At 41.7% G+C, this 144179-nt stretch overlaps 3 protein-coding genes across 9 annotated transcripts; 1 reads left to right on the top strand and 2 right to left on the bottom strand.

The window, feature by feature from the left end:
• The first annotated feature begins 39615 nt into the window (after positions 1-39615).
• Positions 39616-85428, top strand: BMAL1 (basic helix-loop-helix ARNT like 1). Its single transcript, XM_081878849.1, has 19 exons — positions 39616-39762; positions 60064-60196; positions 61301-61448; positions 62305-62325; positions 63270-63308; positions 63718-63759; positions 65158-65315; positions 65867-65946; positions 67951-68043; positions 68320-68437; positions 70862-71011; positions 73267-73513; positions 76300-76406; positions 76698-76848; positions 77939-78027; positions 79360-79468; positions 80296-80389; positions 83734-83836; positions 84747-85428. The coding sequence occupies exons 3-19, from the start codon at positions 61309-61311 to the stop codon at positions 84905-84907; spliced, it is 1902 nt and encodes a 633-aa protein (XP_081734975.1). The 5' UTR covers positions 39616-39762; positions 60064-60196; positions 61301-61308; the 3' UTR covers positions 84908-85428.
• Positions 85429-86346: 918 nt separating this feature from the next.
• Positions 86347-115838, bottom strand: BTBD10 (BTB domain containing 10). 7 transcript variants are annotated; one of them, XM_081878871.1, is made up of 11 exons: positions 115696-115799; positions 113481-113536; positions 106812-106970; positions 103526-103669; positions 96380-96570; positions 94248-94530; positions 92545-92647; positions 90665-90785; positions 89998-90195; positions 88076-88186; positions 86347-87502 (listed from the first exon to the last, which is right to left on the bottom strand). In XM_081878871.1, the coding sequence occupies exons 3-11, from the start codon at positions 106910-106912 to the stop codon at positions 87192-87194; spliced, it is 1563 nt and encodes a 520-aa protein (XP_081734997.1). In that variant the 5' UTR covers positions 106913-106970; positions 113481-113536; positions 115696-115799; the 3' UTR covers positions 86347-87191. The 7 variants fall into 7 exon arrangements, with proteins under 7 accessions (XP_081734997.1, XP_081734996.1, XP_081734998.1 ...); XM_081878870.1 differs by lacking the exon at positions 113481-113536 and having other exon boundaries at positions 115696-115823; XM_081878872.1 differs by lacking the exon at positions 113481-113536 and having other exon boundaries at positions 106812-106941; positions 115696-115806.
• Positions 115839-121775: 5937 nt separating this feature from the next.
• PTH (parathyroid hormone) lies at positions 121776-127545 on the bottom strand. The gene is made up of 3 exons (XM_081851505.1): positions 127470-127545; positions 123281-123371; positions 121776-122140 (listed from the first exon to the last, which is right to left on the bottom strand). The coding sequence occupies exons 1-3, from the start codon at positions 127492-127494 to the stop codon at positions 121873-121875; spliced, it is 384 nt and encodes a 127-aa protein (XP_081707631.1). The 5' UTR covers positions 127495-127545; the 3' UTR covers positions 121776-121872.
• Positions 127546-144179: the final 16634 nt, after the last annotated feature.

The raw sequence follows: 144179 nt of genomic DNA, 5'->3' as shown, positions 1-144179 counted from the left end.
ATTAATGTAAAAAAACATAAACAACTGTACATACCATATGCAATATTACAGGATAGTGGATCTTATATCACAGTAGAGGTTGCAGCAAGCAGCGACTGTTACAAAGCAGGATTATATGGACAAACACAATATTGGTTTGAGTAACAGGTGTTGGCAATCCACAGATACAAAATTTCTTTCTTAAAGTGACCCATATGGCACAACAGTAGTAAAGCAATCCATGCTCAGATGTTATACATGTAAACTCATACATAAATGTAATCAATTTTCAGATCTAAAGTAATAGCAGTCCACAGATACAAAATTTGTATACCTTATTTATTCAAAAGTACAGCCGGTTACATCTTGTGTGTTTTTTGAGTATGTTCCACGTAACTATAGGTTTGTTGTTGTTGTTTTGCGAATAATTCCTCTGAGGCACAGTGCTTCAAATTGGAGTTTGGGATTTGTCCAAATCTGATCAACATCCAGATGTACTGACCTTTCTTGTTTTCTCCGTCCTCCACATTTTCACAGGTTCTTAGCAAGGATGGCCCTTATATTGAAAGGTTCATTTGGGCACAATGATTCACCTTGTACAGTGGTACCTCTGGTTAAGAACTTAATTCGTTCCAGAGATCCGTTCTTAACCTGAAACTGTTCTTAACCTCAGGTACCACTTTAGTTAATGGGGCCTCCCACTGCCGCCATGCCGCCACCGCGTGATTTCTGTTCTCATCCTGAGGTAAAGTCCTTAACTCGAGGTACTACTTCCGGGTTAGTGGAGTCTGTAACCTGAGGTGTCTGTAACCTGAGGTACCACTGTATTTCTTTTGTTACATTATGAGCAGGTGATAGTCCAGGATGGCTGGCTAATTCACCAGAATATAGGGACAGTGGTACCTTGGTTCTCAAACTTAATCCATTCCAGAAGTCCATTCCAAAACTAAGGCGCACTTTCCCATAGAAAGTATTGCAAATGGATTAATTTGTTCCAGACTTTTAAAAACAACCCCTAAAAAAGCAATTTAACATGAATTTTACTATCTAACAAGACCAATGATCCATAAAATGAAAGCAATAAACAATGCACTGCAGTCACACAATCCATCAGTCAGTAGCTGAACTGGATTCCACACAGTTACAAAAACAAAACAAAAAAAGCTGCAAAAACAAAAATGCAAAATAAATAGGAAAAACAGACAGACTTCACCGTAACACTCAAAATGGAAGTGTGGCACTCAAATTGGAAGCATAACACTCAAAACAGTGCACGTTCGGCTTCCGAAAATGTTTGCAAACCGGAAGACTTACTTCCAGGTTTGCAGTGTTTGGGTTCCAAGTTGTTTGTGTACCCAAGGCGTCTGAGAACCAAGGTACCACTGTAAGAGGAAAAAGGATTCCTGCTTCCCACCCCACTGAGCACTGCATTTCAGTTAGAAATTTCACTTTGTTTCATAGAAGATCAAAGGAATGGCACAAGGTTTATCCTTATTCTCCAAAAGCATGAAAATTTAGACTCGAGTATAATCTCAGCTGAAGAGGAAATGCCAAAGAACTGAGAAAACTGAAATCTAACAAGGCTTCCAGATACTAAGTGCAGACAAGGACCAACTCCTCTCACAAACTCTTAACCCACTTTCTAGTCTCACATATGAGAGAGAGATCCATTTACATGACTGTTGAAACTTGCTCTGTAACTTTGGAGCCAGAGCCAGAAAGACACAGTAATGACACTGAATGGGTAATTAGTATCTATTAAAATAGTATACAAACTAGGGCGTCGTCAAGGTGCTAGCATCTGGTTGAGCCACCTGGAGGGATTTGGCTTCATAACAAAGAATCCAAGATGGATGGTGCCTCTGCAAAGTTTTTTATATAAATAAATCACTCAGAGAAAGACTTTCAAAGGCGAGAGAATGCACTGAGTTTCATATTCTGCACCCTCATATTTAATAGCCAAGGAGCTGGTGCTTCACACAGCTTGGCTCCCTCATAGAAGAAGAAGAAGAAAGCATCGTCTAACTAACTTCAGGATACCTGGGGGAAGGTCTCTACTTTCCACTCAGGTGGATAGACTTCTGTCTTTTTCTTGCACTTTCAAAGGACTGCAAGGACACTTATCATTAGTTGTGTGGGAATAGAAAGAAGATTAAAAGAAAAGGAGCCATTCTAGCCTCTCTTTGCTGTAGATGCAGAGCAAGCACTCCTTTCTGATCCTCTACTTCAAATTGAGAATGAATGGCACTTTCTGTATTCCTGCTCAGGAAAGGAGGAGAGCTGATAATTGCCTTCTGAAGGCAGCACTTAACACCTATCCTGTAGGTGATAATTGCAGTGTTCCATGAGGATTAGCCAGGCACTCCTGGCATAAATCCTGTGTCAGGCAGAATCACTGAAGTTAGTCCTTCAGCAGCAAATCACTGAATGGCTAAGAGCTGAATTCTCTGAAGCAAATTTATACTAAAGGCCCGTTTCTCTAAGTTGTTATCTCCAAGAGGAGATGAAAAAAAGGAAATATTCATCAAGTAAAATCTCTGCCAGATATGGAGCACAGTCCCCTTTTGGCCTTTCAACTGGAAAACAAAGGTTTGGACTTGTTTTTAATGCAGTTGTACCTTGGTTGATGAACGCCTTGCGACTTGAACATTTTGGCTCCCGAACACCGCAAACCCGGAATTGAGTGTCCCAGTTTGCAAATGTTCTTTGGAACCCGAACGTTTGGCACGGCTTCTGCAGCTTCCAATTGCTCCTGCAGCCAATTGGAAGCTGTGCCTTGGTTTCCGAACATTTTGGAAGTCAAATGGATTTCTGGAACAGATTTGTTTCAACTTCTGAGGTACCACTGTATTGGCTTTTATTGGGTATTGTCCATCAATTCTGTGACTAGTGAGCCTTTTTTGTTTATGAAACATCTCCTCACTTAAAACAGAAATGCACCATAAAGGCCAGGCCAGCTTTCCTCCTTTACTCATAAAAAGAAATCAGTATTGTCTGCTCAGATGGCCCCAAGGGAGGATTCTCTGACAGATAAACAACTGAGCTTAACTATACAAGATGACAAATTTGTCCTCAAATAAACTATCCAAGTAATTTTGCCTTGGAATATGTACAAGTTATTGGAGGCATCTATAGCAACGCTCTACAGGGTGCCTTCCCCCCCTTCCCAGCACCCTGCCATGAAAAATAAGATTATCAAACCACCTTTTAAAATTTACTGAGAAGAAGGTGAATACTACAAGAGGGGGAATTCGTGAAATAATTCACTATTACTAGTTGCAGAGTTACTAGTTGCAGAGGCAGGTTTCCCAATTTACAGAGCATCTGTAATATGGATATGGGCAAGCTGTAAATTGATTCTCAAAGCTAAATAAAATGTAGGAGATTCCTGCTACCTCACCACAAAAAATGCAGCATGCTCATGATACCGAAAGGTGAAGATATTCTCTCCCCCTCCCCAATAAAAGAGAGGTGTATTTGATTAGGAAATAAGTGTTTAAGGACACAATGTGTCTTCTCTAGAGGAGACAAAAAGACATGAAGAGAGGCAGACTGTGAGGTGCAAGTGTCCTGAAAGTACGGTGGCCAGATTGCATCACCAAACAGAGGATAAAAAGGGACAGAGATTCACATAAAACATGTATATGCTACTTTATCCATAGAAACTGAGAAAAAACCCATAATTTTAATATAAATACATCTTACCATAGTGAGATGCCGTATCTGCCCAAACTGGACTTCCTGTCATGATGTTTCCTGTTTTAAAGCTATGTTGGTTTTAATGTATCAGGCTCTGGGGTTATATTTCATAAAAACCGAGCTAAAATGAAATAGTGGGAAAGACTGTGACCAGGGGATGTATCTGGACTTTGCTGTCCCAGTTCCAACTGCTCTCGCTCCTTATGGTTCTTTATCATTCAACCAGACCTGAACCAGGCTGCTCTTCAGATAGAGGCCCTCTTCAGAACACCTTCTATTTGGTCCATTATTGTCTACACAGACTGACAGTAACTCTCTATGGTTTCAGACAGAAGACATTCCTAGCCCTGCCTAGATATGCTGTGGATTGAACCAGGGATCTTCTGCATGCAACAGGCCTCAAAGAGTTCCCTGTGGGACACATGGCCACTTTGCCTGAGCGCCTCAGACAGGCAACATCTCTGGATGAAGCCCTGGCGGCCTTCACTACCCAGACCAACATTAACAGACTACACAGAAGGTTACAAGAGGCAGCCCGGCTGGTTTACGCTCTGGAAGTCTGACGGTTTATAGCACTTCTTTAAAAAAAATCCCATCTAATGCATCTGTGGAAGTTCTCATTATCTTTAAAGATGTCTAATCGGCATTTGAACCCTCTTAAGCCCTTGACCCCAATGATATCCTGTAGCAAGTTAGAGTGTTAATGACATAGTAAGTTAAGCCTTCCCCCTTAGGGCTTAAAGTATGTCCCCATTCAGGTTACATGCAATATTTTTATTTCTCTCCTTGAGAATGGAGCATCTAAATAAGGGTATTCCCAAGCAACCCTGCCCAGATGTAGACTTACTTTAGCTTCTCTCTCATTTTCCTTTGACTTTAGTTAAGCATGCATATGGGATAGACAAATTTTGAAAGTTTGGCTTATTGGGGCAGTTTAGTGTTGTTTCCCCAGATTTTCTCAAATGCATCCGCTTCCCCAAAGCTGTGCTTCCTGCTGAGAGAAAGCATGAAAAATGCCATGAAATGGCAACAGAAGAGCCTCTTCATGAATTACCTGACAAAGGAAGCTACAGCTGCCATCTGCATTCCCTCAGTCTCTAATGTCAAAGGGAGTATAAATCTGATCTCTCTGAATGGAAGTGTACACACCCTGCCTTTACAATGTGATGCAGCTGGGGTCCCGGAGCCTTAATTTTAATCAGGCAACTATACATCCTTGAGGATTTCATAGAACTAAGATGAAATGATTTGCTATTTTGTATGCCACTGACTTGAATCCAAGCGGTTGGTGTGCATAAGCCTGCTTCTGTGGGGCATCGGTGTGCTTCTGATGCAAATCACTTCCTGCATGAGGCAGTATGGGCATAAATCTACTTGGCATCTGAGTGCAGACACTGAGCTACATTGCCTTCTGTAGGGCGCACATTTGAACGCCATAACCCCGCCCACATTCTGCTAACCTTGTCATGCACGACTGCCTTTTTGAAAGCAGAAGTAGAGTTGAACCAGAGCACATGGCCTCAGTTGGCAGCAATCATCTTTAAAAACATGCTCACATAAACACATAACAGCACTTGGGGAAGTTTCTCCAATTAGTCTAAATGCACTGCTGTGTGTGTGTGTACATACGGAAAAACCACATGAGCTCTACCCCTTTATCCACCCATCTCTCAGCCCTTTAATCCAATTGAGAGGATTTCCGCTTGCATCTGCTTGTTTACATGCTACTAGTCACGGCACAATTGAATCACTGGGCTCTGTTAGTGCAAGACACAACTTATTTGGGATAGTACTTGAATGTGCGCAACTCTTCATAAACACCATACTTTTAAAGCATGTTCACTACCCCCTCCCCCCTGATTCCTAGGAACTGTGGTTCATTAAGGGTGCTCGGAATTGTAGCACTATGGTGGTTAAACTACAGTTCCCATGATTCAGAGAGGGTGGTTGCTTTAAATATATGGTGTATAAGCAGCCAAAGTTAACTCCCAGTGATTTCAAATATGCACTAATATGTGCCCATACTAAAGAAAAAGATAAGGTGATGTGGCAAACTCCAGCAATAAGCAGGCATTTCTGACTAACCTGCTTGTCTTACACCCTAGGCGGTTCCCACTTAAACATTCAAAAACTAAAACAAATCAACCCATGCTTTATCACTGTTCTCCAGCTGGTAAAGAGGCCCCAAACTCTCTTAAAATGCATTAGTGATATGGTCTTGTTCTCCTACACACAAATTGGCTTGAGGCATCTGTTGTCAGCTTCGGGAAACTTTTGTAAGTTTCAACACGATATATCAATTATGATAAAACAAGGGTTGCGGTTTTTGGGTAGAAAGTAATCTTCTCAAGCACAGTACATTTGCAGCCATTGAACAAGCCCAGTCCAAGTGAAACCAAAGGGTAATGCTGTCTGCACTTGGCAGTTGGGAAATATTTATTTAGGCTATTAGGATGAAAGCCAAACAATCTGTCCAAAACGTTATTAAATTACTGAGAACCTAAAGCCAGAAACATGCTCTTCCTGTCCTCAAAATCCTCAAAGGTAAAATTCACCCTAAAAGTTTATATGAGGTTTCAATTTGAGGGTATCATCATATGACTGTATTCCAGATTTGGATTCAGTATAGAGCTTAATCTTTAAAACTACCATGGGTTCCCCAAAGGGAGCACCTTTGGTTCTTTGGGGTTAGAATAGTTGCATTTCCAGCAGCCTTATGAAGGTATTTGTATATTTTACATCCCTGGTTAAAGATACAAAATGTGGAGAAATGGAGACTCTCTAAGAGCAATGTCAAGTTAGGCTTTACATATGGGGTTACTCTTCTATATAGAACTGTTTCCTTCTTGGAACTTTATTTCCCGGTTTACTTTCTATTTCCAAATTGGCAGCTGCCAAAGCCGAGCGTGGCACAGCACTATTGACAAATGCAAAATCTGCATGTTGATTTATATTAATCTAAGGGCATTTTAGGAGTGCAGGAAGTTGCCTTATACTAAATGAGATTGTTGGTTCATCTGGCTCAGAATACTCTATGCTGGCTAGCAGTGGCTGTTAGATTTCATAGTTTAGTTCTTCCCAGCCCTACCAGTCAAGAGAGGAATATAGAAACATGGGGAAACGCCTTATACCAAGTCAGATCATTGATCCATCTAGCTGAGCATTGTCTGCTATAGCTCAGCAGATTTCCAGGCTTTTGGGCAAGGGACATTCCTAACCCTACCTGGGCTTGCCAGGGACTGAAGATGGGGTTTTCTGCATGTGCTCTGCCACTAACTATAGCTATATATAACTATACTACTAACACTAATGGCCCCCATGGCCATTTCAGCACATGACAGCTGTGTAGAAAGGATAATTCCTACTTAGATGCAGCCACCACAGCCTGCGATGAACCTTCTATGTATACTTACAACTATGACTGGATCTAGACACATCAAAGAAGTGTTTCAGTTTAAAGTGTTGTAAATTTAAACAGGGAAAACAGGTAGAGAAAAATGGAACTCCACATCACCATCTGGTGGCACAATGGTATATCACACATACAAGGCATATAAATTGCTAGCTAGACTGGTAAAGAAAAAGCCATTTATATGTGTTGTATATGCAATATAACATTGTGCTACCAGATGGCGACATGGAGTCCTGTTTTTCTCTACCTGTTTTCCCTGTTTAAATTTACAAAGCTTCTGAAACGCTTCTTTGATGTGTCTAGATCCAGCCTAGCTGAGTCCTAAGTGCTGAGAATGGGTTTTTGGAGCACCATTGCTGCCTTATACAGCCACCCCCCTGAAACATGGCAGCAGGTCACATGACTGCTTCAGTATGGGCTGCGCTAGCAAAAGCTTAGCATGGACTGGAGCTTAAAACCCTAAAATTCCTGTTTTATGGATAAGCATTGATTCAGGCATCGTGACCTTTCTTGTTAGCTATTTCCAATCATCCACCTGTGGATTCTGAAGACTGAGACTGCATTAAGCCCAAAGTAAAATTGTTAAAAGTCATAAAGACATTTCCTGGAGGCATCATATAAATTTATTATGTGCATCTGCATGTAGATTAAGTTTATCTCTGTAGTTCCTATCATTAGAAATGCTAAAATATTCTAGTAGATCACTCTTTTGGCACACAGTCAGAAAAGTTCATGTTGAAGCACAGGCAATATTGCCTTTCAGAGAACGAATGTGTATGTTGCATGGGCAAAAGTAATATCTCTCCATTAAACAAGTAATCCTGACTGAGACTCTAAAGCAAAGGCAGCTTAATTAAAATGATGATATATTATTTTTTGTCGTTTATGCTTTTCAGTCATTCTAATGTTCAAAAGAGTATTGTGCATACTCAAAGCTGTCACTTATATGCCAGTTTAAAAGAAAAAATATATCTGCACAGAAATTAGTGAATGGATGCCAGTAAACAAGTTCTTTTTTTCCCTTTGTTGTTCATACTAATGAATTGGAACATCTATTAGAAAATTTTTATTTCCTGACTTCGTGTGTGTGTGTGTGTGAGAGAGAGAGAGAGAGAGAGAGAGAGAGAGAGAATGCCAGCCTCTCTCTCTCTCTCTCTCTCTCTCTCTCTGTGTGTGTGTGTGTGTATGAACTATTCTTGCTTCAATTTAGAATTACATTGAGTCCATAGCCACTCAGAGATGCTTTTCATCAATCAAGAGCACAGAGCAGTTTGCTGGATATGTTGTTCGTTGAGGCTTTGCATGGAATTTGGCACCTGAAACAGGCAATTTAGAAGCTGCTTGTGTGCCATATATTCTTTACAGTGTCAGATACGGTATTTATTTCTCTACGTTTTCAGAGTCATAACCTAATTTATACTTCAGTGAAATGCTGAAACAAGCCCTTGCTCATAAGAATTTGTAATCTAAAGTTGTCAGGTGTTTCCGCTTTAAAAAAGATACTTTGTTAATAATGTTTGGGAGAATTTTTCACTTGTCATAAAGTAAAGTGCCATAGCTTCGTCCAGGTAACGGGCCTCCATTATTTTTGGCCGTTTCAAGTGGGGCCTGGGGGGTGTGTGTGGAAACATTTAGAACCCATGTTCTGGAACCTTTTGTATTAGCAATTACAGTGCTCTAGTTCAAGGCATTTCTGAATAACAGCTCCTATGTTTCCTATGTGAGGAATATAATGCTGCAATGATGTGTGTGCGTGTATGTAAATCATAGGTAAAGGTAAAGGGACCCCTGACCATTTGGTCCAGTCGTGGCCAACTCTGGGGTTGCGGCGCTCATCTCGCTTTATTGGCTGAGGGAGCTGGCGTACAGTTTCCGGGTCATGTGGCCAGCATGACTAAGCCGCTTCTGGCGAACCAGAGCAGCGCACGGAAACGCCGTTTACCTTCCCGCAGGAGCGGTACCTATTTATCTACTTGCACTTGACGTGCTTTTGAACTGCTAGGTGGGCAGGAGCAGGGACCGAGCAACGGGAGCTCACCCCGTTGCAGGCATTCGAACCACCGACCTTCTGATTGGCAAGTCCTAGGCTCTGTGGTTCAACCCACAGCGGCACCCGTGTCCCCGTGTAAATCATATCTACGCATAAATAATCCATACGACACATCTCCTCTTTTGTTGGAGATAGTAGATTATACAATGAGACATGCTTATAGGAGATTGCACAGCAATACATGCTCAATGTATCGTGTGATGTCTTACATACTGTGGGAAAGTGCATGCAGATGCAAGTTTTAGTCTCCTATACCCTGTATACAGAACTTATCAGCAGGGATCTGTATGAACCAGCCCTGGAAGAAAGTAACAGGGAATGTGGATGCGGGGAGAATGGAGGCACTGGGAAAGGTCTTGGGTGAGAGGGAGATAAGTAGGCAATACAGAAGGGTGAGAGTTAGAAGGGTATAAGGAAACAGAGACGTCCGTCGCTTCTTGCATGCATCACAACCAGAACTGTTTCCATTCTGCTACAGTTCAGCTTCCACTACAACCTACCTCATTCATCTCACTATCTGCTACAGCCAAAGGAATGTAATTAATTATGTATTGAATTTCACTGCATTTCAATGGGAGGGAAATGTCAAAAACAGTGTAGAAAATAATGTGCTTATTTACATAATGTTTGCAAACTAAAAGAAGAAGAAGATATAATTCACCTTCAGTTGCATCATTTCCTTCCTGCCCTCTAACAAACATGCAAAATGCTGCAATCTTCACTCCTCTTTCTGATGGAATTCTCTGACATCTCTACTGAAGACACAATTAATTTTGTAGGTGTCTTTTCATTCTACTACACATCATCGCCTCTGCAAAGCTGTGCTATTTCCCAACATTTAAAGATTGATACAGCTGGATAACCTAGGTTGTCCTATTACAGTATGTCCAAAAGGGGAGAATATTTGTAATTTTTAGATAGGGTGGGAAAGCATTGTTCCACTCCTTGTGACAAGATCCATAACTAATTCAACATTTACAGAGCAGGTGAAAAAAAAAATATGGTCTTCATTGTGAAGTAAGCTGATTAAGTTCTTTGTCTCAATCCATCTGCTCATTTCTAGACGCAGACATATCCAGACACAGAGCTCCTTTGAATTTGCCAGCTCTGGGAATATTCTTGCTTGACAACAGGCGGAAAGGGGAACAAATTGTCTCCCAAGCTCACAATCACAGGTGAAAACAAAGTAAAAACAACAAAATGAAAACAGAGACCTACATATAAAACAGAGCCAAGTATCCCTACACATTTTCTCACAAGAAGAAATGAGGCTGGGGAAAAATGTGTGAATTCTCCTGCAATGTCAAAAAAACACACCTGCCCACAGGAAACAAAATGTCGGGGAGAAAGATCCTACTCCCAACATAGCTTCCCTCTCTTTTTAAATAAATTTATTTACAATGATACCTTGGTTCTCAAATGCCTTGGTACTCAAACAACTTGGAACCCAAACACTGCAAACCCGGAAATAAGTGTTCCAGTTTGCAAACTTTTTGCGGAAGCCGAACGTGCTCCGTTTTGAGTGTTATGCTTCCAGTTTGAGTGCCACACTTCTCTTTTGAGTGTTATGCTGAGGTCTGTCTCTTTTTGCTATTTATTTTGCGTTTTTGTTTTTGCGGCTTTTTTGTTTTTGTGACTGTGTGGGACCCAGTTCAGCTACTGATTGATTGTGTGACTGCAGTACATTGATTATTGCTTACCTTTTTTGGATCAGTGGTCTCGTTAGATAGTAAAATTCATGTTAAATTGCTGTTTTAGGGGTTGTTTTAAAAAATCTGGAACGGATTAATCCATTTTGCATTACTTTCTATGGGAAAGTGTGCCTTGGTTTTGGAACACTTTGGTTTTGGAACAGACTTCTGGAATGTATTAAGTTTGAGAACCAAGGTACCACTGTATTTGGTTTTTCAAATTAAAGTTTTACAGTCACATATCCAACATACAACATGAAAACAAGATTCCAAAGAATCTCCCTCTTTACAGTGGTACCTCAGGTTACATACACTTCAGGTTACATACGCTTCAGGTTACATACACTTCAGATTACATACACTTCAGGTTACAGACTCCGCTAACCCAGAAATAGTACCTTGGGTTAAGAACTTTGCTTCAGGATGAGAACAGAAATCATGCTCCGGCGGTGCGACGGCAGCAGGAGGCCCCATTAGCTAAAGTGGTGCTTCAGGTTAAGAACAGTTTCAGGTTAAGAACGGACCTCCGGAACGGATTAAGTACTAAACCCGAGGTACCACTGTATTGAGTTTTCCTGGTTTCCTCCGATTCCCAGGGGCGAAAGGCTCACCAGATGAATGCCATGTGGTCCTTGTTCTTTGGCGATCACTCGTAACTGAGTAAGATTGTCTTCCAGAAACATGGTTTTAACAGTTAATCCGTAAGTGACTGTGGAGGCCAATTCTGGATCCACACATCCTTCCACAGTGGGGACATTGGTTTCCGGGTGGGAGTTGATCACGGTGTGGATTTGCCAAGCGTGCCTTCCTTTTAGCACGTTTCTCCCTTGCAATCTGAGTTTGAGTGTCTTCAAAGCCCATGAAACCTTGGGTAAAGGCTGCCATGTGGTAACTGCTAACCCATTGTCTAGCTATCTTTATTTAAACTGGAACACAAAAACTTAAAGGATATGACTGATATACCATACCACACTTTCCAAGCACATCCAACAGACATTTAAAACACATTACTTCACCACAAGAATCATGGGAACTGCCGTTTCCCTGCCACAGAACTACAATTCCAGTATCCTTCAAGTACAGTTCCCAGGATTCTTTGAGGGATACAATGTGCCTTAAATGTCTGTTGGGTGTGCTTTAAAGGTACAGTGTGGATCTGACCATAGTTACACTGGCTTTTCCACAACTGCTGGAGGAAAAAGGACCTCTGGGTGGACGTGGAAAGGACCATCAACTCCCCAGCTGTGGCCAGGTTCTCAGGTTATGCACAAGCTATAGGTAAGTACATGGAGCTCCTTTGTAGCCACTTCACTCATCCCTTTGTGTAAATGGCTGCACAAGCTGGAATTCAGCTCTCTATCCTAGCTTCCCGTTACACCGAAAAGTCTAGAAATTATGGGCTACACAACGACTTCCACTTGTGGAATGCGGCTTCCCCCCTCCCCTCCCACACTCCCCAAAATTGGCTTTGGCAGGCTAGGAGAACCCTCAGAACAACATGCAGGGGGAGAAGGGGAGGGCGGGTTGTCCCATCTGTCAAGCTGAAAAGCTTGCACTGATGGAATGATCCGAAGAATCTCTTTCACCATAGCAGAACATGCTCAGAAGTCCCTCTAATTTGCTCCCTGCAGTGTACAGTATGTGATTTATTTATTTTTTTAGATGAAGTGATTACCATTAGATTTTCTCCCCAGATGGCTAATCTTTAGCTTTTCATTGTTTTAATTGGATTTTTATGCTGCCACCACCAAAGCTTTTAACACAGGCATATTTTGTTATTTCATGGGGAATGTCTCTTAATTTGAATGTTCTGTTTTCATATATTGATGTTTTTGGCCGCATATACTTCCAGTTGCCTATTTATTTCTGCTACTTTTTTGGTACTACAGTTTTAAAATTCCTAGACTATTATCCAACGGATCCAATTCACACTAGGAGATTTGTGCATGAATGAGCCTCCCTCCCTCTCTATTTTATAATGTTCCGTAAGCACAATAAAAGAATGCTCATGCAGGCTTGATACATTCCCTGTCACTAAATGGCACAGGAATTTCTCATGGAGTGTCTCACTGCTCACAAGCATCTAAAGGGAGATACCTTTACTAAAACAACAGACAATCAGTAACAGTTTATCTGTCATTCACCTCATCCCTTGTCGCAGGCCACTTGATATCTCAGAATCAAGGAACACTCCAAAGCTGTGTATGTGTTCCTTCAGAGGGAGTGCAACCTCATCCAAAACAGGCTGTTTACCTAATTCCCAGAACCAGGAACTTCCTACCCACAACTGCAATTAACAGGACATTCTTTTGGGGGAGTGGGAGTACACGGAATTAGGCAAGAGATTATTTCAGGCCTTACATGTTATCATTTCAGAGAGAGAAATTAATGTCTACATCAGGAAAAGTATAATGTTTGCAGGAATATATGGTGAGAACGTGAATCAGGAAATGGTTTGCACCATGGTTAACTTAACTTGCATTTAGCTTTCCAAAAAGCTATCTTTCTGCCTCAACTATAAGCAATGAATTGTTTAAAAGTACTTTTTCCTGACTAGTTCTAAAGATGGCTTTGTCTAATCCTACCAATTTATGTCTCCCAAGAATTTGTTAAACCTCAAAGTAATTGTGTCTCTGATGTCAAAGCAGCAGCTCATCCTAACAATTTGGCTGATGACCAAAGAGTGCTTCTTTCTTTCCAAAGCAGCAGTCCTTGACATTTAACACAGCTACAATCCAACACGTCACTAAAGGCATAAATGAAGGATCATGTATATGAAATTTTATTTGCTAGGCAAGCAGAGAAACACATCCAGCATCTAAGGTATCTTTATATAAACCACCAACTTATTTTTCAACACAGGCTTTTCAACAGTACTTATCTATATATGCAAAAGACCTCACCACACATAACTTGAATACATGGTCTTTTAGCAAAATGGCGTATCCATAGGATTCAAAATATATAGAAGGGGGAAATAAAATGTCATATCTTCAACAATATATTCAATAATGTGCCTTATTTAAATGTGTCTAAATTAAGAAGATATATTGGCAAGCAGAAATAACCTGCAGCACTATGAAATTCTGGAATCATTGCGTAACTCCATTGTATGGATGATAATCATAAGATTACAAATTTAATGAAGTTCTTAATGCTCCGTAAGTGGAAATAAATTAGCCACTTAAAGGCCTAATTTGAAATAATACTTTCTCACAAACAAGGCACTTTTTTCACTGCTAATTGTCTTTGTATTAGAATGATTCTAACAGGCAAAGATTTGTTTGAATGTGTTATCAGTGTAGAACCAAAACGGTAAGATACTAGAGACTAAAAAGTATTGTATTTCCTCATCTGCAAATTCAATTTTAAAGTATGTCAGTGAATTTTGTTTGCAAAAGATTTAAGCCAGCAAAGTCTTAAGTTTAGCTCCGGATAATTATCTGTGGAAATATGTAAACAAATTATGTGTGAACATTTATAAACCAGATTTTTATTTCAAATACAGGTATGAACTCAAACGACAAAGATGCTAAAGTCTGTTTGCAACACAAGGCAAAGCCAATTTTGGGGAAAAACCTATAGTAGTTCTTAATGCTCAGTAAGAACTATGCCACCCCTAAGTCATGCTCCAAAAGAACTCAGCAGTGACAATGGCATGTAGCAAACGAGAAGAGACAAGCAGGCAATTAGAGCCATGCGTCCCAATCCACTCAGAAATATTATACAGAACAGTCATTTAATTTAATCTTCAAACAATTATTGGTAAATCCCCATTGTGCTTGCATCTTAATTCCTCAGCTACAAAGTCACAAAGTTGTGCTCAGCAGAGCAAAAAGGTGAACGAGGCTTTAACAAGTGAAAGCCAAGGGGCCATCTTACACAATGGTTTTATAAGCTAGCTAAGACATAGGACAGTACCTACAGGGAAGAACACTCTTCCCATGGTGACATTCCAACCTGCTAATTGAAATCACAAGCTTCTAAATTTGGGCCAACTCAAACAATAGTCAAATCCTTTGACCTGTGACTTTTGAGCATCAGGGATGCAGTCCTAAATAGCTGAAATCAAAGGCGCTTACTTCAGAGTAAAGGCTTCACAAAGCTGTGTTTTGCTGCCAAATTCAGTATGCGACAGAATGGGTAACACAGTTTCTAAAGAGCCAAAATAGCAATGAAGAATTCAGAGACACCTGCAGCTGCCTGAAGAAATCCTGAAGAAGAAAATGTTAAGGTGAAGAGTTCAATTAAGTACAATCACTAAACATCAGAAAATAAAGAAAATCAGACCATTGTGGTTAAGACTCAATGAGAGATGGGTAGAAGAAGATATTTCCACCTGAAAAAAAAGTTTATGGTTCTAGATGTTGCATCTCAAAGTTTGTTAAACTCGCCACCTTGAGTTTAGCACGAAAAGAAAGAAGGCAAAAAAGCAGTCTGGTCTCCAAAGATCCCAGCACAAGCCCAAATCTGTTAGAAAAACTCAGAGCTAAGCAAAACTAAAATTAGGCAGATAAGAAATTCACTTCGGGTCCAGTTTCTTTTTGGTTTCGCTACACCTCCCAATTTTGTTGTCTTGATTTACCTTTTTCCTTTCAGCCCACCTTTTCTCATGGCCATTCAATTCTGTATTGGCAGATGATGTCAGGAGTGCAGTCCTGTGAAACTGGTGTTTCATTTTATTCCATTTTAATTTTAATGGTTTTTGAGGAGTGACGTGTTCTCACACCTTAGCAGGGTACAAGGAGCCCCGGGAAGGTGATTTGGAGCCACTTATGTGCCTACTTCATCCTGGTACATAATCTCAGCCAGATTAAAGTCTTGTCAGTTTTTCTGATCTCATGGTCCATCACAGGGTCACCAGGCACTCATGGTTGAAGGGAGTATCATACCTTGCACTTCCTTTGCACAGGAATACTACCTCAGCTTGACTGAAGCATTGCTAAGCCTTCTGTATCCCATGAACCAGCAGAGTCCAGGCAAACAGAGACATTTCTGCTTTTGAAGCAGACATCTGGGCCTGCTTAAACTCTGAGCCAGAGTCCTCTTAACCACAGTTTGCCTCCATTCCATTCCCCATCCCCATTATTATAATTTTATTATTTATTGAATTTATATACCACCCTATACCCGGGGGTCCCAGGGCAGTTCACAGAATAAAATCAAAACATAAAACCACAAAATACATAATAAGAATTAAAACAACAACCCAATAGCTGCCCTGCCCCCCCCACAAAAAAACACATTTTAAAAGGGCATAGGATGTAAATCAGATAAACCAAAGGACTGGTTAAAAAGGAACATTTTTGCCTGGCGCCTAAAGGTGTATAATGAAGGCACCAGGCAAACTTCTCTGGCGAGAGCATTCCACAGGCAGGGTGCCACTGCAAAGAAGGCCCCTTCTTGTATTGCCACCCTCTGGATCTCTTGAGGAGGAGGCACACGAAGGATGTGGCATACATGCAGATTTGCTCCCCAAATGACCTAATTAACACTAACCACACACGCTTGAAAGCAAACTGAACTGAAATGCTTTCCTCCACTGGTCCTATTGCACTCTACTTGTTGGCATCTGACCGTCTTGAGAGACAATGGAGTGTGCCATTCGCTGTAAGGAGAAGCACTTTCCAAACCTCCCTTCCCTGCCAGCTGCAAAGCCGGCTGCAGGATACCTTGCCTCTTGCCAGCTCTGTGAGATGGGAGGTACTGCACAGAGCTTTGCTGCTGGTCCCTCTCCATCCCTAATCCTTACCTGGCTGCTTCTGTGGCAATAGTGAGGCAAATATGGCGCTTGGGGAAGTACCACCTCTTCCATTTCTGCTGCCCGAGGCAGCTGCCTCACCCTGTGCCAGGCTGGACCGGCTACAGCCTCAGGGGATTTAAAGGTACAGGTCCAAAGTTTTGACTTTGCTAGGGATGTGTGAATCTGCCAACTTCAGTTTCTTGTTTTTTTCAGTCTTAAGTTCAGTTTCCTACATTCCCACATTGCTACATTGCTTATAACTAATGAAAAGTCATCAGCGTTTCTTTAATTATACACATTTCTATATGCAACTTAGCCATGGATAGATGATAGATAGATACTGTAGATGATAGATTAGATAGATGATAGATAGATAGATGATAGATAGATAGATAGATAGATAGATAGATAGATAGATAGATAGATGATAGATAAGGTAAAGGATCCCTGAACGGTTAAGTCCAACCAAAGGTGAGTGGGGTGTGGCGCTCATCTCGCTTCAGGCCGAGGGAGCCAGTGTTTGTCCACAGACAGCTTTCCAGGTCATGGGACCGTTAGATATAGATATATAGCAAGCAATGTCCTCATATATAACACTTTTTGTATGCTATTTTAACTAGTATAAACATACATGTACACCTTCCCCCTAGTATATTCAATTTTGAACACATTTTTTATTGGAGAACTGCCTCACAAAATTTCTCCTCAGTCCTTAGATGCCACAACCCTAAGGGGTAGCAGATAATCTACTAGGACCGCTCTCAATTCTGCTGAATCTGGCCTGTTTATTTTACTGTATAACAACCAACAAGGTAATGTCCTGCTTTTGGTGAAACAAGGCAAATAACAGAGCTTCATTCTCTCTAAGGCTGCAGCTAAACAAACCTGAAATTAAAGTTGCTTTCTTTAAGTTTGTGACAAAAATAGAGAGCCTTCTCAGCAAGAACTGCATCTGCTTGGCACAAAGCTTTCATCAAATGCTTAGGGATTCTTGGGAGAGAAGGTTTTATCTGCTTATGTCAGGAAATTTAAAACTTTCTATTTGCTATGTGAAAACCCTAAAATATCAATTAAATCTGATTTCCAGTTATTAACATAATTGTAGAGAAGCAGCGATTCAAGCTGCGCTAGGCAATTTTTCTTTGCCTGCTCTCTCACAATGCAAGCTGAAGCATTTTTAAATCCAGAGGCAGCAGTTTACGGTACTCACAAATGCAAACTGTGTATACATGGCAGTTCAAAGTGGATCTGATGCACCGATGATTTGATGATTTGAATATTTAATTTGTATACCGTTTAATATATTTTGAAAAATCTCTAAGCAGTATGCAAAAAACTGAAGCAACAACACATAACTTAAATTAAATATTACAGAAATACAGCTACATATGAAAACGTTCTATTCACACAAAGTTTCATATATATGTACATCAATATCAAATCATTTTCCTTCTGACATATGCTCCCTCTCAGCTGCTGAGTTCTCACCCAGGGTCCAAACAAACTCTCAGCTCATCCACAAAAGTCTCACAACGAGAAGAATTCCTGGAAACAGTAGACATCACCCTAGTTTCTCACTCTGTTCTTGCCTTGATGGGCAGACCCAAGATGAATGGTAATTCCTCAGGCTGCCCACAAGCTGTGCCCCAACCAGCTGCACTCTCCACACCCAGTTCCAGGTACAGCAGGTTTCCTGAGTTTCCCAGGGGCTCCAAAGGATGGGGAAATGGTCCCTCTCCACTCAGAGCTCTTTCGTCTCTCTCTGCCTCATCCTCCAGCTGCTTTTTCTTCCTTGTTCACCTGTCTTATCAAAATCTTGACTGCCACGGGCTCCAAATGAAGGAGTGAAGCAGAAGGCAACTCTAGCACCTGCAGGAGGGAAGGAAAGTAGGTTTGCGTGATTGCCCTGATGAAAAGAAATGGAAAGATGAAAGAATCCAGAAAAGGGGAAGTCGTAAGAAAAAGCTGAAGAGCAACGAAAAAGACTTGCCAATTCTCACACTGGTTGAGTGTGTGTCTTTTTTTAATCACATTGGTGAGATGCCGGAGATTCCTGCCTCGCTCATCTGTACTCCTCTCTTCCCCAATAGTGCTGAATGGGACTTTCCAGTTCCTACTACTTAAGGTGAGAGAGAAGGATGGAGAAAAAGACCCAGCAAAAGCAGGCTGGAAAAGGTGCAGCTCATCTGCAGTATCTGCAGCATTGGAGGTGTGAAATACTAACAGCTATGTCTTCTCTTGTTTTATCTGAGCATTTTCATGCAAGAAGCTGACTCTTTTCTCTCCCTGCTTTAAAATCTCAGGACAGTGGTTGTCAACCGACTTAATCACTCTGCTTTTGTGCATTTCCGTGCGCTGCTCTGGTTTCGCCAGAAGCGGCTTAGTCATGCTGGCCACATGACCCAGAAAAACTGTCTGTGGACAAATGTCAGCACCCTTGGCCAGTAAAGTGAGATGAACACCACAACCCCAGAGTCGTTCGTGACTGGACTTAACTGTCAGGGGTCCTTTACCTTTTTAACTGTGAGGTGAGACGTAAAGGAAGCCTTTCTCAGCATAAGGACAAAATGATTGAGAAAAGCTTCATCTGTTGAATCAGGGGTGGAGAGCAGGATCAAGACAGCTGAACCCGGACCACCCCCAACTCCCCCTTCCAATGGGGCGTTTTGACAGAATGAATTAAGTACTTAACCAGAGGTTAAAGAAAGAAAGCTGGAACTCTCTTTTTGGAGCTCACCTAAAGGTAATTATTCCATTCTCCAGGGTTTCCTAATCAATGTTGCTGGTATTTGAACATTCCAAGATCCAATGCAAAACACTTTGCACCACAGCTCCTTTTCAAGCAAACTAGAATAAACATTGTACTACCTAGGAACCCAAATCAAAGTAGTGTTTTGGGGTTTTTTTAATGATAGAGAGAATGGGCAGGGAAGCAATGCAGCTGCACACTCTCTTAGTGCCTCAGGCCACTCGAAAGCGTAGCCCCATGTCCAGGCAGGTACTAAGGAGCAACCTTAATTAACCCTAATTAATATCATAATACAAACACATGACGATATGATACTGCCTTATTATGAATCAATGCATTGATCCAATTGGCCCAGTATTGTCTTCTTTGCTTGGCACTTGAAAAGGGGGTAATTGCTCCACAAAGGGGAGGAAAGGCAATGGCATTTGGGGCTTCTTAGTTTAGGGAAAAGGTGAGTTAAGAGGTGGCATGATAAAAGTGTATATACAATTATGCATGGTGGAGAGAGAGGTTTCCACTCCACCTCACAAGAACATAAGAAGAGCCTGCAGGGCCAGGCCATTAGCCCATTGTGTCCAGCATCCTATTCTCAGTGGCCAGCCCTGATGCCTGCAGAAAACCCGGAAGCAGGACTTCAGCAAAAGAGCCCTCTCCCCTCTCGCAGTTTCCAGAAGCTGACATTCAGAAGCCGGCTCTTTCCGATAGCCACTGACAGTAGACTCATTTCAAACCATCTAAGTTGGCGCCCATCACTGCCTCTGGTAGGTATGAACTTCAAAGTTTAGTTATGCCCTGTGTGAAGTAGTACTTTCTATATTGGTTCAGCTTCACTGGATGTCCACAAGTTCTCGTGTTAGGAGACGGATAGGAAATAGATTCTCTATCCACTTTCTCCACAAGTGTGGAATGCAAGCAATGATGCCTCGAAACGTATATGCTCAAATGCCTGTCATACTGGTTCTGAAATCAATGGGAGAACTTGGAGTTAGAATGATGAATGTGAGAAAAGAGTTATATGTATAAGCAAACAAAAGCGTACAATATATGCACGGTTCCCTTAAGGGGGAAAGTGCACTATATTCAGAGTTTTAAATGGCAGTGTGCTCTGAAAGTGTGTAAACATGAATTTCATTCCAGCTTATGATTACGTACAGTTCAATTTGAGTGCAGGCTAACACAGTAATCATCAAGCCCTATTCCCACCCCTTTTGTGTTTAAAAATGTACTGTTTCGTGCCACAGGTCTGGGCACTGTTCCCAGGAAATCTTTCCCCTGGTACACACTCTTCAGCAGCTCATTCATATGATGATATATGTAGCAAAGCTATTCCCACTTTGCACATTCTGGAGCTTTTCAAATGTACTTTAGATTATCGTGAGACAAAGTTGTACATTTCAAAAAGAGGAATGAATTCCTACATCCCGCCCCCATGCTAGTTGCAATTCTCATTAGATTACTGTGTAAAACTGCTATCAAATACTTTTGTTTCTTAGAAGTTATCTAAGAACCTGGAATGTGATAAGCCAGTGTTTCCATAATTCTGTTAAGGAACTCCCCCTTCCCCGATTCAATTCATTCTTAAAAACAAAGTAAGTGAAAACTACACTGTTGTCTAAACCACAGAGCCTTAGGGCTTGCCGATCAGAAGGTCGGCGGTTCGAATCCCCGCAACAGGGTGAGCTCCCGTTGTTCGGTCCCTGCTCCTGCCCTCCTTGCAGTTTGAAAGCACATCAAAGTGAAATTAGATAAATAGGTACTGCTCTGGCAGGAAGGTAAACGGCATTTCCGTGCGCTGCTCTGGTTCGCCAGAAGCGGCTTAGTCATGCTGGCAACAAGACCTGGAAGCTGTCTGTGGACAACCCTGGCTCCCTCGGCCAGTAAAGCGAGATGAGCGCCGCAACCCCCGAGTCATCCGTGACTGGACTTAACGGTCAGGGGTCCCTTTACCTTTACAGCTGGTAAGAAACAGCGATTTAACCAGAAGTTCGTAAAATTGACCCTGTAATTTGAGGAGAATGTTTCAGGAAATGCCCCACCAACCTTTGTTTCACCAAATAATTTCAGTGATTCATCATCAATTTTAATTTGGAATGAGTCTCATTGGGCTCAGCAGGACCTACTTTCATTAGACATGCATAGGATTGCATTGTTGATTTGAAAACAATTTTCACAAAAATGAAAATACAACCTAAAACCAATAAAACTAGTGAGTAAAGAATATAGAAGAAAACAACAAAACCTTGAACATGGCCTGGTGCTGACTGGCAAGCCAATGCTGTTCCCTCACTTCAGGTGTAATATCTGCACATCCAGATATTCCACTCAACAACCTGGTCACAATATTCAGCATTCATCCTTATCCTTCACATAGTGACTTGGGAGTAAGATCAACTGAAATTAGCAGGGCTTTTTACCAAGGAAACTTAGTTTGTGGCCGCAGGACAAACTAGTGATATTGAAAAAGCAATACTCAGCCTCATATTGAATCCTGGCTGCTGAGATTAGGTTTTCTGGCATCAGCTGAGCAAAGGGAATTGCAGCCAGGTAGAAATCAAAGGTGGAGGGCCTTCTTAAGACTCATGATGAGCTAAATTTGTAATGTGTTAATTGCAAAAGAAACACAGAAAGGCATTTGAGGGTGCTGAACTGAGAGGTTGTTGGATGCTATAAAAGCATTTCAGTATCATAACAGTAGCTCCATGCAAGGTCTGTAATTTGCTTAGCACAGTTGAACTGAATCAGACTAACATCACATCAAAGCCAGCATTTTTTGTTGCTCGCAGTAACCAAATTTACATTCCTGGGAAGTTTATAACAATTTGGGAATCTCATCAGAATCTTCCATGGGTATGGGGGAAAAGGTTCCCAAGTATTCCACAACTAAATATTAAACTACAAATGTTTTATTATTTAACAGGATTTGCTGTAACAGAAGGTTTGCTTTTCTGGTTTACTTTCAAATGTATCATAATCTTATTTAAATTTTAATTCCATTCAGAATAAGTTGTAATATTTAAGGGTAAACCTTTATACAGTGGTACCTCTGGTTATGAACTTAATTCGTTCTGGAGGTCCGTTCTTAAGCTGAAACCATTCTTATCCTGAAGTACCACTTTAGCTAATGGGGCCTCCCGCTGCACATGCACCTCCAGCGCGCAATTTCTGTTCACATCCTGAGGCAAAGTTTGCAACCAGGAACAGCTACTTCCGGGTTAGCGGAGCTTGTGACCCAAAGCGTTTGTAACCAGAGGTACCACTGTACTTTCTTCCTTCTTCTATCTCTAATTTTCCAATTGGATTTGATTATTGCTTCTGGCTCTGTTTTTGTACCCTTTCCCCACCTCCCTTTAATAGACCTGAGATGTGTTGAACCTGTAAAAAAAAAAAAGGAAAGTAAAGTACTTTTACAAAGTAAAGTTTACGTCTTCACAAAAAGAAAGTTTGCAACTTCAGAAGTTCTTAGAGTTCTACCCACTTCTTACATCTATTGCTATAAACCTATGCAACTATGCCCCCTTGTGTTTTGATAGATATATACAAGAAAAAATTGGTCAATGATACTGTATTTCTCAGAACCATGTCAGGGGTATGAGTTAAAATCACTCCTCCACTCACATCCACAGTCGTGATCCTGGTTCCTTCACAGGGGGGGGGGAGGGGGGAAGAAACTAGATGCAGCAAATGCAGTAATGTATTAAACATATTGTCTTGCTTGACTTGCACTCACTTTCTTATACAGTTATACCTTGGTTGTCAAACAGAATGTTTTGGAAGTCCGTTCGACTTCCAAAAACATTTGACAACCAAGCTGCGGCTTCCGATTGGCTGTAGGAGCTTCCTGCACATAATCAGAAGCCGCGGAAGCCCTGTCAGACGTTCAGCTTCCAAAAAACGTTCGTAAACCGGAACACTCACTTCTGGGTTCGCGGTGTTCGGGAGCCAAAATGTTTGAGTCGCAAGGCATTCGGGATCCAAAGTACGACTGTACAAACATCTATAGGAACCTAATCAAGAGAAAGGTTGTCCGTCCGTCCCCCCGCTTTAGTTCTTAACCTCCCCCCAATTTCCTAGAAATCCTCTATCAAAACCTCACTGACCAGAAGCCCACAGTCTGCAGCAGTTCCTGCAGGGCTGGTCTTACCATTAGGCAAAGTAAGATGACTGCTTTATGCAGCCACCTACCTGTGCCAAAGCAGCAGGGGCAGCCCCTCAGCCATTCCTCCTGAGCTCCCAGCTATCCTCCCATTGAACAACAGATCAGTGTGTGCCAGGCAGCGTGCCTTATATCTCTTAAGCAAACCTGCCACCTTTGGGATGCTCTCCCATCACCACTCCTGAAGTAATACAGGGTGGGACGCCTGCCATCTTACCCTTCGCCTCAGGCATCATGACATCATCACCACCTGCACAAACACTTCCAAATGCATTTGACACCAAAACATTGTGTGCTTTGGCTGTCTCCTTTTTCTCCCATGTTCCACCACCCCCTTCTCTTGCACCTGCCCACACTAGCCGCCGTCCATGTCAAACACTGATTTATTGATAAAACAAAACAAATTCCTTCCAGTAGCACCTTAAAGACCAACTAAGTCAGTTCTTGGTATGAGCTTTCGTGTGCATGCACACTTCTTCAGATACCAGATTACAATACAGATACCAGATTACAATACAGATACTTCTTCAGATTCAGATGAGCACACGAAAGCTCATACCAAGAACTGACTTAGTTGGTCTTTAAGGTGCTACTGGAAGGAATTTGTTTTGTTTTGACTATGGCAGACCAACACGGCTACCTATCTGTAACTGATTTATTGATGTTATGTATGATATTCAATATCTCATAAGCTGAGGCACAGTACGATCATGTCTTACATGCATTTAACTTGTGCAATTTCAATTATACACAGTAGAAGGCCAGCTGGTTGAAATCCCACAAGTTAAATATGGATCGGGCACGTGCAGAGGGCCATTTTTTGGGGAAGCAAGGTAGAGAGCTTAAAAGAGTAATGTTTGCATCAGGGGATTTGGTCACAAAAAGAGCTTTTAAGTTCTGTGCCTTGCTTCCCAATGGGGTGAGTCCAGCGGTTTGGATATACATTTTTTTTAAGTATATGCAGAACCCTTGGAACCAACCTCCTGTGTAAGATGAGATTGTACGGTATACTGGATCAGCCATTAAGCCAGAATCTGCAGAGGTTTTTTTATATATCTCTATATATGTATGGAACTTTGCATCACAATACATATTTTGAACACATTTTCTTTCTTTCTTTTTTTTAAAAAAGGTATACCTAAACATTTCCTTCTCTCAAAATGCACATTTCTAAACTGTTCTCTTTCAAAATACACATTATAGAATGCATTTTGATACTTTTTTCAGCCATGAACTGCTGCACAAAATCCATAGCAGTGCCAAAGCCAAAGAATGGCAATATTCTGATTTGCACATTGGTCCAGGTGGTGCAGGTCCATTTGTACTTGGGTTTGCAAAAATGAAATTCTGCAAACATCCCTGGATCCAATATTAAAATAGTCTGTGGCATTTGCTTTCTGGTGGTTTTGATACATGTATGCCATTGCTCCACATTGCCTGATGAATGTGAACATATGAACCTGCAAGGCTTTTGTGGAAAATGGGGAGTAGGAGATAGACAGCATAATAAGTTTGGTTCTAAGTAATCCTATGCGGTTTCTTTGTGTGTGTGTGTGTGTGTGTGTGTGTGTGCGCGCGCACACACACACACACACATACACAGAGAGAGAGAGAGAGAGAACCATATCCACTCAGTATGTTGTAATAGGCCCAGCTGCTAGGGTAGTAAACTCAGTGCTTTTGTTCTGGGGGTACGCAGGGGTACGCATACCCCTAAACATTTGGCCTCATTGAGGGGCAGTATTTCATTATGAGTAGGAAAATGAGAGTACCCCTAAACATTTTTAAAGGGGAAAAAAGCACTGAGTAAACTTATACAGAATTTGGAATTGTGGCATCTCTCGCTTTGAACAGCAGGTGGAGGTAAATAGCTAATCTGAAAAAGGAGATAAAGCAGGGATCTACTACTACCATTAGTTTGCTCTGATGGAGGGGGCTGGGACAAGAAGTTGGTTAATCTCAAATGCTTGTCAAGCATGACCCCATCTTGACTTGGGCTTGCTTGTGATATTTGGCTTGTTCTCTTCTGTCTATGAGCAGAGTCCAAGCAGTCCATGTGACCTTGCATGAACTGTGTGAATAAGGCACTGGTGGGAAAGGAGCAAGCACACCGTGGAGTGTTTGTTAAATGGAAATAACTGTGAATATGACCTGGGAAAATTCTGGTTACAAATTTCACTTGCACAATCCCACTGTAATTAAATGTGGCGCTGTCGGGAGGATGCAAATCTATGATGCAAACACAGTTGGAATACTGAGTACAGTTCTGTGTGCGGTGCCTCAAAAAGGAAGGGAAGGGCAACCAAAAGCTCTGATTCTGGGAGAGGAGGTTTCAGCTAAAGAAAGAAGGTAGGACTCAAGAACCCCTCCCATGGTACCCGGGGTGAGCCCAATGCATTTTGCTGCTTGATGACCACTATCACCCTTCTGTACACAGAACTCAAGCGGAGCGGCTGCTAAATATTACTTCATTGCTGGCAATGGGACAGCCTCCTTCAATGCATCTGAGGATAGGAGGCTAGTTATGCAGGTGCAGAACAGACTGTGTGGCATGTACAGTTCAGTCTTCCAACAGTAGGATATAGCTAGGGGGCTCAGGTGGAACACATACTGCCTCCTTGTATATACCTAACAATAGGGCTGGCCCTGATAGTACAATTTTTTTTTTTAATCCTGTACATTTATATTCTTTGGCATAGCTTTAGCAAGCGGCTCACCAGGGCCAGCCTATCACCCTAGTGACGGGTGAATGTCAGTTTCAGTTCCTATCCATTTCTCGTTTTTCCAACACTCACAAAAATTCATCAGCATTTTAGTGCAGATTTCTCCTTCTATAGGCACATTTGTATTTTTTTGCATACACGGCTGCAAAGCAATTTCCCCTTAATATAATGCATTTTGTATGTTATTCTCACTAATATGTGCATTTTAATGTACACATTAAAATGCACATATGCATGTTGGCACAAGTTACATGGCTGGAGAGCCGCATTGCAAAATTCAGTCCACATATTGTTTCAAAAAGTGTAAATAAATCAGATTCACCTTTAAACATGAAATGAATTGAATTTGTCCCCAACCCCAATAGTACCCCAGGACACCCAAGTTATTCTGGCATCTGAGGAAGAAAACCTTGCAAGTAATTCTCCCTTTCCCAGGGAGTAAAAATAACCCCACAATAAATAATAATAAATTAAATAATGCACCATTTGCTGCCATTTCATGCCACCCAAAATCAACTGCCTAAGGCAGCTGCCTCAACCTACCTAATAGTAGGGCTAGCACTGAGGCTCATATATACATCCCCTTACATTTTGATTTTTCTTACAGAAATGAAGAGAGATAGCTATCCTGAGGCCAACAACTATAACCCTGGGGAAGGCCTTAAGCAGTTCTGTTAAATAAATACTATCGTGATCAACAGTGATCAACAGTTGTTAGCCGATTTAAAAAAAAAAAAATCAATAAGGAGCTAATCTGTACCTCAGATCACAACATGGGGAGCCAGACTGACATTTGAATGTAACCTAATTGGCCAGTTTTGTACTACATTCAGGAAAGGAGAAATAATCAGTGTGCCATTTGAGGGGTGTTAACACAATGATGGTGACTAATAGTAACCATGGAAATGAAAAGATAGCGGATGGAGCCCAGTGCGCAAACCTCACTGGCGTCCTCAAAGAGCAGAAAATAGGAGCATGATTAATTTTGTACACATCAAAGCAAACTCTTGTCAGTGGCAATTATATGAAGGACAAAGAAAGCGAAGTCCATGGAGCCTTTTCAGTGGTCTAAGGTATTCGGGATATATTATCATTTCCCATTGCTAACAATGAAAATGCCTTTGATGTCAAGCACTGAGTGTGCACAATGAAGATTTGCCTTGAATTTACAGCATGCAGAAGTCGTGAGGTAGAAACCACAAATTAGCTTTGAAATAGGATTGATGACAATGCGCATTAAAGGAGGGGGGGGATAAATAACAGCATCAGTGGGTGAGAGTTCTTCCTTGAAATGGCATACACCAAATGACTAGTGGCCTACACCAAATGACATCCCATGGGCGATACATTGTTGAGAATTTAAGAGAAACAAAAACCTGGAAAGTCATCACTTGAGCCGTGAGGTTGCTAACCAGGCATCTCATTATATATGACTGCAATCTACAGAGTGGCTTGTTAAAAGAAAGCACCAGGTTGGTTCATTTTGAGTCTCCTCATAATCAAATTGGCTCAGAAGTCTCCACTGTTTGAAAACATTAGCTGGCAAGACCTAACAAATCAGAACAGAATGTGTTTGCAGTTCCCAATAACATCTTCTTCCAATTTGGAAAATGGAGTGTCCCACCCTGTGTACCAGGAGTGGCTAATATTTTTTGGTTCAACTACTGGATTTGTTTTGGGGCGATCATCTGGGGTGGGAATGCCATACCAGTGAGGAGTGTGACTACCTCACTGTCTTGCATGGACCCCCACCACACACACACATACAGAACAAAGACACATGTGCAGGATTCACCCACCCACAGGGGACACAAAGACACAAATACCCCCAACTGATCCATGCATTCACTGGGGATGGGTTTATCATGCCCTTCCCATTCATCAAATGACTAGGGAAGGGCACTGGGCTGGGTGGAGCCTTTTTGAAATTCTTTTTCCACCACCAAAATCAGCAGGGATCTTGGGAGAACAATTTGCTTACAAGTCAGATCGTGCACCTGAGATGGGGAGGGCAGCCATCCCTGCTCTCCACATGATCTAAATCCTGCACAATTGAGGTTCCAGGTCAGACAGAAGCCTTTGTGTGTACAGCTGTATGTTTGGAAGCACCATCCTTGCAGGCATGCTGGATAAACAGATGCCAGGAACCTAGTTAGTGTAATGGCTCCCATTCCTGTAGATGTTTGTGTGGTACCTAAAGATGCTAGAAGCAGAGCAGCTGGCGTGCGTGATGCTGGTGGCAGGGCTATGGAGTGTAGTCCCATTCTCACAGTGGGAAAGTGTGTGAGTGGCCTTCTGAATCGCATTTGTATCACTGCTCAAGTGGCCATGGAGAGCCCTGTTGTTGTACTGTAATAAGGTAAGGTAAAGCTACAACTCCCATCATCCCTAGCTAACAGGATCAGTGGTCAGGGATGATGGGAATTGTCGTCCCAAAACATCTGGAGGGCCGAGTTTGGGGGTGCCTGTCCAAGAGGCTCAGTGGTTTAGACCACAGCGCTACCTAGAGTCCAGACTCCCTCATTTTGTATTTGTTTGTTATGCACCTGAGGATCCTCCATTCTAGAACCACCCTGTTCTTTTGCATTTCTTTGTTTTCTATGGCTGCCACTGGCCTCAGATTCTGGAAGCAAGAATGGCTTTTTGGTAAGCTGGGGTAAACTCAATCTAGCTGGCTTCTGATTTAGGTGTCGTTTTTGCACATTTGAACCGTAGGTAATTCCAGAAGAGATCACTGTAGCCTGACTTTGCACCCCTGGCTGTAGGTGATATTTTCTTTTCTTTTCTTTTCTTTTTTTGCACTTCCACATCCAGTGGTCTGTGCAAGGTAGAGCCATGCTATGGATGGTGAAAGCCTGCTATTTCTACCTCCTTTTTTTGGATTTATCCTGATGCCAAGGATAAATCCTGCTCCTCCCGTGCTTTTGCCAGAACATTAGGAAAGAAAGGTTTAACTATCTCCCTCTCTTCTTCCAGCTAGCTTTTCCAATTTTCCAACAGTTTCATTATCCTGCTTTCCCCCTGAACACGGAAGCATCACTGCATAACCTCATTTGACTTCTTGCACCTTCATCTCTAAACCCCCTCAAGGTGTCTTCTGAAGTAGGTCACTCCACCCAGTTGCATGGCAAGACCGGCCCTGCACTGGCATGGAAGATAATTCAGTGCGAAGGAAGAAATTCTGCTAAAGTTGAGCAGCTCCATAGCCGAGATCCTGAAAATCTCGGAAGACATTAATTCTGCATTAGTTCTGTTCAGCATTTACATTTTGGCAAAGTTAGCTGAACTCTCTGCACAGAGGCGTTTTTCCTATTGGGCTTATTGGTGCTTTGCTTTGCGCCAGGGTGCTGGCCTCCCAGGGGCACCCTAGCGAGTGGGGGAGCTGCACAGCTTTGCCAGCAGCCTCCCCTTTCCCTGCACCCGCCAGCTGCGCCTTGCCAACCATATGGCTGGCAGGCATGCAGCTTGCCTCCCAAGCCTCCGCAGGAGAGCGATCCCCGCAGAGGCTTAGGATGGAAGCTGCGCCCCACCAACTATACGGCTGGCTGGCATGCAGCGCTCTCATTTTCTTTCTCTTTCTCTCTCTCTTTCACCCGCCCACCCTGTGGGAAGAGGGAGGCGGGTGATGGCAAGGGGGAAGCGGAGCGCGAGGAAGAAGGAAGAAGGAAGAAGGAAGAAGGAAGAAGGAAGAAGGAAGAAGGAAGAAGGAAGAAGGAGAAGAAGAAGAAGAAGAAGAAGAAGAAGAAGAAGAAGAAGAAGAAGAAGAAGAAGAGAGGCACCCCCGACTTGCCCCCTTTCTTCCTCCAGCCATGGAGCCTCCACACTGGGTTTGCAGCCCTGCTTGCAGGGTCCCCTTGCCTGTACTATTCAGCTACATCTAGCCTGAGCTGTGAGTAGCAGTAGCTGCTGCCCTGGTTTCTCTCTCTCCCTGGAATCATGCCCTGTGTTTAATGTTATGGGCAACTCTATCCCGGGGAAGGGAAGCCTCCTCCCTTTGCTTTTCTTCTTCTTCTTCTTCTTCTTCTTCTTCTTCTTCTTCTTCTTCTTCTTCTTCTTCTTGGAGGGTGGGCTCCTTCTCTGCCGCTGCCCCCCAACAAGGTCCCTAGGGGTTGTAAAGCAAGCCAGACCATTTAGCACCAACCCCATTCATTCCAGCAGCTGGCCATCACCCACTCCAAGCCCTGCGAAAAATATCATCACTGTTATTACTACAGTGGTACCTCGGGTTAAGAACTTTGCTTCAGGATGAGGACAGAAATCGCGCGGCGGCAGCGCGACAGGCCCCATTAGCTAAAGTGGTGCTTCAGGTTAAGAACAGTTTCAGGTTAAGAACGGATCTCCGGAATGAATTAAGTACTTAACCTGAGGTACCACTCTACTACTACTATTACTACTACTACTACTGCCCTCCACCCATAGATATCAGGGCGGCTCACAGCCTGAAACTAGGGTACTAAGCACATGCTAAAAACTAGAACAAAGACAAACCAAACCAGGCCAGCAACCCTCCTTCTCCCTTATTGTGAAACAAGCCTTTTAATTGCCTATCCAACGAAAAGAAAAGCACTGAAGGTTTTTGAGATCAATCCAAGCTAAAAAGCATTGCAGGGGTTTGCTAGATGACCCGCAGGGTCCCTTCCAATTCTACGTTTTTCTGAAAAACACACACGCAGAACCCAACTGTGAGACTTGCTCCCCAGAAAGTGTGTCTTGTCTTGCTACCTGTGGTTTTTGGTCTCTCGTCAGCCCCCTCCTCCCAGTCTATTCATATTCCTTTCTCCCTAATCTCCAATATTACATTTTCCTCTGGTTGAGACTTAAAACAGAAAGCTCTAATTCCCAACTGTGTTTCTTGCTGCAGTCCTACTGTCTACTCAGAAGTAAGGTCCTATTAGATTCAGCAGGGCTTAGTCTCAGGTAAGTACAGTTAGGGCTTCAGCCTTTGTGACCCATGTTTCAGGTCCTTGTTAGGTTCAGGATGTCACTGCTTTACCCCACAATATTTGAAAACGTCAGCTTTGTACTTAAACACAAATTGGCCAGGAACTGCATTGTCTGTGTCTTTATTAATTTATTTAAAGAACAACAAACTCATGATTGCTTTAACTTTTTGATATGTGGTTATTTGAATCATGAGAATGAATTAGAAGAACTGCTGAGTCTTGAATGAGTCTTGCTTTGGAATTGAGGACTTAATTAGATTTTCTTCTACCTTTTCATTTTATTTTGTTCTAAGGGCTTGTTAGAGATAATGTGTAAGCGTGGTGTCAGCTCCCAAAAAAAAGGTTAACAACTCTGGGGAAGCTTTCCTTAAAAAGGTCAAAAACTTTGGGGTTCCCCCCTTAAAAAAGGTTGACAACTCTGGGAAACCAGGGTGGGGGGCGCCGGAGGGATCTTTGCACCACAGCTCTGGATATGCTTAAGACGGCCCTGTCTCTGCAATGCTTACAGAATTTTGGGGGGAGGGGCGTGACTAAGGTTTGCTTGGGTCTGATCTAGCAAGCTAAGTGGAACTGTCCAAGACACAGCCAAAGTCTGGAGACTAGCTTTCAAAAGGAAGAGAAGGAGATAAATCAATTGCCCCCCAAAGTGAATTTGCTGATGTGTATAGAGCTCCTTCTCATTGTTTCTATTTGCTAGGATGCCATCTGCTGCTGGCAGATGGCACAACTTAACAGTAGCCCAGCAGCTATAAAAATAAGGATGCAAAGAGGGGAAACAATAAAATTATTAGTGAATGTGAAGGTGTAAGGAAACGAGATATCTGATTGGATTTCACCCTTTTAAGAAGTGCCTGCTTGGAACAATTGCCATGTAAGGGCGAGGTTTTTTGGACCCCTCTCTCTTTTAAAGGTTTAAGGTAAGGGGCTGAGACTTTTTTATTTCACCAAGCTTTTAGTATAGGTTACAATCCTGTCTCCCTGCTATAATGCTGAATGCTTTTGACCTCTTCTTGATTTTAAAGCATTGGTTTTAGTAATTTGAACTGGTTTCATTGTGTCCTGGTTTGTTTTTTCCCTTTGTGATTTTGAAAGTTGCTATTGAGTTTATTCTAGAAAGAAAAGTGGGGCATAATTTTCCTTTTTAAATAAGGCTGCAAAGCAAACCCCTGACCCACCATGCTTAGTGACTGTGTGGATGTGTGGATGGGGCAGAAGTATCTCTTGGCTTAGCCCAACACTACTCTGCTAGTTTCTGCTTGTGGAGGGATGCCTGTGTCATTCCTCCAGCATCAAGCTCTGTATTCTGCCCACTGAAATTACCACTTAAGACAACAAATTGGGGTCTGTATAATTGCTTGCAATGGGACATGTGCTATTGCTATATACCATAATTCAATCGTTCTCAATTAGCTAATTACTGAGGAACCCCTATTTTTCGAAAGCCAAGCCATGGACCCCCTACTTTTGAAAATTTTGATAACTCTATGGTAGTTACCTGTGCAAAGCAATTTTTTTGAAGAAAATGTGGGGTGAATCCTAATAAGCAAAGGTATACTAAAAAGCAGACCATAAAATTTGTGATATTACCACAAATTGCCTATCCCCAGACAGTAGGGAAAACGTCTCTCTATTGCTCCACTACAACTGAATTTTTAAAAAGCAATTGTTTCCTTAACTTGCAAGTGTTCTATACGCAGACGTCTTTTTATATGAGAGGGTATTCAGACATGCTATTCCTTACTTGTAATCTGAGATGGTACACCTTAGCAAAAACTTTGCAGCATATGGTTCTGCTAACTGAGGGATCATGCACCTTCAAGACATAGGTGAAGGCTTGGTCGGGGCTTGATGAAGTATTGGTGAAGACGGAGTAGAAAACAGCTGGAATTTTGTAATGTTGGTGATAGTAGTAGTAATTTGTTGTTGTTGTTGTTGTTGTTGTTGTTGTTGTTGTTTAGCCCTCCTGTGCCCAAGTTTCATCCCTGGTTTAAAGAGATTAATTAGTTAAATACAGTACTTACTTGGAGTGAGGTTTTTATTCTTGCTGATTACCCAATAGGAACAACCAGCTTTTTAATTTATTAGGATCTGTTTCCTCCCACCCCTAAATGTAGCCACTTTGCTTCCCACAGAAAACAAGAAAACAAGATCCATGCAGACTACCTTCACACAAAATAGGCCTGGATGATGTATTGATGCATCGCGCATGACTGGTATGAGGGGCAGACTGCGATGGCGAGTGAAGCCACCACTGATTTTTACTTCCTCCAGCCGGCGCTGGTAGCAGAGGGACTCAGGAGTGGCGGCGGTTTCACCAATATACCACTGAATGAAGCCATCCCACTCTGCCCTCATACTGGCAGAGGGAGAAACAAGCTGCACTGGTGAGGCACAATACAGTTTATTCCTCCCTCCCTCTGCTTCTTTAAACTGCTTGGCTGAGGAGCGTGTAGCTGCCCTTGCCTAAGCCAAGCAGTTTTATGGAGACCTGTCCTGCCACCGGCTCACACGAAACTGCTTCACTGAGGGGTTTATGGTTGCTGCTCCCCTCAGTCAAACAGTTAATGGAGCCCCAGGCCGCCATTGGCTCGTTCAGCTGGGGTGGGGTGGGGTGGAAGGCCTCTTCCATCCCCCAGCTGAGCAGTTAAGCAAAGACCGGATGCTCCTCAGTTCGCCCGTGAGCCTGATAGGCATCAGGACTCACTCACTGTGCAGGGCTGGAACTGTCCGAAGATGGGACAAGGCAGCCAAGAGAAATTCCAGCCATCATGATATATCAGCATATACTGGTGTTTAGTTGCTGATATACCACAAAGTTGAGCTGTTGTGCTAATCATAGTGGCAATTAGCTTAGCTATTTCCCCTGTTGAACTTCCAAGATGAGACATGAATTCCAAACTCATCAGGAAAGATTCACTGAACGCCCTACCTACAGTACAAGCAGTGTGAGAGACCTCTAAACTTGATAGCTGTTGAAAGCAATTGGTTCTTTTCAGTTAAAAAGTAGAGAGCAAGGGAAAGGAATCCCTTACATTTTTTAAAAAAATGATAAGCTTGTGAGCTGTTTGCCTCTCTTCCCCCCACTCGCCCCATCCAATCACAAGAACCCTAAGAAACTGTGTCAGAGGTTTGTGCCCAATCCCAGCTCACTTGCCATCCAGCAGCTCTTTCACAAGTTTTCCCCCTGCCAGCAAGCAGGTGCTGGTTGTGAGCAGAGGCTGGATGATCCATAGAAGGCTTTCACTGTGCAATTAGAAAGATAAGTGAGTCCCCTCGGGTGCATTCCATGGACCCCCAGGGATCCCCGGGCCCCTAATGGGGAACCACTGCCATAACTGGATCCCTTCAGACACCCTGTTTCCTAGGGATCCAGCTGAACTGGGCATGAAGAGTAGTCTTTCTTCCTTGTCTGCACAAGGTGGGTGGCATAAAAATGCTTTAACTAAACATTTGAAAGTTAGTACAGAAGGCTGTTCCATTAGAACAGCAGTATGTAGGAGTAGGAGCATGTTTAGAAGTTGTGTATGTGCAACAGGTATTCTGTGCATTAAAGAGCACTGTGCAATTTATGGGATTCCCAAAGTTCACTCATAAGTCAATGGTCATGGAGAGGAAAGATGTCAGAAGCATTTATCAGGATTGTGTTTTAGGAGGAAGACTCTAAGAAGATAATCAAGATGAGTCAAGTAAGAAAGGCAGAGTGGTGAAGCAAGAAGAGCCAGTGGAGCCAAGGGATCAAAACCATGAAGTCAGACCGTAAGGTAGACAATGTGGACAGGAAGATATGGGCAGGAGCCTGGGTGGAGCACAGCCCAGGAGAACTGAATATGAAATTAGGCAACAGTCATTGCTGGAGTGAAACTGGAAGGTACTTTGGTGTAAGAACAGAAGAACATAATGCAGGCGGCCACCCTGGTCCTTGTGTCTGAGAAGGCAGGAAGAAGAAGAGTGCATGAACACATAGTGAAACAAAAAGGACAGTGGTATAAATATAATATTATGCTTGGGGACATTGATTACAATTAATGGAGAACTAATGCCTTATAGAAGTATCTGAGAATCTTATCGAGAGTTATACAGCCTCGTTTAAAAACAAATTTATTGAGCATAATCATTATTTGGGGTTGTAGTAGATAGCTCAATGAAGACATCAATTCAGTGTGCTTGCAGCTGTGAAGAAGACAAATCCCATGCTAGGGATCACTAGGAAAGGAATTTAAAATAAAACTATTGACATTGTAATGCCATGGTGCATTATCTATGGTGCAACTGCATTTGCAGTGTACAGTACCGGTCGTCTCAATTGGAAATACTTCTGAATACCACTTGCTGGAAACCACAAGAGGGGAGAGGGCTCTTGTGCCCAGGTCCTGCTTGCAGGATTTCCGCAGGCATCTGGTTGGCCACTGTGAATACAGGGAGCTGGACTTGATGGACCCCTGGCCTGATCCAGCAGGCTTTTCTTATGGTGTTGTCATTGGTGACTGAGGGCTTTAACAACATTTCAATCGAGAGGTCAAGTTCCTTAATTATAAAGGTGAGTTCACACAAGTTAAAAGCGAAGTTTGGGATTTATGCGACTCTGGGGGGCAATATGCAACAGGGAACACTTAGATGAATTTTACTACAGCACTTGACTCACAAAACTGCCAACTTCATGTTCTCTCTTCCCTTTAGAGCAGTTTTTCACATCTCTGTCCTTCATCCATTTTGGGCTACAACTCCCATCAGTCCCTCCCCCACCCACATGACTGATGGGAGTTGTAGTCCAAAACGGCTGGCGGGCTCCAGGTTGAAAAGATGGCCAGCATTCATCATAAGCAAGTTATTCACTTTGATTCTGCCGCTGCTATGCTAAAAGGAAACTACAGTTTTAAGGAGACATCACCAGGAGCTTGAAATGCCAGTCAGCAGATTGGCTGATAAGATTAAGTTGCATTGATTGTTTACTGCTCGGCCTATGTTGGGCACACAATGGCTACCATCTGAATTATGGATAGATGGGGAGAGTCAGCCGCAATGTTGTAACTAGTGTTATGCAAAATAGGTTTTATAGTAAAAGAACTTTTGAAAAGGCTGTAGTTTATTTCTTGAGCATGCCCACAATACATTATCCGGCTTTCCTGGTTTTCCAGGATGAATGACTGTGCTGCTTGTGCAGTTAAGATCAAGTTCAAAAGGATTGTTCAGCACTCTTAGGGAACTCCCTTCTTGACTACAGTCTGATTCACAAATACAGATGAATAATGTTCCTGGAATGTTTCCCTAAGTACTTCCTGTCCTCCTTCATAAAAACACAATAAATATAGGGTGCTCCCATGTTGTGTATTTACCAATTATCAGGCATACACCCTTGGGTGGAATGATATAGGTTTTCATGGGTGCAGTTTAGAACACCAAGGGCACAATCCAGGCATATTAAACCATTTCAAATCCCATTCATCTCAACTCTCAATAGGAGTGTTAATAGTTAGTGCTTTCATTATAAGTGCTTAAGTTCCGCTGAATCCATATTGCTAGTTGCTTCTGTTCTCTACACCAATATTTCCCAAGTTGTGGTCCGTTAGCTCCATTCAGATGGTTCACAGCATGTCTGTAGATTTGTTGTTGAATATGGGAGATAGAACATCCATCACATAAAATGGTTTTAATTTGAATTTTTGTTGCTTTTTTGGTTTTTTAAATATTGTATTTTATTGTATTACACTTTGAATTGTAAGAAATAGAAGAAATAAAAACATAATTAAAAAGCATACAGCCTCCGATGCAGTCTGCTACAATTACTACAACAGATAGAAAAATCGTTAAGTTGGTCCTCCAAGACCCTAGGCATTTTTCAGGTGGTGCATGGAGGCAGGGGAGCTTGGAAAACACTGGAAACACATGGGGTGGTTTGGGGAGCAGATTGCACAAATGGAGGGGAACGAGGGGGCATGGGCATGGGGCAAAAGTGAAAATTAGTGCAAAATGGGACTGCAGAGAGAGAAGCGGCTTCATAAATGGTGTTGGGAAGCTGAAAATTGATCTCAATAGTTGTGCAGAGTGGGAAGGGGAATCTCTAAATAGCCCATGCAGAGCTTGTCTGAAGCCTGGGGAAGGAGTCTTGTTCTTGCCATGACAGCCTAAGTTCAGCAGGGCCCTGGTGCCCACCGCCTATGGTCAGCTTAGCCCTCTGAGGCCCAGGGCAAGTGTACCCTGCTCCCCCCCCACAGGCTTGGTAAAGGGGGGCAAGTGCAGCAAATAGGGGTGCAGCTACTGGTATAAAATATGCACAGATAATTTAAGTGCATAGGGCAGTAATGTGTTTGTTATGCTGATGTTCCTATGTGCCTTGTGAAACTCTGAAATACTTCAATGGCAGTTTAATGTTACGGCATGTGAAGATGGCGAGGATGGGCAGCATCCCTGGCAGATGATGTCATTGCTATGGCATTACAGCAGTGCTTCTATGGCACTTTGCGGAGGTTGATGTTGCCATGGCAACTACAGAGTTGAAGCTGTGGCAGTATGAGGGGGTGGTCACAGTAGGGATGAGAGAAGTTACTATTGTAGCAGCACACAATGATTTTTGTGGGAAACTTGCAGCATATTGTTGTGATGTAGTCTGAGATACACTGCAGTGGAATTGTGGGGGACAAAAATGGCAGGACAGATAGAAACTGAAGAACAGCAGGATACTACACTCTGCTTAAATGGTAGAAAAAAGTAAAAGGCTTGGGAAAGGGGGGGGGGTATTTTCCTGACACTGTAATAGCAGCAATGGAGGCAACAGATGAACTTCTCTGGAGAGTATGATCCAAACACTGGAAGCCACAACTGGAAAGGCTCTATTTCAAGGTGTCACACGTTAAACTAAGAAAGTGGGATACCTCGAAAAAGGCCTCAGCTAAAGATTTCAGTGAACGAAGGTATTGAAAGTATACAGTAGGCATCTGTGCGGGGTTTTAAAAATAAGCAAAAACACTTGGAATTGAGTTTAGAAAGTAACTGAGAACCAGTGGAGATATTTCATCAGATATATGATCCCTTAAGTCAGCTTCTGTTAGCAGTATAGCAGCTGTAAATGTAATCCTACTAATAGTGAACCTTTAGTTTGTAAGCTTGATGGCAGCGACTGTCTTTTATATCACTGACATGCAAGCTGCTTCTGGCTAACAGGAAGATAAAAATAGTTATAAAAATAATCAAAAAATACAATCAAGGGCCAAGAGAACTGATGGGTTAGTCCCTTTCCCACCGCCCTGGAGCTGTTCAACACCCATCTGCCCTGAGAGGAGGGAGAAGAGGGGAGGAAGCCCAGGCCAGAGAGCTTGTGCCACCAGCTCCTAAAGGGGGACCATTTGCACCATTCCTCAGTTTAGTGTTTCACAACTGTAAGTCCCCTGGGCAAAAGAAAGAAAAAAGAAAAGGAACCATGCAAAGAATGTAAACAAATGACTAAATTAAGGAGCATGCATTGTGGCAGAAGTCGCAATGCATCTGTTCGGTCTCTTATGGCACCGCAAAGAAGTCCGTGTGGGCGTTTGCCGCAATAAGCCGTCCTCTGGCATTTGTCGAGATGGAAACAGAGGGCGAGGGATGGGGACGTTTTCACAGCGCACGTCGGGAGAGGCAAAGGGTCCTGGATGCGGAGTTGCACAAGGCAGCGCAAAGGAGGCTTTTTTTGCGATCAGCAACTAATTTTTTCCCACGGGGGTATTCCGTGTTCCTAACATTAACTTGTGCCGGCGATCCCTCAGGCGGAGCGGGAAGCCAATAACGCTTCAGCGCCAGAAGCAGCATCTGCCCGAGATGAGCGGAGGCTGCTCGGGTGAACTGACGGGCAGCCTTGTCCGCCGTTTGGCACAGGCGCGAGAGGGCGCCGAGAGCGGGAAGCCGCGCGCCATTCCCGGGGGAGGGGCGCCTCCCCGCCCGGAGCGAAAACGCGCAGAGGCAGCGAAATCCCTCCGAAGAAAAACAGACTCCGCTGTCTCCGCCCAGCTCTGACGACAGAGCTCTGACGACAGCGACGCTCGCGCGCGCGCAGGGAAGGCTGGAGCCCGCGCTCGGCGATACAGCAGGGAGACATCCGGGTCCCACCCGTCCCAAACAGTCACTTACGCAACCGTTCAGAGGAGCAACAACAGGCCGGCAGGAAAGAACGCGCGCGCGGGGGGGGGGAGCCTTGCTCCTCCTCCTCCTCCTCCTCGTCTCCTCCGCCCCCTCGCTTCCCCGCCGCCTCACAAGTTACAGCCCTTTAAACAGGCGGGAGGAACGAGAGCGTTGATCCCCCGTTCCGTCGCGTTTCTCTCTTCTGCCGCCGGTTGGACGGCCGGGGCGGAGGGCGGGACCGCGAAGCCTCTCCTCGGCTGCCCATTGGGCGTCGTGCCCGCATAGCTTTGTCCCGCGATTGGTCGGGAGGCGGGCCGGGGCTTGGTGCGGGGGGAGAAGCCATTGGCTGGAAAGTAGGTTAGTGGTGCGACGTTCAGTGGCAAGCCAGGCGGAAAGTAGGTCAGGTATAGGGGGCTGCTCGCGCCGGGCGTCGCTTGTGTTGCCATCCCGCGCGCCGTTGTGGGGGCCGCGCACTGTCACCCCCACGCACCTCCCCCCCCCCGCTCGCCGCCGCCGCCCTTCTGAAACGGTGAGGACCGGGACCGGGGGAGCGCTTCCCTTCCGCAGTCAGGCTGGGGAGGAGGGCAGAGATGGAGGTGGCGAGGGAGGGGAGCGGGAGAGCTGGCGGAGGAGATTCCTGCTCGGTGACTTCAGTGCGGGGAAGCGGGGGATCCCTGCCGGCGAAATGCGGAGCCCCTCTCGACTCCTGACAGGTGTGGGGAGAGGTGGCCCTCCTTCGGGCTGCGCTGCTGCCCTCTGCGTGTTGCCCGTGGGTGGGTGGGTGGGAGTGCGCGGAAAGCGCGGGTCTGGGTGCATGTGGGAAATCTGTCTCACGCATACCAGACAGGGCGCTTATGCCCGAGACTTTTCCGGGGGGGGGGGCGGGTTGCCCAACAGATTAAACGCATCTAACTACTCTGGGTGAGGACTTGAGGGAGTTTTCCTCCTCGGGGCCTCCGGATCTGTGCACTGGAGAGGGAGAAGGGGGCTCGCATGCACACGCGGGGAAATTATCCCCTTTCCCTGTGTTTCTTGGGCTTATTTCTGGGATATTTGCTAAGGAGCGATAAGGAAACGGGATTAGATTGTCTTCCTCTGGACCAGAGAACAGGGAGCGGAGTATGTTTACCTAGGGCTGTCCTATTAACAAAACAACAGAAAACCTATATGCATGCAGTGTTACTTGGGTGGTATTCTGGACAGAGGTTTTTTCAAACAAAAATTCAGTGGACAGGGTGGGAATGGTACTGGCATTGTAAATCCACAGCCCATCCTCTTATTATTATTTTAGAAACAAAGTTGTGGTCAACTGAGCAACTAGTAAGGCCTCAGTAACTGACCTTAATTTTAAAATATAACTTATGCAAACTTAGTAAGGGGCAAAACTTGGGAGACAAAAGATGAATGGGCCTTGTGTTTCTGGGAGGATAAAGCTGACTTGCAGTGGGACTTACTCCCTGCTAATTATACATAAGATCACGATCTTATTTCCTTTTCCTGGGTTCTGGTTCTTTTAGTGGGGATGTCATATGTATTTCTTAATACACTGTTTTTTGGTTCAGATTTATGACCAAGGCAAATAATTATGTGTTGGGTAAAATGATTTGTCCTGCTCATAAATCTGAACTAGATACTATGATTGTTCAATAAAGATAGCATTTGTGTCTTCTTTCTTGCTGTTATTGAGTTTGTATCCATGAAGCATATTACACTCTTAAAAACCTTGTCTTTTGTATCATTTTAACCAATATCAAAATCACTCTCTTGCTACAATGTTGCTGCCCATCTTAATGCATGGTGCTATATTTGTCAGGTGGCCCCTGAACATAGGAGGATTTACTCAAACTCACTCTTAAGTAAAGTTTGAATAGACCCTGGTGTAAAATAGCAAAATCTCTGATGTATTGTAATTTTGTCAAGAAAAAGTACCAAAAGAGGACATTAAAATGCTTGAATGGGGAAAAGGCAAATAGTTTTGTAAGTGCTTGGTGAGTTAACTTCGTAGTTATTAATGAAGTTTCCAAAGCTCACTTGTAGGGCATTTGCTTGGCATGCAGAATCTCCAAGTAGGGCTGGGAATGTCACCAGTCTGAAACCTTGGAAACCCACTCCCAGTCAGTATAGAGGATACTGAGCTGGATTGACCAATGATCTGATTCAGTATAAGACAGCTTCCTAGATAAGAGTAATGTTTAAGAGCATAATCCACTCTTCATCGGGGTGGATAACTGGTGGCCTTCCAGATGTTGCTTGACTGTAACTACCATCATCCTTGACCATCAGCCATGCTGGCTGAGGCAGATCAAGTTGTAGTCCAGAGGTTCTCTACCCCTGTTCTACATGTTATTTGTAAGTCCTACTGTGTCCAGTGGAGCTTACTCAAAGGGTATTTAGGATTGCAGCCTATATATTCATGTATGATAACCTGTTGACTGAAAACCATCTAGTGTATGCGCCACCATGCAATAGGAGTATGTTGCATTGTTCACATTATCTCTGCTGGGGGATTCTGTGCCTATTAAATTGAGTCAGTAGTAGATATATTGGCCATTTGCGTAACCTTCAGTGGCTATGTTAATTTAGTTTCCCTGAGCAAAGTGAGCTCCTTGATTCCAGACTTTGATCAAAATTAACATTTGTGTTGTGCTGATTGCTTATTCCAGCAATTAGAGCAATCAGAAGAGATATGGAAGGTGCTTACAAGTTGTTCAGATGAGGCAGAGGCGAATTTAGGGCAATACAACTGGTTCTGCCACATTGGGTACCAAGCCTAGGGGGTGCCATAGGATGTCACTACTATGAAATAGTGAATTAAGCAGACTGGAAGGTGAGAAGGAGTGGTACTGAATTTTGACCATGCACAGGGCACTGCTGAAATTTAAAAGACCAAAGTCCACCCCTAGATGAGGCATATTATCAGTCCATTTGTCTTTGGATGAAAGAGAACCAGAGAGGCAATGTACAGACTTAAGAATCAATTTCTTACAAGATTAAATGCACTTGTGAAAGCTTATGTGTTCTGGATATAGTATGATGCATGTGTAAGCCCACAGGGTATATGTAGTTCTGCTTGATACATTGAAACTTGTTGAGGCTGCAATTCTAACCATACTTAAATTGAGCCACACTGAGGTCCAAGGAAGTTCTTCAGTGGTAATTACATCTGAATAAGTATGGTTAGAATGGTAGCCTCACCTGGGATTAAGAGATTTCTAAGCATTTTATAAAGTTCACTTTAGTGTTGTACTTGCATTGGTCCCAATGCAGTGCCATTAATATGACATCCTGAGTTCATGTAATAGCTGGGCTGGTGGAATTCCCTTGCTGCTGTTCAGAATATTTATATTTGTAAACAAGGCAAGATGACAGCTCTAGTTCTGGCTTTGCACCATGGGAAGTCCACATCAAGCATGCACATAATACTGTAATTGTAGTTCTATGTGCACTTACTTGCTACATTGAACTTTGTGGGACTTTAATTTATGAGTAAAAATGTGTAGGCTGTTGTAAAAATCAAATTTGAGTTAATATTTTTAAAATGCATGGTGGGAAAAGGGGGTAGGAGTTACTTCTTTAAACAAAAGAAACAAACTAGTGCTGCATCAGCCCTCTAGTGCTTTAGCAGCATAGAAAGGAACACACAGCCACCAAGGGTCTGCATTTCCAAAAATAGCATGGATATGGGTTAGGAGCCATGGTCTTGTCACTTAATGCCACAGGCACTATCCAGTGAGTGCTCACGATGTTTTAACACCATGTTTCAAGAGTAGCAATGTGCTTGCTTAGAGGAGGATCACTTCCCCAGCAACAAAAATATTTTGAGTACTAAAAAAATCACAAACAGAAATATTACCTTGAGCATAGTTCCCATGCAACAAATTAGTCACACATACATTTTGCTGTAAATTGATCACCTAAGAGATTACTGAGTGCATTGAAACCAACAGAAATGACTTCCAAGAAAGTGTGTTCAGAACTAGGTTGTCAATGAAAAAGGATAAATCTAATACTTCAGATAAACTGTTACTTGATGTAGCTGTAATGGTCTAAAAATAAATTGTTTTATTTGGTTTGAGAACCTACCCAGTAGTAAACTCCAAATTGATAGCCATAAATGGTGCCCTTAAATTAAACAGAGTAGAGAAGGTAAAAATACTACAGTTAAAAATGCTGCATTTATAAAACTCTTCATGCTTACTGCATGCTTAACCACAGTTTCTAGGTGACAACCCAAACAGAAAATGCTACAGTCTTTTTTGAAATAATGGCTTTGGGAAGGCTAGAGTTCTGTAGTGTGGGGCATTCTAGAACTAGAGTATATCCTGTTACTGCCTTGCATGGTATTTTTTCAACTTTCGAGACCATGTGGGAAGAGCCAGATATGTAAGGACCAAAGCATGAAAGTCATATTTATTTGAACCAAGTACAGAATTGGAAGCCTAATGGTGTGTTTCACTAGGTCTCCATAAAATTGATCTTGTGCCTTACAAGTTGTTGTTGAATACACACACACACACACACAGAGAGAGAGAGAGAGAGAGAGAGAGAGAGAGAGAGAGAGAGAGATGGTATCCTCATAGGGAGTATATTGAGCCTTCCCACCCACTTCCTCCTCACTGAACTCCATGTGCTCTACAACAGACCCAACCGTTGCCATGAATGTGAGGCCCTTTGGTGCTAGAGAGGAGCAGATCTCTTGATAACTTCATGGGAAATGTTATTCAAGGCACCTCTCAAATGTACATAAGTATATTTCTGGTATTAAAAGAGCTAGAAAGTTTTCATGTGGGTAAGGGGCCAAATCAATAAAGTGAGGAAGAAACAGTCAGTGCTTTGGAATAGTATTTATATTACTTCACAATGCATTTTACCAACTCCCAGGGTAAAAAATAACCAATTGTGTCTTGTAAGTGATAGAAAAGTGTTACAAGCCACATTTAGTAAGTTTACATTTTTTTGCCCCTTTGATTTTGTTGGAAAGCAGAAAGCAATAGAATACACTTATCCAGATTTTTGGTAGTGCATACTTCCTTGATAGAAATTAAGCCCATTGGCTATAAAGGTATGCTGTGGTAATTCTAATAAATTCTTTGAATAGAGAATATGGGCAATATTTATTCTGTACTCAAATTTTAAAGTTTGACCTACTTCTGTATAATTTAGGTGGCCACAAGTTCTGTAAAATTATCATTTTTTGAGTCAAACATTCTGGAAGGTATTGAACATTAAATTTAAGAGCTTACATTTATGTAACAATACTTACAGGGTGTGAAAGGTACCTTCTACCTTTTTACAGGGTATGTATGTAGATTGGAAACACTGCTTCTGCCATGCTCCACTAACAACCACAATGTCATTGGCTATTGTAAAGATGCAACCTTTGTTCCCCTTACCAGAACTTCACTGGTAAGCCTATCCTACTGCATAATAGTTTTACAAGGTACATTTAAAGCATCTTCCAGCCTAGGTTAGTGACTTGATCCTTTTTCCTGCAAAAGGATAGGAAAGTACCCTCCTACTGAGATAAATGGAAAAATCCAGCAATTTCCTCCATTTCCTTCCATTGATTTGTGTGGGTATATTTTTAATGTGGTTATATTGCCACTGATGTTTACCTTCTTTTTCTATGCAGAATGCCTGCAGCTCATTTTTTCATCATCCCCACCACACACACATTGTTATGAGTTCCAGCAGTTCTCCCCACAGCTCTCTTAAGATGTGAGTTGATGCTGGCTTGTGTTTCATCTCATTCTCACCAAGTTGGGGGGGGGGGGACCACCCCAGGTTGGCAACATATTAGCTTGGTGCACATGAACTTGCAGAGAAGTTACGGCAAATGCTGTTTGACTACTAAGTCATTCTTCAAGGTTAAGATACACTTTTGGGGTTACTTGTTTGGAGATGGAAGGTGTGCTGGTTAAACAAAAAGACTTGCCTTGCTTGTGAACTGACTTAAGTCAACGTTCAGTGGAGTAATTTTTCTTAGTAATTTTTCACCTCTTACTAAATGTAGACAGAACAATGGGAGAATGTATAGCACAGAAATGAGCACATGTGTTGCAAGTGGAAAACCACAGAGACAATTTCTGGCATTTATCTCTGGTTGTAGGGATGGAAAAGACTTGTGCTTGAGAACTTAAAGACTTATCAGCTAGTCAGCATAGACACATGGACTTGGATTGGTAAAGGTTTGGTATAAGTAAGGCAGCCTCATTTATTCAGTGAGAGAATCTCTGTATGGTCCCTATTGCATTTTTCTAACCTGTTTTTCATTTTTTCCAACTACTTCTAATGTAGCATACACTTGGCAATAAAAAATATTCAATATATGTATTCTTCTCTTTGGAACTTTGTTATACTTAAACAGTTTATAATGGAAAAGGAAAACCCTTTGATATCTAATAATTGAGTCTCAATAACGTGATACCTAGGATCCCTAAAAGCAGAGCAAAAATGTTTGTGACCTTTTCTGTAAACCTGAAGGAGAACGTCATCCCCTTTGCGCTGCTTTGGGCAACGAGTAATACCTAAAATGAGCTTTGAACTCCTTTAACACTGTCAGACTCTTGGCTGTCCTCCAACAGTGAAGCAACTAACATGAAGAGCAGTAAAACTTGTTGATAAATTATCCCTCCTTCCTGCTTTGTTCTTATAAATAAGCCAGTGTGTAATTCTGAGTTAATTGTGTCCGGAAAGATCATTTTAGGAGAAAAAGGAGACACTTCCAGGTCATCTTTTCTCACCTATGATGGCAATGAGTATTAGTTGGCACCCACGAACTTGGTAACCTTTTCAGCCTCCTGCTATTTGAGAAGTTTGGTATTAAGAGACTCAACAGCCAAGAGAAGTTTCCAAGTCAGCTGCAGGAGCTGGAACAGCTTGTGATATTGGTGTGATGCCACACTGTAGTGTGTTGGCTTAATTTCTAGTAGGAATGGTGCCAGTGGGCTACTCCTACAGCAAACAATATTGCCTGTGAATGGCATATCCTAGTCTAAAGATCTTGTAACTCCATTCACAACTCACTGAAGCTTATTCACACTCTAGTATACACATTAACAGCCTGATCCTGTGTGTGAATACTGAAAAGAAAATCCTATTGATTTCAGTGATACCCTCAGGTAATTTTGCAGTCTTACTTGAAGGGTGAGGATTATTGATAGCATTGGAACTTGCTTTCTAATCAGTGCTTAGGTTACCAATCTTAGGTTCCAGTCCTGGGTATATAATACTTAATATATTGATGTGATTGATTGATTTAAAAGCATTTCTAGACTGCATCATATTTTTAAAGTTCCCTAAGTGGTATATGAAAACAGTATAAAAACAAAACAAAAAACCCCAATATAATAAAACCGAATCAGGTAAACACAGGAATTTAATAGCACAATCCAACCTTGTGTATAAATGAAAGCCTGAGCAAAAAGATATGCCTTCACAAAACATCTGAAGCAACTAATATATGGCAGGGGGAAGAGCATTCCGTAGTTCAGGGGCAACAGCAGAAAATGCCCATTTTCTGGTCACTGCCCTGTGATAGTCTGTTGGGTATAATTTCCCTAGGTGATATAAGTGATTACAGGTCTATATAGGGCAGCCGGTCAGGTTACTTGGTCCCAAGCTGTTTAGAGCTTTATATGTTAGTAGCAATATCTTGGAACATGACTGGTAGCTGTTCTATCCCTCAGTGCAGCTTTAATATTTATGTGTCCAGGTGCTCCACTCAGCAACCTGGCTGCAGCTTTTAAACCAGTCTTGAGGGAAGCCCCACACAGAGCACAATTCAGTAATCCCATCACAAGGTTATCAATGCAAGGATCATGGTGGTCTAGCTTTCCCTTTCCAGGAAAGGGTGTAGTTGGCATACCAACCTAAGTTAATAATAGGCTACTCTTGCCACAGGGGTTACCTGGGCCTCCAGGGCAGATGAATCTAGGATCACTCCCAAACTATGTACCTGTTTCTTCAGGAGAGAGCAACTTCATTCAGTGCTGGCAAACTCCTCACCTCGCAGATGTGGGAACTGCTCACCCACAGAGTCTCCACCTTACCAGGATTCATTCTTTGATAGCTGGCCCTCACTTAACACACCACTGCATCCAGGCAGTGGATAGGTATAGCCTCTACTGATTCAGATATAACAGAAAAATAGAACTGGATGTCAGCAGCATAGCGGTTATTTATTCTACTTAATGGTAATACTAGGCTAGACCTTTTTTTATTGAAAAACATCATTATTGCTGGATAATAATTCTGAATCATTAGCATTAAAATGGTTTGCTTTTGCCTTCTGGAATCTTCAGGCATTATCCGAGATGTTTCTGAAAGCAGGTTTGCTCTGCCTATATCACTGTCTACAATTATTTTTCCTTTTAATGTTTGCTGGTAAGCCTATATTGCTTACCATTTAAACATGGATTCTTACAAAAGCCCACTAAACCTGCAGCCCTGCTTGTATTCTTAGGGCAAGATCCAGCATTGCACTAGCAGACCTTCCCCTTCCTCTTCTTCCCCCATGCCTTCAATGTGCTCCAGAGGTTTTGACAACTCCTGAAGCAAATATTAGTGGCATGCATGGTGGGGGAAGGAGAAGAAGGGCCAGTCCTATCTGCACAGGTGAAGAGCCATAATACAAGTGGGCAGCCAATATTTCATATCACCCTTATTATTCTCTCCACTCTATAAACCCAAATTTGACTTGGGTATAGCTGTTCTGCATTTTGGCAAACACAATCATATTGTGCCCTCTGTCTGGAGCAAACTTTTATTTTCCTTTTTATACCCATGAAAAATAAGGTCAAGACAATGGCATGGAACTGAAACAGCACTGAATATGCATGTGTTATGTGCTGCTAGAATCCCTGAGAAATTGTTATCCATAAGTTCTCAAGTACTTCATAATCTGAAGACCCAGTTTGGCATCAAGTAATGGACTGGTTGCAGCCTGAGTTACAAACTGACTTGAGATATCAGAAGGCATCCTTCCCAGCCTGTTGGCCTACAGCTTCCATTGTCCCTGACCATTGGCCATGCTGGCTGGGAATAGTGGCAGTTGTAGTCCAAAACATCTGAAGGGTTGTCCTAAAACAACATTCCACACACTGCTTCCTCCTGGGAATTAAATCAGTTTACTCCCATTGATTTGAGCGGGACTAATCTAGATGTTGCTTGGATTTGTATCCAGTTGGGGTTACTGCATAGGAAGCCTGTTTAGGATTGAAGCCTAAATTTATACAGCTAGGAGAATTAAACTTTTTAGAGTTTTTTGTTTGTTTTGCACAGAACGCGCATCTGTAATGTTTTTTATTTTGCTTGTCACATAATTGATTTGGTGACATTTGTTCCACATAAGCAGTACTGTCAGTTCCCATATGTTCTTGGCATAGTGCATTTTAAATTGGTTCATGTAAGCACTCATGTTTCAGTAAGTGAAGGGTAGTTAATAACTTCATAAGGGCAGGGGTAGACTTTAGTTTCAAAAAGAAAATCTGGAAACTACATTTAACCTCATTCTCTGCTGCAGCCTGTCAATCTGATTTCTGAATTGTCTAGTGCATCTTTGCCTTAGTTAATTTGCTTAGTGGAGAGGTTGGGATCTAGGATGGCAGCTCCAGTCCTTCTCTCTCTCCCCCCCCCCCCCCATTTCCCTCTCTTTCTCTTTTTTCTGTCTCCCCATGTGGAGAGCCCTATGGGCATCTGATGGCTCATTGATGAAGAAGTTTTAGATTAGATGGCTTGATCCCATAAGACAGTGCCTGTATTTTTAGGCAGTACCAATGGATCTGTGCAGGTTTCATTTTGCAAATCATAGAAACCCAGGCCAAGTTGCAACATTAACATATACTGTATGCAGCCCCTGATGTTTGAAACTCCTCTGTTTGGAAAGGGCCAGCGGTAGAGCTTTGCACAGTACAATTCCTGGGATCGCCAGGATAAGGGAGCAAGTGAGGCGAAGGGGAAGTCCTCCGCCTTTGGAGATCTGTTTCCAATCAGAGCAGATCATATTGGATTAGGTGATGCAACTGTCTGATTTGGTATAGGGCAGTACCGTATTTTCCATTATAATTACCTATTTGGGTAAAGGTTGTATAAAATTGATGGCTTATTTTTTTAAAAAAAAACCACACACACTGTAATTCGAGGTAGGGTCATCTAGATAGCAAGCTTGAAAATTTATTTTTGGTATTGCCTGAAGTTGAAGGGTGTTTTTTTCTTAATCATCGCAATGGCATGTGTCAGAGTCACCCGTGGTCCCAGCTCACAAGAGACCAAAGTCCACTCCAGCTTATGTACAAAAGCTTTTATTGAAGAACATTCTTAGCTTTACATCCGAGGTCTGTGACCCTACGTCTGTTACGCTTAGACCGCTGAAGTCCCCTCTGAGTCAGTACCGCCTCGACACCAGTTTAAGAGGCTTGTACTGGTCCACCTCTTTCTCTCTTTCCTTTTCCGCAGGGTCTTTCTGCCCCCCTGTGTTCTCTCCCTTCGGGACTCTCCAGAGGCTGAATCCTCTGCCGCCTCCTCCCCCCTCCTTCGGGCTTTGGGACCAGGCTCCTCCCCAGGACTCTCTTCATTTCCGCGCGCCTCCCATTTTGAACTTGGCGCGCGTACGTTGCTCCTGACCTTCCCTTCGACAGTTACACTGCCCTCGATACTACTTTCCTCCCCTTCCGGCAGGACGTTTTGCCCTGATCTCCTTCCCCTCTCTGCTTCCTGTTCTGCTCCTTCTGACACACTGGTCACTCCTCCCCCCTCACTCCGTTCCAGCGGAGCAGCCGGTCTCGCTCTCCAACTCCCACTGGGGGTTCCCCCTTCGTTTCCCTGCTCCTGACTGCTTCCCCCTCTAGCTCCCCTTGGCTTGACCAGAGGGGCTCCCTTTTGGGAGTCCTCCGATTCACTGGACGGACTCATGGACAATCTTGGGTCATTGTCATCCTCTTCCTCGTCAGTCTGGAATCCTTCCCCCTCACTCTCTGTCTCCTCCCTCATCTGCGTCTCTCTCCCTGAACCCCTGACAGCATGAATAATATCCACTGCCAAGTGGTGACTTGCCACAGTAGGTTTAGAAGTGTCCCGACAGCAACTACTCACATTATGAGACTTTTACTCACATTTCTGCATAGGATCTAGAATCTAAGGAACCGTTGAAAATTCTCCTTATGCTGTAGACAGCTACTACAGTAGGTGGTTGCCCATGTAATTGTGTGTGCCTTCAGAAGGGTGGGAAACCTCAGACTCTCTGTCTAGCCTTTGGGACTCTCCCCGTGCTACACCTCATCTCCAGCATTATTTTCATCCTCCTGGAGTGTTGGTGCCTGGCTGGAATGTGTACTTGGAACATTATAAAGACTGTTGTTTGCCTGGGTAGAGGGTATAAAGAGGTATGTGTAGAAACCAGTGTATTTTACACAGGTCAAATGTCTATTAATTACTCCACCCACTCTTACCTTTGTCACTGTCCACCACTGGCATGCAACCCTGGAAGATTGCCCAGAAGGGAATGCAGCCTTTGGTCCTAAAATGTTCCCACCCCAGCAGTAAATCAGCATTTGTTGAACTCTTATCTGCTTTTGCCCAGAGTGTCTCTTTTCTGGCATAGGCCTCATGTCATTCTAAGGCTGCAATCTTAAGCATGCATTATACCTGATGCATGGTTGTAATCCTAAGCATACTTGCTTGGCATTAAGCCCTGTTGGAATCAGTGGTTTCTGTTCCTAGTAGACATAGTAATTATAGTCCTAAAAAGTTGCATACTTGATCCCTTGGGGGACATTCTATTAATTGAACAATGGTGGACAGGCTTAGTTCAAGGATTTATGTTCTTTATTCCAGTGATTTCTCTAAATAATGTTGTTCATAAAGCACATGTTTTAGGATAAGTGACTGTGGCAGGTCACCAATTCAGATTCTTCAGGAAATACAGTTTGTTTTGGTAACTGACAAGTAATGTGAAATGCTGAACACAGAAATATGTGTATGTCTATCCTGTTATTATGTGTGGTGTAAAAAAAATTGTGGGAGTCAATGCTGCTTTTGCCAACTTGGTGCCCCATGTGATGTTTTGAACTACAGCTCCCATCAGACCTATTCAGTAGAGCCAAGCAGGCTGGCGCTGGTGGGACTTATAGTTTTAGACATCTGGAAGGCACAAGGTTGGTGAAGGATGGCTGGCCAGATGTACAGTAATGGTTTATGTTTAAAACTTAGATTTCAGAATATCTTCCCCTAGGTGAATAGGAAGCTCTATTTGATGTTCACAAGGTCCATGATTTATAACTGTAGATTAGAACGAGACCTTTTCCAAGGTTTCTGGCTTAGGGTGTTGTTTACATATGCAGGAAAAGTCAAAGTGCAATCCTTAGCACCTATGCTAGTGAGTAAGACTAAATGAAAATTTCCTCTGATTATACATGCCTGGATCACACTGCATGCATCCCTTTAAAATGTACCAAAAGCACCATGGCGGTCCTGCCTTTACAGTGATTGTTATCCAGCTTGAAATACTGTTTTTGTAAAGCTTGAGGTGCATCTTTTGCTCACAGTGTACCTTTGTGAATAATCCTTACCAAAATGCATAAATGATATGGGAAGGCATTATACAAGCTAATGTCAAACCATGGGCCAGGAGGTTGGTTTGGTTGAACACTTAACTGTAAAACTCGAACCACTTCCCCTGATTTGGATGCAGTGCATGTTAAGGGAAAGTGGGAGTAAAAGCTTTCAAAATCCTCCCCACTCTAATGAGTCTGGGAGGAGGCTAGTTTGGATCATGTCTCACTGAACCATGGTTCAGCGTAACAACTCAATGTGATTAAGTGTCTTATAGACACTTGTTTCTTTTATAATCAATCCTGCAGTTTTTGGATAGCGTGAGAAACAAATATACAGAATAAGCAAACATGAAATGTAGGGTGATAGATTTTTACTACAATTAAGGAAAAATGTATAGTAAACTGGGACCTTTGCAAAAAACAATTTTCTAGTAAATTCTCTAATTCTCTAATAAATATTGTAAATCAGAACACAGATGTTTACGTTCTCTAAATTTGTTTTGTTGCTCCATTAAATCTGGGTCTTTTAATATGATACAGTTGACACAAGTATTTTCACAATTACATGAAGTGTGTGTGGTTCATATGATTGTGTCCCTGTGTGATGAAATGGGCCATTTTGAGGGCGGGCAAGGCTGAAAACAAACATAGAAAATAGTTGCCGATGGCTAATGCCAATGGCTAATGGAACTTTGTATAGGCATGCAGGCAAATAAAAAAATGTAATGAGCTGGTTAGTAAGATCATTGCCTACTAAGAACATTTGGTGAAGTCTTTCTGCATGTCCCATCACCTGCTGAGGTACAATTGGCAGGGATGTGCAAGAATCTCTTATGTCATGCCATCAAGAATGTGGAACTCTTTGCCTTGGGAGGTTTGTTTGGCTTTTACGAGCTTTTGATTTGGTAGCCTAAGGTAGAGGCAGTGCAGGTGCTAGTATTGCTCTTGAAGTACTAAAACAGATTGTTGCTAGCCACAAAGCTCAGAGCTGCACTAAAAATCAGAATGGATGTCTAGAACTGTAAATTGTCTGATACTGTAGCTGCTTAAATATTTGCTTGCACTACTTGCAACAATGTATGAGGTTGTGATTTGTGGCCAGTTGGATAAAAAAAAGCACTTACTCCTTTTTGAACCTTTATTGTGTTTATAATTCCTTGACTGTGTTTCTTAACCATCCCCTTGGACTTGTTCATATCTTTCCAAACCTATAGGTAGGTCAGGTTTAACATGGCCAGAATGCAAGGCGGTAACTCAGCTGCTATGGAAAGATGTCAGAGCTTTGAGTGAAGTTCAGTACACTATGATAATGTGTATTCAACCTCAATGTGTATATATTTTATGTAATTGCAGGCCTTTCATTCATTAACATTTCCTATTGTTTATTTGGGGGGGGGGAATACTTTATTATTTTGGTGAGCCATGAGCCAAGTTATAGCTACCTACTGAGAGAAGTCATTTTAACATTCCGTATCTCAGAATTTTATAATGTCTTTTTGGTGGGCTTAGACATGCTTCATTCTGGGAGGGGCAGTCTTAGCATCCTTTTTTTAAAAAACCAAACCCATTACATGTTGGCAGGCATTGGGAAGGAATCATATGCACCACCCTCCAGTGATGAGGGTACATTCACCAACTTGTAAGCCAGCTCGATCCTACTCACCTAGCAGCCCACCATGGATGGACAAATCCATGTCCAAGCTTGATTGATTAATTGAGAAGTCTATGAGAGGGTCATATATGGTTGTATAATGAAATCAACTACATATCTATCTGGACAAAATATGGTGAAACATCCATAATAATGGTCTTCAACTTAATATAGATGCTGACAGACACTAACTTGTGGAGCCAACTTGGGGTCTATCCCATTCCAAGGCGTCAGAAAAGGTGTTGTCCCTTTGCCCGCTCACTTAAAGCAAAAACATTCATTGAAACAGCCTCCTCTCTCCTTTGAACAAGCTACAGTATGTTTAAAAGTGGGAGAGAAGTTGCTTCAAAAAGCACCTTTGCAAAGGGCTTTAAAACAGCCTTGTCTCCTGTTTGTGCCTCTGGAGGTTCAAATGGGAGTGGGGGAAATTTATCAAAGCCTTTACAAGTCTCACTGTGCTCTCCTTTTAATTTTAATGGGATTTGTATTATGGACCAATGGCAGACTTTTTGCTTCCTAATTTCTGATTACATTACGGTTTCTTAGTTCATGTGCTTTATTGTGGATAAATTATGTGGATTGGTGTTGCCTAATTCTTGGGTGTGGGGTGTGAGTTCTGGCCATTTTCTGGTTTAAGATATTTGGGAAGGCAGACTTTTTGGGTCTGTTGTTCTAAGTAGCATTTGCTGCCAATGCCTGCTGGCTTATAAAAAAGGAAATATAAATACAGATATGAAATATAAATAAAATAGAATCAGATTAATTGTATATTGAAATAGCTTTACTTACAGGGATTACGGATTTCATTGAACTATACAACTGATAGTCCTGTGTGCAGGAATATTTTACATTAGTGGCAATAAAGTTTAGGTGAAAAGGGGGCTCTCATTCTAAAGGTTGGGAATTACTGCTCTGTTTTCTTCTGTCTCTTCTGCCTCCTCTTCCCACCAACCTCTTCCTTTTCTCACTTCCTCTTCCTAGCCTTTCCACTTGCCCAAGTACTCACTTCCCTCAATCTTTCCCCCTTCAGTTTTACTGTTTGTTTGAAAAACCCTTTAAGCATTCATTTCAGAGAAGTGTTTTTGAAAACAGGTTTGCATATGAGGCTGTAATGAAATGGCTATTAGTCATGATGCCTTAATGCATGGGTAGGCAAACTAAGGCCCGGGGGCCAGATGCGGCCCAATTGCCTTCTCAATCTGGCCTGCGGATGGTCTGGGAATCTGCATGTTTTTACATGAGTAGAATGTGCCCTTTTATTTAAAATGCATCTCTGGGTTATTTGTGGGGCCTGCCAGTGTTTTTACATGAGTAGGATGTGTGCTTTTATTTAAAATGCATCTCTGGGTTATTTGTGGGGCACAGGAATTCGTTCAGACACCCTCCCAATATAGTCCAGCCCCCCACAAGATCTGAGGGACAGTGGACTGGCCCCCTGCTGAAAAAGTTTGCTGACCCCTGCCTTAATCAAACATCCATGGTCGAGACTTTTTGCAGCTGAATGCTAGTTTCTGGGGCGTGACATTCCTGCTTGTAGGTTCCTGGAGGCATGTGCTTCTCCCCTTTGGGAAAAAGAGTGCCAGTCTAGATGTACCTTTGTTTTCATCCTGCAGGGCTACTCTTACATTTTCCATAATTTTCTGTGCAGACATTGTTGGTAATTGAAAAAGAATGCCTTCGTGGTGTGGTGCACTTGTGATTCAGCAAGTGAGGAGTGATGTCTCGTTGGAAAGAAACAAGCATTGTTTTATGGTGACAGTAATTTTTCCTGTAGGCAGTGTTGGAGCTGGCAGCGCTTGCGTGTTGAGGTCTCACCTCCCAGATGGGTGCCTCAGCAGACTTTTTAAGTTGACCTACTTTTTTTTTTTTTGCTCTGACCTTGATTTGCTCATTGAGGTGTTTATGTGCTCATGATCTGATTTGCTGCGTGATTAAATCAATCATGTGACGATGGGCAGAAGCCCTGAATCCAAATGCAGGCAGAGTCTGTGACTTGATCCCTGATTTCTATTCAGTATCTCTCTCAGAAAATGTTTTAAGATAAAATAACAGAGGGAGAGTTGCAGCAGCGGCAGAATGCGATCCATCGAGAGCATGCCTTGGTTCTCTTCTACCAGGACTCTAATCAGGAAGTGGCCTAGATGGCATTCTTTCAAATAAATCCTTGAAGTATCTTGGCAACAGGCTTGGGGTCACAATATGAAGAACTTGGCTGTGTTTGGGACTGTGGGTGTTCAGAGTATGTTACAGCAGGGCAGTGTTGCCTTGTTTGTGAGCTGTTTTGTGCAGTGCCTTGAGAAACAAGAGGAAAGATCTATTGTCAGTGTTTTCTCGCATTACATTGCAATAAAATGAGTAGCTGTCGCCTGGCAGTTAACAAGTATGATACCAGAGGTTACTAATGACAGAGTATTTTTTAAAAAAGCAACCTCAGTGTAGTGGATTTTATAATGGTTATTGTTTTTAGCACACGGCGAGTGTGAGGGAAGCAGTGCAGAGGGGGTGTTAAAGAAAGCAGAGTTAGAAGACATCCCAGATATGCATTGAAAAATATAGTGGCTTTCAATACATGTCCCGCTGGCTTTGTTGGAAATTTGTTATTGTTGTTGTTAAATTTATAAATAAGCCACTCATCTGACCCATTAATAAGCCCACCCCAGCAAATTAATAAACCATAGTAAACCATCACACATTAAAAAATTCCCTATACAAGGCTGCCTTAAGATGTCTTCCAAAAGTCAGATCGTTGTTTATTTCCTTGACATCTGACGGGAGGGTGTTCCACAGGGTGGACGTGACCACCAAACAGATTCTCTGCCTGGTTCCCTGTAACCTCACTTCTCACAATGAGGTAACTGCCAGAAGGTCCTCGGAGTTGGATCTCAGTGTCTGGGCTGAACGATGGGGGTAGAGATGCTTCTTCAGGTATACAGGGCTGTGACCACTTAGGGGTTTAAAGGCCAGCACCAACACTTTGAATTGTGCTTAGAAACGTACTGGGAGCCAATGTAGATATTTCTGGACTCGTGTTATATGGTCCCGGAGCCTGCTCCCAGTCACCAGTCTGGCAGCCGCATTCTGGATTAGTTGTAATGTCTGAGTCACCGTCAAAGGTAGCCCCGCATAGAGCATGTTGCAGTGATGATGATGATGATGATGATTATAATAATAATAAATTATTTGTACCCAGCCCTCCCTGGCCGGAGCCGGGCTCAGGGTGGCTAACATCATAAAACTAACGCAATATACAAAGAACATAAGAACATAAAAACAGACAATTAATTAAAATTAAAATAGTAGTCCAAGTGGGAGATAACTGTAGCATATCTACTTAATATTTTACATGATTCTCGTACCTTAGTTATGTTAGGCTCCCTAGCCTTTCATCTTGATAGTGTAAACATCTTCCTGTTTCTTACTTATACCAAGAGTACAGCCATAAGTCCCACTGAATTCAATAGGACTTACTTCCAAGTAGACATGGTCAGGATTGCCCTGTAAATCATTATGGCTCCCATGTTAATTTAATCCAGACGTGGCTAACCTAAGAGGTTATTTTGTACCAGCTGTCAAGACTCCTAATCACCTGGCAGTCATTTTATTTTAGTTCATTTTAAAACTAAATGAAGTGAAAGTCCCCTCAGCTTTGGAGAGACCATCAACTCTTCAAAAAATATAGGCACCTCTACCTTGACTTGCCTTGCAGAGACAACTCTTCTTGCTCAGGAGCAACATAATTTCAGAAAGGTTTTAGGGCTCAGGAAGGAGCGCTCTAGCTGATGGACCACAGACTGTAGGTTTATGAATTTTTCTATACTACAGTTGGCTACAACAAGAGAAATCTTTTTCACATCCAAATTATAGAAGTCCTTGCCCTGTGAAGCTCATTTGGGCCTTTTGCCACTTTCCACTGGTTGGTAAATGCTTTTTTTCTTCCAGCAAACTTTTACCTTAATTAGTAGATGTCATTTTACCTCATTATTCTTGTCTGTTCTGTCTTAAACTGTTTGCTTCTAATATTTTATTACAAAGGAGCTATTTTAATGGTTTTTAACCACCCTGAATTATGAGTAAATATTAAAAGGGTGGAGATATACATTCTTGTGCAAATAAGCATACAATGTGTTCTTCTTGGCTGCATATCAGTCTTACTCTAGAATATGAAAATCTAACAATTAAAAAAGTTTTAGAAATTATGTAAGGCAACATACAAAAAGCAATGCTAACACTGAGAGCAGGAGGCTAAGTAGTAAAATTACATTTTAATTAGAAGTTATTGAAAAAATTGTGTTTTGTGAACATGTAAATATTGAACCACAGGTGGTTTGCATAGTACGCTTTGTTGGGTTGGATAGAGTAAAGTGCACAGAGATGGGCTGAAGGAATTAAGCTTCCCAACTCCATCTTTCCTGGAGGTCAGGAAATGTTGTTGAATGGGATGAGGGGCTGAGGGAAAAGAAGGTTCCCAAAATGGGGCTGAGAAGCCTTCTATAAGCAGGGTTTCCATTTGTGGAAAGTGCCTCAATCTAATGTTTGGCTGTCTGTGTGCCCCCCCCCCCCATTTCCAGGGGCTTGATTTCAGTATTGACCCCCAATTATGTTCCAGTCCACACAGGAGAGCTTCTGTACATACATAGGTTAGGGGCCTGGCAGTTGCCCAGTCACCTATCTATAAGAGTCTCCACCAAGGAAGTAACCAGGCTGAGAAACTTTTCTAAGTTGGGAAAGGATTGGTACTTGTTCAGGCTGTTGAAAGTGCCTGGCACAGGCATGCTGAGACTTGTGAGTTAGCAAAAAGTTTTGCCAATATAGTTGCAAGGTTGCACGAGTGAGTTCCTCATTCACAGTAGCTCTGCATGGCCTTCCTTTGTGTGCATGGAGCTGTTCCATTTGTTGAAATTAATGGAGGTGGGGAGTTTCTGTATCTGAGCACACATCCTTGCACATAATTTCGGACTGGGCCATACAATCAGATGCCAGCCTGAAGATACATTTAATTTTGTTTGACTTCGCCTTGAACTATGAATATTCATCATCCAATGCCATGACGCATGGATGTGAAGGGTGGGTTTTGTTTATGGTCTCTTGGTTTAACTGATTATTTCATTCATCTTTATTTGGTGTAAAGAGAGGCAGCATTTGGGGCTGTGTAATGACAGACATGCTTATGTGTCTGTATTCCTGACTACTATGTATGTTTGTATCTGTTTAAAATACAGTGGCACCTCGGGTTACATACGCTTCAGGTTACATACGCTTCAGGTTACAGACTCCGCTAACCCAGAAATAGTACCTTGGGTTAAGAACTTTGCTTCAGGATGAGAACAGAAATCGTGCTCCGGCAGCATGGCGGCAGCAGGAGGCCCCATTAGCTAAAGTGGTCTTCAGGTTAAGAACAGTTTCAGGTTAAGAACGGACCTCCAGAACAGATTAAGTACTTAACCTGAGGTACCACTGTATATGCTTTTCTGTTGAAACAATATATAAGCAGAAACAGAACTATGATAAACATAATATCAGGCATCTTTCAAAACCAATAAATGAGCAAAGTTTATAAAGCTTAAAACAGAATCCATAAAACTCACTTAAAATTCACCTATTGCAGCAGCAATACTTAATAAACAGAAAGCTCTCTCAAATCTTTAAAAAACACTTAAACCACTATTGCACTCTAGATGTTCTGGGCTACACCTGCCATCAGTTCTAACCAGCATGACTAGTGGTTGGGGGTGATGAGTGTTGTGGTTCAAAACGTTCAAAAATGTTCAAAAATGTGGAGGGCAGCAGGTTGGGGGAGGTGGGCAAAGTCTTGAAGAACAGAATGGGCTTGATTGTGTTCAAATGATATGTGTTCCCCTCACCTATTGTGGGAAGAGCATTCTAGGCAGACATCACATACAAACAAAAAAGCCTTTTTGCACCCATACAACCTTGGTATGGGTATTTGCCAAAGGGGTATTTGCAGGAGGGGTCATTTGGGGTGGGTTCCTATGGGACAAAAGGGCCCCAAGCCTTAAATTAGTGCAGTGCAGATTTTTTTTTTTTTAGATGCTGTTAATTGTCCAGAACCGCCATTTCCTTCCCTGCTGTGAACCAACTGAAATTTCTGAGCTGTCTTTGCCAGCCTCATGTACTGTCTAATGCATTACAGTATTACAGCCTGGGTGTTACGACACCTCTGATAAATTTGATGTAACTAATATCTGCCTAGAAAGTGCCAGACCTGGTACATCTCATGGATGGTATTTTGACCACCCACAGTATCAGCTTGACGTAAATGCTTTTCCAAACTACAAACTTGCTTCTTCATTGGGAATACAACCCCATCCAAAGTTGACAGCTGAAGGCCAACTATGAACACCTCTCTCTTGTCTGGATTGAGCTTCAGTACGTTAGCCTTCCTGCAGGGCATTACTGAGTCGAGGCATCGATTCACCACTGCCACCCTCTCACCTGATTCTGATATAAAGAAGTGGAATGTTTCCTAGCAGATTAAGGTGTGGACCCTTTGAACTGAACAATGTTAATTAGTTGTCACCTTGAACATTTTTTAAAAAGCATCGGAAGAATATATCTGGTGATGTAATAAAGGAAATTGACAGTGTGACATTTGTTTCCTACAACCCAGGCATTTGGAAGCTGCTGAGAAACAAGGCTGGAGGAAATGAAAGGAGGGTTAAGGTGATTGGCTGCTTTGCACTGGCAGCAGGAGTGCACATCCTTCCAGAGTGGATCTAAGATTCCAGAAATCAAGTCTACAGGTAGGAACAGCCATCGGGGTTTCGGTGCTTTTGGCTTGCGTTTCTATATACTCTTACTATATTTCACAAAGATGGAAATAAGAGTGGACTGCTTTGTTTGTTGAACTCTTAAGAACTCTAAAAATGCTTATTACACAAAACCATAATTGAAAACTAATTATATATTGCCCCACCTCTTTCCCCTTTTAAGTTACTTGAAGCTTTTGCAGCTCTTTTTCCATGGAGAAATTTGTTTGCTTTCTACTACTCTCTTTTCCCAACTCTTTTATCATTTGCCTGTATTTTACAGATGTCTTGCCATCCTGTCAAATAAAGTCCCATCACTTTTTACCTTTTTTTTAATGTATCAATTCTAGGCTTCATATAATATTTCAAGAACTTGATATCCATGGTGTGTTTTAGGAATATGAGCACGTGATGCAACGTCAGCTGGTATACATTCAGAAGTCACCAGGAAATTACATGACAATTAGTTTTTCAGGGCAATCTTGTTGGCTACAGCTTTAGTTTAACAAAGAGTACTGCAGCACTTTGAAGACTAAAAAAAGCATAGCAAAACCATTACCAGAGTCACCTTTCTCTTTACTCGAATTGAAATTGTAAGCTTCAGCCATGGTCCCAGTGGCAAGAGTGTTAGACGTGGACCTGGGCATAACCGCTCTGTTCAGCAGTAGAGTACTTAGATGATCTTGGCATGATGACTTTAAAAACAGTCTGTAAAAATTCTCAAAGGATTATGGTGATTAGTCTTCATGGAACATCCAGGTTCGGAACCCCATGTACTTTTGACTGCCACCTCATGGGAACAAACAAAATGGCTGTCTCCATCTTACCTCTCTTGTGAGCTTTTCGGGAACACCGGGATAGACATTATTTCTGATACTGAATGGCATTTCTTATCTATTCCTTCCAGTAGAATAGGGGAAATGATTTCTTATTATACTTAATAGAATTGTTGTGGGCTGAGGTGAGAAATTATTGTAATGAAGTTAACTCTTAGGGATAGCAGGGGCTATATGAACCCATTAACTATTCTTGTGGTGTAGCCATTCGGTAAACCAATTTCCTGTGCTTCTTTTCTTCTTCTTTTTGTGGTAATTCTAGACAATCCAATGGCTGACCAAAGGATGGACATTTCTTCTACAATCAGTGATTTTATGTCACCAGGCCCCACTGACCTAATCTCTAGTTCTCTTAACTCTTCAGGAATGGATTGTAATAGGAAAAGGAAAGGCAGTTCTACTGATTATCAGTAAGTGCATTTCCTATTAGTATAACCTTTCAGCTGTGCCTGTTGTTCAAATTCCATTTTTATTTGGAGTCCGTTTTCCTTCCAGAAATAGTGGAAATAGATGAGGTGTTTTTCATCCTGTAAAAATTTCCTACAGTGATCTATTAATTCATGGGAAATCACAAATACACTCTTTTGAAGAGAATTGAGTTTTGGGGGACAATGGACTTTCATTTACATAAATAATGACTGCTTTGTAAATGTGGCACAATGAGTTCTTATCCCAAATATTTGCATTTATAGGGGTTATTATTTGTTGTATTATTTGATAAACAAGTCTTTACTTGTAAGTTGAATTAAAGCTGAAAATATGATTCAATTCTTTGCTGATTATTCTAGTTCTGCTTTCAGAAAAAGTTCAGAGCTGTTTTGTCAGGCCCAAAGCGCACATTGTTCACACATTACTTTCTTTAGGTGTCCACCTGAAACAAAATATTATGAAATAAATAAAATATTTCAACTTTTTCCAAAGTCTTAACTTATTGTTGTTAATTCTTATTTATAATTTTATTGGGGGTTTTTTGTATACCACTCTGAGGTGTCCTCCCCGCAATCAAGCAGTATATAAATTTTGTGAAAGAAATATAAATAAATAAAAGTTGTGTGTGAATAGAACAGACCTGTACCTATGTTTGCAAATGCAAGTATCCTACTGAAACATTAGACAGGAGGATCAGAGTTTTAATAAAAATCTTCTCAAGGTACACAATTGCAATGATCAAATAGTAGAAATTAAGATTCACTGAAAACTGAATGTGGATAGAAAATGCTTTTCATCATTTAGTATAAATTGAACAATATTTTTCTCTCTTTTCAGACTCGATGGCTTTTCTTTTGAGTAAGTACAAACATCATATGGGGAAAGGGGGGCCTTGTTACAATGCTCGCTGTGTAAAAGAATTGTAAGAGAAAAAATATGATTGTTTTCAAGCACAGTCTATATTAACTGTTGTTTATCTGGCTAGTCACTAGTAAACAAAGTTCATGATTCTGATAAAATGCCTTTTTAAAGAAAAAAGCTCTTGGGAAGGTATATATATATAACACAGTACTTGGATTCCTGTTGTATGATTAGTATTGCACCCTCTACGCTCTGTCCTCAAATGTAGAAAGGACTAGCTGAGGGGGAAATGGTTCGCCATTTTCAGTGGCAGGCCAGTCCTGTGCAGGCATTTCTCATCAGATGATAGAAATCTTGTGGAGAAGAGACAGTGGGCCTGTAGGTATCGTACGCCAAATGCACATAGGCCACCCCCATGAGAGCATATAGGGTTCCAGATCATGGCGATAGCCTATACATATTCTGTAGATGCTCCTACAGCTCATGTACAGTGTTGAGAAGGGGACATTGTGAAGCATGATGGGGAGACAGGGCATATGGCCCCTTGTCACTTGCTGCGCTATATCAGTTGTGTGGAGAGAAATGCCTGAACCAGGCTCATGTGTTTAACTAGATAGTCCTTAATGTATCCACCTTCTAAAGTTAGCTGCTGTTTCTTTTAAATTAGGTGGATATATCAATGCATTACAAAGGATGGCCAAGTTCCAAGGATACATTTAAATGTGGGGTGGAGGTGAATGTCTGCTCATGGCCATTCAACAGCCAGTTTTTTATCTTGGTTATTTTCAGAAAATATAGATATAATGAATGCTGCTGCAGCACACCATCTGTTTTTACTTGTGTAAATGCTTATGTTTTAGCAAGGTGTGGGAGTGAGGATCATTGAAGCAAATTCTGCTGCATTTTACCATGTTGATTTTTCTTTTGTTCTGGTTTTGTAGCGAAGGTATGGATACAGATAAAGATGATCAACATGGAAGGTATTTATTTGTGCATCATTGCTGAATTGATTGTGCATCTTGAAAAATAAGTGTATTCAAAGTAAAGCTCGGATAATTCTAGAGAGTGAGATAAGGAGATGTGGAGTGTAACTGAGGTCTGTGAGAATCTGGAGAGTATACAAGGACTGGGGTAATCCTACTGGAAGATCAAGTCTTAATATAACACCTAGATGAAATAGAAATCCTCACTTGGTGAGAAAATGCGAAGTTGTGATCCTTCTGAAATGTAAGTGGCTGTGATCCAAAGCATTGTGCAGTTAGTTCTACATATTCAAGTGGGCTTTGGGTATAGATTTATTTGAAAAGCATCTTTCTTCCTCACCTTGTCTCATGGCAAAGATTATATTGCTGTATCGACTTGATTTGTATCACTTTTGTTCTCTGCTAGGTTGGAATACACAGACCAGCAAGGCAGAATTAAAAATGCAAGGTAAAACAATGAGTCTTTATTTTAACTCCGTGAACAGTGAGTGAGCTTATGATGTGATCCATAAAGGCCTTTTGGATGTGTTCCTATAATGGATTTTTATTTCTTTAATAGAAAATTATGCTCCTACACTCATGAGAAATGAGCGTACCAAGTTATATTAAAAAGCCATTTCATTTTTTGATCCAGAGATTACAACATTTCTCTCTTCTGCCAGCGCATCCCATATAGTTCCCACTAACAAGGATATTTTTCAAACCCTGCAGTTTGTGCTTCCTTAGTGTTTCCAGTTCATAGATTGTGGATTAAGTTAAAGATTTAGCTAATTATGAAGTATTTAAAATATATCACGTGACAGAGAGATTTATACAAGTAATAAATGCGCCACGTATAATAGATGTGAATCAAACACATAATTTTACAATAATGTTTGCTACAGCAAATCATAGAATCACTTCAGAGTTTGAGACCACAACCTTATGTTGGGTTCAGATTCCAAAAATGTTAAACAATATGGTAATTGAGTTAGAAGTGCAGGCTCAGGTTCATCCCATACTTTTCAAGATCAGCATCACTAAGATTCAATACAGTGATGTACCTTTCTTACAGGATATGAAACACTCTTATGCAAAAAGGACATTTAATTAACTATGAAGTACATATCTTCAGAATATATATAAATTATAAATACATATTCATGCATGATATTTATTAGCATGGCAAAGTTATATTAGAACAATTACATTTTTAACTTTACATATTTTCGAATATTTGATGAGTAGACTCATCAAAATATTTTGCAATACGCACCTGACCTATATGATCATTTAAGGTTTTTGAGTTTGGTGGGTCCCTAGAATCTGTGGGTGCTTGTGCATCACACACACTGCAACACCTATATGATCATCACTGAGCATTACCCATTCAGCATCTTTCTGGTGAAGCCTCGCCTTCATGCTGTGTGGAAGTCCAATTTAGAATTTGATTGCCAGACAAATTGAGTGTTCTATATTGTATGTGAAATGGCTTGAAAGCTCCTCTGAAATGGTCTGTCTGTTTTCCTGCAGCCAGGCATACCCGAGGCTCAGGGTTGTCTAAACTAAAATAATTCATTTCAGATAATTGCAGTGATTCTTGAATTCTTTTTTCCCCTTTACATGACCAAGACTATATCCTCATTTATAGTTGGTTTCCCTCAATTTACTCATCAGCTTTCATCCTCCTGTTTACTTTGTTTCATTTTTTCATTATGTAACCAATGTAAAGTAAATAAAGGTTTATCTCCTGATAACTGATAGTGTAAGCAATCAATCCTGTCTCTTTTTTCACAAAAGCAATTAAGATTTGTGATGTAACACTGGATACCTGAAATGTCATGATCCTTATTTCATTATTACTTAGGGAGGCTCACAGTCAGATTGAAAAAAGACGTCGTGATAAGATGAACAGTTTTATCGATGAATTGGCCTCTTTAGTGCCAACATGCAATGCTATGTCCAGAAAACTAGATAAACTTACGGTACTAAGAATGGCTGTTCAGCACATGAAGACGTTAAGAGGTAAATTTTAAAACAACCTGTGTAGTTAGAGAGGTCACTTGTGGAACTTAAAAACCAGGGGAAATGTTGGTGTGTTGGAGCAGTGAAAGCACTTTGCACTTATTATTTCAGTATTGCTTACACCATTGTGGTAAAGTAAATTAGTATTATTTTAGATGGGAGAATGAAAGAGCAGCAGTTTACCTGAGGGCACCTTGTGAGATTTTGACTGAAGTGAGATTTGAACTAGCTTGCACCATGTGATCTACAGATTTGTTAAAGGTGCTTTCATACCGGTAAAAGATACAAAATAGATATTTTATCATGCCAACCTTTATTGGTAAAAGGTTTGTAAGTTTCTGAATAGAAAGAAATTACTGCTGTCTCATAATAGCTTTTGGGAGCAGCATCTACTTGGCTATTAGTATTTGAGGCATCATTCTAAGCATTACTAGAAAACAGACTAGGGACACTGAAAATAGTTGTGCAAATAGAATGTAACACATGCTGCACCTCGCACAACTGGTTTATTTACTCAAAGAATAATTACTTTTCTTCCCTTTGCCTTTAAGGTGCCACAAACCCATATACAGAAGCAAACTACAAACCTGCCTTTTTGTCAGATGATGAACTAAAACATCTTATTCTTAGGGTATGTGTTAACTTCAGATACATGAAAGCATGTATAGTGTGCAATGAAAGAGAAGATTCTTGTAAGTATGGTGGCGTTTTCATGTAGGGTGGAGTTCTCTTATACCAGACACTGCAACCATAAATTCCTCCAGTGTAGGGGATGCATGCTATATGCAAAAGCTTCAGCCCAGGGCTTTCTTCAGCTGGAACATACTGGAACTCAATTTCTGCACCTCTCAGGTGGGCGCCATTGTAAGAGAGCAGGGGAGGCGTTCATGGTGAGTTCTGGCACCTCTTTTTCCAGAAAAAAAGCCCTGCTTCAGCCCTTTTTAAACCAATGGACTTACCAGCAAGTCACTGTCTACCTGTTATGAGCACACTGTGCTAACCCCAATATAGTGTTGAGTAAGCTTCCCAGTAACATGAAACTCTGGATCAGTAGCCAGTAAACCAAAAAATCGATAATAAATTACCAGGGACTACAAAAAGTGATTATATAATTCATAATGCTCTACTGTTTTGAGGTTGACTAATGTGATTCCTGAGCAGAAATGCTAAAGGGAGAGGAAGTACCTTGGTTTCTAGAAACTGGCCTTTGATTTCGCTGTCTATTCACCCCACTCCAGTGTTTTCTTCAGGCAACAATGTATTCTGTATTGAATAGGGAACCTCTGATTTTGCTTGAAGTGCATGTGAAGGATGACACTGACTATAATTTCTTGTCAGGCTCAAGGTGTTTTTTATGGCAACGTGTGATATTTAAAACTTAGTGGAAACTGACTTGATGTTTATTAAATTTGGGGTGTCCATGCTGTTTCAGTGAATTATAGTAATAAAGCCCATCTGCTTACCTGTCGGTAGAAACATGGTATCCAATACATGGTATCCAATACAACATAAAAATGCTCCTTTTCATTGGTTGCCACAAATCTTCAAAATCTCATTTGCGTTCTGCAAATTTGATCTGACTGCCCTGCAGGTTTTACCCTCTGGTAAACGAATGCCGAGTCTCTGCCCTGCCGAAGCAGCTTTGGTGTGCAACTGATACAAATATTCAGGCTTGACTCTGTATGCTTCCATATGGACAAGCACTCCAGTGAAATTAAGTAGGATTTATAACCCTATTTTTAAGGTCGGAAGAGAACATCTCTTATGAAACTTTAGAGAAAGGCATCAGTAAAAGGAACCCAACTCTCTCCCACCCTGGGTGAGATTCATCATGGTCAGATAAAAGGTATAAACCAAGCGAGAAAGGGGTGCCATCTTGTGGTGTAAGACAACTTCTTCCCTCCTCCCCTCTCTAATGTGGTGAAAAGATCTAGCAAGATCTTCAAGCAGTATTTTCATTCTTTGTTTTGCATGCATATGACCCCTTTCCAAGTGTCTGGTAAGATACTCCACGAGAATAATGTTCTGGAGTCTCCCTTGCATTAATCTAGCCTATTTCCAGCAATTCCTTTTCTCCTGGTTTCCTAGAAGCCCCTTTGGAAAGATTGCTGGCAACAGCCCAATGAAAGTGAGTCATTTTTGCCTTCCCTGCTTCTATGGCCTTTTCCACCCACACACATGAACAGCTCCTGGCAGACTCTTAAGATCCTGACAAAGGTTTTGTTAGAGTGCGAATAGGAAGATTAGATGATCCCTTACTCTCCACCCCACCCCCCACGTCACCTCCTGCAGTTTTTGGAAATTTCCCTAAAGAAAGGTTTTTTAAAAAGAAAAGATCAAGTGCAGTAAGGTGGTTTTTAAATAATTGCTTAGGTGTGACTGAATGTTACCCTTTACAAATAGACATTTACCAATGACATTCAGCCATTTTGCCTTTCCATTTTCTGGCATTATTATTTAAAAAATAGTGTCGCCATACTCAAGTCCCCACTGAATTTTTTTGCCGTGTGCTAATCTAGTTACATTTAAATGCAAAGTGTTTGGTCACCGGAATTCAACTGCATGTTGTGAATAATTTTAACAATGTGTAAATAACACACTATAACAAAGTGGCCATCCTGTGTTTCCCAATTAGGCTGCAGATGGTTTTCTCTTCGTTGTGGGCTGTGACAGAGGCAAAATACTGTTTGTGTCAGAATCAGTCTTCAAGATCCTCAACTACAGTCAGGTATATTTTGTCTTTCTTACGATGTAGAAAAGAACAGAGTCTTGTAACATATTTTCTTCAACTCAGTGGTGGATGTAGATGACTCTGTGCTTAAGCTATCAATATTGTTCTCTGTTTTATTTTATGGGTTGAAGTGAAATATTTCAGTTTACAAAAACAGTATTGTTTTCATTCATTTAAAATATCAGTTAATTGAAATGTTACAAAAATGCCATTAACAGTGTTTCTTGCATGCCTGTAATAATTTAATTTGTTGTTAACATTATTTATTGGCAGAATGATCTGATTGGTCAGAGTTTATTTGACTACCTTCATCCTAAAGATATTGCCAAAGTTAAGGAGCAACTTTCTTCTTCTGATACTGCACCACGGGAAAGGCTCATAGATGCGAAAAGTGAGTGACTGGAATGTTCATTGAGCTCCACAGGCTAGTTCACAGGTCCTGATGATTTTAAGCTAGCGCAAAATAAAGTGGAACTATTACCTTTTGTTACTTGGAAACTGTGGTTCAACTCAGGAAGCATGAAATCACACTGACCCTTTTTACAGCAGTTTCACACTCCTGACTCATGTTTGGTTTGTAATCGACTGAAATTCCATTATCCTTTTCACATGTATTGTTGCTAAGCCAAGTATTTCCAATCCCGTAATTGCTTTCCCTGAATGCAGAACTTTGCTTTTGTCTCCATTCATTCTGTTGAGTTATGTTCATGGATACAAACTATCTAGTTACTCCGAATCTGACCGGACACAGGTTAGAGTTCATCGTCGAGCCTACCAAGTGGCGATAGCGACGGCGAAGAAGACTTTCTTCACCGCCTCTATTGCATCTGCAGAAAATAGTAGCAGGAGACTTTTTCAGGTGGTTCCACCTTTACCACCGGGGCCTTGTAAAGACCCCAAGATCTCCTGCAACGATTTTGCAAAGTTTTTTGCAGATAAAATCACTCATATTCGGAAGGAGCTAGACACCACCGTGGGAGCAGGGCTGGGGGGGGGGAGAGTGCTAGAGCTCTGTCTGGTCAAGTTGCATGGAATCACTTTCAATCCGTTACCCCCGAGGATGTGGACAGGCTGCTTGGACGCGTGAAACCAACCACCTGTCTCCTGGATCCTTGCCCATCCTGGCTAATAAAAGCAAGCCGGGAAGGGCTGGGCGATGGGCTCTGCGGAGTCCCTCTGTGAGGGAACATTCCCAGATCCGCTGAAAGAGGCGGTCATTAAACCGCTTCTTAAAAAACCATCTTTAGACCCGGCCAGTATGGCCAACTATCGCCCAGTCTCAAATCTTCCATTCTTGGGCAAGGTGATTGAGCGCGTGGTTGCTGAACAACTCCTGGCACGCCTGGAGGATGCAGACCATTTGGATCCCTTCCAGTCGGGATTCAGGCCTCATCATGGGACTGAAACTGCCTTGGTCGCGCTGGTTGATGATCTCTGGCGAGCTAGGGACAAAGGTGAGAGTTGTTTCCTAGTTCTGCTGGATCTCTCAGCGGCCTTTGATACAATCGACCATAACATCCTTCTGGACTGTCTAGAGGGGCTGGGAGCTGCGGGCACTGTTATACAGTGGTTTCGCTCCTTCCTCCTGGGCCGTGTTCAGAAAGTGGTGGGGGGGGATGAGTGTTCAGACCCCTGGGCCCTCACTTGTGGGGTGCCTCAGGGTTCCGTCCTCTCCCCCATGCTTTTTAACATCTATATGAAGCCGCTGGGAGAGATCATCAGGGGGTTTGGACTGGGTGTCCATCAATATGCAGATGATACCCAGCTCTACCTCTCTTTCAAATCAGAACCAGTGAAGGCGGTGAAGGTCCTGTGTGAGTGCCTGGAGGCGGTTGGAGGATGGATGGCGGCTAATGGATTGAGGTTGAATCCTGACAAGACAGAAGTACTGTTTTTGGGGGACAGGGGGCGGGCTGGTGTGGAGGACTCCCTGGTCCTGAATAGGGTAACTGTGCCCCTGAAGGACCAGGTGCGCAGCCTGGGAGTCATTTTGGACTCACAGCTGTCCATGGAGGCGCAGGTCAATTCTGTATCCAGGGCAGCTGTCTACCAACTCCATCTGGTATGCAGGCTGAGACCCTACCTGCCCGCGGACTGTCTCGCCAGAGTGGTGCATGCTCTAGTTATCTCCTGCTTGGACTACTGCAATGCGCTCTACATGGGGCTACCTTTGAAGGTGACTCGGAAACTACAACTAATCCAGAATGCAGCAGCTAGACTGGTGACTGGGGGCAGCCGCCGAGACCACATAACACCGGTCTTGAAAGACCTACATTGGCTCCCAGTACGTTTCCGAGCACAATTCAAAGTGCTGGTGTTGACCTTTAAAGCCCTAAACGGCCTCGGCCCAGTATACCTGAAGGAGCGTCTCCACCCCCATCGTTCTGCCCGGACGCTGAGGTCCAGCGCCGAGGGCCTTCTGGCGGTTCCCTCATTGCGAGAAGCAAAGCTACAGGGAACCAGGCAGAGGGCCTTCTCGGTAGTGGCGCCTGCCCTGTGGAACGCCCTCCCATCAGATGTCAAAGCGATAAATAACTACCTGACATTCAGAAGACATCTTAAGGCAGCCCTGTTCAGGGAAGTTTTTAATCTGTGATATTTTAGTGTATTTTTGGTTTTTATGGAAGCCACCCAGAGTGGCTGGGGAAACCCAGCCAGATGGGCGGGGTACAAATAATAAATTATTATTATTATTATTATTATTATTATTATTATTATTATTATTATTTTATTATTATCTGTATATTTGAAAATAGAAATTTAAAGCCAAGCCAGATTCACCATTTTGGATTTGTGTTCTTTCACTCCACTGCAGCTGGACTTCCAGTTAAAACAGATATAACGCCTGGACCATCACGACTATGCTCTGGAGCAAGACGTTCGTTCTTTTGTAGGATGAAATGTAACAGACCATCTGTGAAAGTAGAAGATAAAGACTTTCCTTCCACCTGTTCTAAAAAGAAAGGTACCAGTAGTATGCCTTGATTAATCTAGAAAAATAATTTTGGTTCATTTCTACCAATTAAGATGTTTATCCGAGATCAAATAAGACCTTGCAAAGTTGTAACTATGTGAAAAAATAAAGAAGAAACCTGACTCCCACTGGCTTACAGTTTCTGACCTTATGAAGCAATTCATAGGTTTTGCATATGGGATCAGATTTGCACTGGCTACATAAAGCATCATTTGGAAAATGAGATTTAGCTTACAGTCCTTCCATGACTTTTGAGTCCACGAATGGTTGAAATAATAACATTGTAATAATGCTATTGCTAAAAACAGTCAATTCTCTTAAGAGTTTCTAAGACTTTTTGCCCTCAAATAGTATATGTTTGGTGACGCAAGTCAAGTTGCTAGTGAGGTCAGAATATAGTTTGTAGACATAACATTTAAATTGTTGATAGCAAACTGCATTCAGAGCCAAAGATGACAAAACGTGTAATTTTCTCTGATTCGTCCTTCCCCCTGTGTCCCCTGAAACTCTGCTCTAGGGTGTTGGTTGCCCTCCAAAGGCGGATGGGAAGAGATACAGGGAGCTTCAGAGAAAAGGGAAATCAGGGAAATATGTCTTCCCTCCCCTGAGAATTTCAGCTAGATTGCAGTTCCTTCTGAGAATTCAGAAGGAGTCCCTGGCTCCAGCCCCAATGGCACAGGAAGTTGCTCGGGAGCCTGGGGGCGGCATGCCGAGGGGTGGCAGGAGCCGCACAAAGGGGCAGCATGAGGGTGGGGCGAACAGCCCATAGGGGCGGGGTGCACCTCGAGGCCCCTGGAGTCTGCCTGCCTCCTCCCACTCAGCCGCCCTACAGCTGGGGGGAGGCAGCAGGCAGACCGTTTGGGCAGCTCAGAGCCTGCATGTGCCCAAGCCACCACGTCTCTCCCAGGAGAGACGCATGGCTCAGGCGCACTGCAGGCCCCACCATGAGTGCCGCCCGGCACTTTGTCACCCCCCTCAGTGGTGACTCCTGGGGCGGCCCTCACCCACCGCACCCCCCTTCCTCCGCCCCTGTCCAGCCCATTGACATGAATATCCTAACCATTTTACAAAGACAGAAAGGTTGTACTTCACCTACTACAGATAGAAAACCAGTATCACAAACATGCCCAGGAAATTCAACGTAAACTGTCTAAATTGGATGTATTGAGGATTCTATGGCAAGCTTGTCCACTTCTGACTTACAAAGTAGCAAAGTTGACTTATCCAGCAGTAGTCCTTCTCTTCCTTTTCCTGTATTGCTCAGATTATGTTGCCTTTGCTTGGAAATAAAATTATTTGACAATCTTAAGCGTGGATATTTTTAAGGAAAAAGATTGAACCGGCCAAGTACACCATAATGAACTCAGCCTAGAAAATCAATATCCTTAAAATAAAACTGCACTTTGGAAGTGCATAATCAGAGTTATGCTATGTTCTAAACACTTGAAATGTTGGTAACTCCGGATACGGAGGGGATTGCATAATTTAATAATTAAATGAGTTGATATTTCAAGAAAATCTAGATAGACTGCAAACCAGTGAGGAGTTCATTCACATGAAACTTATTTTTTTAAAAAGCTTAGTTTTTTTAAATGACCATTTTCTCAATATATCTATAAATTCTACTGAAGCAGTGTGCATTACACATACTGTCAGAATGGGGTGTGTAGTCTGATTTTCTTATTAACAAGGCAGCACATGTCCTCTTCTGAAGGTCCATGATAACAACTAGGTAGGTGTGCAAGAGCTGGACTCTGCTAATGGGAACCTGATATTGCTACCTGTGATGGGCCACAAAACAGCATTGGCTTCTTTTGGCATGACCCTTTTGGAGCCCTCCATGAGGAGCTTTTCCTGCAGACTGTTGATGGATCTCTGGTTTATGGTCAGCTAAAACTACCAGCTGCTGACCGAGATGATGATCCAAGAATTGCATGATACCACTTTGGCAGATGTCTTTGTTCAGCACTGCTGTAGCACCTTCTTGATCCTCTTCCTACCCAACCCAGGAGTTCTTGGTTTCTTCAGGGCTCCCATACTTTATGGGAGCCTTGAAGAAATCAAGAACTCCTGGCCCTGGACCAAGCATATGCATGGAAGTCTGCATACATACAGCCTGTTGCACATTGTACAGCTCTTCAGAAGTTGAATGCTTAAGATGCCAGATGTTTCATGTGCCTGAACCCCAAGCTGCCATTTTCCCACCAATGCAGTACTGATGACATAAACCTTATTTTCTTTTGTAGCAGACCGGAAAAGCTTTTGCACTATCCATAGCACAGGATATTTAAAAAGCTGGCCACCAACAAAAATGGGACTAGATGAAGACAATGAGCCTGATAATGAAGGCTGTAATTTAAGCTGTCTCGTTGCAATTGGACGGTTACATCCTCATGTAGTTCCTCAACCAGTAAATGGAGAGATCAGGGTTAAACCGACAGAATATGTTTCTCGGCATGCAATTGATGGGAAATTTGTATTTGTAGACCAGAGGTAAGAACAACATCTTTAATTCATGCTATCAGGACAATGGTCTGTTGACTTAAGTTTATTCTTTTACCTACTAATGTTTTTATTCAGAACAGCAATAATATTAGTTATGGAAATAAATAATTGCAAAGTACTTTTGGAGCAATTATGTATCCACAGTTTGTGACTCTAAATTACTTCTCACCCTGAAAGGCAGAATGCCTGTGGCATAAATGTAATCATTTGGTGCTCAAGAATATTGACACCTAGTTTGCTGAATAATAATTAAACTTTTTGGTTAGAAAAATGGGATGCAATCCACAACCCCCCATGGTGCTCATATTATCTCCTTTTCTCCTAGCATAGCACAGGAAACAAAGCACAATCTGGCTGATTTGTTTCTGGACCAAATTCAAAATGCTGAATTTAACCCACGAAGTCTTCAATGGCCCAGACATTAATAAACTACGAACCTCCTTTACCTATATCTAGGGCTTGAGGTAAACACTGGAGGCCCTTCTCAGCAACAGTCCAAAGGGCCTTTTCAGGGGTGACCATCTATTTGTGGAATGCTCTCCTCCGGAAGGTTCACCAGCCCCAGGCATTGGCATCTTTTTGGTGCTTGGAAAGTCATTTCTCCCAGTCAATTGTGTATTTATCCCTCGTTGCATTTGTTGTTGTTGTTTATTACCTGCCTTTTGTCCTAAGGCCCCAGAGCAGGTAGCAACCATTTAAAATGCAACATTAAAAACAGTTTTAAAAAAATTACAATTAAAAGGGTTAGTCTTTGGCAGGGATGCTTACATTGTGGGGGAGAGCTCGTGTTGTGTTTATAATTTGATTATTTTTAGTGTTGCTTTTTGATTTTAAGATTATTTGTATTATGGAATGTTATTTTTATAAGTCGTTCTGAGACTCCTTGTGGGAAGAAACTGATAAATTAAATGATGAGACTGGCCAGAGTAGGTGCAAGAGCTCTCAGTCTTACAAGATCATAGTTACCCCCACTGGGTTGTAAAAATACACCCATGGCTTCCCCAAATTAAATCCTTTGAATTTACTTTAACTTTATAAAAGGTGAGGAATAGAAGGGGTTGCTGATAAAGAGAAAATACATGAAACTTCCATGTTTGTTGCATTATCATTCATTTGCACTTGATTTATTAAACCAAACTACGTCCCTGCTTAGTATTTAGAAGGGAGGTTAAGAAAGGGATATAAAAGAACAAATGTGATTCTTTTATGCAAAGATGCACAACCTGCCTTTCACTCTTCATTTGGTGCAAGTGAAGGTTGTTTTGAGGGTGAAGGAACTTTTCACAGTCATAACTAAATAATTAGCATGGCTGTGTGGCATATTTGCTGTGCACCCCTTTCCCCCTTCATTTTCTGGCATGCCAAAGAGAACATGGCATGCCACAAAAATAAAATCTTGACTACAATTTCAGCTTTGGTTGAAAGCTTTCTGTAATGTTACAGCAAAATGCCACCTTTGTAGCCTTCTACTGAAGTGAGCAACATCATTGTGGGCAGCGAACTCCATTTCTATGTTGGAGCTACTGCTCTCACATGTTTTCAGTTTTGTGCAAGGAGGGATTATATCACTTTGGATTTCTAAATATATGAATACATTGGAGAATTGCTATACATTTGTTCATTTGGTAGTGTTTCCATTTTAACCCTTGCCAGTTAAATATTAAATGGTAAGAGCTAATAACTGGAAAATGTTCTCCAATGTTAATAAGTTACCATGGGAAGTTATATCCCTTATTGTAGTATGAAAATAAACATTTAGCTTTCTGGACTATAATCTATTCAGCCAGTTGGCAGCTGGAAGAGCTAATCTGGATTTAGTGGAAGACAGAAACTTATTTGGATCTTTAACCTCATCATGTTTATTTATTTCCTTGAGTACTTTCATAAGTGAGTTTCTCTTTTATGCCAATAGCTAAATTGAAAATACTTGGCAAAGCCTCCTCAGAGTTATCTGGAATACAGATGCTAAAACAGATGGTACCTTAAAAACTACTGATAGAATATCAGAAGAAATATATTTGCATGCAAGAGATTTCCATGCCAACCTACTGTCCTGGCAACAGGAAGGAAGATCCTATTACTAGCAGCTAAATCATAACATGCAGATTACAGAGCAGAGGTGGAAAAGAAAAGGTTTCATGAATAATCTCTCAAATAATATACATTTTTGTCACTTCTTATTTTACATTTCTTTGTACATTTGGTCTCACACTCAATGCACATTTGCTATCACCCCTTTTTTAACACTGCACCAAAATCATGCACATACATGAACTTAATTTCTTGATTTGTTAATAGACTGAGTTTGGCAGTAACCACAAAATCCAACATCCAGTTACTGGCATTTGAAGCCCATTGAAATCAGTGGCATTGTGCTTGCATACCTCTGTCCATTTGTGGTTGACATATCTCTTTTGGGACACTGCTTGGAGATTTTTGAAATATTAAGTAGTTTATAAATGCCTTTAAATAAATCCATTAAGTACATGCTTTTGCTCCACCCCTCTGCCACATTTTCTGAAACCGTGTTCCCACGTTGAGCTGTTATATACTGAATAATTAGCATTGGTTGTGACAACAAAAGGGAGAGGAAAGAGCTTCAGTGTGAGGGCCCATGTTTTTCGCAGTCTTTCTCTCTGACAGTAAAAGTTTATCCTTGTAGGCAAAGGAGCAGGCCATGCCAATCTGTTTCTGGTCTGTTGGCACTCCTTTTTTATATAGTAGTTTTTGCCTAAGTATTATTTTTTTAAACTAAACAACTTTTTATATTTTAGGGCAACTGCAATTCTGGCATATTTACCACAGGAACTTCTAGGTACTTCGTGTTATGAATATTTTCATCAAGATGATATAGGGCATCTTGCAGAATGTCATCGACAAGGTAAAATAAGCAAAACAAAAAATAAAAATGCAAGGGGGTGGTAGTTAATTCCAAACTTTTTTTATTTCTGGCTTTATTTCTGTTTTTTATTAAGAAAGAGTAGTTAGGAAACACAACCTGGATAAATTAATTAATGGGAAAATTTTAAGTTGATGTTGTAATTATAATAGTGCATATGTAGGAAATTTGCCACAGTGGGAAGGAACACACAATGGGAAGTGATGAACACACAAGACTATCTAGGGAGTGTGCATTTATATTAACTTTTGTCCCATTTCCCCCTTCTTTCAGTTTTACAGTCGAGAGAGAAAATTAATACTAATTGTTACAAGTTTAAAGTCAAAGATGGATCTTTTATTACACTGAGGAGTTGTTGGTTCAGTTTCATGAACCCGTGGACCAAAGAAGTAGAATATATTGTCTCAACTAACACAGTAGTATCGTAAGTATTTTTCTTCAGCTGATAAGCTGGGCACTTACCGTAATACTCCTTTCTATGTCTCAAAGGAGTTATAAGCAGACGTAGAAAATCAGCACATTGTTATCTGCTTGGTAACGAAGCATACACAGACATTCCCATGGACTTCACAGTTTCGTTAGGTCCAGCGGTATGAAGTGGCCTGCAAAACTGGACCCTACATGCTGCCTGGTTTGGGGCTTCAACATGTCGACAAGACAGTATTTTACATAGGTCCATACCACTTCATTGAGCCACTTGATCTGCTTTTCAATGTCAAGATATATTTAATCAAATAATGACAGAACTGGAAACAGCCAAATAGTCCTGATGTTCAAATATAGCATAATGCTCCAATTTAGACTAATTGTTTTCCTATCCCAAAGTTGCCGGAAGGACAAGAAAATATTTAACCTTCCGCAAAATAAGGGTCTTTACCTTGTTGATTGCCTTGTGTCATGGAAGACAACTACTTCTATTGCTATGCTCCATTGAAATGTAGGCTCTGCCTATAATTTAGGAAAAACAGTAGGAAAAACAGAAGCATGAATGGGAAGGGGCAAAGCTTGGTGGCGAAGCATCTGCCTTGCATTCAGAAGGGCCTTGGTTTGATCCTTGGCATCTCCAACTAGGGGTGGGAGAGACTTCTACCTGAAACTCTGGAGAGATGCTGCCAGTCTGTGTAGACATGACCAAACTAGATGGTTTGATTCCACATAATGCAGCTTCCTATGTTCCCTAATGCTCCAAGCATGTAAACGGCCTTTCCGCTTTCCTTGATTCTGCTGTAATGTGTAGTGGATCTCACCCCTGCTGCTGCTGAGATCTGGAAATCCCAGTTCTACTTTACGTATTGCAAACAGAAAGACAGAAATGTGATATTTACATTTTTGTCTTTTGTGCAACATATGATCTGTTTCTTGATGATCAGTTTGTAATGCAAAGCTTGTAATTTCTTCTGTGTGTCTTTCGCTTTGTGGCTATGAACTGAAAAGAGAAAACACGGTGACTGGCTGCATTCAAGCCAAGGGTCTCATTTGTCTTTCTGTTTCTTTTGAAACCTCCCTCCCTGCAGTGCCAATGTACTTGATGGGGGAGATGCGACTTTCCCACAGCTTTCAGCTTCACCGCACAGCATGGACAGTGTGCTCCAGGCTGGAGAAGGTAACTAGAGCACCGAACAAAGCCATTCATAGCCGCCTTTTAGCCCCTTTAGCCAATTTGGTATTCCACCATCAAAGCTAAGTCAGCCAGTCAAGCCCATGTTCTAAGTGGCTCTTTTTGAAGCCAAGAAACTCACTAAATTTCATGAGCCTCAAGTGCCAAATATCAGAGTCCAAATGAGCTCCTGAGCCAAAGAACACACGTGAAGTTAGTGTAACATAGGAGTTAAGTTTTACTTCATTACTGAGTGAAGATTTGAAGCTGGATCTTCCTAGTCTTACTCTAACAAACTCTAACTTGGCTCACTTTAGCTGTTAATAACATATCCTTTGTTGGTCAAAATATGTAGGTGTCCTGTCTGTCATTCTATATGCCTTCCTTTGGGAGTCATTTGAACAAGTAGCCCAAGGAAGGAAAGCACAGACAGTTTCACAGAAGTTGCTCCTCTTGGTTGTGGCAGCAGCTAGTTTGAACTTTTTGGGGGTGTGTGCATCTCATAACATCAAAGCATAGCTAATTAGGATCTGCATCACGATTCTAAAATCTGTGAGCATTATTTTTTTGTGTATGACATTGGGGTCTATCTTAATGCTCAAGCAAACACACATGGCACTTAATGTAATGTCAGAAGGGGGCCTCCAAGCTTCTACTGCAATGATTGGAATCATTGGGCTATATCCAACAAACTCTTCTCAACGGTGCAAGGATTTACACAACAGGATCTCACCTCTTTAATAATAATAATAATTTTATTTATTTATTTATACATATATACATACATACATACCCTGCCCATCTGGCTAGGTTTCCCCAGCCACTCTGGGCAGCTCCCATCAGAATATTAAAAACATGATAATACATCAAAGATAAAAAACTTCCTGATACAGGGCTGCCTTCAGATGTCATCTAAAAGTAAAATAGTTGCTTATTTCCTTGACATCTGATGGGAGGGCGTTCCACAGGGCGGGCACCACTACCGAGAAGGCCCTCTGCCTGGTTCCCTGTAACTTCACTTCTTGCAGTGAGGGAACCGCCAGAAGGCCCTCAGAGCTAGACCTCAGTTGGGGGATCCCAGAACAGATTTAAAGGATGCACAAAGGAATTGGGGTGGGGGTGGGGAGTCCTGTTGTGCAAGCAGAAATCCTTGCACTGCCAGGACCCTAACTTGGTGCTACATTGGATACAACCCAATGACTACTGAAGTAAAGTATTTAACATTGGAAATGGAAGAGAGAGTGCTGGACAAGGGACATTTTCTGCTTTTTGCTAAAATTTTCATGTGTGTTAAAATTTTCATGTGTGTTTATGTTCTCTCCTGCCCCCTTTATAAAGGTGGTCCTAAAAGGTCCCTTCCAACAGTCCCTGGTATTCCAGGTGGAACAAGGGCAGGAGCTGGAAAAATTGGCAGAATGATTGCTGAAGAAATTATGGAGATTCACAGGTGAGGAAAGCCCCAGTGCTGTTCTTCCATCTCAAGCTCTGTATCTCAAGAAAAAAAGGTGACCAGCTGCTTCCTTTCCATAAATAGCAAGTATCCCTGTTTAGTTGCTTTCAGGTTACAATAAATCAATAGCTGCTGTAGTGTTACTATTGGTTGCTGCAGGAGCAGGAGGCAAACCTGACAAGCCCAGAACAAATATGCATTCACTTTTATCACCAAGTGTGTTCTCTCTTGATGCATTTACAGTAGTCTGTGTAAGTGGTGTAGCTGTTTTTGTAGAAATGTGGAGAGAAAAATGTGTGACAATATATTGGGTTATGTTGAGAGCAATGAGCCAAAATGGTCAAAACCTCTGCCTCAAAATTATGTTGATCACTGATAGGGGAGAGGGAGAAAAGAACCATAAGTGGTATAGTCAGGGCTTTTTTTCAGCTGGAATTTGCCGGAACTCAGTTCTGGCACCTCTCAGGAGGGCACCATTGCCATTCTAAGAGAATGAGGGAGGTGTTAATGGTGAGTTCCGGCACCTTTTTTTCTAGAAAAATATCACGTTATGTTTTCTACTTCCAATAATGTACACAGTTGAGAACACCAAGGCAATGTAAACCAGAACAGGTTAACACATCTGGCAGGTTAAAATTCAAAATGCTAAGTCCTAACCAGAGCATCATCTCTCTCACACCTGATAATGAGAGAGATAGGACCTCCTTGGGTACAGTGTTCCAAGGTGGGTAGGGGACAGGTTGCCATGAATACGATAAGTTGGTCAAACATTAATTGCATTGTTTAGCATAACCTTTCTAATCTGACTGCTTTTGTTTTGACAGGATAAGAGGCTCTTCGCCTTCAAGCTGTGGCTCTAGTCCATTAAACATGACCAGCACACCTCCCCCTGACACTTCTTCGCCAGGAGGCAAAAAGGTGAGATGGGGTCTTTAAAATTGCTAGGCTTCTCTCAGCAGTCTCACATATTTGTTCTGCGCATGCACAGACATCCTGTGAGAACTTCCTGTTGCTAGATTAGTATTCTGTAGAGCTGAATTCTCAGCAGCTCAATTCAGGCGAAGAGTAAGGTCCATTCTGAATATTTGTGGAACACTTACAGCCAACAAAGTTACTTTTCAAATTGCCAGAAAGTTATCTCTCTACAGCAAATGCGCAAGTTTTCAATTTTCAATGTGATTTGCCGTCTTGGCCCTTACCCCGATGCGCTGCTGCTTTCATGCACCAATTCAGCACTAGCACAGCTCCATCTCATGGTCTAGAGAGATAGATCTGGATGCTATCAGCATATTGATGCCTCTGGGCTCCAAACCACCTGATGACCACATCCAATGGCAGTGGCACTGGGGACAAGATGGAACCTTGTGGGACTCCACAGCTCAACTCCTGATGGGGCCAAACAGAAATTGGCCAGTCCCACACCCTAGAAACAACTCTGCAGGTTGCAGCAGAACCACTCTATCTCAGTAGCCTCCAGACCACAGATCCACTCCAAGAGGATATCATGGTTGACAGTATCAAAAGCTGCTAAGATACTGAGGAAAATCAACAGGGTTATACTCTCCCTGTCTCTCTCCCAATGCAACTCTTGCCACCCTGTAGCAAGACCAAGGCTTCCACAGGAGTGTCAGATAGGCCAGCTGGAAACTCACCCAAAGCATTTAGCAATCACTGGAGTTGGTACTGCCACCATTAGTCCAAAGCACCAGGAAGTGGCCTGTCCATGACACCTTCAGCCACAGAGTCACATCCAGTCTACTCAGTAGCATACATCAGATGCAGTGCATTAACCTGCAACCTGTGTTGAGCCCATGGTGTACTGAGACAGCCCCATGGCTGTTGCCCGATAGCATGCCTTTGGTGTCACTGCTGGTCCCTCAGAACAAACCCTTTGGGGTTCTCCAACATTATTGCTGCAACCAGATTGGACAGGAAGACGGTAGGGTGGTGGGACAGGCAGTGCACCAATGACATTCCTATTCTCTTTCCCTGGCCCAACACCAGGCACATTGACTTCCTGTTGAAAGACATAAATTTAGGAATGACAGTAATCGCCACCCTTGAGTTCTCCAACCAATGCTCGTGCGGCACTGAATACCCAGGTGTGCTCAGCTGAAACAGGTCAAGTCTGCTCACCCACCTTCCCAGGTTTCCGTAATATTTGCCACCTCAGTCCCCTGAGCCATGGTTATTGTCATGGATGATAATTTTTTTATTGTCGGCCAACCTGGCATTCGCCAGCTCCACAAGGGAAGTAAGTGGGCATGGCTGTCTAGGACTGACAGTTATTTGGTGGCCTAAAAGGGACCACAGTCAGCAAGTGCCAATTGGCTCTTTTGCTCATCTCGCCATACCCTCCCGCATTGCAATATTTCCAGCGTGGTGTAGTGGTTAAGAGTGGTGGACTTGTAATCTGATGAACCGGGTTCACTTCCCCGCCCCTCCACATGCAGCTGCTGGGTGACCTTGGGCTAGTCACGCTTCTCTGAAGTCTCTCAGCCTCACTCACCTCACAGAGTGTTTGTTGTGGGGGAGGAAGGGAAAGGAGATTGTGAGTCGCTTTGAGACTCCTTAGGGTAGTGATAAAGCAAGATATCAAATCCAAACCACCTCCTCCTCCTCCTCCTCCTCCTTCCTCTTCTTCTGCCCATAACCCTCCTGATTTGCACACCCCAACCCTTCCTCCCTGTGAAGCAGATTTTGATAATGCTGCACACAGATCCACCTAACACAGCAAGCCTTTCAAACATTCTTACTGATGCGATGACTCCTTTTTGAAATGTGCTTCTGCCATCTCCTGGTGAACATTTAGTACTGGCATGATCTTCCCGGCTGGGTTTTGTTTAGGTTTTAGGTTCCCTCCTCTCCTCCCTTGTCCTCATTTCAAAAGTGCAGAGTAGGTGCTGAAAGTTTCCTAAGCGACATTTCAATTGAACTTTGTTTGTATATGAAATGGTAATAAAACATGCCAGTAATAGTTATAATTAGGCTCCCACAGCAAAAATTCTGTGTGTGCCCAGGCCCCTAGGGCCCCCTGGAGGTGGCACCAGTGCCTGCATAAGAGTGCAAGAGAACAAAACTTATTTAGACAGGGACTGAATCTTTTTTTAAGTTTGCAACCCCCAAATAGGTATGTGACTGCAAACCAGGTGACAAACCACATTAGGAAGCTGTCTTTCTACCAGGTTAGACCAATGGCCCACCTAGCTAAGTATTCCCTACACCAGAGCTTTCCAAACTGTGTCGTGACACATGAGTGTGTCGGCTGCAGTGTGTAGGTGTGTCGTGCTCCCCGCACACCTCCAGGAGCTAGAAGGGGGTTAGTTTAACCTCCAGTTTGCTAGTGGAACTGAATTACTGTGTCGCAAAATGATGCATATCTAAAAAGTGTGTCCCCAACATGACAAGTCTGGAAAGCTCTGCCCTACATTGACCGGCAGTGGCTATCTCCAAGTCCTGCTTGGAGATGCCAAGAATTGAACCTGGGGCCTTTGGAATGCAAGGCAGGGACTTACCAGGTCATTTTACTGCCAGAAATAAAAATTTAATTGCCTGTAACGCCATGTTTTTTAATTATAGTGCTAAAAAAATAATTTGGCTATTCAGAGATTTTGTATTGATCTATTATTGGTTCACTTGCAGCACATTTAAATCATTCCGATGACAGTATAGCTTGACTAGCAGAGCTAATAACATAAGCACTAAAATAAGCTTTCATCACATGTTGACTCACCTTTCATTTCCGCAGCCTGGCAGGTTTCAGTGGGAAGAAAAACCCCATGTGACGACTTGTTACATTGTGAATGGGTTGTTGCTAGGCCCAAAGGGAAATTCTTGCTGAGTCATAATGTAAATTTGAAGTTAATAATATCCTCCGAAAGTTGACGAATGGTTCCCTCCGCTTCAAATTCAGGTGTTAAAGCCACAAAGTTCCTAAGATTCACCATAGCATGATACCATAACGTGTAGAAATCAGGAGAAATTATGAAAAGGTGTACAATTTTTTCAGTTTTTTAAAAATTTGGCCCGTTTATTGTTAACTTGCTTAACTTTCATTAGTATTTTGTAAGTCACTCTGACCTGAAGGGCAGCTTAATGGTGAAGGGCAGCTTAATGGTTGAATAAATAAGTAATGTCAGAACATAAGCTCTGTAAATGTTAACAGTTTGTAACAGGGTCATGTGTGCAAAACATGCTACGATCAGAGCGCTCGGATCATGCTAGAGACTAAAGTCTGTTATGTTTTATCTGTTTCTCTTTAGATTTTGAATGGTGGAACTCCAGACATTCCTCCTGCTAGTTTACTATCTAGCCAGATCCAAGACAATCCAGGCTACCCGTATTCTGACAATTCTTCCATTCTTGGTAAGTATATAACCATGTAAGACAAGCTAAGACAAATAAAAGAAGGAATGGAGAATTGAACTACTCACTCCCAGTCACTATGTAGTAAAAATCCTTAGGGTTAGAGGTCCTATCCCTCTAACTTAAAAATATTGGTGAATTAAATCTTGAGAGCAAACTTCTCTTGATAGAATCCTGGGAAAACTTCAGGGTCACCAGCCTGATGTCACTGATACAGGAAACACTCTCTCCAGATGAGTCCCTCCCAACAAGTAGTATTTAACCCTCTGCTTCTTCTCTTATAAAGATATTCTACAACTTTTCTAGAGCACCGATTCATTTGCATGTTTATCTGCATCAGATTATTATTTTTTTGTAAGAAAACTAGGAATATTTCATCTTTAAAACTTGATTAAATTTCTTAGAACAAAGTATGCAGAACAAAGGGAAAAGTAATGCCTCTTTGTAATTTGGCATTGTTTTATCTCAGCTGTTTTTATTTATTAAATTTCTACACCGCCCTATACCTGGGGTCTCAGGGCGGTTCACAGAATAAAATCAAGATATAAAACCACAAAAGACCTAATAAAAACAGCAACGCAATAACCCTCCCCAACAACAATAACAAAAAACACATTTTAAAAGGGTATAGGATGTAATGGATCAACCAAAGGTCTGGTTAAAGAGGGAACGTTTTTGCCTGGCGCCTAAAGGTGTATAATGAAGGCACCAGGCAAACTTCCCTGGGGAGAGGATTCCACAGATGGGAAGCCACTGCAGAAACGACCCGTTCCTGTGTTGCCCCCCTGTGGACCTCTTGAGGAGGGGGCACATGAAGGAGGGTCTCAAGAGATGATCTCAGGGTCTTAAGTATACTGTTTGGACAGAGTTCATCATACTATAGCTTTCACTTTTTTCACTTTATTTCCAGGGGAAAACTCACATATAGGGATTGACATGATAGACAACGACCAGGGATCCAGCAGCCCCAGCAATGATGAAGCAGCAATGGCTGTAATCATGAGCCTTCTGGAAGCTGATGCAGGGCTAGGGGGCCCTGTCGATTTTAGTGACTTACCATGGCCCTTGTAAATGCTACCCAACAGCTTTGAAATATGGATATATCAAAGTGCATTATTGGTGGTGTTCTCCAATCTGTGAAGCTTGTTGAATTGCTTTGATGTTTTAATTTCATAAAAAGCCATATCAAGAGAACAGTCACCCTTCTCCCATGTGTAATTTCAGACCACCAAGTGGAGATCAACCTGCTACAGTGTTCCTCCTACGTCTTTGATTTGGTTAGCTGTGTATAGCTTGCGTTAACTGTATATTTTGGATTCTGTTTTTGTGTTGACATTTTTTTAAAAAAAGGAAAAGATCACTGTGCGAACTAAGCACTGGCATCACTGGTAGCTTTTATATGCAAATGGTCATTTCAGCTGTATGGTGTGTTTTTACACTACAAAAATGGTCCCCCATGTGGATAATGGATATTTCTTATACTAATGTATCAAAACTGTTTCTTGTAAGATCCTTTACTATAAATATTGTTGAAGTGTAATGTATTAGACAGTTAAATATTTTTAAAATAAAATGTTTTCCCTTGTTCTAAATTACATTTACTTGGATTGAAAAAGCACTTCTGGTTGAAGTGCATAATGACAACGGCGAAAGGAACAACAAATGTATTTCCGAAGCAAGGGGCCCCCTGAGCAAGTGATGACCTTACCTGAACAAGTATGCTTATGGGAATCCTTTGAATTGCCTGGCATCAATGTGGGTCTGGCATCAATGTGGGTCTGCAATTTTTAAAATCACACACAACCAGGACTTCCTACAACGTATTTCTTCAGTCAAACGCCTCCAAGTTTCAGCCTAGCTTCTGAAGCATGGGAAAAGATGTGGCGCATAGGAGATACTCTGGGGACAAAAGCAGGTGGTTAAGGTTTGACTGAAGAAATACAGGCTTATGAGATGAAGTTTTGCCTAAAAGCGACATGCAAAAACCTTCATACAGGGGAGGAACTACAGTGTTAGGTGCTGCTAACCACCAGGTCACTGCACTTGCCTTGTTTGCTTCTACTTATTCTTGACTCTTGAGGATTTTCATCTCATGATCATAATCTAAATGTCCTCCTGCACTTTACTGCAACACCTTCCAATACAAAGATGCACATCCCATCCAGTCTACCCTCATTACAATGAATAACTTCCACATACCATTTGTTGTACTGGTCTTTTTTGATTTTACAGAGCTGCGTATATAATCTTATACTTTTAGAAATATAGGAAGTTGCCTTACAACAGTGTCTTTGTGTCCTCATATACTATGACTGCAACTGGGACCTAGGATATAGGTCCCTTCCATACCATTAAATGCTTTCCCCTAAAAAAAGACCAGTCTTTTGTCAGATGTGGATTGTCAGGGCATTTTATTTTTAAAAAGAGAGGAGGAAAGGGCATTGATTTTGGCACTAAATTCTGTTACTAGTTTTACAAAAATACGTAATAAATTACTGTCACAGCTAATATTAAAATAATGGAAATTTTTATTTGAATGAAAAACTCATTTACAATCAGTTAATAAATGAAGAGTGAACAATTTGCATTTTCCTATTCCATGACACTTATGAAAAAACTCAGTAAATAAATATTTCTGTGAACAGATTTAAGGTAAGGCAGAATTTTAAGATAAAGCCCGTATCGTATGTTCCTGACTCTTGAACACGGCTCACATCAAACATGAAAAAACCCTTCACTGAATAAATCTGAAAAAGAAGGCTGTTGGATCTCAACCTCACAATCCAAAAGCCCCAGTGGCAAGAATTAATTTTGTGCTCGTCCATAAGAGAACAAAGTAGGCTCATCACCTCCATTCAGAACAAACTATTTACATTTAGCTGAATAGAAAGTCTCTGAAAGAAGCACACTGTTAGACTCAACATTGTGCATCATGACTATAAAAATGGCTTTGAGAATTCTTTTTGTCCACCATTAATAAAGTGCCACTATCAATTTTAAGTCTGCATTTTGCCCACTCGTGTACCAAAATACTGAATAAACTGTAACTTCCAAATCCTGCTGTGACAGAGAGCCTTAGGATGAGGACAGTCCACCATACAAATAACCAATACCACAAAACCTACTGGTAAACATATGCAGGTATGTAACTGAACCTCAGGATGTTGTTACACATGTACTCCCACAAACCATAATCAGATCCCGCTTTGGTCTTTTGTAAGTCCATACTGCAATATCCTAAAACATTTTATGTTCATTACACAATGGAGAGAAGCTGGAATTGTAGTGCAGTATGAGCTCATTACAGCATCTTCATTTTTATAATAGCATGCTTTTGTTTAACCAAGAGTTCAGATCAGAGTGGCAAGTTCTGTCCCTCAGGATCCACATCACTGTTGCTGGGTTGAGGGGGGACAGGAAGAATATCCAACTCATCCACTTGGGGAGTGGGGTGCATCACCACCAGCTGGTCCTGGGGAATGTCTGCTGCAGCTGCTGCCAGGTTGGTAATAGATTTACTTTTTACACACTGGAAATCAACGTGCCGACTTTTCCCTTCTTCCTTCTCCCATGACATCCTGATGAAAGGTCTTTGGACGTAATTATAGATGACTTCTGGCCGTCCTCCAGGCCGCTTCTTAACCTTTTCCTTGTATGTGGGGTAACCTGAAATATTAAAAGACAAACAAAATTTGCACACATTTCAACCAGAAGTACTTCATTTCCAGGGCAGCTAAAAGAATATAACACTTTAAGACACCAGGCAGGTGTTTTAGCTTTAGGCACTGCTCCATGTAAGGACCTCCTCCACCCTCCACTGAAGATATTATTGGCACTCTGCCTTCAAGCAATATATTTTTGTCATTTGTGTGTAGGGTCATATAATATATAACAAGCTAACAGACCACAAGAGGTAAAACACTAACATTTCAAGCTATGCTTATTTATCAAGGTAGGCTTTGCACTGGTACTTACGAAGGAAGATTTACTCATGTACACATGAATCATTAAATGGTCCATACATTCAGAATGATCAACTACATTCTTGTTCAAGGCTTCTCTCTTTTTTCCTCTCTCTCTCTCTCTCTCTCTCTCTCTCTCTCTCTCTGTTGCTCTCTCTCAATCTAGTTATCTGCCTTCCAGCACTACCCTGTCTTATTCCATTTGTGTAAATGCAGAAGTGCACACACAGTGATCTGTTGTTGATGTAGCTTAGGAAATAATTCCAAGACCTCTTACCTTCTATACCTAATCGAATCTTCTTAAGGCCTCTTTCCTTCAGGACTGACTTGGCCACATCTCTGTTTTCAATGTACTTGAAGAATCGATACAACTTTGTACTATAAATAACTGGGGGGAGGGAACACAATGCACTGATGAATAAAATGTTATACAGTGTTTACTCCTGGTTCAGCAGCAATGGTCGATAAAGCAACGGATGCAGCATTCTCCTCCAGTGTTACAATGCTTGCAACTTTAATTGGAAGACAATCCTTTGTACCCACTTTGCCGCACAAATAACAGAGGTCAACCATTGTAAAACTGCAGGCAAGCCCTGTTCCCAGTGTCTCCAGGTACTTGGGCTACCCTTTACACCTTTGGACAATTAACATGAAGCTCTAAAGAGGTTTTTAAGTGTGTTCTACTGAATACAATTAGAAACTCTTTGTGAGGAGGTACCCTGATAAGACAGAAACCCTCTTGTGAGCAGCAGCTGTAAGAACATTCACTCAAACCCTTTAAAAGTCCCTTCAGGCCTTCCATCTCATCATGCAAAGGTTTAAAAAGCAGCTGATGTGCCTGGGGCCTCCTTCTTGAAAGCTTTTCTATTATTTAAAAAGTGCATGTACTCTTTTCCCAGATTTGTTTTTCTTAAAAGCATGTACAATGTGATGGGCCAGTGAGTGCTTTTTGCAAACTGGCATAGCAAAAGATTTTAATCCAATGTGAGATAATTAATAGAAATTGGAATAGGTTTTAAGCACTGCCCCCACTTCAAAATTTTGTGAATGCTCCCTTCTTAACTTCTAATTTAAATGGACTAACCAAAATTTGCTGCGATGTAGTTCACACTTTGCTGATGGGATTTATGCAAAGGCTGCATTTGGAAATAGCAATAGGTCAGTAATCGTGGTTAAGCAAAATTAGGCTTTGCACAAGTTCTATGCAGAACTTGAATGCTGTCGCTCCTTGAATGCGACAGCTTGAATGCTGTCGTTTCGCTCCTTGAATGTGACAGCTTGAATGCTGTCGTTTCGCTCCTTGCTTCCTCTAACTATCAAGCCAGGTTTGAGATCCTTGCATTAATTTACAAAGCCCTGAACAACTTAGGTCCTGGACACCTCAGGGATCACCTGAACCCTTATATGCAAGCTCGATCACCAAGATCCGCAAGAATGGCACTGGTCATTCCCCAAGTTGACAAGGTTCACTTCATAACAAGACACAGAGCTTTTAGTGTCATCTAAACCACTGAGCCTCTTGGACTTGCCAATCAGAAGATCAGCAGTTCAAATCCCCATGATGGGGTGAGCTCCCGTTGCTCTGTCCCAGCTTCTACCAACTTAGCAGTTCGAAAGCATGCCAGTTCAAGAAGAAAAATAGGTACTGCTGAGGTGGGAAGGTAAACATCATTTCCATGCACTCTAGTTTCTGTCACGGTGTTCCATTGCGCCAGAAACAGTTTAGTCATGCTGGCCACATGACCCGGAAAGCTGTCTGTAGACAAACACCAGCTCCCTTGGCCGGAAAGCGAGATGAGCGCCGCAACCCCATAGTTGCCTTTGACTGGATTTAACTGTCCAGGGGTCCTTTACCTTTTACCTTTATTGTGGAATACTCTTGCCAATAGGCGCCTTCAGTGTCAACTTTTAGACACCTGCTGAAAACTTTTCTAATACACTAGTCAATTAAGTATGTTCTGTATAGATAAATAAATTCCCCACATTGAACAAGAACCTTAACTGTATTGCAATGTGCGCCTAATTCATAAAAACCACTACCTATTTAGTTAAAAAAAAAATTCTTAGAGATCACCATCAGGTGTTTTCTAGTGATGTTTGTATTGTTTGTTTAATGAAAATTATCTGAGGATATGTGCATGTATTGTTGGAGAAATACCCCAGAGCCAAATTTACTTTCAAAAAATCTCAGTGACTTACTTTGTGAGTATTCTTCCCCCATCTGTGGAGGGTATTCTTCATCCCAATCGACCACATCATCGTCAGTGAGCACCACAATGTGGCACTCTCTTTCCCCGCTTTGAGCACTGGCTACCATCAGTGGCAGTATCATTTCTTCAAGGTAAAATTCAAACTGTTTCCGAGCGCCGTCATTTGATAATTCATGCATAAGAGCACCTGAAATCAAGAACACCAAATCAATATTACTGAACACTTATTTAAGAAAGACACTTTAGTCAGTACACGAAATACACTTTAGACACTAAATACACTTTAGTCAGTACAGTTTTTCAAGACCAAAAAAAGGAGAAAGCTTCTGCTGTCGTTCCCCTGACTAGGGAAACTGAACAATATGGTTTTTGTGGTACAGAAAGTATTTGTTGGGAATGCTTCAGATAACAGGCTATGTAGGTTTAAAGATTCATTTCCCCATTGAGCCTCTCCTATGTATTTCCATGATGTTAAGGAATTATCTACAAGAAAATAATGCCATGATACATATGGAGAGCCATCTGGAAATGAGGGGTTCTTTTTAAGGAGATAGCTGTATTTCTGCATAAATATTATTCCAGGAAAATATTTTGCAGTTGGAACAAGGTATCTTGAAAACACGTACATATAAATCCAGTTTCAACTATGTACTTACTGAGGTCTCTACATTTGATAGTGCTATAATCAAAAGAAATACAGAGATAGTCGCAAGCTTCTCTAAGTTCAGGAATAGATATTCCATCTGGACAACGGATCACCCCAGTCTTGTAGTAATCCTTAGAAAAAGAAAAAGGAAAATTATACTACCATGAAACACTGGAAAGGAGCATCTAATTCCTTACTGAAAAGTTTTTCACTTCTCCAAAAATTCTGTTTTACCATCTTAAGACAAAATTAGCTTACTATTATACCTTTACATGGTAACAGAGCAGAAAATAGAGCTAATGCAGAAAGTTGCAGCGTACCTTCTGTCAGGTGTGGCATGAAAGGAACATAGAAGGCTGAACCTGAAATGACTGTACTGGATGCCAATTAGCTTCTGGGTACAACCCAAATGGCCTGCATTATTGTGGTTTGTGCATCTCAGGGGATGCCTGCCTGTCCTACAACACTGGCCAAAGATTTTAGCTTCCTCTTGTCATGAATTCTACTCATATTGAACCAGAGCAGATTCCAAAGTATAGCTATCAGAGTAAAAACCTAAACATGTTGCAGGATTCCCCAAAAATAGACCAGAGGCAATTGTATTTCATCCAGCAGAGCTTTACTGCTACTGAAGGCAAATGAGCATAATGGTCACAAATCCAATACATTCAGGATTGGCACTGTCCATAAGAAATCCAGTTGCAGCAGACCTAACTGAAACTTACAATAACTTATAATAAAACTAAACCTTAACACTAAGCATAGTATATACAGAACACCACACCAGAACAGAAAGAGAGATAGAAAAGTGTGAAACCCAGGCTCCTTGTGCCCTTACTATTATAGTCAGCATGACCTTCACAGAAAAAGATAACAGAACCAGTTTAAGCCAGCTGTACTCAGCTTCTCTGAAGGAATAACCCGAACATCATGAACTAGTACTAGTTTCTTTCACACAGAGAAGCTTCCAGAACCCTCTCAAATTAATTAGACTAGGAAAGGTCTCTACACATCAAATCAATACTTTCTGCACTAAGAAATGCAAACTGACATCTCTTTCTATCTTTTCCTATTGGATTCACCCTCCCACTTAGCCATCCACAAACAACTCTGTGGGGGGGGGGATCCTGATGTTCCTTGGAAGATTACTGGAGATTCTTCAATGAGAATATCAGTAATATTGAACAGTGGTTCTTGAAAGACAGCTTGCCTGCTATTCCCCCACAATGTTTCAACACAGTGGTGCTGGCTGTGTTCTATAACTCAGCTTACAGAGCTCACGTGACACTCAATAGGAATGGGCAGCACCTCAAGCAAACCAAGTGTGCACTGAAAAACACTCTGAAATACCCAGCAGTTTCATGGAAAGAGTTCTGTGAACAAGGAAAGATGAAAATCACTGGTCTAGAGTCAAACACTGCAGAAATTAATGTCTGGCACTAGAACAGTTCTCACAGTACTGAAATAAGTTATCTCAACTGCCATACTGTGATACAAAAGGTCCATAATAAGCTTTTATGTAGAACTTCTTTATCATTGGAGACAATAAAATATCTAAAAATAGATACCACCTTTTATATCCCTCAATTTCAGTTGAAGCCTTTTGATTACACAGCTGGAAACAAAACTGCATTGTAAAGGATTTTCATATTACATTTATTCTTTCAAACAATGTCATTCAATATATGTGAGAATGAAAGAGAGAGATGCCACACACAATGGAATAGCAGGAATCCTTAGTCACCCTCAATCACAACCCGCACAGGCCCTGGATATAATAGGATGAATGTTCAGGTGTTCTTTTTCAAGTCTACAAAACCATTTAAAAATCTGTACCTCTTGTACATAAACTTATGAATGTGGAAAGAGCAGCAAGTAATGTAATCTCACCAGAATAGCACGAAACACAGTAGAGCCAATTCCCTCGGCCACTTCATACTCTCCTTTCTCATTGGGCCGTGTGAAATTATGTTCTCTTCCTGATCCAAACATCCTAGATAGATATATATAAAAGGTTTGCTTAGATGTCATTTCAGATATACAATGTTCATTAGTGTTCAAATCAGCAAGGTGAAACTGCAGAAAGAATAGTAGCAAGTTAAGAGCTACAGAAAATAATAACTATTGCATCTTCTCTAAGATAATATTTGTGTGACTTGTTACTTCAAATAAAATATGAACACATAAAATACAAAGAGACTATTCAGGAGAGTGAACTAACCCATATTAATTATTGTATTTTTCTATGTATAAGACAACCCATATTTTTTTAAACCCGAAATTAATAAATTAAGTTGTTTAGCTTTGGGGGGGGGGTCACTTCCGCCAATTGCTCACCCACCTGCCCGCCACTGCCAATCGCACACCTCACCACAGCCAATTGTCTGCCCGCTCACCACCACCAACAGCCCACCTGCCGCAGCCAATCGCCAGGCCTTGCTGCAGCCACCAATCACCCACCCAATCGCCACTGCCAATATCCTGCTTGCTGCTGCTATTAATTGCACATCCTCCCTCTGCATTCACTATCCGTGTATAAGACACCCAATTTTGCCTAATTTTTTTTTTTTTTTTTAGCAAAAAGCATTGTCTTATACACGGAAAAATATGGTAATATAGGTTTAGTTCACTCTCCTGCATGGTCTTGTCATTTTGATCTACAACGTGTCCTTTAATCCATAAGTAGCAGGGACAAATACATGCTTTCAAGTAAAATGTCAGCTTAAAATGGACAATGATCAATCCATAAAAGGTTTATTACCTCCTTTGCTGAATTTGATAAGAGCCAACTCTACTCAGCACGGCCATTAGAAGTTACCTTACTGGTTTCTAGAAGAACAGACCTCGATATGTCCCTAATACTATACACTATCTAAAAATGAATCTGGTAATTCACTGCAGAACAATACCGCCACGGGTCACATCCCATGAGGAAATTCATTATAAGGTAATTAACTACTGTAGAAAAAGTCATGTAAGATATATTCCTCTCCAACTGAATTGCACCATGGACAGGTTTACCCAAGGATAAAAACACCCAATATCTAAGTTGCATTTTATGAGAGAAAAGGTACCAACTCTAAAAGAGGCTAATTTCACTTGAAATGTTGCACAAAAATATTTAATCAAGACAGCTGTAAAACTGAGGTATAGAAAATTGAATAATTTATTTCATAAAACAATTTATTTCATGATAAAAATATTTAAATGACTCCTATGAAATATGCTACAATTTGGAATTCTTAACAATCTTTTAGCTTTAAAAATATCATAAGACCTCAAAGACAATATCTTGATATTTATAAATAAAACTTTTAAAAAAACGTTATTGCCCTCCAGCATCAAAATAATTACTGTTTTTTCTGGGGAAAGTAAATGAAACAACTCAAATTTGTACTTTGTGTATGTTTAATTTTAGTTTTCATTCATTCTGTTGATTTTTCCTGTTCTTTTGTGTTACCAAAGTGTACATCCTTGTTTAAATAAATAAAAATGTTTAAACAAATAAAAATATTGAACAAGCCAAACATTTGTTCTGAGCAGCAATTCAGGGAGTACAGTTTATGCGTATGCAGTAAAAAAGAAATGCTGACCTGCCCAACATTGTATTTGGCTGTGCAGTAAAAACAGAAGGATCTACAACAAATCGAGTGTTGTCCACTATGAGCGTTACTCTCTCAGAAGTCCTTATGTTCCGAGCTCCCTCTTTTGCATTCTCGTATACAAATACCATTTCGCCAGCATTCTTGCAATTTCCGTCTGAACTTGACTGGCTGCTGTTTCTACTGTTCCCAATACTACTACTGGAACCATTTGGAGAGGTTTTCTGAAGTCGAGGGCTGCTTGGACGAGATGAGCTATGATCTTTCTCACGTTCTGCAACAAAAAAAAAATTAAAATATTGTAAATGGTGTTGCAGTGTCCAAATATTCTACACTATCAGAACGTACATTCTCACAGGGGGCAGCTATTATTGTGACCCTACAAGCAGAGCTACCACGTATTGATTAAACCACATGGATCTTAGACTTAGGTACAGTGGCAGCAGGGTGTGACCTTGTGGTGTGAAGGACGACAAAGGGGGAAAGTCTCCTAACCTTCGCTCTGCTTATCATTACATGGGTGAAAGCTGCACAGAATGGAATCTTATTGTTATGAGCGGCAGTGGAAGGGTTCTCTGTGCACTTGTCCATGGACATAGGAAGTGAAGATCAGCAGTCATTATCGCTGCCACAGTATAGGAACTCCTGAGGTTAAGAGTGGAAGTGGGTGATCTGTTTCCCTTCCCACAGACTGCTGGGACAGAACACTTGGGGAGGGGACAAGTTGTATGAATGGAGTGGTATTTCACACATACAATGTTTTCTCAAACAAGCTTCAGTTATCTCTAGACCTAGGTATCAGTGTGCAAACCTATACATGCGGGGGAGGAAGGAATAGTCACATCTTACATTCAAGACTTGAGATAATCAACCATGGTTTGCTGTTGGCTTATGAATCCTAGCCTGTTAGGGAACAAGCTAAGATCTCAGGTTCAGACACTGTGACAAGTTTTCAAGTTGATTTCTTTTTGTACCGCCAGGCAAAGAAAGAAGTGAGAAGAGACTGGGCTGTGCACACCAGCATGCTGCTTGCTCATGGTGAACCACAACAGGCCAGAAGCCCTGGTTCACTGTGATAAGCAAATAAGATCACCTCATTTTACAAAAGTGCAAATCAAAAGTATGTTCACTTAAAAAGTGCAAAGGGTGTGCAGTACTTGAGGTGGGTATGTTTAGCCTGAATAAGGGGAGACTGGGGAGGTAGGATAGCCATCTTCAAGTATCTTAAGGCCTGTCACATGGAAGAGGGAACATGCTTGTTTTCTCTTGCTCTGGAGGGTAAGACTCAAACCAATAGCTTCAAGTTACAAGAAAGGAGATTCCAACTAAACATCAGGAAAAAATTCTGATAGTAAGAAGTGTTCAACAGTGGAACGGACTCCCTCTGAAGGTGGTGGACTCTCCTTCATTGGAGGTTTTAAAGCAAAGGTTGGATGGCCATCTGTCATGGATACTTTGGTTGAGATTCCTGCATTGCAGGAAGTTGGACTAGATGATCCTCAGGATCGCTTCCAACTCTACAATGGTTGATTACTATCCCCTGATGATAATTCTTCTTCTTCTTCTTCTTCTTCTTCTTCTTCTTCTTCTTCTTCTTCTTCTTCGTATAACACCCTACACCCACAGGTCTCAGGACAGTTCACAATATAAAACAACTGTTAATAAATCTATTTAATTGTTTTAGTGCTTTCTATTATCATATGATTCAATGAAGGCTCTGACAATATAACCTATTTGGGGTTGGGATTTCACATACTTTTGATCCAAGTTTTGCATATGAACACAGAACAAATTAGTGAGGATATTTTTCATATATGAAGCTTAAATAAATAGCCTCCGGGCCTCTGTTGCACTATTTATGTTCACAGCTAACTACTGGTGTGAAAATAAAGTGGAGGATGGACATCTGTAATGCCAGTGAACATACTGGCCAATGCAGTTTTTACATTTGCATCACATGTGTGAAATAACCCTAGATTTAACCTCAGTTAAGAAGACAAACACATATGTCTTCAGGAAATGTAAGGATCCATTCATACATATGGTAATGTCAAGATTGCTATTGTTACTAAAAAGTACAGTTTTAAAAAAAAGACTTTAGGTGCTGTTCTCTCCTTACATACCTCCTTGATGCTGTCTTGTTGGTGAAGTCACATTTCTGATACACGGGGTGAGCTGAGACTCGAGCCTTTCATGGGAGGAGTCACGTGATCTATCACTTGATCTACGTCGGTCTCGTGACCTTTCATGCCCACCACTAGCACCATGGAGACTCATTTTGCTACAATCTCCTTTAGCAACACGTGAATAAGAACTAGAAAGACAAATGTTTATGTTTAGTTTACACTTGTCATATTAAGATTTACAAAGCAATCTATACACTGGAATATCAATAATTAACAGGTCTATTTCCAATCTTTCGTTAGCTGAAATTATTTCCTAACCTCAGTGGCATCCTAACATCAAGTTCTATTTCTGAAAAATTTAGGAAGAGGCACATTGCTTGTGGGAAAGTTTAAGTCCATCCTGGCAGAATCATTATGTTGCTCACCTCTTTATTACAGCTTGCAATACCCTGTCTATAGAAGATCCTATGGACCATTTATTGGAGCACACTGAAAAGTATATTCACAACATGCAATATACTAAGAATATGTAAAACACCTTTGAAACAAAATTTAAGATACTGACACAGAAGTAAAACAAAATTGAGATAAACATTATTTGAATTATTCCTATTTTTAAAAACCCTCAAACTTTTTGAAATAGTTTGAAAGAAAGGATACCGCAACACTAATATTTATAATTAGTACAATTAATAAGTTTTAAAGGTCAGCTGAAAAATTAATTACAAGGGGAACCAGAGAAATGCCACATCTACACTCTAGTTCCACAACCTCTTCTACATGCAAGTGGGGAAGGAAGTCTATGTGACTCCCAAGACACATCCTTGTGCCACAGCCCTTGGCTCCATTCTCCCTTGAAGCAATTGTGACATCAGCAGCAGATCAAACAATCTCTCCCTGCTTATTTGCATGCTTGGAGCCTTAGACCATTTCCGAAAGCTTCAAGTCAGGTACCACTAACTTGTACATATTCACACAGCTAATATAGCTTCTTCCTTTTTGCAGAAGTGGTGTCTTACCTTTAAAGAAAATTAACAGTGATTTGACATCATACACTCTGATTGACCCTAGCCTCTCCTCTAAAATCTGAGCAGTCAAATTTAAAAATCACCAATCCAGTCTACTTCTAACGCGGAATTGCTTTTTAATAGAATGCATATTAAATTGGATGAACAACAGAGCTGTAGGCAAATGTAGTAAAGCTTGTTCAAAACAGCAGGACAGAAACTGTCCTGGTGCAAAGTCTGCTTGTAAGAATGAAACACGGTACATAATCTTATTTGTAATATAACGCAATTTAGTGGTCAGATTTGCACCACTCTTTCTCTCTCTTAAGAAATGTGAAACCTGTTTTAAATCAACTATTTAGACCACCTTTTTGTTGCCATTTTAAATAGATATAATTGCCTTGATTTATCATCACCTCCCCCCAATAAGATCACAAAAAGAGCCGAGCAGACCAAAGGCTTCTTCAATCCAACAGTCCCATGCTGTCAACTAGATGCCTACAAAAATCCACAAGTAGGATAAAAGGGCAATATAAATGGTCCTGGTTTTTATATACAAATTATCAACAGATGAGCAACAGGTGGCTAACTGACCGTTTCAACTGTCCCATTATATTGCCTCAAAACCTGTGTAGTTCTGGGAGCAAGGTCCTGGTACAGGCAGAAGAAGACTGAAAACTGGTTGGTGAAGTTCATGTACATTCTGTCCCATCGCACTGGATCACAGAAGAGGCCTGATATGATGGGGGATTCCACCCCAATTAAAAATGACTGGGTGGAGGGAGAGGTGTGTGTGGAGGAAATAATGATGTGGTTAAAATGTGCCTGAACTTCAATGTAAGCCACTCACACAAATAGCCTCCTTTGCCTCACATGGATTGCTGCATGGATGAAACAGGTCTAAGATTAAATGTGACAAGCAAAAAGTATTTGCGTTCCACAGAATTATGTCTTCATCTATCAAGGAGGAACTGCAGTGTCAGAAAGTCCAGCCTCTAAGACTAGATCCTCCACACACTGGCTGACGGAAACTAGACAACGAGCAGATTACCCGCTAAGGTGGTATATTACCCCACATATCCAAAAGACCTAAGAAGCCAACCCAAAGACTGAGAGGAATTAGCTAACCTGATGAAGGAGAAATTTCTTATCATCTCAGATCTCAAGCATGAAGCAAAGCCTATATATTTATTAGTTGCATGTTATGACTAACACATCGCAAACCCTCTCTCTAACTGTGATGGTCCTTTATGCCAAAAAGGGAAGGGACACACACCCTCAAGATCTTAGGTGGGAGAAAACCCCTTCTTGACTTCAGCAGAATGTAACTAATGCATGGCATCAAAGGGACACTTTTCATATTACAGGAAAGACAAGCTCCCACATTGCCACAATATTTCAACTAGGTTATTTCTGGAATGTTTTATATGTTTGCACACTGGAGGAAACAAAAGGAACCATGGCGTCCATATGACGGCATCCTCACCACTCCCTTTACCATTGTCAGTAAGAAGACACATCAGCAAGCTGGAGAAATACAAGAACCCTCCTGTTCCATAAAGTGTGAAGCAGGCCTCAGAGTGACAGACGGCCCACACAAAACCACCACAGGATGAATGCACCCTACGCCCAGTTGAAAAGGCAGGAGGGAGAAACACCCTCCTACACATATTGACAAACCTCTCAAAACTTCTGCAAGATATGAGGGAGGGGACCGAAAGTGCAGTTACCTAGATCATTCAAGTGTGTGCCCGAAGTAGTTTACTGATGGAGAAAAAAGCTGGCACTACTCTGTGCTGTATTTATTATTACTGTCCATCCCTTCACTGCATGCTAAGCTGCTTTTCTGAAAGTCATTTTCCAAATCTATAAGCAGCTTAAGACAAAGAGTGAACATTAGTGAAAGATAGAGATCTCCAACTCTAGAATGGGAAATAAGAAAGCAGGAAACATGACGTGACACGACACATACGTTAGCTAAAGGAAGTAAAATTTCATAAAAGTCTAAGTCATGATTTTGCATCTGCATTTAGGCTTAAGTTTTTGTTTTGTCCCCTAAAGGTCCATCCTGCCCCAGAGCAAGTCTACACAACCCACAGAATACAATTCTCTTTGGCTGTTTTCAAAAACAAGCCAACCTCATGCATATTAAAACCTGGAAATTATCTACTGTAAACAGGTGCAACAGGAAGTATTGCAGATGACTCACAATAATACACTTCCTTAGGCAGCCTGAAACTCTAGAATAGAGAATAATCATGCTACTGGAATTTTATTCTGAACCACAGTAAAAAAATAATATTTTAAAATCCCTAAACTCTTTGTCAAGCTACTGAGATGTGTATTTTGAGGAGGAAAATCTAAACTAATTTTAAAACATATTTTACTCCCATTTTATATTGCTAATATTCTCTATTTCCTCTACAAAGAATATGGCATATGTTTCCAGATGAAAATCACAGCAAACGTTTGTTTCAGAAATTTATACCCCAAAAATTATAGGCGAACAACAACGAAACAATAGCATAAATTGAAGTGTGAAGCTGAACTGAGAATATCCTTCAATTCTCTTCAATTATGTACAGGAGAATTAAAGAAACAACTCTACTCTTGAGTGCTTCAAGAAGTTATTTTCACTGGGAAGAGTAGAAATGAAAGAAGTTTGTATGCACTGAGTGTTGGCAGCAAGGACCAAGAGAGTATTGGGGATGAGCAGATACTTGCCACTTCAAAGGCTATCCCTGTGTGCCAAAGGAAGAACCATTCTGAGACTTCAGAATGGAAGATGTTTAATTTAATGAAACAATGAATTTCTAAAAATTAATCTGTGACAAATCAAATTGGACAAACTGGAACGAACACGGAATCATTAAAATCTAAAATCAAAGTTGTACTTAGCTTTCCAGGTGACTACTCCTAGGAAGCTATTCAGGGATATTAAAATGATTTATTCAATATATTTATACCCTACCTTTCTGCCAAGTTGGGGTTCAAGGCAGCTTACAACATTAATCATAAAATATAGAATAATAAAAGCAAACTAGTTAAAAGCAAAAATACATTGCAACCTATTTACAACCAACAATTAAGATACAATTTGCCCTGACAGCAACCCAGTGATCAGAACTGTCTGCACCTTAGTTTCCAAAGGCCTGTCTGAAGAGGAAGGTCTTAGGCTGCCATGGGAAAGATTACAAAGAGGGAGCCATTCTAAACTTTGTTTGGAATTCCACAATATAGGAGCAGCCACGGAAAAGTCTCTCTTTCATGTCACCAAAAACTGTGCTTCTGTTGCTGATTAGTGTATTAACAGGTCTCTGTGCCTTCATTTGTTTTCTTAAAATCTAAAAAACCTCTGAGTACGTTATTCAACTGCCATGACTCAGAATGAAATCAAATGTTTTAAAACATTTTAATAAAAATAAATTTCCAGGTGAAACATTGGAACTTGTTGAATGTTAATATTTAAACTCAGTAAGTGCACTTAATTGATTATTTACCCCCACATCAAATATTTCAGTTCAACTTCCTTTGGCTATTGGAAAAATGATGTATTTATTTATACACTTAAATTAATAATAGGTAGACACTGGAAAATGGAGTTGGCTTAACTCCTAGCTGTTGGCATTGCAATGTCTGGTAAATTGCACAAGCAGAAAAACTTACGATGGAGGACCAAAAAAAGTGACTTTGCTGACACATGGTTCAACTTCCTATCATTTGTGAACACACACTCAACTCCAAGACCACTGACAACTCATTACTCAACCAACGAAAACTGCTATATCAACAGAATAACTTGTATTTGAGATTTTGTATAACTCCATTTGGGATATTCTTATTTGCTACTGTTTGCTTGTATTATGAAAAAACAGAAATTAAAATATTCTTTTAAAAAAATAACATGACATATTTTAGTCTTTGCTAAATATCAGTCAAATTACAAGTTACTTAGAGGAGCTAGCACAGTTCTTTGGAAACATGCACTGTAATGTAATGTAAGAGATGTGGGTGGCGCTGTGGTCTAAAACACTGAGCCTCTTGGGCTTGCCGATCAGAAGGTTGGCGGTTTGAATCTCACTGTGGTGGGAAGGTAAACAGTATTTCCGTGCACTCTGGTTTCCGTCACGGTGTTTTGTTGTGCCAGAAACGGTTTAGTCATGTTGGCCACATGACCCAGAAAGCTATCTGTGGACAAACGCCGTCTTCCTCAACCTGAAAGCGAGATCAGCGCCACAACCCCATAGTTGCCTTTGACTGGACTTAACCATCCAGGGGTCCTTTACCTTTTACTGTAGTGTAGGGGGGCTAACCCCCCAGTTAGGGGGGCGTGACTCAGTCCCCCAAGCAGTTTTTCTGCCCTTTCTACAACCCCACCCATTTTAGTGCCAGTAGCCAAAAGAAAAATTGGAATTGGAATAGGCACAACCCGGGGAAGGGCTTCCAGTTTCCTACTGGAGATGCAAATCACCCACTTCCCAGTCATCAGACTGATCATTTGGGCTGTGTGTCTGTTGATATATGTATGGGGCGAGGGCACCTCCATCACTGGCATGCAGCAATCAGCTGTTGATCAAGAATGAATGTGGCCCTCAGGCCAAAAAAAAGTTAGCCATAGTACTTTAACACATGTGCACCTAGAATACAGATTGCTGCCCAAACCTGGTAATTTGAAGGGGACATAAACCCTCGTTTGTAAACTCAAAACATTATCACACAGAATCACCCAGCCATTCCCATGTAGTAGCTTGCAACATGAATGGATGACTCCACACTATTTGTCTTCCTACAACAGCAAACCACATAAAGCAACTGTTTGTTGCAAGTCACTTCACACAAACATATTGATGTGCACAGAGCACATGCCATACATGTAACCTTAAGAAGCCTCTATATAGTACAGTATTAGATTTGAACTAATCCAAACTAATCTTAAGAAAAACAACCCATTAATTTCTATCAGCTATTTTGTGTATAAAACCATCAATTTTCTCATATTTTAAACAACTTCATATCATGCTCTACACTACAAAAATAGTGCACTAAAAATGCAATAAAAATAAAATTATGCAATAAATGATGCAGATACAAAAAATATTCAAGTCAATTAAAATGAAAGCAACTATTTTATCAGCCATAAGCATTTATAGTATATACAGTACAACTCTAGGAGCTGTAAAGCAACATGTTAAAACTACAGATTTAAGAAGCATGTTCAATATTCATAGTTTAAAGAAGTGTGTAGGGACTAACAATGAGAAAACTCAGATTTTAGAGGAGCTTTTTTTTTTTAAAAAAAAAAAATGCCAACTCTTTCAGAGACTTACTAACCAAATCTTTTTATCTTCCTGATTAAGTGATAGAGTACATTTCAAATAAATATTACACCTACAAAAACTTTTGTCTATGAATCTTTCAAACAACAATAAAAGAATATTCTGTCTTGCACTAAAAAAGCTAGTCAACCAAACTTAAAAATAGCCCCTTCTAAGAAACTGCATTTGAGTGGATCTACAAACTTCCAACTCCTCTTAAATTAAGCTAAATAAATGCATCTTGACACCCAACAATAACATTTCTGTTTATATTACAGTCTTTCCTTGAGACAAAAGATCATGCACACACACATCTGCTCTTTGTCATATCAGACATTTAAAGAGATCAGACTACACAAAGGACAGTTAGTCTGCTTTGCATTCCAGCTCCTGCTAAATTCTGTTCAGATTATTAATGGTTACGCACCTGCTTTTGGCGTAGAACAAGGAAGAAACACAAAAACATGGGGAAAATATCGAGACCAAAGTACAAAGGAAATCCGCTCCCTTCCAGGCAGTAGATTTGGAAGCCAGCTCAGCATCCTCTGGCATTACTTGCTAAGTTCAGCATATTTGCTATTTCCATCCTCCTCTCAGTACTCCTCTGCACCATTAGCCTGCCTTACTTTCTAGCATCCTCTTTTCCTCTCACCCTCAAGGGTAACAATCCTGTTACAGCTATTCAGTTCATTAAGTGCTCAGAGACGCAAGCCCCCTAGATATTAATTCAATTCATTTTCTCACAGCCACTGACTCAGCCGTGCACAGTGCAGTACTGACGTCTGACCTCACAGCCTCCTGTAAGCTGAATTCATGCTTACCATTTCCTCATCTCTGAGCAGCCATTGGCTAACAGAGTTGATGGACAGTGTAAGGAACGCATAAGAGAAGAGATGCTTGGTATATTGCCAAATGCCATCTGTGAAGCTATTTCTAGTCCTGCCAGCTTGTCAGATTTCAATAAACTAACAAAACAAGGGAAAAGGTTTATTCTATCACACATCTTTCATGCCTGATTTTGTAGTCATTCAAAGCAACACAAACTATCAAAGAGCTTCATTTGGGATCATATGGCTTGCTTGGATATTTAAAGATATTTAATAAAAGCCCCCTGTTTAGAGATATAGGAGAGAAAGGCAACAGTCAAGATAACTCAGATTAAGAAACTGCCTGTGCAGAATAAGCAGGAGCCACTGTAACTCCTCTAACCAGACTTTCTTCCACAACTTCAATGTTTCTCAGTTATACAATTACAAACCAAGATCTAGGCTGCTGATGTGAGGGGACAAGACTTGCTTGTGGGCTTCCACAGACATCTGGTTGGCCACTGTGAACAGAATGCTCAACTGGATGGGCCTTTGGTCTGATTCAGCAGAGCTCTTCTTAACTCAAAAATGCAAGAACTATTGAAGCAAACAAAAATGCAAGAACTATTGAAGCAAACAAATATTTAGCTCTTTCTAACTCCAGAAAGGACGGAAGCCCCTCATAATAAATTATGCTCATCTGTAAAGTGTCACATGACCCCAAATGCTAGATTATTATTTTGTTTGGGAGTTGCAAAAATAATACAAGATTGATCCAGTATTTAATTCCCTAGCAAGCAGCTTCCACAAATGTTCTTCTGCCATGGCATATGTCAGGGAAGAGTTAGAAGTTTCCAGTTTCTCAGAGGGAGAAAGCATTCCCCAAGGGGGGGGGGAGTAGTGAATCTAATAGAAGAGAACAGGAGGAACAACAGGGAGGGACCGGCTGTTCCCAGGAAAGGCAAGGGTTAAGTTCTAGCTCAGATGCGGAGGAGGGGAGATACAAGCCAGCTCTAGCCAGGAGGTTAGAAAAAAGAGCGGGAAAACAAAGGGAAGGGCGCGTTGGACATTTTGAGAGTGGCTGGTCATGGAGAAGCAGAGCTCAGAAGGTATCTGAAATAAGTGACTCTGAGGAATAATAGTTAAGAACCGTTTATAAGATTGTTTTGTTAATACGCAATAAAAAGTTTTATAAAAGAACAAGAAGCGTTTGTGTGGTGATCTGAAGAGGACAACAACCAGGCCTGACAGCATAGTCAGTTTTTGCACTCTGCTTATCTGTGTGCCTTTTTCAAGATTTTTGGTGTAATCAAACAATTGTTCTCACACCCTGAGTCTAGAAGGGGAGCATGCCACAGTTTTGCAGTCGAGTACTTGCTATTGATGGCCCTGTACCCAACTTTGGTAACAAATGTTTGTTTGTTTTTTGAGATCTTAAAATGCTTGAAAACAATTTTGTTGTGAGATTTTCCATAATATTCCAAAAAATAAACACAGCATAATGACCCATGTTCTCTGTTCTAAACGTTATCTCCAAATGTACACTTTTAAAACTAAAGTCATGCATTTTTGTGTTTTATACTTTAAACCACCCTGTGATCCTTCGATAAAAGGTGGTATAGAAATCAGAAAACAAAGCTAGTTGCCAATTAAAAGGTAAAGGTAAAGGGACCCCTGACCATTAGGTCCAGTTGTGACCGACTCTGGGGTTGCGGGGCTCATCTCGCTTTATTGGCCGAGGGAGCCGGCATACAGCTTCTGGGTCCTGTGGCCAGCATGACTAAGCTGCTTCTGGCGAACCAGAGCAGCGCACGGAAACACCGTTTACCTTCCCGCCAGAGCGGTACCTATTTATCTACTTGCACTTTGCTGTGCTTTCGATCTGCTAGGTTGGCAGGAGCAGGGACCGAGCAATGGGAGCTCACCCCATCGCGGGGATTCGAACCGCCAACCTTCTGATCAGCAAGTCCTAGGCTCTGTGGTTTAACCCACAGCGCCACCTGCGTCCCAGTTGCCAATTACTTTTATTCATATAATACAATTTTATTTTCATTTGTATTACTTGCATGATTTGTTACAACAGAATTTGCTACTTGCAGTTCAGCCTTTTGAACCAAGCCTGATGTCCTAGGCTCAGGGTAAGTAACAACATTTTTTTGCAGTGCCAATGCATATTAAGCAAACAAGCTATTCCAGCTGACCCAACATATCCCCATCTAGTGAAAGCCTGCTGAAATCGGGCTTTATATCACTTCTGGAAATCACCCAGAGCTGAGGACCGAGTGGATTTTCCCAGAAACAGCAAATTTCAAATTGGAAAGCGGCTTCCTAGATTATGCCTGCTCACCATTCTTTTCTTAGATGATTCACAGACAGCTCTGTCGATATACACCAGCTGACTAAGGCCATCTAGGCTAAGGTTACCAGATTTTTTTCAATGAATCCAGGGATATTTTTCAACTTTGATGGATTTTGTATGGGGACTGATTTGTAAATCCGGGGACTCTCCTGGGGAATGGGGACGTCTGGTAACCTTAATCAAGGCAGCATATAAGCACAGTGGCTTCTAAGGTGTCCTGTTAACACTCTTAAACCAACAGCATGTTTTTAGTGCTAAAGTAGCAATGATACCTTCTGCCAGTAATATTCTAGACTTCTTTTTCCATCTCTGCAATGAATACTTCAATACCCAGCGAGGCAGAGAGGATCATTTTGAAGTACAATGAATGTATATGAACTTCTAAATTTAAAGTTATTACATGCAAAGATGTCAGGTGTTAATTTGCTTAACGTTTTTTATTATGGCAATGCAAGCTGCAAAGCAATTATTTCTGCTATCAAATGCCTTCACCTATTGATTCAGCACAGTAAGAGTCAAGTTATAGAAGAAAAAAAATTATGTAGTTAGACAAGTATGTCAAATAGTCAGTGTTGTTGACAGGACAATGGTTATTCAGATTATTCATTTGACCATATATATTGCCTTAGATGTGTATAATTTATACCTAGTGGCGTACTTATTTCATTTAACATCTTTCTACCCAGGTAGGTGTTTTTGTTAAGTTTTAGATGACATAATCAATAATTGGTCAACTGAATTCTGTATTTTACACATTCTCAGATGGCTACAGCTGGCAGAAGTGAGAAGTGATTAACAAGCTCAATAAAGATACAAAAAATGATACATTAACTCAGAATGATGTTTATCTTCTGTTACTGAGAGTATCAAACTTTTCAATAGTTTTTCAGAATCAATTTGGATTAAAGTTTTGAGATGCTATACAGCATATGTGCTACCTACCTTGAATGCTTACAAAGTTTACGGGGTCTACTATGCAATTTTCGATCACAATTCTCTGGATCACTGGAGTTACTGTCATAAGGATGAGGCCGTCCTGCCATTCCACTCCAAGCTTCCTCACACTACTGCTCTGAAAAGCATACAGCCAGCACTCATAACCTACATTAAAAGAGCAGCATTGACCTTTAAAATGCCATTTATAATAATAAAAAAGCAAAATTAGAAGCATTTTGCTATTTATTCACATGCACCCACACAGTCAACATAACAAGACTTTTAGAAACAAACAAACCTGAACTTGGCAATGGTACAGAGACATTTCCACTATGGGAAGTCAGTTTTAATTATATGCATGAATGTTTGCCGACATGGAACATTGATAGCAGCCTCTTTAATTACCTTTTAATAGTACATACAGAAATGCTTAACTGCACATGCATCAACAGTTTAAGCAAGAAACTCTAGGTTCTTTAATGCATGACTCATAGGAATATCTGTCTTTGACAGATAGCAAAATGTGGTCTCATAGCCTCCCATTTATGCTATAACACTGGAAGTTTTCACCATTTCCTTTGAATGGCTGGTACCTCCTCTCACCTAATCCAAGGTATGTTTTGATTTATGCTTTGCCATGAAACCTGTTCAGTTCATTGTCTGAAAGAAGGCAAAAGCGCCCTTCAGTTCATCTGATAAGGGTCAAGTTCTTTGAATACTGGCCAATAATTAGCATGTATACAGAGCTTTTGAATATTCACAGCATTTCTCTTCAACAGCCTAGATGTCCATATGCATGGAGATAATATCCTGGTTCAGGCTTGCTTAGATTAAACTGATTTATTGACTTGCTGGCTCAACATCACGCTTGCCCCTCTCCCCCCCCAAAAAACAATTAGGTCAGGTGCTCCACAGCCAGGTCAGTGCGTGTGTACATGTGTGTAAACACGGCCCCAAAACTTGCAAATTACACTATTTAAAAAGCAGGTGCTTGTTTGTTTGTATCTGGGCAGTGCTGGGCATTCCCCACTAATAGTATATATTCTGATAAACACTTTGAATCTCAGCATAGTCCTAGTTTCGATCCCCATAAAAATCATCATCTGTTTGCACAGGTGAACAGAGGTGGGGAGGGGAATGAAGTTTTTTTAGACAGTGTAATCATCAGAGCTATTTAAAAAAACCCATATGAAGTATTTCAAAGCCAAACCAGATGTAACAAGTAGTTACTGAATTCACCAACAATCTGCTTCTTTGGTCTACAAGAGAATATATACAATGAAGCTCCAAGCAATGCAAAATTATCCAAGACTTAAAAGAATCAAGACTATAGAGGGCAGGAGAAGATCAAGGGAAGAAAACATCTCAAGAAAAATAGGAAATCATCCATTCACTTAGTGCTGTGACTGAACATGAAGGTAGGTAAGAAAAACAGAGCAAGTAGGTCCTGTGTGGCTTTGAAAGAAATAAAACTGGTAGCCTGCATGATTTGGAGAGGCTGTCAACTGACCACTAAAATATTGTTATCTGGACGGTCAGCTACTTACCATGTTGTGGTAATATGTGAAATCAATAATGTACTAGTTTAGAGGCATCTGCCAATCTAAATGCATTATGCTTCTAAGAAGAACAAAACTATATAATTAGCATAGTGACTTCAGTTTGTTACTGATAAATTACCATTTTAAGTACTTAAGTATGTGACCCTTCAAGTGACCAAGGGTCGACTTTTTGTTGTTTTGACCAGTCAAATGCCACTTCCATACTTTGCCTTCAAGGTATGAAGGCATTCAAAGGCTGCTCTGGGAGAAGGAATTTACCTGAGAAAAGAAATCTGCAGAGGGAGGGAAGGCTAGTCCCGTCCTTTTAGAGATGTGAACCCATTAGCCCTCAAACCAGGACTCAAATTCATAGTACATGTAATAATACTGAAAGCCATTTTTGGCAAGGTCTCTCTGCTGAAGCTACCATAAGAAGGCAGATTTATACAGGAGTATAACTGTTGTTTCTACCTAACTGTCAGACTGTATTTGAATCACAAATATATAGCCCTGATTTCCCTTTGACTTGAAAAAAGAATGTAGTTTGTTAATATACACATACTGGGTCTCTGCTATTATACTCTAAATAGACGAGAGTGGTTAGAGAGAAATGTCATGATAAAGGCTTCATTAAAATCTTAATTCTTTTCATTTCAATTTGTAATTTATACAATTAATCTCAATAAATGCTAACCACAAGAAGAGACTCAGCAAATATCATCATTAGACATGGAAGCTCTGAACTGGAAAGACCATTGTTCAAACCTCACTTGCCTGAATTCCCAAGGTGGCCTAAGGCAAGTTCCTGTTCTCACAGTTTCAGTTCCATCTCTACAATATGGGAATGACACTCACTGATTTTACAGTGTTATTGTAAAGTATATTTGAATAATCTGTGAAGTGCTTTGAATAATCTAAAAAATACATAAAAGTTATATTTGTCATATTACATACCCATCATATTAAATGAACCAGTATTAGACTGAGAAGCAATGTGTTACATTTAAGATCAAATCAATCCAATAATGAGACAATCAACTGGATCAGAAGTGTGATCATGTGAAGGAGCAGAGGTGTAACTTTTAGGCAGAAGGCCTTAAGTTTCTGGCTCAAAGAGCACTGTATTTAAATATGGGTACTACTGATCAGGCTACTGACATGATCTCATTTCATAACTTCACCTTATCAGATTTCTAATTAGCTCAGATGTAAATCCAAATACTAGCAAATGCCACAGCTTTCAGAAACTGTAACCATCTCTGACATCTAATATCTGTTTTCAGGGCCATTTCAAGCAAGGCTTTCATTTCCCTTGCTTCCAGGCTATTGAAGCTGACTGTTTATTCCTGGTCACTCCACTTTAGTTGGTCCATTTTGCTGACTGTGTTGAACCTTACAAATAAACAATATGCAAGGAACTGAAACTGCTTTAAACTTACAACTTCCCTATATAATTTGAGTTTTCCTGAAATTGGTTTTGCAATTCTCATGTCATGGGATAAAGGTGTCTGTCTGCTTTATCAAGGACAGCATCAGCGACATTGAGAACTGGGACAATCCTCCCCCTGGAATCCTTCTATGCCTTAGGCTTCTGCAACACTTTTCTAAGTCAATGCTCTTATAGGTAGATCTTTGTACAACTTTTCCAATGGAGGAAGCTCCTCCTCAGTCTTCTCCCTCCCTGCCTGGATTCTTATTATCAAGACACACACGCTTGTCTTTATCTTCCCAAGGGCTACATTTATATTTTCCCCAAGAAACAGATAGTGGCTTGTATTTTCATTATAAAACTCTGTAAAGTACACCATCACAGGCATGGATAGCACCACTGTGTAGATAAATAAATGAATTTTGAACTAGATGGTGTGCTAACCACTAAACTCTGGGCTCTTTCTATGTAACAAGTGAAGGGACAATACCTGAAAGATATGGGGCATTAACAAAGCAACAATGCTTTATTCCACTTTACTGTATCTTTTTAAGGAAAGGGCTTTAATAGTGCTGTGCTGTTTTTATTGGTTTTATCACTTGTAATTTAACAGATTTGGTTTTTATATTGTTTTCATTCTACTTGAGTTTAATTATTTTTAGTGATTATTTTTATATGTTCTTAGCTTTTTGAATTTTATCTGTCTTGTTCTAATTTGTAAGCAGCCTTGAATCCCAGTATGAAAAGGCAGGATATAAATATAATCCTCCTCCTCCTAATTGTAGAAAGGTGGTGTAATCTGAACTAGCATAATCAATGATGTCAGAACTTGCTGCTATTCCAAATTCCATTCAGGAGGCTCGGGGGGGGGGGGCTACTGTCACCTGAACTGGCAGGAAAGTGTGTGGGTCAGTTCTGAGCACTTAGCCCAAAGTCACACAATATGACCAAGCTAAAAGTTTAGAATAGGTATAAGTTTCTCCTTACCCCATTCTACCACACTCTGGAATGCCCCCTTTGGGGTCTTACATCAGCATAAATTGCACTGCCCGAGCCACAGACTAAGCCAGGGTGAGATCAGCCTTACTACTGTTGTCTATTTGCTGGTAACCTCTACGTTAGATTACTGCAATTCATTTTACATAGGGCTGCTTCTGATAATGGTTCAGAAACTTCATCAGGTGAAGAATTTGATGGCCAGGCTACTTGCCAGGGCAAGATGGTATGAACACATTACACTGATCCTGGCCCAATTGCACAGGCTGTCAACTAGTTTCCAGGCCAAATTCAAAGTGCTGGTTTTGACCTATAAAGCCTTAAATGCCTCAGGACCAAAATACCTCAAGGACCACCCCTCCCCATATGAACTGACACGGACCCTGCAATCACCATTGGGAGCCCATCTTTGTGTGCCTCTACCACAACACAAGAACGGGCCTTTTTTTGCAGTGACTCCCCGAAGGAGGCTTGGCTGGCACCTTCATTATACACCTTTAGGCACCAGGTGAAAGTTCCTCTTCAACAAAGCCTTTGGCTGATTATCCTTTCAAATGTGTTTGTGGGTTATTGGTTTGTTTGTTTTTCTTGTCCTTATTATGTATTTTGTGTTTTTATCTTGTATTTTATGCTGTGAAGTGCCCTGAGATCTTTGGAAGAATATATAACCATTTAATAAATAAAAATTAAAAATCTACCTGACTCAACTGGGAAAGACTAAGATCTGCCAAATCCAAACTCTCGTATCCCAGCAAATCTTGGCTTAGTTACCCAACTCTTCTTCCCCTTTCCTTTTCATCTGTCCTCATCTTCAAACATCTCTTCCCCATTTACCCTCACATTCTCTCTTCCTTGTTTCTTCTTACATGTCATCACCCTCCCTGTCCCACGGTACTAAATAGATGATTGGGACCAGATAGGCTTGTCTGATGGAGTAAACTTCTCTAGGTTCAAGTCATGGCTTTCATACAAGATAACTGACACTTTATGACATAGTTTTGCACATGAAATTACATTATGTCAAGAAACTTCCTCTGGAGAACTTTTATCAATTAGCAGTTTATTTGTTCCACTGTGATATATAGGGAACCAGCCTCTTAAGACAACTGATGGAATGAGAAGGAGGGGTGGTAAGCATTCTGCTGCTTCAGAATAATGAGGAGCTTACACCAGTTAAGGTACATTAGTGTAATGTTGAAGTTTTAGGAAACAGCACCTTATTTTCTTTTCCAGTTTAAGTCATTATCTAAAGTTCTACCAAATATCCATTTGGACCTTCACAAAGTAAAAATTTTAATAGCTGATTTTCTATTTTAATGAAAGTTTTCATCATGTTTAACAGCATGACATCCCGTTTAAGTGGGCCGGGAGGACACATTTGTTTTCCAAGGCCTTCAGTGATTAATATAAACTGAGCTGTGAAAGTGATACTGTGGTTTGGTTTTCTGTATTTAGGTATTTGTTGAGGTTATGTGCTGGCTTTTAGTAATGTTTATTTACTTTTTTATCTATCCCAACCTTCCTCACAAACAGAAGCACAGAGCAGCTTACAACTTAATTAAAATGCCATTTAAAACATTCCACAATAATAAAGAACTGAACAACCATTGTTAAAACTATAATATCACATCTTTAACTGTTGTGTTCTTGGGACAGCTAATTTTCAAATATCTTTTTATGTTATGATGAAGACGTTTTAAATGTTTTAAACTATATTGTGTTGGTTGCATTTTGTAAGTCACTTTATGATGGTTATTGAAAAGCAGGTTATAAATACATAATAAATTACAGGCATTTTTTAAAGATCTGAGCAGCCAAAATGTGTTGCATTACCAATATTGTGGCACCTGCTAAGATTATTGGGGGTACTTCTGGATCCATAGCTGTCACTTGAGGCTCAGGTGGCCTTGGTGGCAACAAAGCACCTTCCATCAGTTGTGGCTGGTGGCCATAGCTGCACCTTTCAGCTATGCTCTGGTAACCTCTAGGTTTGATTACTGCAATACATTATACATGGGGCTGCCTCTGAAGATGGTTCAGAAACTTCAGCAGCCAGGATGCTCACCAGGGCAAGACGGTTTAGCATATAGTGACACTGGCTGTCAGTTAGCGATTGAGCCAAATTCAAACTGCTGGCAATACCTCAAGGACTGCCTCTCCTCATATGAACTGTCCCAGACCCCGCAATCATAATCTAAGGCCCTTCTTCATGTGCCCCCTCTACAAGACGTCTGGAGGGGGGCAACTGTTCTGTGGGCTTTTTTTGCGGCAGCTCCCTTGTTTATGGAATGTTCTCCCCAGTGAGGCTCACCTGGCACCTTCACTACATATCTTTTGGCACCAAGCAAAAACTTTCCTCTGTAACCATGACTTTAACTATTTGTGGCCTTTTAGGAGTGGGTGGGATTTTTTAATGTACAGTATTTAATTTTCCTCTTGGTTTTATTGTATCTATGTGGGGTTTATTGTCTTGCTTGTTTGTCTGTAAGTTGCTTTGGGTTGCCCTAGGCAACATAAAGCGACTAACAAATTTAATAAATAATAATAATTCACAGCAGCATGTAGTTATTTTTAAGAATTATGGACATTTTGCCTTTATGCCCAATGCCTCTAGGAATCACATTCTTGCTACTGATATTTACATAATTAAAATGCTCTCATAAATATATTCTTGTTTCTGTCCGGATTTAAGTCTCTCCTTTTACTTACCAAAGCCAGAATACTGTTCTACATTACTATGATGAAGGGGGCATTGTTGGAGGAGGCTGGAGAGAAATTAATGAAAAATTGTGATGGAGCATCTCCCAAAGTAAGGAAAAAGAAAAAAAAAAAGCATACTAGTTTAGTAGTTGCAAATATTCTGTGAAAGGAAAATAATGAAGTTGTAGGTTTTGAAGAAGCAGAGCAAATGAAGAAAACATAAAGGCCTGTTGTGTAAAATTCCAGGATCATAAGTGCTAACTGTTTTACAATAAAACGGGATGTTTATACTACAAAAGATACATGGTGTCTCACTGAAGCACCACACAGATTTAATGAGGCTTAAAATCTCTATTTAGGCAAGAATAACATTTTTTAAAATATTAATGGCGATATCCAATATTAGTTGTACTCAGAGCAGACCCACTGAAATCAAAATATGACTAGGGTTGGATGTCATCCATAATTTACTGTCATGTTACAATCCAGTAGATTAGTCTGAGGCGCTTTCTATTATTTTCCAAGAAATGTATAGCCTAAACACAAATCTATGTTAAGTATGTATATATTTGAACAAGTCCATTAATACACCCAAATTGTTTTGAAATATAAGAAAAGTACTCAAACATTTTACATGTCTTAAGTATCTATGGTTTAAAACTTTTAACACTGCAAGAATAAAAGGACTGACAAAATGGCCACATTCACACACAAGCCAAACCGCAGCTTAGCAGAAATGTGTAGGCTACTGGAGAGGAGAGGAAATTGTAACCACTTTGTTCCTTCCTAGTCTTAAAGTCAGTGCAGTGTGTCAGCTAAGCCAAGGTTTGGTTTACCATGTTATGTGAACCAATAACTCCTTTCCAAAAGAAAGAAACTGGCTAAGTATCATCTGTTGGAATTTAATTTTTGTCAGATGACGGGTGCCAACAACAACAATTTATAAAGAAGGTATGTGGCATGACATCAAAAGTATTGTTAGAAAATATTTTTCAAAATACTGAAATACAATACTAAACAAAAACAGTGGCACCAACTGAGTTACATGAATGACACAAGGATCAAAGAATAAATGATAAGTCTGGAATGAGTGATGTGACAGATATGGGGATACTGGAATTACTGGACCCAACTGCATTCTCCTGTACTGGTAGCCAACTCTAATAATAGTAATAAAAAAAAACTACAAACGACACTGTAAATGATTTGTGGCACAAACAACATCCCTTATCTTCCCAAGTAAACATTAGAAATATTTTAAGCCTGCTCTCTTTAGAACACCAAAGTCAGAATAAACCACAGAAAGAGCAGCACATATATTGGGAAAATTACAAGGCAACTTTCCCCATAAATCTATGTTTTCCGTTAAAAAATTCAAAACAGTCCAACTTTTTTGTGTACAGTATTGTATTCTTAAAACTCTCCCCCCCCCACACACACAACCTCTCCACCTCCTCATCCCGGGCTTTCCCCAATATGCCCCCCAACACCTTTCCAGAAGGGCAGGATGTGGCAAAGAAGGGGGCAAAGGTGAGCTACCCGTGACAAGGCACTTCTGTGGGAGCAGCCATACGCCCAACAAGCCCGTCGGTGAAAACGGTAAGAGCACCAGGAGAGGAAGGAGGGCACTGGGAACCGGGAATCACCATGAACGAGGCCGTAAACAGCCTATAAATAAATTAATAACCACCACCACCACCACCTCAATCCCGCCCTTCCTTCCTCGCAACTCTTTGTGGTCCACATGGGTTTTAAAACAGATACCCCCCTCCTAGAGAAGCCTGCCTTGCCGCACTTGTCAGGTAGACGCAGATACACGCGCATCTGACGCGCGTCACGCATACACTCACACAGTCAGGTATGCGCGTGTACACACACAAACGTACCTTAATACCACGCGGCACTCACCACCACACGTACCCGGCTTCCCAACAACCGCTGACCCTCCTCATTTTATAGTAACGGCCACCCACCCTCCGCCAGCACAGACGAGCAGCGCGCACCTGCCCCAACCTGGCCGCCACCGCCACCGCCACGCTTCGGGTCTCCGGCTCAGACTCGCTTCCGTGGGAGAAAACAACCGGTGGCCGCCGCCGCCGCCGCCGCCGCCCGCTGTCCTGCCTCTGCCTGCCGACCACCGTCTCCCCGACCCTCCCATTCTGCCCCAACCAACCCCCGGGGGGGGAGCTTAAGGGGCCTCCCGCCGCCCTCCCACTTTCCTCACCTGCTGCGCCCCACGACGCCGGGGCTCCAGCCTCGCCGTGCTTCCCCCTCGCCGCCGCCGCCGCCGCCTCTCGCCGGCAACTGTCGCTGCTACTAGGCCCCGGCCGGCCGTCTGCCCCTGCTCTCGCGAGAGGTAGGCGCGGAAAGCTCGCGGGGCGTCGCCTGGCAGCAGGGAGGGAGGAGAAGCGGGTGGAGAGCGCGAAGCTCGCTTACCGCGCGAGGGCTGCTGCGGGCGGCTTGCCTCCGAGGCGGGGGAAGGCGGGCGCGGGTTGGCTGCTCCGCGGCGGCCGGCTCTTCCTGCAGGCGCCTGCCGCGTTCGAAGGAAGCGGCGGCTGCAGCGGCGGCGGCATCGTCGCCCCTCGGCGCTCTCTTCTCTAGCCCCGCTCCTCTGGTAGCAGCGACGTCTGCTCCTTCCTCCCGTCCTTTTCCCGAATCTGCTCAAGTGGACGGTCGTCCCCCGAGAATTGGGCATCAGTGGAGGATTGTGACGGCGCTTCTTTCATTTATTTCACTTTATTGTATTTTAATATTTTGCTGGAAGCCGCCCAGAATGGCTTGGGAAACCCAGCCAGATGGGCGGGGTATTAATAATAATAATAATAATAATAATAATAATAATAAACACGCTCGGACCGTGTGTAAGCATGACCGGGGCCTGGCTATTTGGCGCCCTAGGCAAGGCTAACTACTGGCACATCTCCTCCACAACCCAAAAAACATATTTACTAACTTCAGTTTTCAGAAACAGATGTCTTGCAGGAAAAAGAAATGAGAAGCACAACCGTTGAAGCTGCTAAGTTTATTTTAAATTGCAAGAATCGGTGAAACAGCAAACTTTGATTATCTTTCTCAAATCCAAAACTGTTTAGAAACGTTGAGCACATTATCCAGGAGTTTTTGTTGTAGTATGAAGAGAAGAAGCGTAGACTCTGAAAGTTTTCGAGCTATTGCTGTATAGGTCCACAGCACAGATCTTCAGCATCCATATCTTGTTTCCATTGAGCATCAGTGATTTCTCCAAATTCTTGCAGGCCTTCAGTACATCTTGATTTTTTTTTGTTGATACTGTATATATCACAGAGAAAGCCAAATAGGGAATTAAAGTGTGGTGGCTGTTGGAATCTGTTTTCAACAGGCTGTTATGGTCGTGTTGTGAGACAGCATAGCAGAAACCTAACTTTGGATATCTGATTCGGATCTTGCAGTGCCTTTTCTTGGGCCACAAATTTAAACTGCTGTTTCTTTCTCCTTTTTCTAACTTGTTCTTTCTCAAAAGTTTGGTAGTATTTCTAGTTCCTTTGCAATCTCAGTAGCATCTATCAAAACTTGTTGAAAACCCTCATCACTTCTGCAGCCCACAAGTTAATTCTAATCTACTAATTACTGGTACTTCATAAATGATAAAATTCTTCAAAATTAAAAATTAAAAAAATCAGAAATTTATAAGATATAACAAAAACTGTGCCCATCAAAGGTTAGTACTGTGCTCCTTCTGAGGTCTGTGCCCTAGGTGGCTATCTAGTTGGCCTTAATTATAATAGCAGCCCTGGGTGTGAGCTCAACAAGTTGCTCTTCTTGGGCAAGTCCTTAACGCCTTATGTCAGGGGCTTTGCAAGTTGTGAACCTACAGGTGTTGTTGGACTCCATTTCCCATCAGCCTCAGCCAGCACTGCCAAGGGTCAGTGCTGATGGAACTTGTAGTCCAGCAACATCTGGGGGCCCTTAGGTCAAAGCTTAGTTCCACATAACCGCCACTCCTACTCCTGCCATAATTGATTTCTGATTTGTAGTCCAGTTCAATGCATGGTTACTTGGAAGGACAGAGCATATATCTGGTAGGGAACTTACCTTAGTGGTACAATGCATGCTTTGCATGCAAAAGGTCAAAGGTTCAACCACCAGCAACTTTAGGTAGCCTGCTTGTGTCACCAGAAACAAAATGGGTAGGTTGTGCTCAGCTGAGAAGCAAATGGAATTTGGAGCGCAGCAATGGAGGCCACCCACTAAAACGTCACCACACTGGTAGCAAACTGCTCAACAAAAATAATATGCTAAGAAGCTGCCACATCAGCAGTGACTGCAGATGTAAAAGAGGTTATTTTTAGTTATCCAATTTTCCATGGTAAGGGGAAACTAAATTGGGGTGGGAGGAATACTAGCTGGCATTTTTATTTATCTTGTATGGATGCTGTGAATAACTTGTGTGCATAAGTAACACTGATCCTACAATGAGCTCTCATCCGAAAGAGTTTCATCTGTGAAACTCTTAAAAGATTTCTCTACATGCTAGCACTGCTGGTCCACACGCTAGCAGACTAAGCCAGCTAAAAATGGGTCTTGTGACTTTGTCTTTAGGGCTCCTGCTTTGTTTGAAAAGCTTAATCATCTGTCTGTTCTGCCTGAAGATAATATCACTATGGGAGCAAAGTCCTTGAATGATTACGTTTATTTTTTTCAGCTCCAATAATGACCTCTAATGGCAGGACTGTTGAGATGTTTCTTATTCTTATCCATTATATCTTGTTTTGTTTGGGCCCAAAAAGTGGCATGGTTTGGGCCAAACTCTTATCTTGATACCAAATCAAAATATGGCTAGGTCAATAAGGAGGGAGTAGGATAGACACTGCAGATAGACTGCCTCTCTCTGCCTACGCAAAACCCCACAGTTAACTCATCAAAATATAATGCTAGAGCATGCTGTTATGTATTGCAAGTAATTACAGACATTGTGGTGCTCAGTAAAAAATTTCCATTGTTGTCTCTTAGTTCTTCTCATGGTGTCATCGCAATAAACTTAAACAGCTGAGACTGGACTGGTCACAAACAGATGCATATTTGTCATTGTGACTTGCAGAGCACAATTTTCACCCCTGGTAGGGGGCCACAGCTTGAGCTGCAAATGTCAAATGGAAAACCATGCACTTGGTGTTTTCTTCCCAGCACTTGAACATGTTACAGGGGGAGCTTGTCCTCTCAGAGTTATCCCTGCTCCCCCGCCATGTTTTTTCTCGTGTTTCCAGGTTAACATAAATACTTTGTTAGAATCATAGAATCGTAGAATTGGAAGGGACCACGAGGATCATTTAGTGTAACCCCCTGCAATGCAGGCATCTTGCTCAACGTGGGGCTCGAACCAGAGACCTTGAGATTAAGAGTCTCATGCTTTACTGACTAAATACAGTAGGATGGATCCAGAATAAAAGGTGGGATTCAACTAGTGACTCCCATCAGTGGACTTCCACTTGCACAATGAGACTTCACCCCTCTCCTCTCCTTCCATGTCCACCAAAATTGGCTTGGGGAGGGGGGCAGGAGAATCTTCAGAACGGCTTACAGGGGGTGGAGAGGGAAGATTGTTTCATCTGGCAAGCCCTGCTTCAATTAAGACATTAGCACAATGATGAAGTCATCCCTAAGTTAGTTGAACCTATCCCCACTGAGTTGAATAGGAACTTAGTCAAAACTAATTTTTCATACTGATCTCTCCCCCTGCCATGATAGTATACTGATCTCAATGACAACTTGGTTCAACTAAGCTGAATAGTTTTATTTTCCGAAATTATGAGAAAGTGCATGTATAAATAATGACAAAAAGACCAAAGGTTTATGCTTTTCAACTACTACTGTCCAAGAGCTTTTGGTCCATTTTATTTGACAATTCATTAGCAAGATACAGATATAAAGGGAAAAAAGATACATTTGTGTAAGTTAGACATGAACATACAGCAAAATAATAAATAGAAAGTGCATATTAAGGTCTTAGTCCCACAAACATACCCTATCTCATGTCAGAACCTTGCTCCCACATGGAATGCCATTTGAATGCAGTTCTCTGCAGGTTCAAGGGTCTGTAGTAATGTATTGTCTGTTTGCAGAAACATGTCTTTAGTAGGGGTCCAAGATAATATTCTGACCCTGAATCGAAGCTTTGCCACTGATTTAAAGGGAGCCAGAATTTTCCTTGCTGTCTAGATATAATGAATGTCAGCTCACTATTTGCAAATACACTTCTAGTCTAAAAATGGCGGATGTGTTTTGACATTTATTATTTATTCACCAACTCTTGCAAAATGCATGAGGTGCCACACGTACAAACAGGTGAGACAGACATAAAAGCAACCATACTGGATTAGGCTAGTGCAGAGTAGCAGCGTCTGATCTTCCTTAGGTCTCACGTGAAAAAGAAACATCTTCAACTGGAAGTTTGTGGCTGCTGAGAATGCAAGATTATGGCCTCCGTCTCAAATCTTGCACCATCTGCATCTCCAGTCCTGGATCAATTTGGGCAGTTGACTATATGTGCCCCATGATGTGTCCCTGATGTTTTCCCCTTATAGCGTAGGATTGTGTGCATTTTTACTCAGAGCAAGTCTCCACTAAGCAAGAATTCATAGGATTGTAGCCTCACAAATTTATGTAGATGTACTTCCTTTGACTTGAATGGGGCTCCCAGGTAAATACATTTCAGATCTGGGTGCCGGGCTCTGATTCAAAGCACACTTACTTGCAGATAAGGTGCTCAGAGGCGCATTTTGGGCTCTGGGTAAGCAAGGGCTACAAACATCCACCCTGGTGTTGGAGAAGCCTTTGTACGCGTGGTAGGAAATGTGCTCGGGGCTTGCAATGAATGTGGCAGCACATCCTCATACTGTGCTCCATATACTCATGCGGTGCGTCCAAGTCTCAAGTCCTATCTACACTAATGTGTGTTTTATGCCAGCTTAACTGCCATGGTTTGACCTAAAGAATCCTGGGAACTGTAGTTTGGTGTGGCACCGAGAGAAGTCTCTACAAGAGAGCTCTAGACTCTCTGCCAGAACTACTGTTCTCAGAGTTCCCCCGGGAGAGGCAATAACAGTTAAACTAGATTTAGTCTGCTCCATGAGCGTGCTCCTTCGTTCCATATGGCTTTATGAAATAAAGTGCTGATAACTTGAGCCTATGAGCTTAAATATTTTACAAGCTAGCGTACTCTACAGGTATCAGAACACACATCCCTTCCGATTTGGTTCTGCTGTGCACATTTATCTAACAATCCGAGTTCGCTGAATCTCCCATGTCTCCCCAAAAGCCCTTCGTCAGTTTGCATTGGTGCCAATCCAAAAGCCACTCAGGTCTCTGCTGCTTTTGCTTGTCTCCGTTGCTTTCTCTGGGAAAACCCATTGTTTACCACTGAATCAGAACAAACGTCAATCCACAGAAAAACCAATGGACGTTTGTTCTGATTCAGCAGCAAACAGCTGTTTGTCCCATGGGAAAGTGGTGGGACGAGCCCTTAGTTTAGCACATTTGGAGACTTACTGAAATGTATGGTACCTTTGCAGGACGGCTACTCGTTTCTGGATAAAAACCATTGTCAATTTCTTAAGCTATTCAAATTTTACCAGTGACCGTGTATTAAGAATGGGGACAATTCCAAATCAATGTTTTTGTGCCATCTTCCACACACACACACACACACACTGCTGATTCACATTATTGTCTCCATGAGAGATGGGAGTGAAACCAGATCTCCACAGCTACTGCCTGCCTGGATACAGGAGGCTACCATCTCCCAGAAACTAAGACAGGGACTGTAACATCCCAAAGTGATGCCTGGACTTCTCCATGCCACTCCCTTTCCTAACTGCCAGGAGAAGGCAACAAACTGCATTATTTCAACAAGCTGGATAGAAGATGGTAACGGGTGGGTGGCGGCACCAGCTTACCCTGCCAGAGGATTAATGGATCCAACTGGCTTGTCTGTGTTGCCTCCATCTGGAGATCCAAATGAGTGACCTGGGCAATACATGCTCTTCATTCATTTGGACATGTCCTTACAGCAGCAGACCAATGTGTCAGGCTCAGTAGTAGAGCACTCAAGAAGTGTAGGAGATATCCTTGGGGAGGTAAGGGTCCCTCTCATGCCACCTACCCCAATAATGGAAGATAATAATGTAGACTGCTCAGTTTGCACCTGCCTTGCAATTCACCTGGTAAGCCATATGAAGAGCTGAAGAAGTAGTGTGTGAACCCCCATTGACATGTACACTAGGAGAAATGAGATGTACAGCAGAAGCACACCTAATCCCCATGCAGACATGCCCTTAAACATCATTTTATAAACAATAAATAACAAAATGCCCTAATTGCTCACTACTGTATGCACTTAGCTGGAAAGACAACACTATGGACCCTCTCACTGGAGTCTTGTTTTGAAGGTGGCATCTCTATAATTTTTGTTAGAATCCACTGCTTTCTTTTGCAGCTTTGCCTGCAGGTCATCAGGGAGCAACCTCCAGCTTCGGACCTCACGGGCCTTAACATCCACTGCTCCTGCAGCTTCATCAGCCTGGGGGTCATGGTGCACGGTCTGCAGTTTCTCAAGGAGCCAGTTTTGCCTGTTTGCCGAATGCAGGTGTTCCCCCAAATTATGCATCATTTGCATTTCACTCACTGACCTCTTCCTGTAATACAGATAAATAAGGTGGGATTTAAAACAAGCACATAGCATTAACAGCCCAACCTTTGGATGGAGAAAAGCAAATAAATTTCCTTCGTTTAAGTTTGTAATTAATGCATCTGTTACCTCAAACCACACAATGCCACTGTTTGTGTAGCAATCTAACCAGTACTTGCTTGTAAGCCTCTCTGTCTAAGTGAATTCCATCCCTAAAAGCCTAGCCATTTTGTTTGTCCTTCCCCACAGGGACATCTTAAGCATATCTGGCGCAGTGGTGCAAAGCTCCCTCCAGGAGGACAGCGCTGCCAGTGGGGCTGGAGGAGGCAGGCAGCGGCTGGAGGGCAGGTCCTCTGGCAGGGAAGAGGTGGAGGCCTGGACGTGGCACCTCCTGGCTCAGCTGGCAGACGGAGGCTCTGGGCGAGGCGGAGGTGGGCTAGGGTGGCAAGCTGATGCCAGGAGGTGCCACATCCAGTCTCCACCTCTTCCCTGGTACCCTCCAGAACTTGGCGCCCTGGCGCCCCGCACCACTAGCCTCTATGGGTAAAACGCCCCTGCTTCCCCAGCTTTGTTGAGACAGAATGTCTGGTTCCCCCCCCCCCCTCATCTCTACTCATCCTGTGAATAGTTCCTGCATGGATAAAGTTTTTGAACTCTAGAAACTTTAAGTAATTGCTTGAATCTAATTCACCCAGGCAGCAAAGTTTGCTAACACCTTTAACTGCACCTATGGGCCAAAGTAGACATGAGTTCACATAATTAGCAATTCCTTGACTTTTATTTTTATTTTTTTGGAGTTAAAAGGCATCCAGGTGGGAGGTAGTTCCTGATTATCACTCTGGTAGGATGTTTCAGGACTTCAACTCTTTTCTCCCGCCTGTGGCCCCAATTCTGATTGGCCCCTCTACACCTTTATATTTGTATCAAGAGGAATTCTTCCTTGGAACCAAATGGGGCCTTATCAGGATTCCAGTCCATCTAGTGGTCCCCATGATGGATTTTTACTCACAAAACAATATTCATGCAATTTACTGAGGTGATCAGAGCAAGTGCAGCAGCAGTCAGCTGCCACCCCATCATGTCTAGAATATGTTGCTCATTAACTCCTTTCACTTTCTAAACAAATTCAGCAATATACTGTACTTACACCACAGCTTTCCCATCGGAGTTGGCAAAGAAGCAAACTGCCCATAAAATGATTGCACTTTTAGCCATGTCTCTGATTGAAGTCATGATAACTATAAGAGATGAAAGAAAGTTATCACATGGTTGGATTGAGTTAGACAATATGAGATATTAAATAGAATGCTATACATAAATATCAAAGCATTCAAGAATGTTCAGGGAAAAGACTGTGTAATGGTAGTGTATTTTTCTTATTTGAACAAAGAAGCAAACTGGGGAACAACTTCACTTCCCCACACTTTGTAACACCTTGGCTAAGCCTATTAGTTTCTCTCCCTTATAGTTTCCCCAGATTAGACTGAAGAGAACAGTACAGAACATTGTTGTTTATTAAAATAAATATGATTTGTCTATTCCATACAGCCACTTGAGGTATTGCAGCCAGCCATTACGAGATTTGTCCAGTGAAAATAATTCTCCATCATATTCATATGCCAGCCATATAAGGGGAGTGCCCTTTGCTTCATTAGCCACCCTCTATAAAATGAAAAATACTGCATGGGCAATGAACATACAAACATAACAAAAGCCTGCTGGATCAGACCAGTGGCCCATCTAGTCCAGCATTCTCACAGTGGCCAACCAGGAGCCAATAGGAAGCCCACAAGCAGGGACTGAATGCAGTGGAATTGTACCCCAACTCAAATAATATTTTGTTACAGTGATATTTTTACACAGGAATGCCTGTTTAAAAATATATGAAGTGGATTTTAGTGGTCTTGCCCTTGATGGATATTGACGCAACAAGCATGAGGGCTTGAAAATGCACAATACTTTACTGATTCTGTGAAAACACCCGCATGATTAAAGTCATATACCTTGGTTGACGAACACCTTGCGACTCAAACATTTTGGCTCCCGAACACTGCAAACCCAGAAGTAAGTGTTCTGCTTTGCGAATGTTCTTTGGAACCCGAATGTCCAATGCGGCTTATGTGGCTTCTGATTGGCTGCAGGAGCTTCCTGCAGCCAATTGGAAGCGGCACCTTGGTTTCCAAACCTTTTAGAAGTTGAACAGACTTCCAAAACAGATTTTGTTCAACTTCCAAGGTACAACTGTACACGGAGACGCTTAAAACATATGATGATTGCTCTGCACCTGTGGATCATCTGTCCAGCATAAGGAGCAAAATGAGCCGTCCAAAAATAAATAAATGAGCCCAGGGCAATGGCCCCTCTTGCCCTGCCCATACTATGCCCATGCATTTTGAAACTCACTTTAAACTTTAAAGGGATATTTTAAAGATCTAACAGCCTACATTTCCATGCTTCACTTTGCTGCATATTTTGTGACTTTAATACTCTGCTGGGATTCTCTCACCAAAGAGTGAGAGAATATATATATTGCACCAACACATTACACCACTGCTTAACTCAATTTTGGCGTATTCCCTGGTGTATGACGAGTGTACATGGAAGGAGATGGCTCTGAGACATTCCAGCCCAGGTAGCTAGGGAGGGAGATTCAAGATGGGAGAGCCACACAAATCACATGCTGAATTCTACCCAGACTAAATTCTCTGTCAATTTGCGTTAATTTAGATCTTAATAGCATTGTGTCCCTTGATCCCATTAAGCTAAGGTTAAGCCCTGTCAAGTCCCACTGATTTTAATAGTAGAAATTTAAGCATGTTGATGAATCAATGGGCCATAAAATAGCACTGGGTTGTGCCTAGTGATATTAGCTTGCCTGTTTCTTGTCAAATGGCATCACAGACAAAAGAAAGGCTTGTTTCTAACCTGATTCTGGCTTGCTTATGCCATAAACTCCCCCTCACTCAGAGATTCATTGTGACATAGATAAAACTGCAGCAAACTCTTTTCTTTTCTTTTCTCTACCTTCCTTATGGAAAGGAAATCACATTTCCTTTTGCTTTGCTCCATAAAGTTTATAGGCACAGAAAATCTGGTGCTCAAGCTACATGCCGGCATAAACCCATCACAATCATTGGATGTTTCACTGACAGAGCGCTGTGAAAATCTCTGCAGTGATCAGTATTGCTGCTGCTGATGCAAGGAGCAGAAAGAAAACAATCTGAGCCCAATTTCAAGTCTAGCTTTACATTTTGAGAGTTATACTAAGAAAAAAGAAACAGCAGTAAGATGCCTAATAACTTTAATTAAAGTTTTCAATGTGTTTTTTAAAAGCAATACCTGTGATGCATATTATTTTTTACTACGGCGGCATAAGAATACCTATAGTTACATCTTATATGACTATGATCCAAACAGTTCCACGTGATTTACATAGTCAATAGGTTTCCATCGTAGCAAAAGTCTCCCTGACAGATTTCAGAAGCTGCTGGTTAAAGAAACAATTTAGACTGGCAGTCAAAAGCCTCTGTTGACATTCCAATAATGGATGAAACAATTGATTTTGATTTTGCTACAAATAATTGCTTTCAAAAGAAAATAGAAAAAGTCCTTACCAAAGTTTCTCAAGCAGGTTTTCCGCAGAAGTTGATTTAAAATCTGCTTAATTGGTCTAGAAGACTTCTAAGTAACTAAGGAGCTCTTTTATTGTCTCAGTTGATGTCACTCCAAACACACCCCCTGACCCTCATGTACCACCCATCATGTGCTTTTGTTAATGGGGCATTGAAAGAAAAGAAAAGTTGAGGGCAAAATACAGTAACCTGGGCAACTTCAAAAGAGTTTGACTTTTAGGGAATCTTAGCTTAGGGTTGGAGAAAAATGCATTATAAAGAAATTATGTCATTGGGTTAATTAATTAATGATCAGCTCTAAATGTTAATGAGCCCACGGATGACTAAAAACGGTTACATTTGTGAGTGAGTTACAAACAGCTAATAAAATAAATGCCAAGCTCTAGAAAACTTTTACCAGCATGCTCAACTTCATTAAATCCAACCTATTCAAGTCAGGAAAAGGAAAAGCTACACAAGTGTCCTGCTGGCTATTGTAACACTAAAAATTGATTTTAAGTACAAATCGCAACACAGGGAACAATCCCATAGCCTAACTTTCAACGTCATCGGTTACCAACACTGCAACATCAATATAAACTTGCTGTGAAAATTTAAGCGAGTCTTGCTGTGAAAGCTATGAAATCAGACGAAAGGACACCAGTTACAGGAACGTTTTATTTCCTTCCTTTTGGAAACAATGAAAAATAAAGTAGAACTGTTATTAAGCCAGACTTTTCACCTAAAAGCAAGCATCCCCCCCCCCATGCAGCAGCTTAACTATTACAATAGAATTAAAGCTTTAAATTAGTTATCTTGGTTCTGCACAAGCAGAACACGCTTTCCTCAGTAACTGAAGGCTGCATTGTTTTGTTTTTCAGACTTTTTGCTGCTTGTTTTCCACCGTGGCAGGTGACTTGGCTCACTTGCTTGAGTTATTTATATCTCTTGATTGTGCAGGCAACATTTTGAGTTCACTGATTCTCCACCATCACCACCACCACCTCCACTTTTAGACTGTGCCTTAGATCCCATATAGATTATTCTGCAGAAGACTGCTAAGTGGATGGCCTTATTTCCTGACCAAAGCTAGATTTTTGAAGTCTTTCACTGATATGCTTCTATGATATATGTTAACAACTTGTCACTGTCTTTTTATGATTATGAATTTGTACTCCCTGGGTAAATGAAGTAGGAAGAAACGTTTCCATAGACCCATCAAATTGCAGAGTTGGAAGGGCCACAAGAGTCATCTAGTCCAACTCCTTGCAATGCAGGAATCATTAGGCCAACGTGGGGCTCTAACCCATGACCCTGACAGTAAGAGTCTCCTGTTCTACCAACTGAGCTATCCCAGTATGACTACTTTACTTACCTACATTACTTACTTTATAGTACCTAGTGCAGGCATCCCCAACCTGCGGCCCTCCAGATGTTTGGGCCTATAACTCCCATGATCCCTAGCTAACAGGACCAGTGGTCAGGGATGATGGGAATTGTAGTCCAAAACATCTGGAGGGCCGAAGGTTGGAGATGCCTGACCTAGTGCAAGGATCACCAGCTTTTCTGGTCCATAGTCACATTTGCAACCTGGAGAAATTGTTGTGGACATCACACATGCACACTCTCCCACCCACCAGCAATTAGACTTGAAAAGTCTACACCACACTACTAATTGGGAAGGGGTGGCCTTCCTAAAGATTGCAGCTGCATTGGAAAGGTTACCTCTTGCTTTTTTCAAGCAACCCATGGACTAGCAAGGAGATAGGAAACTGGCTCTGGCCTGCTGACTGGATCCTTCTCTCTTCTCATGGGCCACCCACCTATCAATCCCCTGACATCACAGTGGCACCAAGCGACCGAATCTCACCTGCATTGTTTGAAATAAAACAGCTTAGGCATGGCAATTTGAACCCCAACAATCAGCTGACTTCAAAGCGCCGCGCACAATGCAGATGTAGGGTTGCCATACTGTGAACTCTGAAAATCCAGACAGAACAGTTTTTGACATTTTTGAGGTATTTTTAAGGGAAAGGGGCAAAAATGGCACTGCCAACATGGGCTGCCATACATCCAGGGTTTCCTGGACATTTTCCTGATTTCCGCCGGGACGCTGCTGCCGACTGCAGTATTCCAAATATGTCATCCCTATGCAGGTGCTACTAATTAACTGATTGGCGGTACCTTTTGTCCCAGACCCGCCTTTGACTGTCCCACATCTGACATCATGTATGGCATCAGGTGTAGGGAAGGTGGGCATGGCTCAGCTAAAATGACCTCATGGGTCAGTTGAAGAGGCCTGACCAGTCTAATTAGGTTCATAAGCCAGAGCCACTGGCCTAGCAAATGCTGACACACTGAATCAACACGTGAGTGGGGGCCTGCACACAACATTGCACACACTGCCTTGTCCCACGCTCTGACATCCATGTGTTCATTACATACATCTGCAGTAAGGAAGTTTTCACATGTATGTGCAAAGGCATCCATGTGATCTGGAGTTCTGTGTAGAACACAATGGTGTAAACAGGTGAGGCAAATCACCATGCAAGTGCAACATCAGGTGGGGATAGTGAGGACAGTCCTGGACCCCACTTGTGTGTTGATTTCAGTGTACGATCATTAATTCCGAATTAGGCTCTTTTTGGGGAGAGGGCCTGGGGCTGTTGACAGTGGGTCAAGACCACAAGTGTTTGACAAATATGAAGGCTGAGGATATGGAAAAAAATTAAAGAATTAGAAAAGCTGGAGGTCAAACTGCAAATATTCAAGTTCTGTGTGAAGAGGAGACATTCATAGGTCACCTTTTGTTTTCAGATTCAATGACTTTATGATTCCAAAAAAGAGCTTCAGTGTGGATAGAGTTAATCTTTTATCATTGCATCTCTTGAATTTGTGAATTTGTAAATAACTTTATAATAACGACCTTGTCTTGGATATCAGATTTAAAGCTCTGGGCATCGTGAACTTCTGAAGGACAGCAATTATAGGGTGAAGATGCTGGTGTCTCACATTTTGAGAGAAAAAGCTGAGTGTGACCTTTTTCCCCACTGAATAGCAAACAGTTATCTGTACTCCAATCTGGTCAGGTTTATTTGTGTGTTTTGGTTTATCCAAACATGAAATATAGATGTAAAGATATATCATTATCTTCCACTGACCTTAAGATGTGCAGCAGAGCATAAATAAATGTTGCTGTCTTTACTCTGGTAAAAAGAATGATGCACTGACATGCAATTGTGCAATAAAATGTACTGTATTGTATTCCATACAAGAGGACAAATCACATTGATGTTGATTCCTCCTACTCATGCAACAATTTTTTCCTGTTTTGCCCAACTTTAGTTGAGAAAGGGCAATAAAAATCTTTCCTTACCTTTGAGCATGCAAACACTTTCATTTACTTACGGGAGTCTCATAAATTGTAAGCTATTGAAGGGACTACACTGCAGTGCATTAGTGCTTGACTCCTTGTGCACGTCAGGGAGCCGCATTAGATGTGTTCACTAACAATGCCACAGCCAAGGAAGAGGAAGGAGGAGGAGTAAGTGGTGACACATGGATGGTTGTGGTGAGACAACCATTCTAAATGTGTCTAAAGAATGTTTCTCTCCTGACACAATGGAGATCTGAAAGCACCGTCAGTTAACTCCTTTAGATCTTGATTTGATTGACAAGATTTGTGGCTTCTTACATACCACAGCAGCATGCCTAGTCCATAACATAACCAAGTTGACGTAGCCTCGGGTGTCTCTTGAGCAACACTAGCAACCAAATGAAGCTTTCAGCGAAGGATAAAAACTGACAGAAGGGCCCTGGTGCCCTATAACAGCCCTGACAAAAATGTCATGCTTGGACAATGTACTTGTTTATTAACAGCTCTTGATCATTTTGAGCTTCAAAATAACTTCTTCAGTCAATGGGCATCTAGACAAGAGGCAAAGGATGTCAGTGGAATGTGGGCTTTCAAAATACTAGTTCATTCTTTTTACTCATAATAATAATAATAATTTTATTCCTTGTACCCCACCCATCTAACTTGGTTGTCCCAGCCACTCTGTTATGTGCAGATAGGAACAAAGGAAGCTACTTCATATCAGGTACAACAATAATTTAGCTCACTATTGTTGACTCTTAACAATATTCAGGCCAGTATTATCTACTGACTGACAGCTGCTTTCCAGAGACTTGGACAGAGATCTTTCATATCACCTTCTACCTGATCTTCTTTATTGGATCTTCTTCAAAGGAACCTGGGACCTTCTGCATGTATGACAAGTATCCTACTGCTGAACTGTTTCCCTTCCACCAGGTGGTGACTCCTATTTTGTGCACACTAGTCCCATGCTCTCTGTAGAGCCCAACATTAACATAAGAATTCAAAGTGCTGGTTTTGACCTATAAAGCCTTAAACAGCTCAGGACCACAAACACCTCTTTCCATATGAACCTACCCAGACCCTGAGATCATCTTCTGAGGCCCTTCTTTGTGCGCTTCCTCCTTGAGAGGTCAGGAGGGTGGCAACATGAGAACGGACCCTTTCTGCAGTGGCTCCCCGCCTGTGGAATGCTCTCCCCAGGGAAGTTTGCCTGGTGCCTTCATTAAACCCCTTTAGGCGCCAGGCAAAAACCAGGCCTTTGGTTGATCTGATTTCTATCCTATGGCCTTTTAAAATGGAGTGGGGCAATTGGGTTGTTTTTATTTCTATTATGTATTTTGTGGTTTTATATCTTGATTTTATTCTGTGAACCGCCCTGAGGCCCCCAGGTTTAGGGCGGTATATAAATTCAATAAATAATAAATAATGATAATGTAGGAAAAGCCTTGCTGAACCTGCCCAATGATCCTTCTAGTTCTGCATCTTGGCCTCACAATGGCCAACCAAATGCCTATGGGAAGCCCACAAGCCAGAATGTGCTGGCCAAATTTCTAGAACATGCTTGCCCACCTGTCCCTCTTGAAAACAACAACAACAACACTATCTGAATGTTTCTGAAGATATTCTCTACCTCTTTATATTGTGCAATGTGCAACCATCCCAAGCATTTATTAATTCTGTCACTCTCATCAGGTGGACAGTATCTATAAATGCAGTGGTGGTCTCTGATTGAGAAAAGCATAAACTGTATAAGAAAGACTAAGTCTCATGTAGGGATGGGAGAATGTGTCAATTTCGGTTTCTCTCAAGTTCTCATTTTTGCACTCTTCAGTTCAGTTCTTCACATTTCGATGTCAGCTCATCTTTTTTTAAAAGTCCTCATGAAAAATCACCAGCATTTTATTACAAATTTCTCCTAATATATGCAAAACAATTTCCCCATAGAGAATGCATTTTTGTACGCTATTTTCACTCATATATGCATTTTTATGCACACTTTCCCCTAGTGTGTGCATTTTTGTACACACTGCATGGCTCTGATAGTAGCGCTGCAAAACTATCACTGCAAAAAAGTGTGAATTTTGAAGGATGGCTGTGTTTCAGTTTGCATAGTATTTGATATGCATGAATTAGGTAGGTCAGCCTTTAAATGCAATCAAGATCAAATTGCTTTCCCGTCCTTGAGTCTCATGGTCATTCTGCAGAAGACCTTACCTTCTAAAATCTCAGCACCAGTCACAATAATACATGATTTCTCAGGGCATATTTATTGATATACACTAGCTGCTGAGTGGACTTTGCATTATATATCTGAGGTGGCAGGGTGGTCTGAAGCGTACACCATGCATGAGTTCAGGCATTTTCCATACAGTGCTCTGTGCTGGATATGCTATGTTTTGAAGACAGACATGTCATCCGCATGCCATCACTTCACACCTTGTCTTGCGTAGGGGGATTCATCTAGCATTACATAGCTGTTTTGAAGCCTAAATGGGGAAGGATGGTTACCTCATCTCTCTTTAATGAGAAGAATCCCAGGCTTGATGAGCTGCGCAGAGGAATGCTGGTAAGGAAAGTCATGAAGAGGTGCTTCATCTTATTAGGCTCAGAGACATACCCCAGTGATCAATAACAACAACAAAGACACTCTGCGCCAGGAATGACAAAGCATGCCTGAGACCCCACATAATCTGCTTGTTAAATAGATGGGATGGGCATTGTTGATGCAGCGGGCAGGGAGTAGGAGGGGGGATAGAAATTAAATAAAGGAGTTTTGCTTTCTGCAAAACAGGAGCCATCGTTTTATGCATTTGTAGGAAATGACTTTATTGCTTTGGTTTATTACATCTTTGATCCGTTCTTATCTTATCGTTCAGTAGCTTTTGGCTGCGAAGCAATTTATGAATCTGCAAATAAAAGGAAAATAAAATAAAATAGCACCTGCAAATCTGTGCCATGATATGTCTGTGTCCTGAGTCCTTTAAGCACCGAGCAACACTCATTATGTGTGAAAGGAGTGGGCAACCTTTGACCCTCCAGATGTTGCTGAACTACAACTCCTATCTGCCCCATCAAACATGGCTAATGGCCGGGGAAAATGGGAGTCGTAGTTGAGCAACATCTGGAGGGCCAGAGGTTCCCCACACCTGATGCATGGCATGATCCAGAGCCCCATATGCAATTTAGGCTTTCCATCCCAGACCGTGTGAAGGAGCCCAGAAACAGATTCACCTTCTACAGTGTTAATCTATGGGATTCCTAGGCTTTCTGTGAATGGTGCAGATAGCTCAGATCTCAGCACCATCTACTAAATCTGCTAAAATCTGCTAAAAGTATGGGAGGCAGTTCAGATGCCTTTCAAAGGTACGCTGAAACAGTTTAACCTTATACTGTGAAGTGTGAGTTTACACAGCAAATAGATAAGTAAAAATCAAAGCAGAGTACATCAACAATCAATTGAGGACAGAGGTATTTCTCATATGAGAGAGCTAAATCTGTTAGAATTCCTGCTCTATGATTACAGTCATGGGATTGTTGTCCATCACATGATGGTCTATGCTTCCATTCCACAGAGTAGGAAGTGACGGAGGCAGGATGTTTGTGTTACTGTGTTCCGTGAAGTGGGACTATTGTCCTTTGTTCATTCTCTTTGCTGTATAATGCGAGAGAGAGAGAGAGGGAGCCATATTGCCGTGCTCCGTGTGTGTTTATATGTAATAAATGTAGATTAGCCAAAATGCTGAGTTGCTGAGTTCTGTTACGCAAGCTGCAAAGACTCTGTGGATCCCTAAGTGGGCCAATGTCTGTTGGCATCGGTCGCTGTGATGTTCGGGCAGAAGAAAGCTTTTGAAGCTCCCGAACGATCGATCAGGAGGGAGAGAAGATGCCAGTTGGGCATGTGTCTCTGCTAGGGTCCTACTCGAGTGTAGGACGAGCTCATGACAAAATCAACTCTGAGCTATCCATCACACTTTTTTTTTTAAAATGAATGCCTGACTGTTTGTAGTGAAGATGAAAAGTGGAAGAGAGGCACTGGTAATGTGAATGAGCATGTAGGCCAATGTAGATTTGAATTCACTTCACAAACCAACAAGCAAGAACCACTTCTTATGTGAAATTGACCTACATGGTAATGCACAAGGCTGTTAAAGGAGAAGAAATGAAGATCTAGGTTCATCACTGCTAGAACTTCCCAAGCACACAGCTCCCTATATTTTTTTCTGATTTACCATCAACTTCTATCTCCAAACTCAGCTTGTCTAATCTAAAACTGAGCTCAGGCTGACCTCTTATATTTTTATGACTTTAGATTGTTGGTAGCCCAGAAGTTGTTACAGCCCCCAAAACACTTATTCTACCTTCTGTGGAAGCTACCAAATTTCATTCAAGGTATGGTCAAATAATTTGCTCTCAATTTTGCTTGTTAGAAAAAGAAGCAGTGAGTCTCTGTTACCAGTGTTCAGAGGTGAGTGTCATTGCCAAAACAGCACCATTCTTGCACAAGGAGGGAGGAGGTACCAAAAAACTTGGGGGAGACACCAAGTGGGGGAAACTCTCCTCCCCCATGCCAAAGTATCCCAATGAGGACTGAGAGTCACCAGCGGGCACAGAATGCTGGCTGGATGTTGGGGAGGAAAACAGGGTCACAGGGGAGTATTCTGCAATGTAACATTTTGTCCGTAAACAGACCCCTGTTTTGCAATATAGACAAGCTGAACAATATAACACAACACGATGGCCAATAACAATGACACTAAACACTATTTATAGACTAATACAAATGATCAGAAATTACAATCAAAGTCTCTAAATCTTCACCAGTCGCGGTAGAATAATTCAAAAGTTCGATATATACATAATCTGTCACCAAATATCGCCAGAACAGTTTCCGGATAACCAGTCTGTTTCGTTCAATGCTTCATCAGCCAATCTTGATCAATTCTTCATCAGCCGGACTTGTAATAATTCATATAAGAAGGATGCAGTTCAATTTCTTAACAAGCCAATCCTTTGTTGTTGTTGTTGTTTAGTCGTTTAGTCGTGTCCAACTCTTTGTGACCCCATGGACCAGAGCACGCCAGGCACTCCTGTCTTTCACTGCCTCCCGCAGTTTGGTCAAACTCATGTTTGTAGCTTCAAGAACACTGTCCAACCATCTTGTCCTCTGTCGTCCCTTTCTCCTTGTGCCCTCAATCTTTCCCTTTTCCAGGGAGTCTTCTCTTCTCATGAGGTGGCCAAAGTACCAAAGCCTCAGCTTCATGATCTGTCCTTCCAGTGAGCACATGCAAGAAAATATAAACGCTGTAGAAAATATGCTCTAGACCAGTGCTCATATACTGTAGTCACAGGGGAGTATTCTGCAATGTAACATTTTTTGGCAGGTCTGACTTCTTTCATACAACTTTTCTTGTATTGTTTTCCTCATGTGCATTCTAGAAAGCCTCCCCAAAGGATGATTGTTCACTATCTGGGCTCATGCAACCCATACTTGCGAAGCCTTTACTGCTTGGTGACATTAAATCCATCAATTCCAGTTCCTGGGAGAGCACCTGGAAAACAGAGTGGCCCTGAAGAAGTTGGCCACCCCTGCTTTAAGGTATAAAACAATCAGTCTTGGAACACACTCTAAATCCTACCCTATCAAGGAGTGTTCAGCAGGTGCACACAGCAGGTGACGTACTGGCTGTGGTGCAGAAAGAAACAAGAGATTTTCCCAGCACTGCTGCTTGAAAGAAATGCCAAGGTCCAATTCTCTCACACTCTGCAATTTCTGCAGATGAACTGATAACTTCTGCAGAAATGTTCTGTAGATGGACGCGACAACATGGGGATGATGGTCATGTTATTGGTTCCCAAGAAAACAATACCTTGCTCAGGTCGTTTCTTCACTGCATGGTGTCCTCCACTAGCTGTGCCATTTCCTGCCAGTATGAAAGGATCAGTTATTGAACTAGCCTTTATGATTTGAACTGAAGCGCTGCCTACAGGAAAACGATAAAAGCAACAGCATTGGACCACCCAATGTAGCTGAACATTGGGCCTTTCAGGACAAACTGAAGAAAGTACTTTTCCACACAGTATACAGTTGAACTATTCATTCCCACAAGATGTAGTGATGGCTGCCAGTGTGGTGTAATGGTTAGAGTGGTGGACAATGACCTGGGAGGCCAGAGTTTGAATCCCCACTCAGTCATGAAGCTCACTGGGTGACCTTGGGCCAGTCATCATCTCTTAGTCTAACCTACTCACAGGCTTATTGTGAGGATGAAATGCAGGGAGGGAACCATATACACCATCTTGAGCTCCTTGGAAGATGAAGGTGGTATATAAATGCAATAATAAATAAATACACAAACAAACTTGGGTGTCTTTAAAGGAAGTTTTCAGAAATTCAGGGAGGATAAAGCTGTCAGTGGCTATTAGCCACAACGCCTGTGTTCTACCTCCACTGCCAGAGCCACGATGGCTCTGCAGCGATGGATTCATTGCCAGTTTAAAACTCAGCTAGTTTGTTCTTTTTTCCATTTGAATGGAAGTTGATCTGGGGGAACTGCAGCATTTCATAAGAAATGACAGGTCGAATACAAGGATAGATACAGTGTGGTTAATGTCGTGTGTACACCACTTCCCAAACTAGCCACAGGAGCACACTGGATGCAGAGTCAATGGCAGCGTGTACAAATCCTGAAAATTAGCTTCTGGGAATTTATTCATTCATTGTGCAAATGTCCCACTTTTTCTCTAAGGAGCCTAAGGTGGTGTACATGGTTCTGCACCCTCCCCGTTTAATCCCCCAAACAACCCTGTGGGGTAGATTAGGCTGAGAAGCAGTGACAGGCTCAAGATTACCCAGTGAGCATTATGGCCAAGTGGGGATTCAAACCCTGGCCTCCCAGGTCCTAGTCCAACACTCTAACCACTACAGCAGACTGACTCTTGCTGATGGGGAGCATGCTGTTGCATACATGTTCAGCTTGTGGGCTTCCCACAGGCATCTGGTTGGCCACTGAGAGAACAGGATGCTGGGTGAGATGGGCCTTTGCTCTGATCTAGCAGAGCTCTGCTTCCGTTCTCATGCACAGGGTGGCTCTCATTCTTGACATTGCTCAGACGGTTTGCACCGGCAGCTGCTGTTGGCGTGGGCCCCACCCCTTTTCCTGTCATGTAATAAAACACTGCTCTGTATTAGCTCACTAACCCAGCACGATAACTACTTTGTCACCGACATTCCCTTGCATCACATATCTTCCTGTGACTGTGAAACACAGCTGGTAACAAGTCATGCAGTTAATATCTGTGCCTGAGACTTTAAATAGTCGCACGCCGAGATCCTAAAGGCATTAGGATGGAAACCCCACCTCCTCTGGCATGTCCCTGTCACCCAGCCCCTGGCACTTTCCATGTGTTGGAAGGCAAAAGGGAACCCGTTCTAGGCTCCCATGTGGTTTGTGTTTTTGTTTTTAAAACCTGAGTTCTAATTCACACAGGGAGCTTCCAGGCATACAGCAAGCTCCCTGCTGTAGACCTTTGCTCTACAACACATGGAAGGTATCAGAGACAGAAATGCAACAAAGAGAGGACCTGCACTCACCTCTAACCACATTGGGCTTTGAACACCTGAAAGGCATATTTTAAAAAAATGCTTCTTTGTAGAATCATAGAATCCTGCAGTTGGAAGGGAGCACGAGGGTTATCTAGGTCAACGCCACAGCAATGCAGGAATCTTTTTGTCTCACTTGGGGCTTGAACCCACAACCCTGAGGTCAAGAGTCTCATCCGTACCAACTGAGCTACCCGCATGCTTTGGAGGTACCTATGGTTATGCTCACATGACAACTGTCTATGGGCATTCCCCACAATGAACAATAATCAGCAGGCACCTTCTGTTTCAACTTTTAACAGCCTGCTAAAAATTTGTCTATTCTGCCAGACCTATGCAGGTAATTAGGAATACATCTTTCAAAAAGGTTAATTAATGTTTGTTTTTAATGTTCTCTCTCACACACAGTTTTGCTGTAAATCACTTTGAGCTTTTTGAAAATAGTGGTCTATAAATATTTTTATAAATAAATAAAATACCCAGTTTCTCTGCTTTCTTGCTTTCTTTTCAAGTACATTTCTAGCCTTTGTAGAACCAGAGACATGAGGTAAAGGGGGGGGGGGAGTATTCCTCTCAGCTTTTGTTGCTGAGGGCGGTGGGGAATGTGAAACATTTCAGCAGACCTGAATACAAGCAACTCTCCATTTCCGCGGGGGTTATGTTCCGGAGTCCCACACACATAAGGGAACATCGCATAAGTGGGAAGCACCCTCTAGACACCCTTTAAATACCCTCTCTGCCGCTCCAGTTAAAAAATACTGTGCCAAAAACATCCACAACTGGAACTGAAGTTCTGGGGCAAGCTGGAGGCTGCAGGATGCATGGGAAAGTAGTGGCTGCTGCTGCTGCACTACCAGTTGTTAAGTGGGGAGGCTGATCAGCATAAACAAAGCCCTACTGAGCCTCTGTTCTCTTTGGGGCTTCCTCTGCCCTCACTGACGTTCTCTTCCGGCTTCAAGGAGGGTCTCTGCATAAGCCATGAGGACTCTCCAGCTCTCTCTCACCATTTCTGGGTATGAATTAAATTATTTAATTATTTCCCAGCACCACACGTGTTGATAGCACACAATAGGGGGAATGCCTGTATAACTAATGGTACTCAACCTAGCATACTATGAGTGCGGCTTTTTGTTCAGCTATCTCAATTATTTCAGGTTCTTGGGTGTTTAACCGCCCGTGTTTTTCTCTCTCTCTCTCTCCCCCCCCCCACCCACTTATTTGTTCTGAACTTTCCCTCATGGCTATTTGCAAGCAGGGACAGATCTCATACGCCCTTACCATGAAGGGCACATTTCCTTAGCCTGCATTATCATCACGTCGGCATTACCAGCGCCTTAGCGAACAATTCTCACACGTATTGAAGTAGAAAAGATAAGTAATCTGAGGCTTGCAACAAAATTGCACAGTAGTACATTTCATCAGCACTGATCAGATGAGGGCTTGCCTCAGCTAAGTAAGGGGGGCACTTCAGCCAGTGGATGCTGAGAGAGGGGCAGCTGCTCTCCCACCCCAATCCCATCTGTTCCCAATGTCCTGTTCTGTTTCCACAGAGGAACCCACTGGCCAAAAGCTGTGACTAGAATCTGTGGCCCTGGGAAGCTGTCTTGGAGCTATTTTGCTTTTCTAACTCAATTTTTTTTATTCATGACAGAATTAGATCTGTTTTGTTTTTTTAAAACAGAACCCGCCCCTTCATATTGTGCAATCTAAAAATGACTATAGCTTTCCCCCCGCTTTTCACACAACTGGTTTGCAGGTACAGCAGCCCATCCAGAGTGGATTAAGACCACCAAATTATAGACAGATACATCCAGGGGGTTTCATGCAGGGAACCTATAGACTTTGGTTTTTCAAAGGCTAGGAGCCTGTTTGCCCGTCCGCAAGCTCACACAGACGGACCAACAGAGGAGGAGCAGGAGGGAAGAGGTGAAGAGAAGACCCAGCCCCAATGGCCATGGAGGAAGTCACTGGATATTGCTCGTTGACGGGCACAAGGGACAGGGGACACTGATACAGCTCCTTGCCAAAGACACAAGGGAGCCTAGGTATGCCTCTGTTCCTATGCCTAGAAATTTTATCCACTTCTGTCAAATGAAGAAAAAGTTATAATTTATTATTATTATTATTCCTTATACAGTAATAGTGAATGGTGGGAAACAGCTCTGTTCTTAAATAAACTGTTCTGGACTTGAAAGAAAAATTGAGTCAGACAGACAACAGAGCAACTTAGAACAGACTGGGCTGCTTCCCAAAGCAACAGAGATACAGATCCAAATCAAATCTCATTGCCTGCACATGCCCTTACCCTGAAGCAAAATGTGAATCGTCCATTCCTTCCTTAGCCAGCTGAAAAATGTTTAATTCTGCCCATTTTCTAACTGCTCCACCAGCATGAAATGGAGCATACTGCATGTGTCGTTATAGCTCAGCAGTCACCAATGTTCACACAAGGAAATTTTTCTCACAGAGAGTCATTAAGCAAGTATCTCCTTGTAAACAACTCCTTATCAGTAGTCATTACTAACCAATTAGGTTCAATACAATGTAGTCATCATTCATTTGACAAACCTTAACATCTCTGTTACAATACTGTAGCACACTAAACAGCATTTCATGACAGGTCACCTCTGGAATGACTGTATTTTGTGTGTGGGATCCAAGTGCATCCTGGAAATTTTGGTTTGTGCAATGAAAATAGGATGGAACCACTTTGTTGCCCTAGCACAATGAATTCACTTTTTAAAAATTGGCTTTTTGCCATTGGGAAAGTGATGGGGAAATACAGCTTAAATGAACTATTTATGGGAAGATATATATACACACCACACAAGCATTTCAGGATGAATGTTCATTGTTGTATAACCTCCCCACAAACAAATCAGAACGAATGCTCAATAAAGACCGGACGTAGGCTGGATTCACTCTGCAGTTTATTCTGTTTCCCTGTTAATTTGCACGTTATTTTGAGTTTTCACATGATTTAAAAGCCACTTCTGGAAAACTAGTGGGCATATCTGTGTTATTTTAATGGACATATCAGTGTTATTTGGTTCTGGAAAAATCCATTTGCAGCCCCCTTAACCCAGAAAACCATGGGAGTTTCACATGATAACATTCTTGCTGTTTTCACAGGTTCGTGCCACAGCTGTTTGCATGACGAGCCATGAGATGGCATACAAGGGTGTACTGCATTCCTGCCCATTTCAAGTCTCACACCTTTTTTCTTTTGCCCGATGACAAAAGTGTGCCAGTATTTTCAGCTTTCATACCAGAAAGGTAAAGGGCATAAGGATGGCGGGGTGTAGAGGGAGAGGAGTGAATAATGAAACAGCAGTGGATATGGGGCAGGTGGAACCATTGTAGTACAGTGGTTAGAGTGTTAGACTAGGACATGGGAGACCAGGGTTCAAATCCCCACTCAGTCATGAATCTCATTGGGTGACCTTGGGCCAGTCACTGCCTCTCAGCCTAATCCACCTCACAGTGTTGTTGTGCAGATTAAGTGAACAGAGGGAGAAGCATAAACATCATATCTTGAGCTCCTCAGAGATAAAGGGTAGGTATAAATGCAAGCAAGCAAGCAAACAACAAACAAACAGAACATCTCAGTTGACATCTGTAGATGCTCATTGCTCATTGTTGAGTGTCAATGACATTTAATGCAACAGGGCAGTAGAGTGGTTAAGATATGATGGAACAGGTGAGGGCAGTGTGAAATGGACATTAGAAAACAGGACAGAAGCGTTAGCCAGTTAAACTAATGCAGGAAACCGTGTGCAGCCTAAGTTTAACCTCTGCAGAAGTACTGTGCTGGCAAAGAAGACAAATGCTCGATAAACCGGTTGTCTGGAGGGTGGATTAGGCACAGAAAGGCCTGGGAAGCGATGAAATATGCTTGAATATTTTACAAAGGATTGGCTCTGATGGCCCAAATACACAACCTGAATTCATTGGGTAACGTTGGGCTGCTGAGGCTTTTGGTGTCTTTTCCCAATTTGCATTTTCAACATCTTATTTATAGATGCAAATTTAGGCTGATTTTCACAGTAGGAAAAAGCCAACAAGCTCTGGCTGCCAGGCCTTACTTTGAACTCTTGATAGCAACAGGATTTTCTGGACCAATTAAACCATACATCAGGGGTGGGAATCTGGAACCTACTGGTGCATCAGGTCCTTATTCCCCTATCCCCACAGTCCAAATTTGGTGGATGGGTGGGGCCACCCAAGTGTCAGTCATCTGGCATGACAGTGATGCCAGGTGAAACCAGTGCTTTGAAGTGCCTCCAACCACATGATCCTTGGGACTTCAAAGCACAGCTCTGGGCTCTTTCCAAGCCCCTTGCAAAGGGTCTTGCAATGTGCTTTGTAGTGCCCAAAAGCTCACTTTTGAAAACTCTTCTTAAAAACACATGTGGGCAAGGATGTGATGTTAACATAACAAATAATTAGCATGCCGATTGCTATGTTGTGCCTTACTGCTACACAGTGCTTTTTCCTGGGGGTATGCATACCCCTAAACATTTTGTGAATCTAAATTTGGCCTCATTGAGGGGCAGTATTTCAATATGAGTAGGAAAATGAGAGTACCCCTAAACATTTTTTTTAGAAAAAAAGCACTGCTGCTACATAATAATAATTTCAAAAAGTTGCAAGTAAACAAAGTATCAATTGACATGTTTTTTGGGAGGGAATTCCACTCACCCACCCTGTAGACAGTTCCCAAGAAAATGTGTGTTCAGACAAGTGTTATTTCTGTATTCTTCAAAACTAACTGTAATAATTGCATATAAATAAGCAGCTGAAGAAAGCTGGGTGCCAAATATTCAATTACCATCTTGATATCCAAAACCTGCCCATAGCCAAACAGTCTCCAGAAGAACCTTGGGTGGGGGAAAGGTTGAAGGTACCTAAAGCAGTGAGGAAAAATAGAATACAGAGTGAGGAAACAAAGAGAAATGTTGGTTTCTTATATCAACAGTAGTTATACCTTTTCATTTTCCAATGGGAAGGGGCAGTACTGGCTAAAGTGATAGCTAGGCCTGGGCCTACTCTGGAAAAGTGATGGGTACATTCAGCTTTGCTGGGCCTAACTTAAAATTAAACCTTGAGGTAATCTATGAATTCATACAGAAGGAAGGAGGGTAGAAGAACTGGACTAGTTACCTATGACAGACTGTACCTTCACATGTTTTTCCTTCAGGGAGGTGTTTTTCATTCAGAAAATACTGTACAACCCTTAACTTCAAAGTATATTGGAAAGTCCAGCTCTTCAATTTTAACACATATTTCCTCAGTCACCACTAGATGGGGATCTTTCCTTTACTGAGCCTGTTCTCCTACTTCTCAGATATCTCTAAAGATTAGTTAAGTGCTAAATCTTCCTTGGCTAGCAGATTTTATGTTTTGAACTTCCACAGTTCTATGTCCCTTCTTATGTATTCAACAGTGGTTCCTTAAATCATAGAATTGCAGAGTTGGAAGGGACACCCGGCGGTCATCTAGTCCAAACCCCTGCAAGTGCAATGCAGGTATTTCAATTAAAGCATCTATGACAATAAAAGAGCGTGTGTTTCACATAAAGAAGATTACAGGCAGCTCAAAGAAACATAGGCCAACCAAAAGGTGTTGTTTATCAGAAAAACTTCCCTTTTTCATTTATAAATGTATGAATCTCAAAGTGGTTGACAATATATACCTAATCATTAAAACCAATAAACAGCAACAGTTACAATGTCCAGTCGTATAATTTCAAGAGGCATAGCAGCCAGAACCAAAATAGAAAACAGAATTCCAATATCTACAGTCAGAAAATGCAAACAGAACTCAAATGTCTACAGATGACATGCAAAGCAGATGTTCTACCAATGTTGTTTGACTCCAACACCCAGCAGCCTCAGCCAATGGGGCCAAGAATTATGGCAGTTGTATTCCAGTAGCATCTGTTGGCTACCCCTCACCTAGGGGGTCTGATGGGAAGCAGTGAAGAGTGGGAGGGCAATGGAAGAGTGGGCCTTCAGGAGTGAAGTCAAACCACTGGGAAGTTACAGTACCTCCTGTGGCTGTAGAGGCCAATACGGGAGAGACCTGTTTTGTTGCACCTGGGGCAGATGAAGGCATCTGATTTTCCTGCTACAGGTGTCCTGTAGCATTTCTTCTTTCTGCACTCCTCCCAGTGGTCATTCCTCCTCTGGTCACCACTGTGGATACACAACCTGACGGATTTGCCGGGATCTCCCCTCAGCCAAGCTGATAAGGCTCATCTTCCGAAATCGGCCTCCCGACGAATAATTAACGACCTGAACCTTTGATGAGGCTTTCAGGCACGTTCCAATTCAGCAGAGAATCAAAGCAGCAGAAGTGATGAGATTTATGGCTACATGCTATGCTTTATTACTAAGCTACACAGAGAGCAAAGAAAAATAAATCCTCTCCCTGTGAGAGCCGAGAGCAACTGAACAAAGGAACAGAGAAACCAGTATGTCACATTCATCTCCCTTCTCCCGTGAGACTTCCAACAGCCTGGAAGGTCTCTGGAATGTAAACAGAGCCTTGTGACTTTAAGCAGCTGCTCAGTGGCAAACAGAAACTAACATCCTCCCCCTTTCTGTGAACACCACTGGGCAGCATGTCAGTACAATCTCAGTACAAACCCAATTTCTGTACATAGGTACAGTGTTGATCCTTCGGAACAACCTTGGACAATAAATCAGCAGGAATTTCATTACCTGACATGTAGGACACTGCTACAAGTCCTTTCTAAATACATTCTCTAGCATGTTGCAGCTTCAATTGTAAGTGCTTCATGCTTTGCTTACAACCTTCAGAAGTCAGCAAAGCCAAACATGCTTTGTTATCCTGATAAACCTGGATTGGACACTTTACAAGAATTCTCATGTCTTTACACAATTGTTAAAACCAGTCACAATCCAAAAGTGAATAAGACAGTGCATTCAGTTCAGCTTCACAAGAACTCAAGCTTACTGTTGTTTGCTTCTTGCACGACCAATCAAATAGACCCTGGTTGTACATGTAGCAAACTCCAGACGTACGTTTTCTGTCTGTAGTGTCACTTCTAAAACTCGCATCAGCAAATATCTCAAGACCACCAGACTTCTGATTGTTAAATCTCAGTCTGTAGTGCATAGTGCCTTTCAAATAGCGTGCTATGCGTTTCAGAGCTTTCCAATCCTTAACAGTAGGATTGTTGACTTGTCTGCTTAGCAAATTACAGCTAACTGCAATGTCAGGTCTTGAACATCTGGCAATGAAGTTTAGTTTGCCTAGCACACTTCTGTACAGTGTAGTGTCAGAAAATGCTAGTTCAGTATCATCTACCTGATAATCTGTTGTCATTGGTGTGTCTACAGGGTTAGCATCCATCAGGTTTAGTTTGGTTAACACATCAGCAATTTTCTGTGACTGGTGTTGTGATGGCCTGGGATTCCGATTCAGAGGC

The sequence above is a fragment of the Podarcis erhardii genome (genome assembly GCF_964252035.2).
Source record: "Podarcis erhardii genome assembly, chromosome: 1".
Classification (NCBI taxonomy): domain Eukaryota; kingdom Metazoa; phylum Chordata; class Lepidosauria; order Squamata; family Lacertidae; genus Podarcis; species Podarcis erhardii.
Note: the sequence above shows the minus strand (reverse complement) of the source record. Positions and strands in the feature narration are given on the sequence as shown.

What these genes read in the sequence shown, in the direction of transcription:
- PTH (XM_081851505.1), bottom strand. Translation starts at nt 127,494, where the DNA reads ATGGGTTGCTTGAAAAAAGCAAGAG. An exon ending in TTGCTTGAAAAAAGCAAGAG is followed by an intron (nt 123,372 to 127,469) that starts GTAACCTTTCCA and finishes CATCTCTTATAG; the next exon opens with TTATCATGACTTCAATCAGA. An exon ending in TCCGATGGGAAAGCTGTGGT is followed by an intron (nt 122,141 to 123,280) that starts GTAAGTACAGTA and finishes TCTGTATTACAG; the next exon opens with GAAGAGGTCAGTGAGTGAAA.
- BMAL1 (XM_081878849.1), top strand. Translation starts at nt 61,309, where the DNA reads ATGGCTGACCAAAGGATGGACATTTCTTCTACAATCAGTGATTTTATG. An exon ending in AAAGATGATCAACATGGAAG is followed by an intron (nt 63,309 to 63,717) that starts GTATTTATTTGT and finishes GTTCTCTGCTAG; the next exon opens with GTTGGAATACACAGACCAGC. An exon ending in TCAACTAACACAGTAGTATC is followed by an intron (nt 76,849 to 77,938) that starts GTAAGTATTTTT and finishes CCCTCCCTGCAG; the next exon opens with TGCCAATGTACTTGATGGGG.
- BTBD10 (XM_081878870.1), bottom strand. Translation starts at nt 106,912, where the DNA reads ATGGCAGGACGGCCTCATCCTTATGACAGTAACTCCAGTGATCCAGAG. An exon ending in CCAAATACAATGTTGGGCAG is followed by an intron (nt 92,648 to 94,247) that starts GTCAGCATTTCT and finishes ATATCTATCTAG; the next exon opens with GATGTTTGGATCAGGAAGAG. An exon ending in TATCAAATGTAGAGACCTCA is followed by an intron (nt 90,196 to 90,664) that starts GTAAGTACATAG and finishes TCTTGATTTCAG; the next exon opens with GTGCTCTTATGCATGAATTA.